The sequence below is a fragment of the Pelobates fuscus genome, chromosome 8, assembly GCF_036172605.1.
Source record: "Pelobates fuscus isolate aPelFus1 chromosome 8, aPelFus1.pri, whole genome shotgun sequence".
NCBI lineage: Eukaryota > Metazoa > Chordata > Amphibia > Anura > Pelobatidae > Pelobates > Pelobates fuscus.
In genome coordinates, this window is record NC_086324.1 from 163129706 (window position 1) to 163273884 (window position 144179).

General features: G+C 44.1%; 2 protein-coding genes across 2 annotated transcripts; both read right to left on the reverse strand.

The window, feature by feature from the left end:
• Window positions 1-13539: 13539 nt before the first annotated feature.
• On the reverse strand, window positions 13540-59237 carry LOC134571922 (major facilitator superfamily domain-containing protein 1-like). Its single transcript, XM_063430611.1, has 14 exons — window positions 59213-59237; window positions 50983-51028; window positions 47176-47276; window positions 38323-38432; window positions 36028-36083; window positions 35568-35711; window positions 31320-31478; window positions 30621-30736; window positions 25812-25912; window positions 15646-15757; window positions 14945-15082; window positions 14714-14853; window positions 14492-14603; window positions 13540-14050 (listed from the first exon to the last, which is right to left on the reverse strand). Exons 2-14 carry the CDS (start codon window positions 51002-51004, stop codon window positions 13952-13954), a joined length of 1410 nt encoding a protein of 469 aa, XP_063286681.1. The 5' UTR covers window positions 51005-51028; window positions 59213-59237; the 3' UTR covers window positions 13540-13951.
• A 46038-nt stretch (window positions 59238-105275) lies between these two features.
• LOC134571921 (major facilitator superfamily domain-containing protein 1-like) lies at window positions 105276-134163 on the reverse strand. The gene is made up of 13 exons (XM_063430610.1): window positions 134142-134163; window positions 133399-133499; window positions 132416-132525; window positions 131859-131914; window positions 130116-130259; window positions 111564-111722; window positions 110829-110944; window positions 108433-108533; window positions 107890-108001; window positions 106838-106975; window positions 106595-106734; window positions 106007-106118; window positions 105276-105550 (listed from the first exon to the last, which is right to left on the reverse strand). The coding sequence occupies exons 1-13, from the start codon at window positions 134161-134163 to the stop codon at window positions 105452-105454; spliced, it is 1410 nt and encodes a 469-aa protein (XP_063286680.1). The 3' UTR covers window positions 105276-105451.
• Between the last annotated feature and the right edge of the window lie 10016 nt (window positions 134164-144179).

A 144179-nucleotide genomic window follows, 5' to 3' on the forward strand; every position in this document is an offset into this window, starting at 1 on the left:
ATGTACCCGTGTGGCTACTTATACTTTTGATTATTGTGACATTGTAGAATGCCCATTCCCTACATCACAGATTCAAAATATCTATAGAGATATTCCTCATTCAAAGGACCCCTATGTTTGTGTAGTTGACAAACAATGGGGGCACAATTGTAACCATTGGGGGGCGGCGGGATGGAATGCCGGCCTGCCTGGGGTTACAAACCAAAAAGTACCTTATCTAAAGTAGATGATCATGGTAGATCCCTCCTCCAAAGAATGACCCTAAGGAAGCCTGGAGGAGGCACACCCATGAAATTAATCCTAAATATTGAGCATCCCAGTCCAACAGATGCAGATCAGTATGTAATGGGAATGTATTGGAAGAAAGGTTCCTATAACAAGTTAGGGCACTTCTACCTTAAAGATATGTGCCACTCTCCAGAGTGGCAAGGGGCCACCCATATGGTCTCAAATCCATTAAAACCACACATCCAGTCCTTTAAAGACATGATGGCCATTGCAAACCCCACCTTTGAAGATACCATGGCCGCTGAAACAGGTTTTAATGATGTTAATCTATGGTTGGAATGGATGAAATATAATGCCAACAAACATAACAGAACCGCATGCTATGTGTGTGGTGGTGCCCGGCCTCACCTCGGCACCGTACCTTTAACCTTACCAGTAGATATAGAAGAATGTGTTTTGAGTCTTTTTGCCTACCACTACAATTTCAATAGGTCCCTCTGCAAAGCATGGACAGTGGAATATCCTCTCTTAGCCAAGGATGTCAAACCCCCAGATGGTGTTACAGTTTATAAAGGTAACTACACTTGTTATGCTAATTATGATGGAATTGGTAAATTCTTGGGTAACTTCTCCAAAGGGTATTGTGCCACCTACAGAACTGTCTCCATGAACCTGCTGCAATTCCATACTAGGTCATTGGGGGATATTTACTGGTTGTGTGGGGATTTACAGCTAAGATCCAGGATGGACAAGGAATGGTGGGGGGAGTGTACTCTGGCTAAAGCTATCATGCCTATACATATTATCTCTGACACACACCCTGACACACATGAGTCCAAACACACACCAACCAAGGTTAAGCGTGAAGCCCCAGTAAAAGGCAGTTTTGACCCTCACATTTACATTGATGCCATTGGGGTGCCTAGGGGGGTGCCCAATGAATTTAAAGCAAGAGATGAAGTTGCTGCAGGATTTGAATCACTTTTTACCATAGTTACTGCAAACAAGAATTTGAATTGGATAAATTACATTTATTACAACCAACAACGACCAGGGATGCCCTCCAGAGATTAGCCGAACAGCTGCAAGCTACATCCCAAATGTCCTTCCAGAATAGAATGGCCTTAGACATGATTCTAGCTGAAAAAGGGGGTGTATGTAAAATTTTGCCCGACACCATGACATGTTGTACTTACATCCCAGAAAACACAGGCCCTAATGGTAAAGTCACCTTAGCCATAGAAAAATTAAATTAGCTCTCTGAAGAGTTAAAAAGGAATTCTGGGATAAAAGATCCCTGGGAAAGATGGTTTGGTTGGATGACAGGATGGCAAAAAGCTTTAATGCATATTGGTATGGCAATACTAATTTCTCTTTTTATCTTTGCTCTTCTCGTTTGTTGTGTCCTCCCTTGTCTGAGAAAATTCCTACAGAAGACTGTAGACCAAGCAACACCAACTTTTGCACATCTGGCAGTTGATGACCAAGATTTTCAAGATCTCAACTCACCCTGTATACCGCTGCAAACTATCCCTTTTGTTGATAAAGTGCAAGAGTTCTAGGAAGGGACCAGCTTAGGGACAGCATCCGTCTGTAATGGGTAAAGTCTCCATGTGGAGAAGTGGTGGACAAGCCACCATGGGCCACCCATGGGAGTGAAGCGTTCGAGAGCCATGCTGACGGATGAGTTAGCCTACTAGGGTCAGATTAAGGGACAGAATTGCACTTTGCATTAACACCTAGCTAGCGGCCACGGGGTTTCTGTGCCTTTGGGCTAACACGTCTTCTGGTATTAACAAATAAAGTTTATCTTTTTAGAATCTAACATTTCATAGGGGGGACTGATGTAGAATTATTAAAAACCTGTATTGAACCTGTGTTGAATTTTTGCACTAACTCCATTTTAACCCACATTACCTGACAGATCCTCCATTTTAAACTACATTACATGACAGAATTTCCTAACAGCATTTAGTGTAATGAATAGAGACTGTATTTTCTATAAAGACATGACTAACCCCGGAATTATTGAATCTCCTGTAACATGCAACAAAGTATAGCCAAGGCCATGAGAAGCTGGCCTAATGAAATGTTCTATTCATAAAAAGAACCCTGCACCTGACCACGAGTCTGACATCACTAACTACCCAAAATGACGCTCAAGCCCCCCTTCCCACCGAGTAAGCCTCGTGCTGGGTAAGATGGCGCTTGAGCCATCTGTCCACACCCGTGTCCAGAACAATACCACCTCCCGGTGGGAGGACACCTAGCTAACCACTTAGTTCTAGAGCCAATTAATAATATTGATGGGTGGACATTGACATAGCCACTTAACATTTAATCCAATTAATGATGTTTATTTACTGATATCTCGATAATCAATGATGATGTAATTTCGCTCTTATAAGGGTCTGCGAGCCCGCTTTTCTTCAGATGCCATTAAATTTTCTCGAAGTTATTTTAACCTGAACTCCGTGTGTCAGTGTGAATTTACTTCTGCGTATACGCAATTTAATCATCTCAGATTTGCACAGGAACAGATAGATTTTTAAACATATTTGTTTATTTCTAAATTAATCTACATCACTACCATGTCATAGTCGTACAGAGGAAAAAAATTAAATACCTATTTATATCCTAAGGTGCAAAACCTCATAAGGAACTCCTCTTAAAATGCCCCCCAAAACATATATGTACAACAAGATAAGGATGCACACTAATATACTAACAAGTATAATTTACTCATAAAATCTTTATTAGATACACCAAAAAAGATACATAAACGAACATGCCTTGATAAAGGCAGCAGGAGTGTTGCCGAAACATTGGCGGGATTGGTGACTCCCATTAGGCTTGTTTACTGGTGGTAATTATATTTTACATGTGGGTTTTTTTGGTCGCTTTATTTATTGTATGTTTGTTTATGTATCTTTTTTGGTGTGTCTAATAAAGGATTTATAAGTAAATTAGTATATTTAGTTAGTATATTCGTGCTCATCCTTTTCTTGGTGTATAAATAGGTATGCTACCACCACCAGACCCACCCCAGACGTGTTCCTCAGATTTTAAGTTTCTGACATTCACTTTTAGCAAATGGGCGAACATGCTCCTCCATTAGTGTAATGTAGATGGAGGGAATGTAATGTAGAATTCCAGGGGGTGTAGAGGAGTATGGTAATTTTGTTTAACAGCAGATTATTTTCTGATATATTACCATTGCTACGTATGCCAACATTTAATGTATTTTTAGCCTATTCACACACCATCACTTTTTTTAGGTGCAATTTTAAGTACTATAACCACTGAACCGCAGTACTTATGATACACAGAGGTTGCAGAAGCTGGCCCTGTTTTTTTGTCGCACAGTTGAGTGGTTTGTCACAGAAGGTCCCCCAGTTGGTGGTGGTTGGGCCCCTTGCTCCCATGGTAACAATTATATATCTCCTTGTTGAGCTTAGTGTTTTGAATGATTCTGAGTTTTGTGGTTACAGCTTTGGCATCTTTACCATTCTCAATATACTGACCAAGCTTTGCCAAGAGGAGGAGGAATAATGTTTGGTCCTAAAGTTCTCTTGATCTTCTGAAACATTTACAATGATTCCCAATTGGTGTTTTAAAGCCACACACAGGTTCACGTACAATTAAAATCTGAGAGTAGCTATTGACAAATTATTACTTCATTCACCACCAATTCGAGTTTTGATTGTAATTTACAACCTTACCCTGTTCACAATAACAAATCCAAAGCAATAGAACATGTGAAAATGACTAAATTCATTTAGAGACTATTTACAAAATGCTATTTAAATGTATCCTGATTGGCAGGCCTTTCCCCATGTCTTAAAAAACAGAATAACGGGGCGGGGCCAGGCGGCCATGCTAGCAGGCTGCAAGTCACCACAGCTCCTGGTGAATTCAGCCAATATTGGGCAAATACCCACTAAACTCAGCCTGAAACACCCTGGAAAACCGTGGCACAAGTTCCTGTAGTGTCCCAGTGCAGCTAGAGCACCTGAAATCGGGTGGATCTGGGTCCTGGTGAGATGCTCAAGGGATTGGGGACTGAGGCCTACCCGGGAGGGGAGTGGAGTAGACGGCCGCTGCCTCGCTCTCTATCCCGGCTGCAGTGAACCACAACGCGACTGGAGCCCTCCTGGCCCCGTTACACCCCCCCCTTTGGACCGGTGGGGGTTATCCCGGTCCCCACCAGGCGGGCAAACACCCACGAGGCGCTCCTTGGCAGCTCGGCACCAGCTGCCAACGACTGCCACGTGGCCTCCACAAAATGGCCGAACGTGCGATAACTGCCCCACAGGCCACTGGAGAAGAGCCGCGCAGACCGCGCCAACTAGGAGCTCCTTACCCCAGCCTCCTACTTCCAAGACCGCAGACCATCGCCTGAGGCAGGCCCTGAAAAGCTGTCCCCCTGTAACAGCCAGGTCGTACCGCTACCCGCACCGGACATGGTGATCTGATCAGCACGAGACCTGCAATCACCCCACGACTGGGTCACACGACCGCAGAGACCTACGGACATTGTGCCCAGCAGTATGTCAACAGGACCCAGTGGACTTGGAGAGACCTGCGGGGTGTATCCCCATACCTAAGAAGAGGATGCCTACTATTACACTCCCACACAGTAAGCGACACGAAAGGCACAAACCGCAGAACTCACCGCAGGCAGCCTCACCAAGGGACACTCTGGCGGCATACACAGCTACATGGAGGGACTTATATCCTAATAATGTCACAGCCAAACAGGCAATGCACAGCGGTCTCTAACGCCCTGACACTCGCAGGGGATGACCCAATGCGACACGATCTGCCTGGTGGTACTCTACTCTATAGTACTCTATTTTACGCTACTTTATGCTACTGCATCTTGTTGTACTTAGTCTGACTAACAGCCCTAGCTAAGATACTAACTGTATAAAAATGTATGTACACCCAAGCAACTTATTAGATGGTTAGGATGCTGTACAATGCTATTAACCTAAGTCAGACGTGTTAATTAACTTCTGGTAATCGTAACTCATGCAAATGTAACTCGTATTTACTAACGTCCTGATCTAAGCTCCATTACTTAAACATTTTAAAATGTGCCAAAAATCTCAATGCTCCTACTGTCTATGCCGGTAAATTACACTCGGGGAATGCTATTGGGGCACCACGAGCTTATGTGTTAATTACTCAAAGCACGATAAAAATAAAGAATTAAAAAAAACAAAAAACAGAATAACATTGGGAAGGGTTCATCTTCGGAATTGTAGGGGAAAACGAAATATTAAATATCATATATATATGGTGGGGAAAAAGTGAAACCCCCTTCCACCTGAAGTCAGTGCATACTCAATACATTTTTAAACACAGATCTGCACACCAGTCAAGACACAAGACTTGCTTTTCCCTTCGTATAGTGGCAGTACTTACAAGTGGGATGTTCCTTAGGATTCTGGACAAGAAGCTCCCCCTTCTTTAGAATTTAAATGCTGTGCTCCGCCTGCTGCCTCCATATAAGCTGCAACCCAGAGACACTCACCAGTTCTTCTTGTCCCGGCAACGGGACGGACAGGTTCCCCCACAGTGCCGGTGGAGATTTGGTGCGTTCAGCACAGGTTGCTGACCGGGAGGTGAGTGCCCGATAGTTTCCCGGGCGGGAACTGAGCGGCAACAGTACTTCCGGGTTCGCGTTACGGAACACGACCGGGTACTGTCTTTTGTGTTTTTTTCTGACGGAGTTCCCAGGTGGTCCTCCTTCATTGCTCATTACGCATGCGCACAGCGGTGGAACGCACGCCCGGGAGGCTTTGCGTTCCACCAAACACAGAATCGCGCTACTGAGCATGCGCGAAACGGTGTTTGGCGCCAAATTTAAAATTTGGATACATGGCTGTGCAGGACCTTCCTGACCCCAAGGGTGGGTGTACAGTTCTGGTTCTCCGTGTCACCTGCCCTCCTACACGGATCTTAGGTGATTTAAGGTGATTTTTTTTTTTTTTTTTTTTTTTTTTGCCTTTTGGATCAACAGCCAAAAACAGGTGTGAGGAAGGCTGAACTTGATGGACGCAAGTCTCTTTTCAGCTATCTAACTAAGTAACTATGTAAGGTGAGATTTAACCATTTGAACTCTCCTTTTTTCACCTTTCTTTATGCATGCTCCTAGAATAAGTCCTATGTATCCAGATAAAACAGTTATAGACAGGATGTCAACTTCTGTTCCGTAAACCACAAGTAAATCTAAGCACTTATGTTGTCTGGAATGTGCGGTACCTCTACCTGACGGATGTCGCATGCGCAACGGATCGGCTAGAAAAAGCCGAGCAGCTGATATGGCATCCTTCCTGGGCTGGTTTCAGGAAAATTTGCCCCAGACATTTGAAGCTTAAAAAGATGCTGTGAATAAAGAACCGGCTATTCGGGAGTAACTGCCCACACAGCGTAGGAGGAATAGATCTCCTTCTGTGTCTGACGTCTCTTCACCTTCGGATATTTCCAGCCTGGCTTCAAGTGTGGAGGAGGGTTTTCCACCAGAAAAGCTGAAGAAATTTATTAAAGAAGTGACGACGGCGGTACAAGAAACTGAACCTACCAAGGGTAAGGTTAAAGGTTTCCCAATGTCTCCTTAAATCTTGGATCTCCATCATAGAGAATGAAAGAATCCTGAAAGACGTACGTTCATTTCAAAACATTTTTGAACTGCTGTTCAAGCTACAGTCTGGAGAAAAATGGGAAGATCTTCCTAAGTGGATGTTCAGATTGCCCAGCTATCAAAGAAAACCACTATACCCATTGGCGAAGTCTCAGGGCTTAAAGACCCAATGGACGAACGGGCCGAAACTTCGTGTAGTAGAATATTCCAGGCCGCAGAATATCAGTGCAGAGCTGAATTTGCAGGTTCAGCGGTTCTCAGAGCTCAGAGCGTTTGGCTACAAGCCCTGGAAGATTCCCTTATGGGAAATCTGATACAGATCCTTCCCATCTCTTGTTCCTACTGAAAGATGAGTTTTCTTCGTTTATCAGCGAGGATTATGGGTTTTTCGTCAGTAGCCAGAAGAGCTCTTTGGCTACGAACATGGACAGCTGACTCTGCGTCTAAGGCATCCTTATGTGAATTACCCTTTGAAAGGAACAACATTTTTTGGCACTCCTTTGGAAGACATTATTAGACAGATGTCTGATATGAAGAAAGCCCTGCCTCTGGAATCAAGAACCCAGGGATATTAAAGTTTTCAGTACAAGGGTCAGAGGTCCTTTCGTTACCAGGGCGGTTTTTGCAGGTTTCAAAAACATGGTGGCCTATGGCCATACCAGCCTGAAAATCCCTGATCTCGTCAGATCTCAGAAGCCATCCAGACTCGGGCCTGGTTAGTACTTGTATGGGAGACCAACTAGGTACCTCAAATAAACAGCCAGTGGTCTAGACAGGTATCCAACAGGCATGACAAAAGAGGAAGTTTTTGACGCCATAAGAGTGGGAGGACGCCTTCGGTTCTTCGCCCATGACTGGGAAAGAGTGCTTCAAATAGGTGGTTTACAAGAACCATTTCAGAAGGTTACAGAATAAAGTTTCATCGAAACCACGTCCATCCTTCCTACTATCAAGCTATCCATCAAGAGTAAAACAAATGCTCTTCTTCTTTAAGAAATGTGGTAGAGAGGTACCCAAACGTTGGGAATTTCAGGGAGTTTACTCACCCTTTTTTTCTGGTTCAAAAACCAGATGGATCTTTCCGGCCGTTCCTAGACCTGAAACTAGTAAACACCTGCTTACCATAACAGAAGTTCCGTATGGAACGTATTTTGTCTTTTGACACACATTTTACAAAGGGAGATTACATGGCAGAGTTGGTTTTTAAATATGCTTATCTCCATGTACCGGTTTCAGAATCTTCCCGGAAGTTTCTCAGGTTTGCGGTTCTAGCAAGAAAGCAAAGGATTCTCCATTTACAATTCAACTCTTCCCTTTGGCCTGTCCTCAGCTCTTCGAGCTTTTACGAAAATCCTGGCACCCATAGCGGCGGTTTTACGTCTGAAAGGTATCTCGATTGTTCCATACCTGGACGTTTGGTTCCTGAAGGCCCAATAAAGACAACTGCTAAATCTTCATCTCAAGATTACAATGAAGGTTTTAAGAGATCACGGTTGAATCCTGAACCTGGAAAAATCCAAGCTGACTGCGTCACGAAGTCTAGAGTTCTTGGGTCTTAGAGGAAATTCACAGTCCCTCTCTCTTTTTCTACCATTAGTGAAACAAATGAGGATTTTAAAAGCCGTATCAAAGCTGCATAAAAACCTAAGTTCATTCAGAGATGCTATGAGGTTCTAGGCCTCCTCGCTTCTGCAATCCCAGCAGTGGCCTGGGCAAAGGCAGAAGCAAAACCATTGCAATGGGACATCCTTTCCCAATGGACACGAAAACAGGAAGATCTAGACTCTCCCTTCCACCTATCCAAAGGGGTGAAAAGACTCCTGAACTGGTGGAAACACAGAAGCAAAATCTCAAAGGGCCTATCGTTTGCTCAGAAACAATGGTTTATGATATCCACAGATGCCTCCCAGATGGGTTGGGGCACCCATCTAGCTTCTCAGTTCCGTCAGGTCTTGGAACAGAGTGGAGGCAGGCGCTTCCTGGAGTTTCAGGGATTAAATGCGGTTTGGAAGGCACTGGTTTCCTTCCTTTTCAGCCGTCACCAATCAGTCAATGAGGATTCAGTTGGACAACGCCACTACAGTGGCTTTTTTGAATCACCAGGGAGGCACGAAGGTAAAAGCTCTACAAGAGCTCTGCTACCACATATGTCTTGGGCTCAAGCGAATCTTCTCGCTATAATAGCTACCCATATCAGAGGGTCTCTAAACGTTATTGCAGACGGCCTCTGCAGAAGCCTTTCGTCTCAGGCAGACTGGGCACTGCCAAGCCAAGTTTTTTTTTGGGGAGCTGGGTTCACGCTTCGGCAGGCCGGAGATAGACCTATTTGCCACAAGGAGAAACCGGAAAGTCCAATGATTTGCTTCCCTCCATCAGGAGATTGCCCAGTTGTTCTAGACGGTCTATCAATACCTTGGAACTTCGACATGGCTTATGTTTTCCCTCCTGTCGCTCTTATACCACGGATTGTTCACAAGTAAGTTGGAGAAGGCAAGTAATTTGGCAGTCCTGCCCTCCTGGCTGAACAGGAGTTGGTTTCGGAAGTGGAAAACATTACAATCTCACGTAGGCATCTCCCAGTCTCTTCTCAAATATTGGAGAATGTGACTCTCCCCGTGGAAACTCTGGAGATATTTCACCTGACGGCAGGGTTGCTGCAAGGGTGATCCTTCAAGGCCATGGTCTTTCTGACCTTATGTGAGGTGTTGCTGTCTTCTGTCCGCTGGTCCACTTCGAAAATCTATTTCAGAGTTTGGATTAAGTTCAGAACCTGGTGTTCACTTCGAGGTTTGGATCCGGCCAAAGCCTCTATCCCGGAAATTCTTTCTTTTTTGCAAGATGGGTTTGAAGCCAGCCTGGGAGTATCTACGCTCAAAGGCCAGATTTCAGCTCTAAATCGCTTCCTGGTTCATGACATTGCCTCAAACCTGCTTATTCGAAGATTTCTTGAGTCATAAGGCTGAAGGGGCCTCCTAAGTTAAGTACCTTTCCCTACTTGGGATCTGTCTCTGGTGCTTCGAGCCCTTTGTGAACCACCGTTTGAACCATTACTGGAGGCTCCTATCAGGTTTCTTACCTTCAAGACGGTTCTACCTGGTGACTATCACCTCTGCTAGATGAGTAGGTGTGATCCGAGCTCTCTCTTTCTCTCCGGAATTCACCATGTTTTCATCAAGACAAGGTGGTCCTGCACACCAAGCCTTCTTTTTTGCCTAAGGTTATTTCTAGTGCTGCGATTAACCAATCTATTGTCCTACCGTTTTTTTTTTTTTGTCGATCTCCTACATCGGATCTGGAAAGAAAGTGACATCTCCTAGATGTTAGAAGTTCCCTGAAAATCTGTCTTCAGAAGTCTCAGGGATTAGATCCTTAGATCATCTATTGTATTCTTTCAGGGCACTAACAGGGGTTCGGCTGTCTTAGGACCCTCTTTGCCCAGATGGCTAATGTATACAATCAGGTTGGCTTATCAATCCAAAGGGATTCCCCTTAGTTTCCCTTTAAAGGCTCGTTCCGCTAGAGCTATGGCGACCTCCTGGGCTGAAAAAGCAGCCGCCTCACCTGAAGACATCTGCAAAGCTGCTGCTTGGTCTTCCTTACATACTTTTATCAAGCATTGTAGGCTGGACGTATTCTCATCATCTGGAGCTGCTTTGGGCGTAAGGTGCTACAAGCTGTGGCCTGCTGAGTTCCCACCCTTTGTTTTATGCAGGGGTCTTGCTATATCCCACTTGTAAGTACTGCCACTATACGAAGGGAAAAACAGTAATTTTACTTACCGTAAATTCCTTTTTTCTTAGTATAGTGGCAGTACTGGCTTTCCCTCCGCTTTCAAATAGATTAAATTCTATGCATCATTCGGTCTCCGTTTGGTTCTTTTGTATTACTGGTGAGTGTCTCTGGGTTACAGCTTATATGGAGGCAGCAGGCGGAGCACAGCATTTAAATTCTAAAGAAGGGGGAGCTTCTTGTCCAGAATCCTAAGGAACATCCCACTTGTAAGTACTGCCACTATACTAAGAAAAAAGGAATTTACGGTAAGTAAAATTACTGTTTTTCCCACCGAAATTCCAAATTTGCAGTGATGTTGCTACTACAAGGGATTGTGGGTGGACATATGCAAATGAGTGCACCAAAGAATCAAATGTTTTCCCTTATTACTCCATTTTAAACATGGATTCCTTGGAGTTTATGTTTGCTGTATACACCAGCTTTGAAACACACCTCTGTATGAGATGCAAAGCCAGTGAACCACTCTTGGGAAGCTTTTTCGTTGTTAAAGGATCACTATAGGGTCAGGAACACAAACATGTTTTCCTGACCCTATAGTGTTAAAACCACCATCTAGCCCCCCTGGGCCCCTCATGCCTGCATAAATATAGCAAAATCTTACTGTATCCAAGCTTGAAGCTGTAAATCTGCATGCTGTTTTCCTCAGAAAAACAAGCTGTCTGCTGACATCATCAGAAGTGGTAGCCTGATCCAATCACAGTGCTTCCCCATAGGATTGACTGAGACTGGCAAAGAGGCAGATCAGGGGCAGAGCCAGCATGATTCAAACACAGCCCTGGCCAATCGGCATCTCCTCATAGAGATGAATTGAATCAATGAATTTCTATGAGGACAGTTCAGTGTCTGCATGCAGAGGGAGGAGACACTAAATGTTTGGATGCATTTCCGGGCAGCCATGACCCAGGAAGGATCTCTAACAGCCATCTGAGGAGTGGCCAGTGAAGTTACCACTAGGCTGTAATGTAAACACTGCATTTTCTCTGAAAAGACCGTGTTTACAGCAAAAAGCCTGAAGGTAATGATTCTACTCACCAGAACTAATTCAATAAGCTGTAGTTGTTCTGGTGACTTAGTGTCCCTTTAATGCAACTCATCAGCATCAGGTTGGCTACGGGCTTGCTGTTGAGGCTTGGCGTTACTGGGTTGCTTATGTCAGTGCACAGAAAAAGCACATGTGTACAAATATATCCCTCCACCAAGAAATAAACTAACTGGCGTGGTTATTTATAAAAACAGCCTCCCCAAGAAGTACCCAGTAAACAACTTTCTAAAGCAATGTATGTATATCATAAAAGCTCTGGGGAATCGGCTCCATCTATATGAGAATTATACACAACTTAGTGTAATACAGTTTCAAATAGTATTGTGCGCTTTAACACCTTAAGGACCAAACATCTGGAATAAAAGGGAATCATGACATGTCACACATGCCATGTGTCCTTAACCCCTTAAGGACACATGACATGTGTGACATGCCATGATTCCCTTTTATTCCAGAAGTTTGGTCCTTAAGGGGTTAAGGGGTTAAATGAACACTATAGTCACCTAAATTACTTTAGCTAAATAAAGCAGTTTTAGTGTATAGATCATTCCCCTGCAATTTCACTGCTCAATTCACTGTTATTTAGGAGTTAAATCACTTTGTTTCTGTTTATGCAGCCCTAGCCACACCTCCCCTGGCTATGATTGACAGAGCCTGCATGAAAAAAAAAATGGTTTCACTTTCAAACAGATGTAATTTACCTTAAATAATTGTATCTCAATCTCTAAATTGAACTTTAATCACAAACAGGAGGCTCTTGCAGGGTCTAGCTAGCTATTAACATAGCAGGGGATAAGAAAATCTTAATTAAACAGAACTTGCAATTAAGAAAGCCTAAATAGGGCTCTCTTTACAGGAAGTGTTTATGGAAGGCTGTGCAAGTCACATGCAGGGAGGTGTGACTAGGGTTCATAAACAAAGGGATTTAACTCCTAAATGGCAGAGGATTGAGCAGTGAGGCTGCAGGGGCATGTTCTATACACCAAAACTGCTTCATTAAGCTAAAGTTGTTCAGGCGACTATAGTGTCCCTTTAAAGAGTGCAAACTCACAAGACGGAAAATTGTAAACAGTCTCCCATGAATTGTGGGAGGCAACTACAGACCATCTCTCTACTTCCCAGGAGTAGCAATTGCACAGGAACTCAAGCAGGGTGGATAGTAGAAAATCACCTTCATTTTGCATAAAATATATATACAAACAGGATCTACGTGTTTCTTCCCTTGCAAGGGACTTCCGCAGGGAACAAATGAAAGATTATAAATAATAAAATAAAACCAGCAGCCGTACCCTACCAAGTCCCACTTTAAATACCTACTCTTTCCTATTCATTGGTCGTCCAGGGGGTGTGTAGATTCTTTCTTGACTCCAATCACCTGGATGGCCATTAATATCTGTTGTATAATGATCAATTTCAGCTGAATTTAATCTTTCTCATTAATTTGTATTAACTTCCTGGTGTGCGCCAAGACCTGGAACTAATGTATAAATTTCACCTTGATTCTTCATCACAGATACAAGTGTAATGTAACTAAAATTGGAAAATATCTAGAAAATAAAAATAAACAGACTGTAGAAACTGGACCGGTTTGGGTACCCTTTTAAGAAAACACTGTTTTTGGTTGGATTAACCCCTTAAAAGTTAACCTGACCCTATTATGGTCCCTATGGAACAGACTTTCTGGGTGCGGGGGAGTGCGCACGTAATATTTATGTGAGGACTGCACAAAGAAGGGGGAGACTTCCAGGATTGGTTAATGTTTCTGTTGATGTATAGACCCCTAGACAAACTGTGTTTTATAAATACGATGTACTACGCATTAAACCTTTTGAATGCTTATTGATAATTCATCTGAATGGTGACTTCTTTGAGTATTCCCAGCAGCTCATTACAGAGACAAAGAAAAACACAAACATGTTAGTGCATAAGTCCATGGCAGCGTTTCCAGACCCTGTTGTGATTTCCAGTCTAACACACTGTTTGAGCAGCTGTTACGTAAGTGACGTTAAAAAAAGAAAACGATAAATACTGTAACATGTAAAACCAAAGTAATCAATTCAGAGTGAATATTGCGAGGTGTGTTGGTAACACAATTTGCATCCCATCATGATTAGTGTCAATCTGTCTCAGAAGGGTGCATTTCCCGGCTGCAACGCATGACCAACTGGTAGAGAGTTTGACTCCAGCACCTGAAACAAACTTGCTGTGCAGTTACCCAGTCTGTCAAAGGATCGTAGCCGCTAGCCCTGATATTTGCCATTCTTCATGTTTAGGATTGGGATGCAATCTGATTCATCCTTGGAATCTGCCCGTTTTGTCAACTTGTTTAGTGTTCCACCCTGTGGTCAAGGAGAAGGCAAACAGTTTCTGTTAAAACTATTGAGAGAAGACATTCACATGCAACCCAGACTAAGCAATAAAGAAAATAGAACACAGCACCGTCTCCTTTAAGGGTTAACTAAACATTACGCCAGCCACCAGCTTTACTTTCCTCCTAAATGGATTGAACAGATTATACGCTAAGTGTATAATTATAAAAAAAGACAAACTTAATTTTCAGGTTAGTATCAAATCCTTGTGATGCTAGACAGGGCTGATCTCTTTCTCTTTTACACGCTATATGATTATTTTGGGGGGGAGGGGATTGATTTTCCATTTCTCAATATTTACTTACAGTTGATCACTCTTGTTTGCAACAGTACCAGAATCTGACTGCATTGAACATTCTTTATCTAGATCCCAGCAGGCACAGCCCAGGCCATGTTACCCTCCCCAATTACCTGTTTCTTGTCTACTATATTCAGGATGACAGTGGTTGCTATACACGCTATGGTATTTGCCAGCATTAATATCATCACCTTCTGCCAACGCCACAGTGGGATCTTCGCTTCACTGAATAGAAAAAAACACAAGATGTCTCATTAAATGTGTGGAGTGAAAAGGAAAACTATAGGGCATACATTATACATGCATTATACATTATAGATGAATTTTAGAATCACCTGAATTTAGTACCAAGGATTTTGCCTACACCCAGGTTACACAGACCAATTCCAAGCATATGCACGAAGTTGGTAAACCCCATGGCCGTTCCCAGGATAGCTTGTGGGACCACAAGGGGTATTGCCGACCACACACTTGCCTGTAAAACAGAATAAATGCAAAGGCTGCTTAATACCGGGAGTGTTCAAGGATACAACCACAGAGACTACAGAAATATCTATATACTTTACCGCAAAAAAGGAATATGTAACTCCAAGCCACAAAGTGGATACCAGTGGTGGAACAAATGTAAAACCCAAAAGAGCAAAGACTGGAAGTGTCAGAACAGCACAAAGGAAAGCTGTCACCCCTCTCATTCCTACAAAGTCCTAGGGAAAAAAATGAGATATTTCATCCATATCCATAGTTATCGTAATCTAAATTCTACAAAGAGACTAAAGGATTAATCCAACCAAAGACAAGTGTGAGGGAAGGCATGGAAACGGGTGAAGGGATGCCACCATTGGCATGATGTGTGTGCTGGTGACAGATGGCAATTATGCACAGAATTTACATTAGCCTGCCCGGAACTTTGTGAAAACGATGCACATACAGACTCCAGGAATCATGACCACTTCAAATCACTGAAAAGGTCTTGATGCTTGAAATATGCCTTTATAATAGTTTTTCCCCATTAAGCAGAGATCTGTATACACTTCCTACCTCTAGTTTGTATACAATTTGAGCAGGATGGATTCTGCTTGCAATAGTTTGTCTCTGAATTTCACTATTCTCAGTTTTGTCTTTATAGTCCACAGAGTCAAACAATAAATGGAACTTCCCCATGCTCTCACGTACGACAAGTTCAACGGTCAAGCAAAATCATATATTAGTTTACAAATGAAGAACACTGGGATAGTCAGAACAGCTATTTGTGTTTTATTTTACTCACAATTAACATTCCACTGGCCACTAAAAGAACCAAAGCGCTGTCATAAACTGCCCCAGCGATATAGGCTGCTGTCTTCTGGTCATAGCCTTCGTATTTATCCTGGATGAACTTACTAAAGGAGAACACAATGGTAAAGTTCGTTATAAACTCAAATTCATTGGGTTCTGCTGCTGATAAGATTATATTAGAGTCTTTTGGAATCACAGGTCTCTTTGGCAAACAGATATTAAGTTTATTTTCAAACTCTTCTGCAAAAGTTAAGAGTTATGGTACAAATTCAGACTGGTTTGAAATACAAAATGGCACGAGTCAAGGGTGTCCGCAATCTCCATTATTATACATTCTTTCCATAGAACCATTAGCAGAATATATACGTCAATCACAAATTATAAAAAGGTATTTCAACTGTAGATATAGAAAGTAAAATTCTGTTGTATGCGGACGATGTAATCTTAACACTTAGAAATCCTGATCATTCCATACAAGCAGTACTAGAAATAATAAAGAAATATGGAATTTACTCAAATTATAAACTTTATGTTAGTAAAACTCAGATTATAACAGCTAATCTTGAATTTAGACAAGTAGAGGATATCATTTTATTTGGAATAAGAAAGAGATAAGTTATTTAGGTATCAACATAACCTTCAATTTAGATCAGATAGTTGATATTAATTATAATCCACTATGGTTAGAACTGAAAATAACCACACAAAAACTGAGTAATCTATATGTTTTCTTGATGGGGAGAATAAATATAATTCTATCGTATCTTATGCCAAAGATAGAATATCTATTGAGATCTATTCCATTTAGAGTCCTCAAAAAAGAGCTACTCAAATTTCATAAGCTTTTTATAAAGTTTGTTTGTGGTAATAAAAAAATCAAGAATATCAGTCAAAAATATGTGGAGAAAACAAGAGGAGGGAGGCTTATCTTTCCCAAACATAATGGAGGTGGCGGATGCTAACTTATTTGCACATTTTTTAGCGTGGTTCACAAGTTCCCCTCCATTCTAGTACATGTCTGAATCAGAGCCAGAGAAATTAAAAAAAAAAAATGTCAATAACAAAATTGTTACGGACATTCATAAGTTTATAAGCATACTAAAACAAAAAAAATGTAAAAAAACATGATTTTACATATCTGACTCCAATAGAAGTCTGTGAAATTTATATTAAAAATATAAAAGTGGATAAGAGGAAAGAATCGGGAATTTTAATATGGGATAGCTTTTGGAATGTGGGAAAATGTCCCCTTTAGTAAGCTGCAGAACAAATTCAACTTACCAGCAGGTGAGTTCTTTTCATATTCAAGATTGGTAAACTTTTTGAGATCAAAACATATCAGTAAAGATCAAAATCAAGATAACTTAATACTTATAAATAATAATAACAAACTAGTCTCTAGAATAAATAAAACTGTATATAATTTAAAAGATAAAGGTAAATTACAGGGGATGATGAAATGCAAAGAAGATATGAATGAGGAATACTCATTAGAAGTATGGTAAAGCTCAATAAGAATGCTCAAAAAAGCAGTACATTGTACCAATATATATGAGACCCAAACAAAAATTCTCCATAGATAGTATAGAGTCCCACAAATTTCATATAAATATAATTCTACTAACAATAAATTCTGTTGAAGATGTAACTTAGAAATAGGAAAAAAAAATCATATATGGTGGAGCTGAAAGCTACTTGGAGAAACAAAACAAATAATGACTAGAATTATAAAAGACGTTTTGAATATACAAGTAGCCAGTGATGTCGTGGAGAGAGGCACTGAGGCTAGTGGTGTTGTGCAGAGAGGCACTGAGGCTAGTGGTGTTGTGCAGAGAGGCACTGAGGCTAGTGGTGTTGTGCAGAGAGGCACTGAGGCTAGTGGTGTTGTGCAGAGAGGCACTGAGGCTAGTGTTGTTGTGCAGAGAGGCACTGAGGCTAGTGGTGTTGTGCAGAGAGGCACTGAGGCTAGTGGTGTTGTGCAGAGAGGCACTGAGGCTAGTGGTGTTGTGCAGAGAGGCACTGAGGCTAGTGGTGTTGTGCAGAGAGGCACTGAGGCTAGTGGTGTTGTGCAGAGAGGCACTGAGGCTAGTGGTGTTGTGCAGAGAGGCACTGAGGCTAGTGGTGTTGTGCAGAGAGGCACTGAGGCTAGTGTTGTTGTGCAGAGAGGCACTGAGGCTAGTGGTGTTGTGCAGAGAGGCACTGAGGCTAGTGGTGTTGTGCAGAGAGGCACTGAGGCTAGTGGTGTTGTGCAGAGAGGCACTGAGGCTAGTGGTGTTGTGCAGAGAGGCACTGAGGCTAGTGGTGTTGTGCAGAGAGGCACTGAGGCTAGTGGTGTTGTGCAGAGAGGCACTGAGGCTAGTGGTGTTGTGCAGAGAGGCACTGAGGCTAGTGGTGTTGTGCAGAGAGGCACTGAGGCTAGTGGTGTTGTGCAGAGAGGCACTGAGGCTAGTGGTGTTGTGCAGAGAGGCACTGAGGCTAGTGGTGTTGTGAAGAGAGGCACTGAGGCTAGTGGTGTTGTGAAGAGAGGCACTGAGGCTAGTGGTGTTGTGAAGAGAGGCACTGAGGCTAGTGGTGTTGTGAAGAGAGGCATTGAGGCTAGTGGTGTTGTGCAGAGAGGCACTGAGGCTAGTGGTGTTGTGCAGAGAGGCTTGAAGACTATGGTGAGGCCGAATAGAAAGCAGTTGTTGGTGGGGGATTCCATCATAAGAGGTGTGGAGATGGACAATGGTGGTCTTGTGAGGTGTCTTCCCGGAGCTACTGCTCACAGAGACAGGAGACGTATCTGTAATATTGTTAAGCAAGCAAAGCAGGAAGGGGAATTGGATGTACTTGTCCATTTAGGGACAAATGACTTGGCTTGCAATGAGGTTTCAGAGGTTAAGGAAGTTTTTAGTGTTTTTGCCAATGATATGCGGCAGGTTGCTTCCACATTGTCATTCTCTGAAGTTCTGCCTGTGCATAACACTCAGAATGACAGGCGGATGCGTATTAGGGACTTTAACTTGTGGCTTGGTGAATGGTGTCGGGAGCAAGGATTTGGCTTTATTGCTCATGGTAGCTCTGTTTGGAATGGAAATAAACTGTACAAAAAAGATGGTTTGCATCTTTCTCAAAAGGGAACAAATGTTCTCAGTGAGCAGTTCAGAGGTTTTGCTAGGATGTATTTAAACTAGGAGGGGGGGGCAAAAGGGTGATAAAACATCAATCAAATTGTCCCCCAAAACAAGGACAGAAGGTGCCTGTAGCAAGTGTGTTAAAAAATGCTAAGCTTAGAGTCATGTCTACAAATGCTCGCAGTTTAGGGAATAAGATCCATGAACTTGTGGCAATAATGGCAACTGATAGTGTAGATTTAGTCGCTGTTACTGAGACATGGTATAATGAGAAAAATGACTGGGACATAGCAATACCAGGGTACTCTTTATATAGAAAAGACAGGGAAGGCAAGAAAGGGGGAGGGGTGGCCCTGTATGTAAAGAATAGCATAAAATCTAGCCTAATAAAGGTTAGTGAGGCGAACATAGAGTCAGTTTGGGTTACGTTAGAATTTGGTAATCACACAGTAACTCGTGTAGGTGTGATTTATAGGCCCCCAGGACAAATTGAAGAGTTAGATAATCTACTAGTTGAAGAAATAGCTAAAATGACAATGAAGGGGGAAGTTATCATCATGGGTGACTTTAATCTTCCTGATGTAAATTGGAAAACAAAAATAGCTACTTGTGCCAGGAGCACACATATTCTAAACTCCCTACTGGGATTGTCTCTAAAACAAGTCGTTGAGGAGCCAACTCGTAAAGAGGCCATACTAGATTTAGTGTTAACAAATGGAGATTTGGTATCAGATATTACTGTAGGTGAAAGTTTAGGATCCAGTGATCATCAGTCAGTGTGGTTTAATATAAGAACAGTGACTGAGTCACACCACACAAAAACAAAAGTTTTAGACTTTAGAAAAACAGACTTTTCCAAAATTAGAATATGTGTAAAGGAGTCATTATCAGACTGGAGCAATTTAAATGGAGTCCAAAAGAAATGGGATTATTTAAAAGTTGCACTACTGAAGGCAACAGAAAATTGCATTAGGCTTGTCAGTAAAAGCAAAAAATTCAAGAAACCACTGTGGTACTCCACAGATGTAGCCAAAATAGTAAAAAACAAAAAGTTAGCCTTTAGTAATTATAAAAAAACCCAGAGTGAGGAAGACAGAATGACCTATAAGATTAGGCAGAAAGAGGCTAAGCAAGTTATAAGAGCTTCCAAATCACACACAGAAGAGAAAATAGCACAGTCAGTAAAAAAGGGGGACAAAACCTTTTTTAGATACATAAATGAGAAAAGAAAAGTAAAACAAGGATTAGTTAGATTAAAAACAAAAGAAGGAAGGTATGTAGATGAGGATAAAGGTCTAGCTGACTGCCTCAATGAATATTTTTGTTCGGTATTTACAGATGAAAATGAAGGAAAGGGACCTCAGTTAAGAAAAAGGATAAATGAGTCATTTATTACACGTGAGTTTACAGAGGAAGAGGTTCTATTTCATCTGTCAAAAGTAAAAACAAATAAGTCAATGGGACCTGATGGAATACACCCAAAGCTATTAAAAGAGCTTAGTGGTGTACTAGCAAAACCATTAACAGATTTATTTAACCAATCATTGATAACAGGAGTAGTCCCAGAAGATTGGAAGTTAGCGAATGTTGTGCCCATTCACAAGAAAGGTAATAGGGAGGAGTCGGGCAACTATAGGCCAGTAAGCCTAACTTCAGTAGTGGGGAAAGTGATGGAAACCATGTTAAAGGATAGGATTGTTGAACATCAAAAAACACATGGATTTCAAGATCAGAGACAACATGGGTTTACTTCAGGGAGATCATGCCAAACTAATCTTATTGATTTTTTTGATTGGGTAACTAAAATTATAGATCAGGGTGGTGCAGTAGACATTGCTTACCTCGATTTCGGTAAGGCTTTTGACACTGTTGCACATAGAAGGCTTATCAACAAACTACAATCTTTGAGTTTGGATTCCAATATTGTTGAATGGGTAAGGCAGTGGCTGAGTGACAGGCAACAGAGGGTTGTAGTCAATGGAGTATATTCGAAGCTTGGGCTTGTCACCAGTGGGGTACCTCAGGGATCTGTACTTGGACCCATTCTCTTTAATATTTTTATTAGTGATATTGCAGAAGGTCTTGATGGTAAGGTGTGTCTTTTTGCGGATGATACTAAGATATGTAACAGGGTTGATGTTCCAGGAGGAATAAGCCAAATGGAAAATGATTTAGGTAAACTAGAAAAATGGTCAGAGTTGTGGCAACTGACATTTAATGTGGATAAGTGCAAGATAATGCATCTTGGACGTAAAAACCCAAGGACAGAGTACAGAATATTTGATAGAGTCCTAACCTCAACATCTGAGGAAAGTGATTTAGGGGTGATTATTTCTGATGACTTAAAGGTAGGCAGACAATGTAATAGAGCAGCAGGAAATGCTAGCAGAATGCTTGGTTGTATAGGGAGAGGTATTAGCAGTAGAAAGAGGGAAGTGCTCATGCCATTGTACAGAACACTGGTGAGACCTCACTTGGAGTACTGTACACAGTACTGGAGACCCTATCTTCAGAAGGATATTGATACCTTAGAGAGAGTTCAAAGAAGGGCTACTAAACTGGTTCATGGATTGCAGGATAAAACTTACCAGGAAAGGTTAAAGGATCTTAACATGTATAGCATGGAGGAAAGACGAGACAGGGGGGATATGATAGAAACATTTAAATACATAAAGGGAATCAACACAGTAAAGGAGGAGACTATATTTAAAAGAAGAAAAACTACCACAACAAGAGGACATAGTCTTAAATTAGAGGGACAAAGGTTTAAAAATAATATCAGGAAGTATTACTTTACTGAGAGGGTAGTGGATGCATGGAATAGCCTTCCAGCTGAAGTGGTAGAGGTTAACACAGTAAAGGAGTTTAAGCATGCGTGGGATAGGCATAAGGCTATCCTAACTATAAGATAAGGCCAGGGACTAATGAAAGTATTTAGAAAACTGGGCAGACTAGATGGGCCGAATGGTTCTTATCTGCCGTCACATTCTATGTTTCTATGTTTCTATGTACTAAGAGGGGGTGGGGGAGTGTGCTGTGTATGTGTGTAACTGTGATTGTGACTGTCTGTGACTGTGTGTGTGACTGTGTGTGTCTGCCTGTGCCAGTGTGTGTGCCTGTCTGCCTGCGACTGTGTGTGACTGTCTATGACTGTGTGTGTGACTGTATACCTGTAACTGTGTGTGAGACTGTGTGTGACTGTCTGCATGTCACTGAGAGTGTGTGACTGTCTGCCTGTAACTGTGTTACAGTCTGCCTGTAATTGTGCGTGCTACTGCCTGTAACTGTGTGTGTGTGTGACAGTCTGCCTGTAGCTGTGTGTGTGTAACTGTGTGTGACTGTCTGCCTGTAACTGTGTTTTTGACTGTGTGTGAGTGACTATGTGACTGGGACTGTGTGCACGTGGCTCTATTTGACAGTATATGTGTATAACTGTGTGCATCTGACTGTGTCAGACTGTCTTCGCCCTGCAGTGAGCCGGCAGCTGGAATATGATGTCATCCTGGCATCGGCGTCATTACAGTGCACACGAGGACCTCAGATCCCAGCAGCAACCACTGACCAACAGCTCTCCACTCCAGCCCTCCTAGAGCAAGGTAGGAAGGTTGGGTGGATCTCTTATTAAATGTGTGTATGTATGTGATGATTGTGTGTGCACATCTAATTATATGTGTCTGTGATTCTATGTGTGTGGGTCTGTGATTGTGTTTGTGTATGTCTCTGATTATGTGTGCGATTGTGTGTGCATCTCTGTGGTTAAGTGTGTGTTGTGATTACGTGTGTTTATGTATGTAAAGGTCTGGGATTGAATGTGTGGGTGACTCTGATTGTATACACACACACACACACACACCAGATGTACACACACACAAACAGACATCTATTGTGTTTTTGTGTGTATATGTGTTTAGTAGATAGCTCCCTTATTTGGTGTCCTTAAATATTGCAATCTCACATAAGGATAACAAATAAGCAAGTTATCTACTAAACAATTTAAAAAATCAAATTAAGAAAAGGGCTTTTAACATTGTGATATTTTAGCTGTTTAGTAGATAATTCCCTAAATTGGTGCCCTTATGTGGGATTCATATTTAAAGATACTACATTAGGGTGCTGTTAAGCAGATAGCTCCCTTAGGTGTCCTTAAATATGGCAATCCCACATAAGGATAGCAAATAGGGTGCTTATCTGATAAACAAAGATTGAAGTTCAGAGGTGTCAGCCAGCTTACCATAAGAAATATGTGTGGTTAGTGTGAATTATATGCTAATTTGTTGCCGGATGCCAGCATGCATCCGGCAACAAACAGCCAATGGCAGCTTATTACCCCATCTCCTAGTGAAAAGTTTTAGTGCCCCCCCCCCTCAGTTTTGACTATGGTTCCTTATGTGCCCCCCCATATATTGTTCCTAGAGTGTCTATGTATCTGCATGTGTGTCAGTGTGTCTATGTATCTGCACGTGTATCAGTGTGTATATGTGCATACATCTCAGAATCTCGCTTACACTACACACAAAAACACCCCTGCGATTCAACGTCAACACTACATACAAATTTCACAATTATGTATAACCACACCACTGCATTCAAAAACCACACTACACACAAATGCATGCTTGCATTCAAACGCCAACACTACATACAAACACACCCCTACATTCACTCAAACATAACTCTATTCCATGCTAACTGAAACAAAAATAAGTGCAGTAATATTGAGAGCCATAATTAGATAAGCTTTACTATAACTGTATTTTGGATTTTATGTCTCCAATAGCTTGTACACTAATCCATGCATTGCAAAAATAAAGAATTTATAAAAAAAAAAAAAAAAAAACATACTCCATACAAAAACATGCTAACATTCAAACACACAAACACTGCTCAGTGCTAAATACATTAAAAAAAAAAAGTGGTTGTTTTTTTACATTTTAAAGTGGTGGTGGGGAAGGGGGTGCCAACAATAGGACCTGCACCCAGTGGTGTATCCTGGTTTTGTGCTGCCCTGGGCAGCACAAAACTCAGGCGCCCCCCCCCCCCACCCAACCTTTACCCCGCCCCGCATTCTAAATACACACACATTCACTGACACATACGCATACACTCGCTAACAGAAACACACACTCGCTAACAGAAACACACACTCGCTAACAGAAACACACACACACACACTAACAGACACACTAACAGACACACACACACTCACAGGCAAGCAGACACACACTCACAGGCAAACACACACACACACACACACTCACAGGCAAACACACTCACAGACACCCACACTAACAGACACCCACACTAACAGACACCCACACACACTAACAGACACACACTAACAGACACACACACACACACACTAAGACACACACACACACTAAGACACACACACACACACTAAGACAGACACACACACACTAAGACAGACACACACTCACTAAGACACACACACTCACTAAGACACACACTCACTAAGACACACTCACTAACAGACACACACTCACTAACACTCACTAACAGACACACACACACTTACTAACAGACACACACACACTCACTAACAGACACACACACACTCACTAACAGACACACACACACTCACTAACAGACACTCACTAACAGACACACACACACTCACATTAACACTTTTCTTCTTTTTTTTTTTTACTTTAACCCCCCCAGCCTCCTTACCTTTGGGAATGCTGGGGGGGGGGGGTGTCTCTTCCTCCCTGGTGGTCCAGTGGCTGCTGGGCGGTCGGGCGGCGCTGCTGGGCGGGCGGCGAGGGAGCACTCCCCCTGAGCTGTCTGCCCAGCTCCCTCGCGCGCCGCAGAGTGAGGCTGGGAGACGGAATATGACGTCATATTCCGGCTCCGCCTCCCAGCCTCACTCTGCGGCGCGCGAGGGAGCTGAGCAGACAGCTCAGGGGGAGTGCTCCCTCGCCGCCCGCCCAGCAGCGCCGCCCGACCGCCCAGAAGCAGCCCAGCATGTCTGTTAGCCGCAAGGCTAACAAGACATTTGCCTTGGGCATTTGGGGGGCGGCTTTTTTTGCCGCCCCCTGGAAAATGCCGCCCAAGGCAAATGCCTTGTTTGCCTCGCGGCTAATACGCCCCTGCCTGCACCGGATGCCAAATGCTCTAGGTACGCCCCTGCAGGTAGCATTGGACGCCCCCAACTCTTTCTTTTTCACCTGAAGTTACCAACAAAATTAATATCTGAGAGGTATTCAATGATCCATATTATGATGGCCGCTAAAGTGTGCTTGGCACGATATTGGAGAATGGATTCAGTACCAAGATGAGGGGAAATAAACACACAAATTAATTATCAACTAATAATAGAAAAACATGCTTTTAAGAAAATAAATAAGTTGAAAAGTACGAAAAAAACCCTCTTAGAAATATTCTATAGGATCTGACACTACTTCCCCAACAATTTTTTATTTAGTTATATATTTATTTGTATACTTTGCAGTGGGGGCAGCGGATAGAGAAGTACATCTCAATCACCCTCCTTTCTCTCACCTCCCTCCACCCTCCCTCGGGGCATCCGATACGGAATTTTTGTACATCTAGAATGTATGACATGTATGTTGTTTTAGTAAGATTATAAATTGATAATTTTTTAGATTGACAGTTTAATTACGTATGAAAATGATCTGATAATCATGTTTGTTTTGTCTTCTTGTATATGTGATTTGTAGCAAAATATAAAAAAAAATTATAATAATTAAATAAAAAGATTATATTAAAAAAGTTAAGACTTTTGGTGAAGTCTAGTTAGGTTATTATTTTGAAAAAGTAAGATTATAAATTGACACTGAGCATAACCACAACCCTCTATAAATCTACTTTTTAACCATAACTCTCATCAAAAACCTCTGATCCCCACGTAAAACCTTACCACTATATACGAATCACTTTTTACTGTTATTTTGTTTGCAAAGTATATACTGCTTTACATCCCCAATTTAATATTGGAAATAAAATCAGAGTATGATGAGCACTATATAAAAAATTATAATAGGAAATATTAAAAGTATTTTACCTGGCATCTGCCACAAATGGGAATACGCTATTGTAGAAGAACGTGATAGTAAAGACCAGCAGCCAATAGCGTAATGGTAAGTGTCGCACATCCTGCATTTGCTACAGTGACAGAAAAACAGCAGTTAGGAATTAAGTCATAATATCATAAGGGATGGTGGACTCACAATATGAATCTAAGCTCTGTACAAACTAGTTAAAGAACAGAGAGTTTGATGATTATTTAACAGAAAATCTTACAGTGCCATAATGACAGTAGCAAGCTGGTGAAAAACAATCATTGTCATGGCATACAAGTAAATCAGCACAATTTTAGTTATATTAGGGTAATCAAGCTAAACATGCATGGATAGATATCAACATATAAGACAGGCTTAGTATGCACGGAAAATAAAAACATAGGCTTAATGGTACAGGTTAGGCTATAAGTATAAACACTGAGCAGTGATGCCACTGGGTACTTGACAAAACTGGGAGAGCCTGCAGTGTATACCAGGAAAGTGGGCATATTTTTAATAGGGTCCCTGCCATGTAGGGTCCTGCCAATGCCACAAGTAGGCCTCAGTAGACACTCAATCTCCAGGCCAATCATTCTGTCACCACTCGTCCACACACAGTCCTGTAACATCAGCCAGGTGGCAGGCAGATGAGCAACCGGATGTCTACTCAATTCAGAGTTTGCTTCTCCCTGTGCCAAAGCTCTATGTGAAGTCAGCATCCCACGCCGATGTGGCCTCCGTCTCCGTGCCGCATGGGCGCCAACTCTGCAATGCCTTAGTTCTCGGGGACTATTCGGGCGGCAAGGTGAGCATACCTCCAGGAGGGTCTCCGACCCAGAGCTGGTTTGGTAAATCTTTGCTCTGTCTTCATGCTCAGGTGTAACAAATATAGCGTGGGAGAGAGGTGTGTGCTGAATGCGCTTCCAGAATGCCTCACAAATCAGGTCAAAGTTGGTCTCGAAGTTTTCCTTCCAGGACAGGCACGTCTGATGCTTTGGATGATGTGACACGGCAGCCATCTTGGATTTGTCAGGCGGCTTTTGGCATGGCAAGAGATTCCTCTGCAGGTGAGTAGGGTTCCCCAGCAGTTACTGGGATAACTCCCGCAGGTCCAAAGTAAGAGGGAGGAGGGGGGAGCGGGAAACCAAGAGGGTTGTCATTTAGTGCGGACATCGTGTCGGGAGATCGGCCGCCTTTCTCTCCAGGCTTAATGCTAAGATTGTGGTATATCGCCATGTAGAACAGTTATCCATGGGCTCACACACGATTCAGCAGGTACTGTCATGCAGGTTTGCAGTTATGTTGATTTTGGGCAATAAAAACCGAAGTTGAGCTCAACTGGGCAAGAGCGCTCTAGAGACACGTCTGGCCAGCTTAACTGTCGGGCCACACCTCTTCAAATACACATTTTGGTGCACACGGGTAATGAATATATGAATATAGATATGGTAACATAAACTGCTTATTGCTATTTCTTAAGAATCTGCTGGCATTTTGCAGATTCTCATTGTGACAGAACACCCAGTCACTCATATCCATGCCAGGAACAACCCAGCACCTCACTCCCAAAAATGACATGATCACTGTGGCCCATATGCCATATGTGACCCATATGCCTAAACCTCCTGTTTTCTTCCCAGGGCAATTATCCCAAACCTCTGGGTCTCACCGCATGCCCCTCCACAACAAACCACCAAGAGCGCCTCTCCACAGAGAAAAATAAGGAGTCCAGAGAGGCACAAAAACTATAGCGGAACTTACATACAAATCTTATGGAACTCTGACCCGGCCAGGACTAGTCTCCATACCTGGCCAACTTCTACTCCCATTTTCCCCCACTTCCCAACCAGCCAGGAGAACACTCTTTGGAGGGAAGGCACAAGAGACTAGCTCCCGGTATTTGACTGGCCAAAAGCCCCCTTTTTTTCATGGAACTCTTTTGGGCATTAACATTGCTAGTGGCCGGTAAATCTTCACCCCGGTGACGATCCTCCAATTCTGCAGGACCCGAACCCTATTTTGCCAATGTGGGTGCTTGGGTAAGCGCTATCCGGGGATATATGATATGTTGGGATACCTGTTGATTTTGATATGTTTTTGGGATATTTTGTGTTGTGTTCTCTGTATTCGGGAGATAATTAGTTTAGCGAGAGACAACTCAATTATCTCCCAGACAAAGAGGCACCAGGGCAGAGACAGTTGGAGATGAATAAGGACCCCATGCTGGAGGTCCATGTATAAATGACTGTGTTTTTGTCAATAAAATCAGTTCTTCTTCCAGCATTAAGTCTTGGAAAATTTATGGGGGGAAAGGCTATAGCACTGCTCTACACTACTCTACTCTGCTGAGCTAACATCACTGGTTACTGCGCTGAATGGGATTCTTTGAAGGGAAAAGGTGTGTCTTGGCAGTAAGTCTCCGGTCCCTTAACGAGTGGACCGTCACACCCATAATGCTAGAAGAATTTAAAAGTTTGACTGTATGTACAAATACAAAAAGAGAAGTCCTGCGCTAAAGCAGCAAGGACTACAACACACATCAGCCCCAATATGTAGTAAAAACCAAAGAAAAGAAAATGTTACTTGCGCTTTTTCCTTAATCCCTATGTATATTTAGACAAATGGAGGTCATTTAGTTGCTCCAATGGCCATTGGAGGGATGCCCGCCTGCCAACGTCAAGGCAGACCCCCCCTAAGCGGGTCCTAACACTGACCCTTCAGCCTGCTTCCTTGAGCTTCTGGCAAAGATATCTCTAATGAGACAGAAAGGGGTATTTTTTATATACACCCCTTTACTTATTAACCCTTAATAGGGAACACATGGGATGGGTAGCAGCATTGTAACCAGGCTGTGTGATACAAAGTAAATACAAATACAAAAAGAGAAGTCCTGCGCTAAAGCAGCAAGGACTACAACACACATCAGCCCCAATATGTAGTAAAAACCAAAGAAAAGAAAATGTTACTTGCGCTTTTTCCTTAATCCCTATGTATATTTAGACAAATGGAGGTCATTTAGTTGCTCCAATGGCCATTGGAGGGATGCCCGCCTGCCAACGTCAAGGCAGACCCCCCCTAAGCGGGTCCTAACACTGACCCTTCAGCCTGCTTCCTTGAGCTTCTGGCAAAGATATCTCTAATGAGACAGAAAGGGGTATTTTTTATATACACCCCTTTACTTATTAACCCTTAATAGGGAACACATGGGATGGGTAGCAGCATTGTAACCAGGCTGTGTGATACAAAGTAAATACAAATACAAAAAGAGAAGTCCTGCGCTAAAGCAGCAAGGACTACAACACACATCAGCCCCAATATGTAGTAAAAACCAAAGAAAAGAAAATGTTACTTGCGCTTTTTCCTTAATCCCTATGTATATTTAGACAAATGGAGGTCATTTAGTTGCTCCAATGGCCATTGGAGGGATGCCCGCCTGCCAACGTCAAGGCAGACCCCCCCTAAGCGGATCCTAACACTGACCCCTCAGCCTGCTTCCTTGAGCTTCTGGCAAAGATATCTCTAATGAGACAGAAAGGGGTATTTTTTATATACACCCCTTTACTTATTAACCCTTAATAGGGAACACATGGGATGGGTAGCAGCATTGTAACCAGGCTGTGTGATACAAAGTAAATACAAATACAAAAAGAGAAGTCCTGCGCTAAAGCAGCAAGGACTACAACACACATCAGCCCCAATATGTAGTAAAAACCAAAGAAAAGAAAATGTTACTTGCGCTTTTTCCTTAATCCCTATGTATATTTAGACAAATGGAGGTCATTTAGTTGCTCCAATGGCCATTGGAGGGATGCCCGCCTGCCAACGTCAAGGCAGACCCCCCCTAAGCGGGTCCTAACACTGACCCTTCAGCCTGCTTCCTTGAGCTTCTGGCAAAGATATCTCTAATGAGACAGAAAGGGGTATTTTTTATATACACCCCTTTACTTATTAACCCTTAATAGGGAACACATGGGATGGGTAGCAGCATTGTAACCAGGCTGTGTGATACAAAGTAAATACAAATACAAAAAGAGAAGTCCTGCGCTAAAGCAGCAAGGACTACAACACACATCAGCCCCAATATGTAGTAAAAACCAAAGAAAAGAAAATGTTACTTGCGCTTTTTCCTTAATCCCTATGTATATTTAGACAAATGGAGGTCATTTAGTTGCTCCAATGGCCATTGGAGGGATGCCCGCCTGCCAACGTCAAGGCAGACCCCCCCTAAGCGGGTCCTAACACTGACCCTTCAGCCTGCTTCCTTGAGCTTCTGGCAAAGATATCTCTAATGAGACAGAAAGGGGTATTTTTTATATACACCCCTTTACTTATTAACCCTTAATAGGGAACACATGGGATGGGTAGCAGCATTGTAACCAGGCTGTGTGATACAAAGTAAATACAAATACAAAAAGAGAAGTCCTGCGCTAAAGCAGCAAGGACTACAACACACATCAGCCCCAATATGTAGTAAAAACCAAAGAAAAGAAAATGTTACTTGCGCTTTTTCCTTAATCCCTATGTATATTTAGACAAATGGAGGTCATTTAGTTGCTCCAATGGCCATTGGAGGGATGCCCGCCTGCCAACGTCAAGGCAGACCCCCCCTAAGCGGGTCCTAACACTGACCCTTCAGCCTGCTTCCTTGAGCTTCTGGCAAAGATATCTTTGCCAGAAGCTCAAGGAAGCAGGCTGAAGGGTCAGTGTTAGGACCCGCTTAGGGGGGGTCTGACTGTATGTAGTCGTAATAGCCTGCTATATAATAACATTGTGAAACCAGGTTTCCTTCCAGTGTAGTCTAACCAACTTACCACTTTCTTGGATTCTTCCTGCATGGCTCCATCCAATCCCAATTGCTTCATGCCGACTTTATCCAGTATACTAACTGTGATTGCTGCCAGAAAGCTCAATACACAAAGGATGGTTCCTAAAACAAGAATAGAAATCCAGTAAGGTCATTGACATATTTCATGCAAGAGGTCCAAGCCTACAGTCTCAAGCTGACAAAGTTCCAAGATAGCTGGTGGCATGAAATTAGACACATTAATTGTCCAATCATTGATCAATAGTAAATTCACAATAAAATGACACAGTCATTAAGTATTCAAAGGCAAACTACTCATGCTCTTATTACCTTACAATCACTACAACAAACTTTAATGAGTGTATGCCGTAGAAGTTATCATTTTCTCATTTTATGTGTTTTTGTACTTTGATACTCCAATTGCAACCAATTAATCTGTTCTTCAATCATCAATCATGGGGCACGAACACCTTTTACACTTTGCTGGTTTGACTTGATAAAGACTGAGAAAAAGCCAATCTGTTTGACTCAAGAAAGGTCAGTGTGCCTAGGAGGGTATGATAATACATTTTGAAAAGAGATTGCTGACCTGGTTATCACTAGTTTCTGTTGAAGATTTTATTGCAGATTTAGGGATTCATTTTTCTCAGGCTTCCGACATACATGAGAGAGTCTTTCTGGATGACTATACACCTTGGAGCCTTACCTCCCCAGAGAGTCCACAGGATGCCATAGTGACTCTCAAACTGTTGAGTGAAGAAGAAATTGAATACACTGCCAAGTCGCGATAATGAGATGGTCAGACCAAACGCCAAAGCCAGTTCTTTCCCTTTGAACCAAAATGCTGTAACTCTGTTCTGAACAGCTACAGAGGAGAGATGGAAAAACGTGAACAAATCAACACAGCAATGGGAGTTAAAAAACAAATACGGGGGGCGGGGCCAGACTAGCATGGCGACTGGATGCGAATCCTATGAGCTCCTGGTGAAACACGCAACAAAATCCTATTTACAAGCTGTTCCACACAAACTCGCACTGAGTTCAATATAAAATTTGATCAATCTACTGATTGACCGTCTTGGGATCGCATCCTGGGGTCATTTACCTCCTTCCAGACGCCGGTACCGAGTGAGGCCTAGTATGCGATGAGACGGGTTGAGGCGGCCGCTCTCCCAGACCCGCGCAGGCAGGGCTCCAAGAATGATCCTAATGCCCCGCTACCCCCTCCCCTCTGAACCAGCGGGGGTGATCCGGTCCCCATCCTGATAACTCCCCAGATCCTATGAAGAGCTGTGGCAGGGTCGTAAACCCCAGCAAGGTACACTTAAGATGGCGGCTGCCACGAGTACCCCAGTGCTGGGAAGAGAGGCAAGCACTATCCACCAACGATTAAAAGCTCTCTTCGATGCGTTCTGGAGAAAGCTGGAGAGCAGGCTGATCCTACCTAAAGCAGAGGTTGTCCCTTCCACACGGTACCCGAACCGCATCCCGGCATGTAAGGCAGTTCCCGCCAGGGGCCCAAGGTGCATAAGAAGGCGGAGGGTGCACTGGCGCAAAAAGAGTAAGGCAATTCACCGGCAGGCACTGAAGCTGCGTCCCTCCATGCCCATGAGGACAGAAAAGTGGAAAATAGGAGAGGAAGAAGGGAAGCAACTGCAGCCACAGAACCCATCAATTCCACCTTCAGCAGCGAGCCTGCAAAATCAAGCTATGTGGGACTGTGAAATACCTGTTAAAGGGATAGGCTGATGGCATTATATTTTAGTGCAGGAGGTGTACGCTGTTGACCCAGCTCCCCTTAGCTACCAATCTCTGTTTCTTTTGCTGAACTTGTTATGCCACCAGCGTTCCTCTCCTTAATAATTAACTGCCTACTAGATACAGCCTATTAATACATAGTATACCCGTGTTCCTTTTATTATCCGTGTCTAGCTTGTTATGCCAAGAACAGAATAAGCTAATACTAACCATGTCTATAGTTCTTCTCAGTTAAACTATTCTGCATTTGCCCATCATTTAGACAGGATTGCTCACCCTGCTTACTATGTCACGGTTCTCTTTTTAATGTTTACTGCAAAGTATTGCTTAGTGTGCTGTCTACACTTAATCATCTACTATAGAGCCTTTCATTTCAGACAGTGGAGCATACTATTGTCAAGCATGTTTTTTCTTCTTATAGTTACTCATGTTATCGAGAGCCACATCACCATAGCTGTTTAAAGATAGTTACCTAGAGCAAACCTCTGATACTAAACTCATGACGTTGTCTTACATAGCTTTTAAAGATTTGTTCAGATTTAGTGATGTCCCGAACTGTTCGCCAGCGAATAGTTCCCGGCGAACATCGCTTGTTCGCGTTCGCCACGGACGGCGAACACATGCGCTGTTCGGTCCGCCCCCTTTTCGTCATCATTGAGTAAACTTTGACCCTGCCTGTACCTCACAGTCAGCAGACACATTCCAGCCAATCAGCAGCAGACCCTCCCTCCCAGACCCTCCCACCTCCTGGACAGCATCCATTTTACATTCATTGTGAAGCTGCATTCTTAGTGAGAGTAGGGACAGTGTAGCTGCTGCTGATTTGATAGGGAAATTGATAGCTAGACTAGTGTATTTAGTGTCCACTACAGTCCTCCGCTGTAAAGACAGCACCCCAAAAAGCCCTTTTTAGGGCTAGAACATCAGTCTGCTTTTTTTTCTGTGTAATGTAATTGCAGTTGCCTGCCTGCCAGCCTGTGTGTCAGGCTCACAGCATATACTGTGCCCACTTGCCCAGTGCCACCACTCACTCACTGGTGTCACAAATAGCTTGCATTTAAAAAAAACAAAACTTTTTGGACTGTAATATAGTAGCAGTCAGTTTCCTTCAGGAGTGTGCGTTTCAGGGCCTGCCAGGGCACAGTGTCACACCAGTGCAACTCATATCTGGTGTAACAGTAGTGTACATTTTTAAAAAAAAAATTTCAATTTTGACTGTATTAGATTGAATAGCAGTTAGTTGTCTGCCAGCGTGTGTGTCAGGCTCACAGCGTATACTGTGCCCACTTGCCCAGTGCCACCACTCATATCTGGTGTCACAATAGCTTGCATTTAACAAAAAAACAACTTTTTGGACTGTAATATAATAGCAGTCAGTTTCCTTCACGAGTGTGCGTTTCAGGGCCAGTGCCACTCATATCTGTTGTCACTGTAGCTTGCATGCATAGTACCACTAATCGAAAAAAAAATGACAGGAGGAGGCAGGCCACCCCGCAGGGGCCATCGTGGGCGTGGAGCTGTGATTCCCTTTGGCCCTAGAATAATGCCCAGTGTTTAGAGGCCACGTATCCTGAACTTGAAAAGTTCTGAGGACATAGTTGACTGGCTAACACAGGACACCCAATCTTCGACAGTTTCCGCTCGGAACCTTGACGCACCATCCTCCTCCAGTTTAGCTTCGGGCACCTCTCAAGTTACCACTCGCCTGCCTGCCGCCACCACCAACACTAGCACCACAGCCGCTTCACTTGATCTGTCAGAGGAGTTATTTACACATCAGTTGGAAGAAATGAGTGATGCGCAACCATTTTTGCCAGAGGATGTAGATAACAGGGATATGTCTCAGTCAGGCAGCATTACACACATGGATGTACGGTGTGATGATGATGATGTTGTGCCCGCTGCTGCTTCCTTTGCTGAGTTGTCAGATACAAGTGAAGCGGTTGATGATGATGCGTCCGTGGATGTCACGTGGGTGCCCGCTAGAAGAGAAGAAGAACAGGGGGAAAGATGAGAGACGAGATAGGGAGACGAGAGAGGAGGAGGAGACGAGTTGGAAGCAGGGGGAGGTCGTCGCAAGGAGCTAGTGACACAGTCAGACAGCATGCATCGGCACCCGGGGTCAGCCAGCAGCACGCCAATCAACGCATGCTGTTGCCACCACCAGAATGCCGACATTGCAGAGCACAGCAGTGTGGCATTTTTTTAGTGTGTCTGCATCTGACAACAGTTTGTGGTGTTTGCGGTGCGTTAAACGGGGAGTTTGGTCTGTCACTGTGAAGCGGGCGTAACCCTTACACTACCTGATCGATACAACATGATGTTTTAAAGCATGTTATTCCAAACAATTTAGGAATGTTAGGTGATTTATGCCCTTTATGGATTAATACCAGACTCTGCATCAACTATGTAATTTTCCATGGGAGTTTTGCCATGGATCCCCCTCCGGCATGCCACAGTCCAGGTGTTAGTCCCCTTGAAACAACTTTTCCATCACTATTGTGGCCAGAAAGAGTCCCTGTGGGTTTTAAAATTCGCCTGCCCATTGAAGTCTATGGCGGTTCGCCCGGTTCGCGAACATTTGCGGAAGTTCGCGTTTGCGAACAGAAAATTTTATGTTCGCGACATCACTATTCAGATTATGTGAATGTCGCACATTTGTTTTGCTTGTACACAACTGTGCTTATTGTTGCTGTTGTGGCACTATGAGCGTATATGTATTTTGATGCACAGCAAAAATAAAGAATTAAAAAAAATATATATATATATTTTTAATGGGGCCAACTGCAACATAGCTCTTGCAGCCAACGTGACGTTGAAATCAAGAGGGCTGCACTTATCCCACTTGGGTAATTGGCCCCAGTAGCACCCTTATAACATATGTATGTTCAGGCAAGTGCAGCCCTATTGGTTTTATAAGTAAACATACTTGGGAGTCCAGGCCAACTCCTGGGTTTTGCACCCCTTCCTGTCACATGTGCCTCATTCCAGGGTCCAACTAAGCATTGCACTGCAGAGAGCCCCAGATGGAATTTTTTCACCAAGTGGGTTTATATCATAAGAGCAAACATTAGGCAGCTAGATTTAGGACCTGCCCAGAATGGAGTACATTGGCATTGTGGCAGGTTTATGCAATGTATGATCATATACTGTAACTATAAACCCCCATTATTTTTGCCCAAGTCAGATGACCTACTGAACAGTGAACCATTTCCAGAACCCAACAACAGCCGCCCGGTTAGCATTAGAGGTAGCAGGTATGGCGTTCCTTTAAAATGGGAACCAAGTGCAAATAACGCCGAGCCCAGAACAGTCAAAAGTGAAAAAAGGAACAATCCAACTGGAAAAGAGAAAAACAAAAATAGCATTAAACACCGAATATACAATTGCTGAAAGTATATTTTAGGCACTTATGTTTCCTTCCATTTGTACTATGTGTATCCTGCAGTAAGAGACTCTTATTAATAAAACAAAAATGTAAGTTAAATGGCTGGAATCTACAGACCATCAGTGGACATTACAAATTACTGAGCGAGGTACCAAATGTTCACAATGAGTGGTGTGGGCACATTTTTATGAATGTGGAAAGAAAGAAGGGTTCTAAATAAATACATTTGAAAAAACCTGTTTATTTCAATCATCTTCACTTAACTTACATAGATTTCCGAGTTTATCGATGAGGAAGCCGGCCGCTATCCCCAGAAGGGCATCACTGATTAATGAAATTAAAAAGAGTAATCTAGCCATCATTCATTTCAACAAATTAGACAAATAAATACATCATTAACCTTAGGCTCCAAATCCCTATAACCTCATTCAACCACAAACAGGAGAAACAAATGCATGAAAGTAAATATGGTAACTAGCACTACCCCAATAATAAAAATGCAAATGAGGGAATGGAAAAAATCATGTACATTTCTGCCCTTACAAACAGGGCCGGACTGGCCCACCGGGATACCGGGAAATTTCCCGGTGGGCCGTCGGCACCTGGGGCCGGGGTGACCTGCGGCCGCAAGGAGAACTTGAAAGGCGGCCGCAGGGGAAGCTCTTCATGAGGCCGGGAGCAGGCTCTTCTGGGGGAGCAGGCTGTTCTGTCTCTGCTCCCCCTCCCTCGCGTGCTAGAAAGAGACCGGGGCCGGAATATGACGTCATATTCCGGCTCCGGTCTCATTAAGCTGCGCGCGAGGGAGGGGGAGCAGAGACAGAACAGCCTGCTACCTCAGAAGAGCCTGCTCCCGGCCTCATGAAGAGCTTCCCCTGCGGCCGCCTTTCAAGTTCTCCCTGCGGCCGCCAGCACAGCTACCAGTCTGCCCACCCACAGGTACTAAAAAATATGTATGTCAGTGGGAGTGTGTGTGTGTGTCATGCTGTGTGTGTTCCATGCTGTGTGTGTGTCTGTCTGTCATGGTGTGTGTATGTGTCTGTGTCATGCTGTGTGTGTGTGTCTGTCTGTGTCATGCTGTGTGTGTCTGCGTCATGCTGTGTGTGTGTGTGTGTCTGTGTCATGCTGTGTGTGTGTGTCTGTCTGTGTCATGCTGTGTGTGTCTGCGTCATGCTGTGTGTGTGTGTCTGTGTCATGCTGTGTGTGTGTCTGTATCATGCTGTGTGTATGTCTGTGTCATGCTGTGTGTATGTCTGTGTCATGCTGTGTATCTGTCTGTGTCATGCTGTGTGTGTCTGCGTCATGCTGTGTGTGTGTGTCTGTGTCATGCTGTGTGTGTGTCTGTAGCATGCTGTGTGTATGTCTGTGTCATGCTGTGTGTGTGTGTGTGTCTGTCTGTGTCATGCTTTGTGTCTGTCTGTGTCATGCTGTGTGTCTGTCTGTGTTACGCTGTGTGTGTGTGTCTGTATGTGTCATGCTGTGTGTCTGTCTGTGTCGTCTGTCACGGTGTGTCTGTATCATGGTGTGTGTGTCTGTCATGGTATGTGTGTGTGTCTGTCATGGTGTGTGTGTGTGTGTCTTTGTCTGTCATGGTGTGTGTGTGTGTCAGTCGTGGTGTGTGTGTGTGTGTGTGTGTCAGTCGTGGTGTCTGTGTGTGTTTTTAAAAATAGTGTTTTACTCACCTTTTTTTTTTCCAACGTCGTGCTGGTCTCTGCCTCTATGACTGAGATCATCAAGCTTGATGATCTCAGCCAATCCGCACTGACACAGGAAGCGCCTCTAGTGACCGTCTGAGTGTCTGTCACTAGAGGTGTCACTAGGAAGCAATGTAAACACTGCCTTTTCTCTGCAAAGTCAGTGTTTACATTCAAAAGCCTGCAGGGACAGGCTATAGACACCAGAACCACTACATTAAGCTGTGTGTGTGTGCGCCTGCTAGTGAGCTTGCTTGCATGTGTATGTGTGTGTGTGCCTGCTAGTGAGTGAGCTTGTGTTTTATGTCAATGAGCTTATGTATATTAGTGAAATTGTTTGTCTATGAGGCTGTGTATCAATGAGCTTGTGTGTGTCAGTGAGATTGTCTGTGTCTGCATGTGAGTATGCTTACTGTATAATTAAATGTTTTACTCTGAAAGGACCAATATATTATATTAGAAAAAGCTATATATATATATATATATATATATATATATATATATATTGCGACAATATATGGCGCAATGACTTATGGGGCTGGCATAGATTTTTTTTTTTACAGGGCTGCTTTGTATCCCCAGTCCGGCCCTGCTTACAAAACAACTATTTTAACAAGTGATGGTAGAAATTGCATGTTTTTTACTGAAGTGTATTGCTGGGAATTCAAAGTGAATTTAACTTTTAGACCAGAGCAGCCAAATTGCCATCGTTGTCTTGGGGAAGGTTTGACTGTTCCACTTTGGCTATTTTGACGTTAGATTGAAATTTCCTTTTGAAGTCCTGAAATTTAAACTTTAGTAAATAACTAAGAAGTGTATAGTTTAGTTCATCCATGGGTTGTTAACTTCTCAACATATTCATCAGTACTTACGTCCACGCGTAGATGGCAAAGAGTAAATTATACTCTTCAGGGCTCATCCCCAGACCCTCCACGCAGCCCCCACTGTGGTTAGTGGATGTCCCATTTTGACAGGTTATGTTCTACAGACATAATAAAGCTCAAATCAGTCTTCACCGACAAAACAAAAAAATAAAAAAAATATGTTCTAATCTTTTTGCTGGTCTATATAAATAAATATTGTTTTGTCCTTTCTTAAAACCAGGCAAATCTCTTTCTTTCTATAATCAAGAACACCAGGAAGGGATGTTAACCCCTTAAGGACACAACTTCTGGAATAAAAGGGAATCATGACGGAATATTTCCGTCAAGTCTCCTAAAGGGGTTAAGAGGTAGTTAGGGGTATGATGCACACAAACAAGCTAATTTATTAAAGTACGAGTTGAAAGTAAATTGAAAATGTTTGGCCAAAGTTGTCAGACAGGTAGCATAGCTGACTTGACTCCAATTTGGCTATTTTGACCTTAAATTAAGGTATTTTTTTATTTTTTTTTACATAGTTAGGAAAACAAAAGTAATCTAGAAAATAAATATTAGATACATTTTATCCAGTAAATCCTTTTTAGTTAAATATTCCAGCAGCTTTCATTGTTTATCAGGTTTTCAGATGTGTTTGTAATAGATGTACGGGTGAAGAAAGAAATGTATAAAACTGCCATAAGAAGAGTTTGGGAAATAAGTTGGAAAAGTAAAGTAAGGAGGAAGTGTGGATGGCGGATACAGTGCTATGGAATTTGCTGGCGCTATATAAATAATAAAATAATAATACTAATATATGGTTACAAGTTTGTGGTTTTATAACCCTTTGTTTTGGATAGTGATAGTTCATGGGTTTCAACTAACTAGGCCGCGCAGGGATAGGCAACCTTCGGCTCTCCAGATGTTGTGGACTACATCCCCCATAATGCTCTTACACAAATAATGCTGGCAAAGCATCATGGGAGGTGTAGTCCAAAACATCTGGAGAGCCGAAGGTTCCCCACCCCTGGTAGTGACCCCCAGGGCCGGCCTTAGGGGTGTGCGAGCTGTGCAGATGCACAGGGCGCCATGGAGCAGGGGGCGCCCTGCGGCAGCACAGCTCACACATGGCAGAAAAAAATAAATAAATAAAAAAAATAAAAAAATGCCGTCTTATTGCTTCAGGGGAAGCAGGAAGGAGTCCCTGTTTCCCCCCACGACCAGAATCCAGGAGCTGCACTGCCTGTCTGCCCCCACAAGGAACAGAGGTAACTATGTGATTGTCTGCTTGTGTGTGTCTGTGTGTTTGACTGTCTGCCTGTGTGTGTGTGACTGTCTGCCTGTGTTTGTGACTGTGTGTGTGTGACTGTCTGTGTGTGACTGTCTGCCTGTGTTTGTGACTGTGTGTGTGTGTGACTGTCTGTGTGTGTGACTGTCTGTGTGTGTGACTGTCTGTGTGTGTGACTGTCTGTGTGTGTGTGACTGTCTGCCTGTGTGTGTGTGACTGTCTGTGTGTGTGTGTGACTGTCTGCCTGTGTGTGTGTGACTGTGTGTGTGTGTGACTGCCTGTGTGTGTGTGTGACTGCCTGTGTGTGTGACTGTCTGCCTGTGTGTGTGACTGTCTGCCTGTGTTTGTGACTGTGTGTGTGATTGTCTGTGTGTGTGGCTGTCTGTGTGACTGTCTGTGTGTGTGACTGTCTGCCTGTGTGTGTGTGACTGTGTGTGTGTGACTGCCTGTGTGTGTGTGTGACTGCCTGTGTGTGTGACTGTCTGCCTGTGTGTGTGACTGTCTGCCTGTGTTTGTGACTGTGTGTGTGTGATTGTCTGTGTGTGTGACTGTCTGTGTGACTGTCTGTGTGTGTGACTGTCTGCCTGTGTGTGTGTGTGTGTGTGACTGCCTGTGTGACTGTCTGCCTGTGTGTGTGACTGTCTGCCTGTGTGTGTGTGACTGTCTGTGTGTGTGTGTGACTGTCTGCCTGTCTGTGTGTGTGACGGTCTGTGTGTGTGACTGTGTGTGTGTGTGCGTGGCTGTCTGCCAGTGTGTGTGTCACTGCATGTGTGTGTGTGTGTGGTTGTCTGCCTCTGTGTGTTTGGCTGTCTGCATGTGTGTTTGTGTGTAGCTGTCTGTGTGTGACTGCCTGCCTGTGTGTGTGGCTGCCTACCTGTGTGTGTTTGTGTGTGTGTGTGTGTGTCTGTCTGCCTGTGTGTGTGTGTGTCTGTCTGCCTGTGTATGTGACTGACTGGGCAGACTAGATGGGCCGAATTCTTATTTGCCGTCACATTCTATGTCTGTGTGTTTGTGTGTGGCTGTCTGTCTGTGTGTGACTGCCTGCATGTGTTGTGTGTGCGCGTGTGTCAGGGTGTGTGGGAAGGGGGAAGGAGGGGGGAAGGAGTGGGGGATGGGAAGGGGGAAGGGAGGGCGCTGTGAAGATTTTTCGCACAGGCCTAAGGCCGGCCCTGGTGAACAGTCTATAAACTGCAATTCCTTTTACCAAATGGGATTATTGATACAAATTGTGTACTGTACTAAGTAGAACATAGGTTTCTCTTATGGTTCACTATCTCTTTCCTATTTATTTTTCTTCTTCCTTTTTTCCTCTCTTTTAGTGTGTGGGAAGATCACGGGTGATTTATGTACCTTTGTTTAGATGATGTGCTCGTTTTTGATAGATTCTTCATTTTAATATGAATGATTTAAAAGTGAAGTTTTAATTACACCACATTTTCCACTGTATTATATCGGAGGGCTAAAACCCCTTGGTTCTGTGGTGGACCATCTCAAACAGACTGGTTCCACAACTTTCAAAAATAATGTATGGGAGGCAAGGAGGCAGCATAGAAAACAAAAATATAAAACAATACATAGAAGCCACAGGCACTAAGCAATGTGGCATATTGGTATGGTGGCAAGAAGGAGTTAATGTGCCTGGTCTGGGATTTGAATGTGAGGAAGTTTTAAATGTTGTGGCAGTTGGTCAGTTAGACACAGCTATTGCTGGGAACTGGAGCTGGCCTGGGATTGGTTGAAGGTCGCAAGCATAAAAAGAGCGGGAAAGTGGGACAGTATGAAAATTAGAAGTGCAAGTGCAATCCTGTCAGAGTGTATTGAAACAGGAACTGTGCAGACGGACCCAGCCCTCCCTCCCTTTCATTTTATTTAACAGTATTGTTGTGGTGTTATGAAGCATTCGGGCAAAAGTCATCCTCAGGGTCAAGTTATCAGAAATCCCAAGTCTCCCGTTAGGTCCGGGAGACTCCAGCATATTTAATATGGCTCCCTGAAACCTGCACACCATGTGTAATATTCCGAAAATTACACACACAATATGACATTCAATGCTGACCCAACCAGTCCCAACCATCAACATGTTGCCCCCCAATAATACACGTGACACCTCATTCTTGTGGATAAGGGCAACGGCCACAGCTTTATTTAACTTAACAATTTTGCTCAGTCCAAATCTGCCAGCTGTTGGGTGTTTGCCCAACAGGCAGTTCTCACACACATTCGGTACCATGAGCCTCGACAGGCAGCTCCTCGCCATCAGCCACCTCCCCAATGTCCTTTCTTCCTCTGCGCTGTCCAGGGAATCCGCCACCGCGATGCCCCTCCTCGTGCACTACACTGCGCGGGCATCGCGCCCCCCCGCCGACAGCGCCTCCTCAATTCCTGCTTGCAGGCCCGTGTTAAAAATGTCCAGCCCAATGGGGGACAGGTGCACCCCATCTCGCCTCATGAGTGCATCATTGTCCCCCTCCAATTCAACGTGCCTCACTACAATCCCACCCAGGCGGCGTACGAACCGGGACATGGTCATATTGACCTTCCGCCTATAGCGCTCCAGGGCCTTACCCTTTCCCAGTTCGCCAGACCGGGCGGGGCACAATCTCGGACCAGACGAGGGTCAGGTCCCCGAACAACGCGACACAGCGGGCCACGTCATGCCGCATCGCGTGCACCAGGTCCACCGACCGTCGCCGTCCGACATCGCTCCCGCCCACGTGAATAACCAGGGTAACCAGCCCCGACACGTAGCGCCTGAGCTGAACCAGCTCAGCATATAACCCATCCCAAGACAGCCCCCGGATACCCCTCCAACGTACCCTTGCTATCTCGTATGGAAAACCAAGGTTCCAGCCATAGGGTCTACTCTCGGCCCTTCTAGCTGCCCAATACACAAAGGAATGTCCAATTATCCATACAAAACGCGGGGAAGAACCTACAACGAAACAACGAAACCATAACTACGCTGCGCCACTGGCCTAAAGCAAGTGAGGGCGCACATAGAGCTGGAACCGCCCCGATTGCCATCAGCTTGAGAGCCTCTGATGGAAGACCCAGCATACTGGCCTGAGTAGCCGCTCCAATCCTGAAGGAGTGCGTAGTATAACATCCGGGAGACAATCCAATGTTTATCACGCCCGCCTGAAGCACTCTGGCGAATTGAAATCGGCTGAGTGAGGACCCATCCCGATGCCTGAACAGCGACCCTGCTGCCCTCCCACGTACCTCCAAGAACTCCCACAGCAACCTGACCGGGCAAAACAGCTGACCAGTAGCCTGAATCCGGACCGAGGCGCCCACCCCCATCTGATCCGTCTTTGACCTCCGGATGCACAACGCGACGTCCCCCGTAGAAACCTTACTATCCGCCATTTGCAAGGCGGCTGGCGCCCTGGTACTTGGGGCCACCAACTCGCCGACCCGCAGGGCGGCAAAGAAGCAAATTGCAAACGCGGCCCGAAACAGGAACACCTCATAGTGCGACACGCAGATCTGCGCTCCAACAGTTTGCACAGGATCTCATAGGAGATGGGACACCGAGCGTCCGGCCTGCGATCTCTCTTCCATCCCTTCATGACCCGCGCGACGCAGAACGCCTTAGTAGCATCCTGCCACCCACACCACTAGAACAGGAAGGACAAGGCCGATAATGTTCTCTCGGCCGCTGCTGCCGACTTACCCTCCTCACATAGCAACTCCAAAAAAGCCAGCGTAGCCGACAACCTACCTTCCTCCGAGGACACTTCCCTACCCCTGCAAACATCCGTCCATCTCCGCCATACTGTAGAGTACGATCTCCATGTGGACGCAGCCAGCGACCCCCTCACCAACCGGCTCAGATTGTGGAAACCAGGTCCCAGACGCCCGCCGGGCATGAGGTTCCAGTCCGGGCCACCTCGGGAGCCGCCTCTCGAAACCGGTCCCACTGAAACCGAGAGAGAGAGTCGGCTATAACGTTCCACTCCCCAGGCACGTGCCGCGCAGCCAACCACAAATTCCACTCTAAACTAAGCAAAACTAAGCGCCTAAGCAGCGACAAAACCGGAGGGGATGAAGATGACGACCGGTTGATCACATGGACAACACTCATATTGTCTGTGTGCACCACCACCTTCCGGTTTGCCAGTTCCGAACCCCAGAGTTCCACTGCCACGACAATGGGAAAGAGCTCCAGGAACGTTAGGTTGCCTGCCAATTCGGTCTCCAGCTAGTGGCGGGGCCAGGCCTCCGCGCACCATCGTCCTTGAAAGTAGGCCCCAAAGCCCACTGCCCCGGATGCGTCAGTGTACAACTCCAAATCTATGTTGGACGCCCCTGGGTGCAGCCAGCAAGATTGACCATGTACCTACCCAAGAATGAGCTCCAAACTTGCAGATCCTCTCGCTTATGCCCCTGCGTGGGCAACTATTTGCTTTACTACGAATCAGTTCGATATATGCGTTTATATTGTGAAAACAATAAAAATATTCAAAACAAACTTGCAGATCCTCTCGATGTCTGTGGGTGATCCGAATGAAGTGAAACAGCTGTTTGACTCCGACCGTCGCTAATGAAAGGCGCCGGCAAAAATCCCTACCCATCGGTAGCACCCGACAGGCAAAGTTCAGATGCCCTAGCAATGCCTGTAACTGCCGGAGCTGTACCTTTTTCGCTCCCTTAACCGAATCCACCAGACACAGCAGGTGATGCAGTTTCTCTTCCAGCAACCGAAAAAACCATACTCCGCGAGTCCACTTCAATACCCAGGTAGGATAGAACCCCCACCGGCCCAACCGTCTTTTCCCCCGCAATGGGCACACCAAAATCCTACACGACGGCTCTAAATGAATCTAAGAGCCCCACGCGTGGGCCCACAAACAAGAAATCATCTAAATAGTGAGTCAGCGACGCTAAGCCGGAAACCTGAGCAACCACCCATTCTAAAAAGGACGCGAACATCTCAAAATAAGAACAGGAGATAGCAGCCCATTGGCAAACACATATCTACGAAAAAGGAACCCTGAAACCGGCAACCCAACAAGTGAAAGCAGTCTGGGTGGACCGGGAGCAGTCGAAAAGCGGACTCGATGTCCGACTTGGCCAACTGAGCTCCCCTCCCTGCCTCCCGGACCAACTCCAGAGCCCGATCAAAGGAGGCATAGCGAACGTGCGACACTTCCCTGTCAATGTCATCGTTCACCGACCCGCCTGGCGGGTAGGACAGGTGGTGAATGAGACGAAATGATCCAGGCTCCTTCTTAGGGACCAATCCCAGCGGGGAGACCCGCAAATTGGGAAATGGCGGCGTATCAAATGGGCTGGCCATCCTGCCCAAATAAACTTCCTTCATCAACTTCCCCTCTAATATCCCTTCTTTACCCACTACCGAATGCAGATTGTCCGCTAACGAAGGGGAATCCGAAAGGAACAAACGGAATCCAAAACCCTACCGAAAACCCCTCCAGTAGGACCTCTGCATCCTTACGCTTGGGGTACTTGGCGAGCCAAGGGCGCATCCTTAGGACGCACACCGGAGTCCTCCCCTCTAGGGAGATCCTCCCTAGTGGGCCTCCCTCCTTGTCTACCCTTCTTGAAGCAGCGCAAGGCCGGGTGGGCCCCTCCATAATGAGAGCACTCGTGTCTGAATCGACACGATCCAAACCACTTGCAATGGCTCTCATTGTAGAGCCAACAGACGCCCCTGCGCTGCCCAGCCGGCGCACTGGACGGTGCGCCGGCAGCTCCAGGAAAGGGGGATGGACGACTGGGGGTCATCAACAAGAGCCAAAGGCTCCCGTCCTGTACCCCAAAGTCCATACCCGGACACACCGCCATCTTCTAGCGAAATTGTTGGTCATAGCGGAACCAACATTGACCCCCATAAACCTTGTATGCCCCCCATATCAGGTCTAAGTATCCAAACAACGCTGGTGCCTTCTCAGGGAAGGCCCGCGTCAGCACGCTCGCAAATATGGAGAACCCTTGAAGCCAGTTGCCAAACGTACGCGGCAGCTGCTTGCCCTTCTCGCCGTCTGCCGCCTCCCCCCATCGCGGTCTATCCACTGACTCCCGGTCCGGAGGGACCAGGGACAGTACATCTACGTACTCACCTTTTACGATCTTCTCCTTAACCTCTAACGCCACATGCATACATGGGGGGACAATACGCAACCCAGCAAGCACCCCCGCACTTCCCCAGAGAGCACCCCCACTTGCCTACTCATATCCCCTGACTGGGAAGGGAGCGCGCTAGCAGCTGGGCCTGGGAGCCTCTCTAAAACTGCCCTAAGCAATCCCAGCACCTCTTCCCCCCCCAAACCCACCACTACTCCTGTCTACCGCCAGCGCAACCCAAGCGCTGGTGCAACACTCACACCTGTGGCTGCCTGAGGATGCTAGGATGCCTCCTCCTCCGATCCAGAACTGGACCCTGCCGAGGTATGGGGGGACCCACGGTCAGCCTCCTGGCCCGACCGCACTCTTCCGCTGTGGTCACTGCTGCCAGCCGGCTCCAGCACCGGCGTAATCCCCGTGGAACGCACGGTGGAACGCAAGGCCTGTGACGGCCGCGCTCTCCTGTGCGATGCCGTTACGTACGCGCCTTGCGTCCTGGCGTTCTCCTCCGACGTGCGCACGCTCGGCGTGCGCGCTGACGTCAATCCGGTTGGGCCAGAAGAGAAGAGCGCGGGCTGCGCGATCTTCCGGCCTCACCTCCGCCATTGCCGCAGCCGCCATCTTGGGCCCGGACACCAGTAACAGTCCGGCTCCTTCGCCTCCTGGGGACCGATGGCCGCTCTAAGGGCGCGGCCAAGCCGCCACTATGCCTCTGGTCACGCTGCCGGACTGGGCTCGGGGAAAGGCGCGACGGAGGCCGCGATCTCCTGGCCCTCCGTCCGCCAGATGCCACAGACTGACCGGACGCCTCTCCTTCCTCCTGGGCCATGCTCCTCACCCCCGACATCAATTCATCCAGGGCCCCGCGGCCGTGGGCCTCAGTGTATCTGTGTGTCTGTGCCATTGTGCATATTTGTGTGTATGTGTCAGTATGGGCATATCTGTTTGGATGTATGCATCAGTGTGTGTATGTGCCAGTGTGTGTTACTGAGTGTTTGCGTATTTGTGTGTATGTGCCAGTGTGGGTATCTGTGTGTGTATGTTACAGTGCATGTATCTGTGTGTCAAGTTGTGTGCATGTGTCTGTGTGTAAATAGTTGTAATAGGTTGTGTGTTTCTGACTGTGTGTGGAGGCCCACATGGGGGCGGTAGGTGGGGGTGCACATGGGGGTAGGGTGTGGCAGCCACCTCCCTAAAATTAGGTTTTGCAAGTTGGGATGTCTGAGTTGTAGTTGTTCTGGTGACTATAGTGTCCCTTTGGATGTTTAATGGATGGTCTTTGGACAGTTAATCTATAGCCTGTTCCAATCATCCACAATAGATATTATTTATTCTACCTCCATATTTCCCGAGGGTTCACTTCTGTATAAACATATCTTTCTAGATTTGGCTACGATCGAAGATTCGTAATAAAGAAATACATTACTAAACATTTTGTTTACACAATATTAAGCGGTCAGTGCTGTCTTGTTGACTCACTAGATACTCACCCCCTGAAACTGATCCTGAAGTACACTCGGGAGATCAAAACAGAAATAAGAGCCAAACATGAGCAGGCAGTTGAAGAAAAGAACCAGAAAACGATAATATGCTGAAGAAACAAGAAGAAACATACGTTAATACATGCAGGGCCAAAAATTTACACCAATTAAAGGGCTCTGGTTATTCTGTTATTCCAAATACCATGACCACTTGGTGCCAGGGGTCTGTTTGTTCAGCATTTCACTATGAAACGCTGCACATAACGAGTCTAACCGCTCTGCTTCTGCAGGTGTATCTTTACCTTCGACCTTGTCATTAGTCAGCCTTGAATAGGAATTTCAGGTGGCTAATGTAAATCCCGTACAAATTTTGTGCCTGACACCAGCTCACACAATATGCTGGCAGAAGACATCAAATTGTGGTACCCCCTTTACCCCCACCCCCGAGCAATCCATGTACATTTCTCATTATGCTTACCCAGATTTTGATTGGGTGAGCATTGTGGGTAACGTACCGAAGTAACGTCAGTATTATCATGGCGAGCCACTGCTGTAACTTGTTAGTTGGCCATGTCATAAACACATGAAAGAAATGCCTTTGGAAGATATTGGGTAAATTATTTATTGCTCCGAGCAATGTCCTGTAGTGTAGGATTCGGTAAAGGTGACTCACTTTTGAAGTAGTTGTAGAATAAGAAAAGGTAAGGCTGAGGTAGCTGAAACCCTGAGATACGACCATTATATTTGGTGTGTACCTGTTGTGTTTATTTTTGGTCAATCTCTTTATTTGTTCAACATGTCATCATATTGAAAACAGTTCCAAGTGATTTCATGTATTGGTCAATGGTGGGGGGCGGAGTCGTAAAGGCGCTATTTTTTTCTTTTACACTCACTCTTCTCCAATGCTCCAGTAGGTGCAGTTAAGAATAAGTGCCTATAGTTTTCAGTGGCTCGTAGTTATGCTGTTCCAATGTTGTTGTACTATTCAAGGGCATTCAGGCCACTATGTTAGCATTGCATATAACATGTCCAGTAAGTTCACCATGCCTTGTTAGATCCTTTAGAAACCTCATGTTAGTCAAGCATGATTTTCTTACTTAAAACATTTTTTGTTTTATCAGGAGTTTATGTCCCAATTGCATTTCTGATGTCTTTTCACATGACTTAACTCCTTTTTCCTTTCTGTAATGATTTGCACATTGGAACATTGGAGGAATGAAGGGGATTATGGTAGTCGGATCCCAGGTGTGAGTGCTTTGCAGAGTGCCAGATTCCATGTTGGACACAGACATTCTTAAGGCCCTCAGTTGGGCAGGTGCTTACATAGTTGCTATTATTTTATGCACAGTTCCATTGTCATCCACCTATATTCCACTCCGGCTGGTTGCAGTTGGCTTGTAACAAAATTGAGAGATCATTGCCACTGCACAGTGTACCTAGATAGTGAGGCAGGAACCTTAAAATTAAAAGGCATCTTTCCTTGTAGTGCTGTCTAGAGAGATCTCTTATCTTGTGAGAGTGAGCATCGGATTATGTTTCTCGCTGCAGAGATTGGCGCCCTGACTGACTGGAATATCCAATCTAGAGTGATAGAGAGAGCCTTTTGTTTTGAGCTGGGGGCATGAAAGAAGCCAATGGGCTCCTCACGTAATGTGGTAACTCCTCCATGAAGACTGTGTCTGATATGCATCTAATTTTCAAGTTGTTGCGCCTTGTTCTGTCATCTAATGCAGACAGGAGATATGGGGTTTGAACACTTTGTATTGAGTTCCTCATGGTAGACATACCCTGGCAAAAATTGATAATGTCCTCTTCTGATGCTCGCACCCGGTTTGTGAATGCTTGCACTTTTGCTTTGATCAGGTCATCTCTCAAAAACTTCAGATATCTTTTAATAGGTTCTGGATATCTCACTGGGTAACCAGTGCCAATCCATCAGAAGTATCAGGTGATGTCAGCTCCAAACTCAGATGTAAGGGCCGCAGGGACGGGTCACCCTGTGCGATGCTCTGTTGTCCTACTGAGGCTTCTTTAGTGCCTCCATCTTAGGGTTGGCCTGCTGGTGAGTCTCTCAACTTAGTCGGTGTGCCTGCTGGTAGTCTAACATTATGTCACGGTAATATACCCCAACACGCAAGAATAGTCCAGATAGTCTAGAGGCAAGAAAACAAGATACGTCTTACCGGACCTTAGAATGGCCGGACTTAGACGAGTACAAGAAAAGACAGAGTCCAGAACAAGCCGAGGTCAAGGGAACAGAGAGAAAGCGTAAAGTAGAACAAGCCAAGGACTGGTACACAGGAGAGCAAACCGGCGGACTAGACAAGCAAGGATAAAGAGAAAGCGGAGTCAGGAACAAAGCCAAGGTCAAGCACCAAAAAAACAACTGAACGATACAAGCACTAAAGGGAACTGAACAGAAACCACGATAGGGCAAGGTACTAAGGAACAGGTGAGTATAAATACCCTAGAGTTCACTTTGATTGGCCCCTGTCATATCCACGCCCCCAAAACGTGAGTGTATGGGGAATGTGGCATGACAGGGGCCAATGGGAGACCGTTTCAAATTTCGGCTTCCACTCTCCCTTTAAGAGCCCGCCCGAGACACGCGGCGCGCTCTTAGAGTCAGGCGGGACACGTGACCGCTTCTCGCGATCACTGCCCGCCTTCCTGATTTCGCCATCGGATGAGCCGCGCGCGGCTCGTGCAGAAGCAGGACCGCGCGCAACGAGAACAGAGGACCCCGGCCGGCCTCTGGAGTGGGTAAGTACCGCTACACATTACTTACCTGGTCCTCATGCTGGCCAGGGTCCTCTGCTCGAGCCGCACATAGCTCGAGCACATCTGCATTCAAGCGAGCCACGTGCGGCTTGAACACTCCTGTCGCCAAGGAGGCCACGCGCCAGCTATCATGATTGGTTGGTTGGTTGGCTGAATAGTATAGTAAAGAACACTGCTTGCGTCATGACCACGTTCTTAGAGGGGAACTGGGAGCCAAACGTCACTTCCGGCTTCCATTGGTCTATGTCATTCTGATGCCCTGATTCACACATGTCTTGGGGTTCCAGGCATGACATGAACCAATCAAATGTAACAAAGATTTTTAAACTTTCCTGGCCCTATCTGCAGTGCCCTATTTTGGTTTCTGTTCCCAGTACCCTTTATTACGTTTCTTGATTCCTTGAGTATATTCTGGTATTGACTGTAGTTTGTTACTGACCCTGTGTTTATCTTTAACCCTTTATTTGTGTTGTGTGACAAACTCCCCTTTTTCTGTGAGTTTTCCACAAGTTTTTGGAGGGGCCTGTTTGCTTGCCTCCTACCCTGTGACTATGGGCCGTCTAATATACCTTGCCCAATACACTTCAAAAGGCTCCATTCATGTAATGTAAGTACTTTTGTACTCCACAAAGAGAGGCCGACTGCTGGCCCTAATTCCCTGGAACTTTATGGGCATGAAGCCATGCTTGCAGCCGGTCAAAAAGAGACTTCCATGAAACTTTTGAACCCCTGCTCTGATCTGGGTGATTTTTGGATATGTTGTTCACCCAGATCAGGGCTATACGGGGATGTAACTCTGTCAGAGAACTCTGATTGAATTTTCTGTAATCTAATGTCATTTGTATAATTCTCTAGCAGATATTGAGTCAGACTGTCTGTTCTAATGAAAGATTTAAAGCGGCACTGTAACACACCACCAGCAAAAAGTTATTACGTATTTTGTAAAGTGCGAAACTTTATGAAATACTCATTTTGCTTGAGTTGGAATTTCGCTGAAATAAATACCAAAAGCTAGAAATGCAAAAACATACCTACCCCTTTCAGCTGCGACTGCCATTATTCCTTCTTTGTGTATGTGTGTCTGCAAAGATACACACATTATGTTATATTACAGAAGCACCAAATCAGTTCCATGAACACATATTGATTTCATTGTCACAATCCCATAAATACAATCACTGAGTGAGTCACACAGTGCCAGGAATGCAATCACTGAGTCAGTCACACAGTGCCAGGAATGCAATCACTGAGTCAGTCTCACTGTGCCAGGAATACAATCATTGAGTCAGTCACACCGAGCCAGGAATACAATCACTGAGTCAGTCACACAGTGCCAGGAATACAATCATTGAGTCAGTCACACAGTGCCAGGAATACAATCATTGAGTCAGTCACACAGTGCCAGGAATACAATCATTGAGTCAGTCACACAGTGCCGGAAATACATTCACTGAGTCAGTCACACAGTGCCAGGAATACAATCACTGAGTGAGTCACACAGTGCCAGGAATACAATCATTGACTCAGTCACACATTGTCAGGAATACAATCATTAAGTCAGTCACACAGTGCCAGGAATACAATCATTGAGTCAGTCACACAGTGCCAGGAATACAATCACTGAGTCAGTCACACAGTGCCAGGAATACAATCATTGGATCAGTCACACAGTGCCAGGAAAACAATCATTGAGTCAGTCACACAGTGCTAGGAATACATTCATTGGGTCAGTCACACAGTGACAGGGATACAATCACTGAGTCAGTCACACAGTGCCAGGAATACAATCATTGAGTCAGTCACACAGTGCCAGCTATACAATCATTGAGTCAGTCACACAGTGCCAGGAATAGAATCATTGAGTCAGTCACACAGTGCCAGGAATACAATCAGTGAGTGAGTCACACTGTGCCAGGAATACAATCATTGAGTCACACAGTGCCAGGAATACAATCACTGAGTCAGTCACACAATCCCAGGGATACAATCATTGAGTCAGTCACACAGTGACAGGGATACAATCACTGAGTCAGTCACACAGTGCCAGGAATACAATCAGTGAGTGAGTCACACTGTGCCAGGAATACAATCATTGAGTCACACAGTGCCAGGAATACAATCACTGAGTCAGTCACACAATCCCAGGGATACAATCATTGAGTCAGTCACACAGTGACAGGGATACAATCATTGAGTCAGTCACACAGTGCCAGGAATACAATCACTGAGTCAGTTACACAGTGCCAGGAATACAATCACTGAGTCAGTCACACAATCCCAGGGATACAATCATTGAGTCAGTCACACAGTGACAGGGATACAATCATTGAGGCAGTCACACAGTGCCAGGAATACAATCACTGAGCGAGTCACACAGTGCTAGGAATACAATCATTGAGTCAATCACACAGTACCAGGAATACAATCACTGAGTCAGTCACATAGTGCCAGGAATACAATCATTGAGTCAATCACACAGTGCCAGGAACACACTCATTGAGTCAGTCACACAGAGCCAGGGATACAATCACTGAATCAGTCACACAGTGTCAGGGATACAATCACTGAGTCAGTCACACAGTGCCAGGAACACACTCATTGAGTCAGTCACACAGAGCCAGGGATACAATCATTGAGTCAGTCACACAGTGCCAGGAATACAATCACTGAGCGAGTCACACAGTGTCAGGAATACAATCATTGAGTCAGTCACACAGTGTCAGGAATACAATCATTGAGTCAGTCACACAGTGTCAGGAATACAATCATTGGGTCAGTCACACAGTGCCAGGAATACAATCATTGAGTCAGTCACACAGTGTCAGGAATACAATCATTGGGTCAGTCACACAGTGCCAGGAATACAATCATTGAGTCAGTCACATAGTGCCAAGGATACAATCATTGAGTCAGTCACACAGTGCCAGGAATACAATCATTGAGTCAGTCACACAGTGTCAGGAATACAATCATTGGGTCAGTCACACAGTGCCAGGAATACAATCACTGAGTGAGTCACACAGTGCCAGGAATACAATCATTGAGTCAGTCACACAGTGCCGGAAATACATTCACTGAGTCAGTCACACAGTGCCAGGAATACAATCATTGAGTCAGTCACACAGTGCCGGAAATACATTCACTGAGTCAGTCACACAGTGCCAGGATGTCACGGCTAACTATGTGGTCCAGCACGCAGAAACTATGTAAATATATACATAAGTAAGAAAAGGAAAATAACAGGATAGAGCGTAAACCGGACCTTAGAATGGCCGGACTAATACGCTAGAGACAGAGAATGGTCAAAGGGAAAGCCGAGGTCAAGGAAGCCAGAAAATACTCAATACCGATAAAACAAGCCAAGTCAGGGAAACCAGAGATCAGAATAATCAGGGAAACGCCAAGGATCAGGATACCAGGAAATCAGAAACACGGAAATAGCACTCTCGGGAAACCAGGAAACTGAAACCACGACAGGGCAAAGTTCTGGGAAAAGCTAGGGGTTTAAATACCCCTCTCTAGGCTATGATTGGTCAGAGGGCGACCTCTGACCCCAAAACGTGCGTATAACTCTCGGGGGCGGGGCTATCCATAGACGCGACCACGTGGTCGGCGCCATATTGGATTCGGGCGTGATGCCCGGAAGAAGTGAGTGTGCGGTTCCCGGCTCGCCGACGAGCAGGTAAGCTTGTGTAGTCGGTACGGTCGTGCCGGTCGGGCACGGCCGTGAGGCTCGGCGGGCCGGTGACCGCAACACAGGAATACAATCACTGAGTCAGTCACACAGTGCCAGGAATACAATCATTGAGTCAGTCACACAGTGCCAGGAATACAATCACTGAGTGAGTCACACTGTGCCAGGAATACAATCACTGAGTCAGTCACACAGTGCCAGGAATACAATCATTGAGTCAGTCACACAGTGCCAGGAATACAATCACTGAGTCAGTCACACAGTGCCAGGAATACAATCATTGAGTCAGTCACACAGTGCCAGGAATACAATCATTGAGTCAGTCACACAGTGCCAGGAATACAATCACTGAGTCAGTCACACAGTGCCAGGAATACAATCACTGAGTCAGTAACACAATCCCAGGGATACAATCATTGAGTCAGTCACACAGTGCCAGGAATACAATCATTGAATCAGTCACACAGAGCCAGGAATACAATCACTGAGTCAGTCACACAGTGCCAGGAATACAATCACTGAGTCAGTCACACAGTGCCAGGAATACAATCATTGAGTCAGTCACACAGTGCCAGGAATACAATCACTGAGTCAGTCACACAGTGCCAGGAATACAATCACTGAGTGAGTCACACATTGTCAGGAATACAATCATTAAGTCAGTCACACAGTGCCAGGAATACAATCGAGTCAGTCACACAATGCCAGGAATACAATCATTAAGTCAGTCACACATTGCCAGGGATAAAATCATTGTACTAAATCAGGAGTAGCCAAAAGTGACCCTTTTGTAAAAACTGCAACTGCCATAATGCAGCTGGGATCTCTCCTTTGAACAATCCGGTGCTAAATCTCAGCTTTATTATCACCAATATTTTAATTCTTTATTTTTATTGTGCGAATAATTACAAACTAGCTTGTATTGCCACAAAAAGCATTATACTGTCCTACATTTTGAAACATGTTAAGGTTAAGGAACTGCACATTTAAACGCGTCATAAGGAACACCGCATTTGTTAGAGAAAATAATTAAAGACATCATGAACACAATTCTACATGGGTGGTCAGAGAGAGAATTATATACACTCTAAGATAGAACTGTAGTTATTAACATGAAAGAGAAACCACTGGGAAATTAGACTAAACTATGACTGAGGCCCAAGAAGAGCACATGTGTAGATAAGGGCAGCCCTAGATATGCATTGCCAAGTGCATAATTAAATATACAACAGAAAATAAACTGAAATAAGACACATTGCTATGAGGGATCTGCTGTGTTATGCCAAACCACTTCAGCCAATGCCTGTGAATGGGAAGCCTTTACCCCACAGGAGCAGGAGTTCATCTGGCAGTGGAGGGGCTCCGAACACGGATGCGGTTCTGCATTGCGCCTCCATGAGTTTTGCTGTTAGGAATAGAGTTTCCTGCGCTTGTTGCCAGCATTAGGCCCTGCTAAACAGTTCCGTCGGAAGGTGCAGAATGCACTAGTAGACATAGCCCCCTCTGGAGTGCCAAGTGTGGGTGCAACGGCGGGATCTGCTGGTAGGTTGAGTGCAACGCTGTTTTGGCTTCATCACCTCTTTTCTCCACTTCACTGCCTGCGTTATGCTTGAAAGCGATTGAAAAACTGAACCAGGTACACAGCAGGTATTCCTATAGTAGTTAGAGTTTTATCAAGTTAAAAAGAGCCTTGTTCGGCTGAGGTGCGGCTGAGAATTTCATTGATTCCACCTTTGTTAAAAAAACACAAAATACCCTCAAGGGAGAAAGAAACACCCTCGTTCGATAGACTGAAACAGACTACAGGCCATGAATGTACAATTGCCTTTAGTACTAGGAATAGCCACTTTGACTAATGCCTTTTGGTATTTGTAATGCTCAAGTGGTTTTTCAGGATTTCATTATTAATGATTTGTTAAGGTAGTTCATAAATTCATTTTTAATTGTATACATGGATGGCAACTTTCCCTGACCTACATACTCACCACATTCATGTCCACCAAATTTTACTGTAAACTCAAGAAGTGTCTATTTGATCAAACTGAGGTGCTAATGGTTTTCGTATGGACCCTAATAAACTCTCTGCAGTTCTAGACTGGCCCCTTCCACACGGATTAAAAACCATCCAGTGATTTGTTGGCTCTGTTAACTATTATACAAGGTTTATAAAAAATCTACCACTTACACCTATAACCAGATGAACATAACCAGATTAAAGGACCACTATAGGCACCCAGACCACTTCAGCTTAATGAAGTGGTCTGGGTGCCTGGTCCAGCTAGTGTTAACCCTTTTTTTTTATATACATAGCTATGTTTATACTGAGGGTTAATCCAGCCTCTAGTGGCTGTCTCATTGACAGCCGCTAGAGGCGCTTGCGTGCTTCTCACTGTGAAAATCACAGTGAGAAGACACCAGCGTCCATAGGAAAGCATTGTAAATGCTTTCCTATGAACTGGCTGAATGCGCGCTCGGCTCCTGCCACGCATGCGCATTCAGCCGATGACGCCGCTAGGAAGGAGGAGAGGAGGAGGAAAGCTCCCCGCCCGGCACTGGAGAAAGGTAAGATTTTAACCCCTTCATCTCTCCAGAGCCCGTCGGGAGGGGGTCCCTGAGGGTGGGGGCACCCTCAGGGCACTATAGTGCCAGGAAAACGAGTATGTTTTCCTGGCACTATAGTGGTCCTTTAACAAAAAAATTAAATTATGAAATCAAAAGAAGTATATGGAGAGCAGGATGCAGTGGCTACCACCACTTCAACAAAGGAAGAGGGGGTACCACGTCACCTAACCTACTATATAGACGACGGTCGCCTAGACTGTACTCTCCAATGGGGAGTAACCCTCAACAACTTAGCACAAAGAACAATAAAATTCCTTCTTTGGTCCTCTGAAGCAGACGGACCACGCTGGGAGAGAGCACAGAAAAAATGGAAAAGAAAATTATAAATGACAAAAATAATATAGTCCGAACTTTATTATATCATCCAGTGTCCTGGATCTGAGAGCCAATGTAATTGTGTATTAGTTTCTACTCTGGTTTGCTCTCAGTTCCAGTGGGGAATGGCCCTTGCATGGGGACCTGCATATCAGGCCAGTTGTGGCTGCCATTAAAATAATTCCAGCTTGTACTACCAGAACTATGTGCCGTCTGGTTACTGGGAGGGGAAAGGACTAATCGCTGTTCCAGCTTGTTCCAGCGTGGAGGATTCAACGGGGAAAGTCCTTGTAAGGACTAGAGCTCCCAGGACTGAATGTCGTCCAGTGCCTAAGGGCTGCTAGAGTGAGTTCCCCATTCAGCTTCAGGAGAGAGCCCTAGTCAAGCCACGGTGACTGTAGGCAGAAGTCCCCTGTTCCAGCTAGGCAGCGGTCCTTGGCGGAGGTACCCAGCTAGGGGTACAGGGAGCTCTGTTACAGTCACCAAATTAACTTTAGTTTAATGAAGCAGTTTTAGTGTATACATCATGTTCCTGCAGTCTTACTCAATTCTCAGCCATTTAGGAGTTATATCACTTTGTTTATGCAGCCCTAGTCACACCTCCCTGCATATGACTTGCACAGCCTTCCTGACCACTTCCTGTAAAGAGTCATCTAATGTTTACACTTCCTTTATTGTAAATCCTCTTTAATTTTAAATGTCTTATCTCCTGCTCTGGTAATAGATTGCTAAACCATGCAGGAGCCTCCTGTGTGTGATCAAAGTTCAATTTAAAGAGCAGGAAATAAAACCTTTTAACCTAAGATACTATCTATCTGAAAGTGAAACCATTTTGTTTTTATGCTGTGTCAGTCACAGTTAGGGGAGGTGTGGTTGGGCTTGCATAAGCAGAAACAAAAGTGGTTTAACCCTTAAATGGGAGAAAATTGAGCAGTGAGACTTCAGAAAAATTATCTATACACTAAAACCGCTTCATTACGCTAAAGTTATTTTGGTGACAAAAGTGGCCCTTGAAACGGCTATATCACAGTCTTACACAATGATTCCACTATACACTAATCAACAAATGTATTGCAAACACGCAGTCATAAATTCAATCACTATGTGTCATATAATGCCCAAAAAGAAAGTCTCTGTATATAGCTGGATCACAGGCACCCAGTAGGCTATTAAATAGTAAATACTTTCACTCATCAATATAAAAATACCACAATTACACAGGTGGATAAAATACATTTATACTGCACAAACAGATACAAAGTAAGAATGTGTGTGATAGATACAGCATTACTGTAGTTATAATGTATCACTGTGTGTGTGATAGATACAGCATTACTGTAGTTATAATGTATCACTGTGTGTGTGATAGATACAGCATTACTATAGTTATAATGTATCACTGTGTGTGTGATAGATACAGCATTACTGTAGTTATAATGTATCACTGTGTGTGTGATAGATACAGCATTACTGTAGTTATAATGTATCATTGTGTGTGATAGATACAGCATTACTGTAGTTATAATGTATCACTGTGTGTGTGATAGATACCGCATTACTGTAGTTATAATGTATCACTGTGTGTGTGATAGATACAGCATTACTGTAGTTATAATGTATTACTGTGTGTGTGTGTGTGTGATAGATACAGCATTACTGTAGTTATAATGTATCACTGTGTGTGTGATAGATACAGCATTACTGTAGTTATAATGTATCACTGTGTGTGTGATAGATACAGCATTACTGTAGTTACAATGTATCACTGTGTGTGATAGATACAGCATTACTGTAGTTATAATGTATCATTGTGTGTGTGATAGATACAGCATTACTGTAGTTATAATGTATCACTGTGTGTGTGATAGATACAGCATTACTGTAGTTACAATGTATCACTGTGTGTGATAGATACAGCATTACTGTAGTTATAATGTATCATTGTGTGTGTGATAGATACAGCATTACTGTAGTTATAATGTATCACTGTGTGTGATAGATACAGCATTACTATAGTTATAATGTATCATTGTGTGTGTGATAGATACAGCATTACTGTAGTTATAATGTATAACTGTGTGTGATATATACAGCATTACTGTAGTTATAATGTATCATTGTGTGTGTGATAGATACAGCATTACTATAGTTATAATGTATCATTGTGTGCGTGATAGATACAGCATTACTGTAGTTATAATGTATCACTGTGTGTGATAGATACAGCATTACTGTAGTTATAATGTATCATTGTGTGTGTAAAAGATACAGCATTACTGTAGTTATAATGTATCACTGTGTGTGTGATAGATACAGCATTACTGTAGTTATAATGTATCACTGTGTGTGTGATAGATACAGCATTACTGTAGTTATAATGTATCACTGTGTGTGTGTGTGATAGATACAGCATTACTGTAGTTATAATGTATCATTGTGTGTGTGATAGATACAGCATTACTGTAGTTATAATGTATCACTGTGTGTGATAGATACAGCATTACTGTAGTTATAATGTATCATTGTGTGTGTGTGTGATAGATACAGCATTACTGTAGTTATAATGTATCATTGTGTGTGTGTGTGTGTGTGTGTGTGTGTGTTACTGCAGATATACAATGTTAAAAAACTTACATCACTGCATGTGTCTTCTTACCAGATCTCCAGAGTGAATCCTTCACCAGCTACCAACAATCAACTGTATACACAGACCTGCCTACAACTACTTACAGCCGCCCAGTGGACGTTACAGCAATAATTAGTAATGGGAATCCATGCAATTTGGTTCACTGGTTCAACCCTCAGACAGTTTGTCCTGTTAGTATTCCCAAGTCTCTCCACTTTCCTCCATAAATAAGCAGGGCTTGTCCTGTTAAAGATCTATATCAGGAGGGCCAGATCCCCAGGTATTGTCGAACTACAACTCCCATGTTGCCTTGGCAGCCTTAACCTTATCAGAGCATCATGGGAGGGGTAGTTCAGCTTAGTATCTCCTTTCTGGGCACCCCAGCATACAGATAGATGTGGGAATTCTGAAGAAGTTGTTATGGTGGTGATACTATATACTATGTGTGTGTGTGTGTATATATATATATATATTAAATAAAAATGAGCCCCTAAACCTGCCAGTAGATCATGCTACCACCACCAGATTTACGGTGACTGGAGAAGCCTGAGGTTAGAAAGGTTGAAAAAAGAAGGAGTTCTGTCCTCCAATTCCAGTAACAGTCACTAATATGGTTTTTCATTTTAAAATTTGAGCTTTAAACCTTACAATACCGGTTCAAGTAAAACTTTATGGGATATCCTACCAACCAGAAGAACAGGATTCTTTAGAGCCTCAGGAAAGGCTCAGAAAAACGTGAGTATTGTAAACCTCATGAAAATGTGAGTTTCTATTTGCTGAATTAATCACACTCCAAATACCCATCTATACAGACAGGCTCCTGACGACGGCGTTTTGAACATGCTGAAAACACACGTTGCGCGTTTCCTTTTTTTAATCTCTGCACTTGGTAGCATTTTTCGATTTTTGTTACCACTATGGTTATTGATTTTTAGGTGTTTATTTATAACTTTAGTAGAGAGAGTTGGTTCAGGTAGACACTAGTGGTGAGACCACAGTGTCGAGGTAACTCTTAGGGTGAATTGAGAGATTTAACTATTTATTTTTTGTGTGAGGCCTTTACATCTGCTTTTAGACCAGATTACCTGTTCCCTTGTTCTCTGGGGACCCTGTGCCTTTTCTCTCTCCCTAACCTCGTTTACACTACCTTCCCGTCAGTCAGACACTAGGGGAACTGGAACTTAGATGCTAGTTAGTACTCCAGACAATTGATCCCCTGGGCACCGTTTAGTAGATCTCCCTTTTTTCTCAAGTTATACTTTTTGTTTGCATATCCCTTTTTATCCTTAGATTGATTAAAGGTAGGGGCCCCTTCCTCATTTCCTATATCAGTGGAGCTCTCCTGATGTTAGTTTCCCCTTGTGGGACTCTATACATCACCTACTCCTCTTTCCTACATATTTTGGAGGGTTACCCCCTCAATGGAGATCCTATTAGGTGGTTCCAGTGGTGCAGCTCATGAGCCCTTGACTTGTATCCAGACTCCTGACCTGCACTCTGTTTACTTTATTTCTCCATTTACTGTAGTTCTTATGTATCACTGTGTGTGTGTGATAGATACAGCATTACTGTAGTTATAATGTATCACTGTGTGTGTGATAGATATTTCGACATATCGAGAGGACCGGACTGCAACGGATCCATCAGTTATTCCTAAACGGAAGGATAATCCAATTTTCTGAACTCTAACAGGGCAATCACTTAACCCCAGCGGATTTCGATATATTCAAATCCGGGACTTCGCCAAAAAATCACACATAAAAGAAGCAGCCCAGAGAAAGATGACTTTCTATGAGAACATGTGCATAAACGGAGTGACCCCAAGGGACTGATCACGCTCCTATATGCTCACCTCAGCACAGAGAATAAAGAATGGGAAAGCCTGATGTACACCAACAAATGGGAATCGGACTTAGGGGAGGTATTAGAAGGAATTGAGTGGCAAAAGATATGGGAAGCTAACACTAACACTTCCATATGTGTTACATTTCAAGAACAATCATGGAAAACCATGTTACGCTGGTACACCACACCCAAACAACTTTATCATGTGCACAAAACAGACACTGACGTATGCTGGAGGGACTGCGGAGCATGTGGTACTTACTTACACATGTGGTGGGAGTGCCCGAAAATCCATGACTTCTGGAAGTCTGTTGGTGATCTCCTGAAACAGACTTTCGATAGGCCCCTGGCTCTGGACCCTTGGGTATACTTGCTTAATAGGTCAGTGGACGGATGGACCAGGAGGGAGCAGAAATTAATACATAAGATAACTCTATGTGCACGCCGAGCGATTGCAACCGCATGGCATTCGCCAGAGGGCCCAGAATTCCCGCGGGTTGTACCCAGAATAAGGGACTGTAGAATAATGGACGACCTGATAGCAAGGGTAAAAGGGACGGTGGAGAAGTTCCAGAAACTGTGGGAACCATGGGACAAAAGCGCATTAGGCTCAAATAGCGACTGACGGGGATTGGTTAGAGTGAAAGGATCCGATACGACAATAGAGACAATACTACTACTAGTAATATCACCCTTGTGAGGCCCTCTGCCCCCCCTTATCCCTCACCCCCCCCCTCTGCCTATTTTCTTCTTCTTACTCGTCTCTTTCTGTTACAAATTTTTCGTTTCTTTTACTATTCCTCTCTTAGCTTGACTTTTCTTCTCTTTTTCATTAGAGCCACCCCCCTGATTTCGGGGCGGAACAGATAAGCCCTCGGGCTGGTCGAAAATGACTCCATGGGTCAATGACAAACCTGCTCCATATTTAAAAAAAATTTAAAATACCCTCGATAGGAGGCAAGCCACAAAAGGTCCAGGAATGGGCGTGTGTTATACCGTTCGGTCTGTATTGTTCAAATTGAGTATTTTTTCACGAACTGTATCTCAGTTGGCTTCTGCGAAAGCTCAACAGTTAATGTATACTTGCTTTTTCTGTCGAGTAAAAAAAAAAAAAAGAATGTATCACTGTGTGTGTGATAGATACAGCTTTACTATAGTTATAATGTATCACTGTGTGTGTGTGTGTGATAGATACAGCATTACTTTAGTTATAATGTATCATTGTGTGTGATAGATACAGCATTACTGTAGTTATAATGTATCATTGTGTGTGTGATAGATACAGCATTACTGTAGTCATAATGTATCACTGTGTGTGTATGTGATAGATACAGCATTACTGTAGTTATAATGTATCACTGTGTGTAATAGATACAGCATTACTGTAGTTATAATGTATCACTGTGTGTGTGTGATAGATACAGCATTACTGTAGTTATAATGTATCACTGTGTGTAATAGATACAGCATTACTGTAGTTATAATGTATCATTGTGTGTGTGATAGATACAGCATTACTGTAGTTATAATGTATCACTGTGTGTGTGATAGATACAGCATTATTGTAGTTATAATTACATAGTTACATAGTTAGATAGCTGAAAAGAGATTTGCGTCCATCAAGTTCAGCCTTCCTCACACCTGTTTTTTGCTGTTGATCCAAAAGGCAAAAAAAAAACCCAGTTTGAAGCACAATTTTGCAACAAGCTAGGACAAAAAATTCCTTCTTGACCCCAGAATGGCAGTCAGATTTATCCTTGAATCAAGCAGTTATTACCCTACATTGAAAGATTATATCCTTGAATATTCTGTCTTAGCAAGTATGCATCTAGTAGCTGTTTGAACATCTGTATGGACTCTGATGAAACCACTTCTTCAGGCAGAGAATTCCACATCCTGATTGTTCTTACAGTAAAAAAACCTTTCCTTTGCCTTAGACAAAATCTTCTTTCTTCCAGTCTAAACGCATGGCCTCGTGTCCTATGTAAAGTCCGGTTTGTGAATAGATTTCCACACAATGGTTTGTATTGGCCCCGAATATATTTGTATAATGTTATCATATCCCCTCTCAGGCGACGTTTTTCTAAACTAAATAGGTTTAAATTTGTTAACCTTTCTTCATAGCTGATTTTGTAGCTCGCCTCTGCACTTTTTCTAGTGCCATGATATCCTTCTTTAGAACAGGTGCCCAAAATTGCACAGCATATTCAATATGTGGTCTTACCAGTGTTTTATAGAGAGGCAAAATGATATTCTCGTCCCGAGAATGAATGCCCTTTTTCATGCATGACAATACCTTACTGGCCTTGGCCACTGCTGATTGACATTGCACATTGTTGCATAGTTTGTTGTCTATAACAATTCCCAAGTCCTTTTCGTGTGTTGTTATCCCTAATTCACTTCCATTAAGGGTATACGTTGCTTGTGTATTCTTTACGCCGAAGTGCATAACTTTGCATTTTTCAACATTAAATTTCATCTGCCATTTGAGTGCCCAGTCCTCCAGTCTATCTAAATCCTTCTGCAGCAAAGTAATATCTTGCTCACATTGTATTATTTTACAAAGTTTTGTGTCATCTGCAAACACTGATAATGTATCACTGTGTGTGATAGATACAGCATTACTGTAGTTATAATGTATCACTGTGTGTGATAGATACAGCATTACTGTAGTTATAATGTATCACTGTGTGTGTGATAGATACAGCATTACTGTAGTTATAATGTATCATTGTGTTTGTGATAGATACAGCATTATTGTAGTTATAATGTATCATTGTGTGTGTGTGATCGATGCAGCATTACTGTAGTTATAATGTATCAGTGTGTGTGTGTGTGATACAGTAATACTATAGTTATATATCATTGTGTGTGTGTGATCGATACAGCATTACTGTAGTTATAATGTATCATTGTGTGTGTGATAGATACAGCATTACTGTAGTTATAATGTATCACTGTGTGTGTGATAGATACAGCATTACTGTAGTTATAATGTATCATTGTGCGTGTGATAGATACAGCATTATTGTAGTTATAATGTATCACTGTGTGTGATAGATACAGCATTACTATAGTTATAATGTATCATTGTGTGTGTGATCGATGCAGCATTACTGTAGTTATAATGTATCAGTGTGTGTGTGTGTTATACAGTAATACTATAGTTATATATCATTGTGTGTGTGATCGATACAGCATTACTGTAGTTATAATGTATCACTGTGTGTGTAATAGATACAGTATTACAATAGTTATAATGTATCATGATGTGTGTAATAGATACAGTATTACTATAGTTATAATGTATCATTGTGTGTGTGATCGATACAGCATTACTGTAGTTATACTGTATCACTGTGTGTGTGATAGATACAGCATTACTATAGTTATAATGTATCACTGTGTGTGTGTGTGTGATAGATACAACATTACTGTGGTTATAATGTATCACTGTGTGTGTGATAGATACAGCATTACTATAGTTATAATGTATCATGATGTGTGTAATAGATACAGTATTACTATAGTTATAATGTATCATTGTGTGTGTGATAGATACAGCATTACTGTAGTTATAATGTATCACTGTGTGTGTGATAGATACAGCATTACTGTAGTTATAATGTATCATTGTGTGTGTGATCGATACAGCATTACTGTAGTTATAATGTATCACTGTGTGTGTGATAGATACAGCATTACTATAGTTATAATGTATCATTGTGTGTGTGATAGATACAGCATTACTTTAGTTATAATGTATCATTGTGTGTGTGATAGATACAGCATTACTTTAGTTATAATGTATCATTGTGTGTGTGATCGATACAGCATTACTGTAGTTATAATGTATCACTGTGTGTGTAATAGATACAGCATTACTGTAGTTATAATGTATCTCTGTGTGTGTGATAGATACAGCATTACTGTAGTTATAATGTATCACTATGTGTGTGATAGATACAGCATTACTATAGTTATAATGTATCATTGTGTGTGTGATAGATGCAGCATTACTGTAGTTATAATGTATCACTGTGTGTGTGATAGATACAGCATTACTGTAGTTATAATGTATCACTGTGTGTGTGATAGATACAGCATTACTGTAGTTATAATGTATCATTGTGTGTGTGATCGATACAGCATTACTGTAGTTATAATGTATCACTGTGTGTGTGATAGATACAGCATTACTATAGTTATAATGTATCATTGTGTGTGTGATAGATACAGCATTACTTTAGTTATAATGTATCATTGTGTGTGTGATAGATACAGCATTACTTTAGTTATAATGTATCATTGTGTGTGTGATCGATACAGCATTACTGTAGTTATAATGTATCACTGTGTGTGTAATAGATACAGCATTACTGTAGTTATAATGTATCACTGTGTGTGTGTGTGTGATAGATACAACATTACTGTGGTTATAATGTATCACTGTGTGTGTAATAGATACAGCATTACTGTAGTTATAATGTATCACTGTGTGTGTGTGTGTGATAGATACAGCATTACTGTAGTTATAATGTATCACTGTGTGTGTGATAGATACAGCATTACTGTAGTTATAATGTATCACTGTGTGTGTGATCGATACAGCATTACTGTAGTTATAATGTATCACTGTGTGTGTAATAGATACAGCATTACTGTAGTTATAATGTATCACTGTGTGTGTGTGTGTGATAGATACAGCATTACTGTAGTTATAATGTATCACTGTGTGTGTGATAGATACAGCATTACTGTAGTTATAATGTATCATTGTGTGTGTGATCGATACAGCATTACTGTAGTTATAATGTATCACTGTGTGTGTGATAGATACAGCATTACTATAGTTATAATGTATCATTGTGTGTGTGATAGATACAGCATTACTTTAGTTATAATGTATCATTGTGTGTGTGATAGATACAGCATTACTTTAGTTATAATGTATCATTGTGTGTGTGATCGATACAGCATTACTGTAGTTATAATGTATCACTGTGTGTGTAATAGATACAGCATTACTGTAGTTATAATGTATCACTGTGTGTGTGTGTGTGATAGATACAACATTACTGTGGTTATAATGTATCACTGTGTGTGTGATAGATACAGCATTACTATAGTTATAATGTATCATGATGTGTGTAATAGATACAGTATTACTATAGTTATAATGTATCATTGTGTGTGTGATAGATACAGCATTACTGTAGTTATAATGTATCACTGTGTGTGTGTGTGTGATAGATACAACATTACTGTGGTTATAATGTATCACTGTGTGTGTGATAGATACAGCATTACTATAGTTATAATGTATCATGATGTGTGTAATAGATACAGTATTACTATAGTTATAATGTATCATTGTGTGTGTGATAGATACAGCATTACTGTAGTTATAATGTATCACTGTGTGTGATAGATACAGCATTACTGTAGTTATAATGTATCACTGTGTGTGTGTGTGTGATAGATACAACATTACTGTGGTTATAATGTATCACTGTGTGTGTGATAGATACAGCATTACTATAGTTATAATGTATCATGATGTGTGTAATAGATACAGTATTACTATAGTTATAATGTATCATTGTGTGTGTGATAGATACAGCATTACTGTAGTTATAATGTATCACTGTGTGTGTGATAGATACAGCATTACTGTAGTTATAATGTATCACTGTGTGTGTGATAGATGCAGCATTACTGTAGTTATAATGTATCACTGTGTGTGTGATAGATACAGCATTACTGTAGTTATAATGTATCACTGTGTGTGTGATAGATACAGCATTACTGTAGTTATAATGTATCATTGTGTGTGTGATAGATACAGCATTACTGTAGTTATAATGTATCACTGTGTGTGTGATAGATACAGCATTACTGTAGTTATAATGTATCACTGTGTGTGTGATAGATACAGCATTACTGTAGTTATAATGTATCATTGTGTGTGTGATAGATACAGCATTACTGTAGTTATAATGTATCATTGTGTGTGTGATAGATACAGCATTACTGTAGTTATAATGTATCATTGTGTGTGTGATAGATACAGCATTACTGTAGTTATAATGTATCACTGTGTGTGATAGATACAGCATTACTGTAGTTATAATGTATCATTGTGTGTGTGATAGATACAGCATTACTGTAGTTATAATGTATCACTGTGTGTGTGTGAGAGATACAGCATTACTTTAGTTATAATGTATCACTGTGTGTGTGATAGATACAGCATTACTGTAGTTATAATGTATCACTGTGTGTGTGATAGATACAGCATGTAGCGGAATGCAGTGAGCCTGTCCTGCAAAATGCCTGTGTGACTATGTTCGTATATGTTTTCCCTATGTTGAAATTGCTATTCGTTTATGTATTATGTGAATTGTATGGTATTCGGTAGTTTCCATCCGTACTATATACTTATGGAAACTACCGAACGGAGGGACCACCCCAGAGAGAAGTGTGCCAGCTATTAAAGTTCACATTCTTTCCAACCGCAAGTTAACCGGCTCATTAACATTGTATCTGGGTGGCCGCCATTCGGCATGCGTACACGTGGCGGCGGCCATCTTACGCATGAAAATCCCAGCGGTGTTTGGTCGTCGAGTGCCTGGAACTCAAATCGGACACTCAAACAACCAAACACCGCTGAGACCTCCAGAGCTCCGTAACTGCCGAACGGAGAAACATAACGAATCCCCATTCGGTAGTAATAAAGTACCGAATGAGGGAATCACTATCTAGGTGAATGTAAATGTGGATGGCAATTATAAATGTCTGTTTTAACTGCCGAACGGAGACCGACCGCAGGGCCCATTCTCATGGAACCCTTTTCGGATACCAACTCGTGTGCGGTCGGTCAAACTTCACCTGCCTGTAACTACCGAATCCCTGGTCCGATCTGGGTGAATTTTGGATAGTATATTCACCCAGATCAGGGCTACCTAGCGGTACCCTGATATTAAGGATATGTGATGGTTTAGGGGTACATCCAAGTTTGGGGTAAAGTACTGTACAACTTAAGGGGATTATGACTCACTCTGAGGGGAGGAGATGTGTGGGAGGTAACAAGAATGGTATTGGTTACTGTCCTAATTACTGTAGTTCCCTCCCTTGCATGGGAGCAGGCTTTATAAGAAACCTGGGAATAAACGATTGTCAGTTCTACTCCTGAAACTGTGTGTCGTCCAGTTATTGGGAGTGCTGTGGGGATTTCGCTGTACCTTTTTACCTGCTGGAAACTCTGCTGTGGATTTACTAATGACTTGTTCCTGAGCCTTCCTTGGATCTAAAGTGAAGAATAGCTGCGAGAAATCAGCTCTCCGCTACATTGGTTGGCAGCGCTGGGATCCAGACTCACAGAGGAACAAGGATTAATGGAGATTGACCTTTCTACGCTAAAGAGAACCACATTGAAAGACCTTCTGGAAGCGAAAGGTGTTTCTGCCAGCAGCAAATCCAAAGCAACGCTTATCACCGAAGTAATGGCAGAATACAGAGCAGAGGAGGTCCAGGCCACGGAACAAAGACCTGAAACAGAACAGGAGGAGTTCCAAAGGCAGTTACAATACAGACTGGCCTTCTATGGGGAAAACCCACCCACAGAGATCATCTCTAAAACCATGACAGAGGTGCAGGAGTTTGTGAAGAGAAATAGGAGACCACAAACACCAGAAAGAAGTACAGCAGGAGCTGTGGCACAAGAGGGTAAGCCCAAAATTCCCTATCAAGCTTTTAAAACGTATGTGGAAGCAGAGGAGGATATAGATGCCTTCCTCCAGGACTTTGAGAGACTGTGTACACTGCATAACATACCAAGGGAAGAGTGGGTACCCATATTAGCAGGACGGCTGTCAGGAAGGGCAGCGGAAGCCTACCGCACTGTACCAGATGTGGAAATTAGGAACTATAGCCGGGTGAAAGAGATTATCCTGGCCCGGTATGCAATAACACCAGAGGCATACCGGAGACGTTTCAGGGAATTGAAAAAGGTGGACAAAGATTCACATGCAGAGTGGGCTTGCCGACTAGAAAGGGCAGCTCTTGGGTGGATGCAGTCGAGTAAAGCGAGGTCCATGGAGGACTTGTTACAAATGCTGCTGTTGGAGCAGTTTTATGAGGGTATATCCTCAGAACTACAGGAATGGGTGAGGGATCGTAACCCCACCACCCTCACCGAGGCTGCCAAAAAGGCAGATGACTTTATGGATGCTCGCAGACAAACCAAGGCAGTGGGTACCAAACCGGCCATGCGGCCACTAGGGGTAAATTCATTTTCTCCTAACCCTCAACCCCCACCAAGACCCCTTCCTCCACCAGCACCAGCAGCAGCGCAGCAGAGATACCGCACACCTGCTTCTGTGCAATGCCACCGATGCCAGAGGTGGGGACATTACCAGCGAGATTGTCCGCAGTCCAGGGAACGCAACACCTGGATCCGACCAGGACCTCCACCACCACCACCAAGAGCAGCAGCGCATCATTACCAGGACGAGGTACCACTTCCCTACAGCTCTGCCGTTCCAGTCACGACTGTGGAACAGTGGGAAGTGCTGCATGAGGCCAACCCCTTACAGGCACATGCGGATAACCGCCAGCACCATAGGCAGACCGTATATCTGGAAGGGAAGCCTATGCAGGGGCTCCGAGACTCGGGAGCCACTATCACCCTGGTGCAAAGCCATTTGGTTTCGGACAAGGCCAAGCTGAATAAGACTGTGGCTGTCAGGGTTGCAGGGGGAGCCGTGTATCGGCTAGACACAGCCAGGGTACATTTGCATTGGGGTGCGGGGTTCGGGAATGTGGAAGTGGGACTAATGCCGCAATTACCTGCTGAGGTGGTCCTGGGGAATGATCTGGGCAAACTCACCTCCGCATTTGAACCACAAACTACTGAAGAAGCACACCCAGTAGTCACCAGGCAACAGGCCCGCACCCAACAAAACAACGCACTGCCGGAGGTCCAGGTAAGAGATTCCTCCCCTTCCCTAGACTGTATCCCTTGGGCCCCTCCTGACGAGTTTGTAGCCGAGGTAATCACTGACCCTACCTTACAGGTATACCGAGACAAGGTCACCTCTATCCAACCGGGGGCAGAGGGGGAAAGATTTGTATGGGACAGACAGTTATTGTACCGGGAAACAAGTAAACAGATAGATGGGTCAGACCCCATTGCTACAAGACAGCTGGTGGTACCTCAGAGGTACCGAACCGAATTACTCCGGATAGCGCACGATATTCCGCTATCCGGACATTTGGGGGTCAGCCGTACCAGATATCGATTGACCCAAAGTTTCTTCTGGCCAGGGATTAGCCAGGAGGTACGCAGGTACTGTAATACCTGCGACACGTGCCAGAGGGTGGGAAAGAGGGGGGATAAGCGTAAGGCGAGGCTGCACCCCCTACCCATAATTGAGGAACCCTTTCATAGGGTTGCCGTAGATATTGTAGGCCCCTTCCGGAAACCTAGCCCCTCGGGCAAACGGTACATCCTGACCGTAGTGGACTATGCCACTCGCTACCCCGAGGCGGTAGCTTTAACGAATATACATGCAGAGACGGTGGCTGAGGCGCTGATGCAGATTTTCTCCCGGATGGGGTTACCCAGGGAGATCATCTCGGATCAGGGCACTCAGTTCACGGCAGAGGTTACCCAACAACTCTGGAAGTTCTGCAAAATTAAGCCTATAATTAGTGCTCCGTACCACCCCCAGACTAATGGGCTCTGCGAACGGTTCAATGGCACCTTAAAACAGATGCTCCGAACCTTCGCCGAGACTCACCGAGACTGGGAAAAATTCCTGCCACACTTACTGTTTGCTTACAGGGAGGTGCCGCAGGAATCTACAGGTTTTTCCCCCTTTGAACTGCTATTTGGGAGGAGGGTAAGGGGACCCCTAGACTTGATTAGAGAGCACTGGGAGGGAGACCGTAGCGTGGACGGTACCCCTATTGTACCATATGTGTTGGCCCTCCGAGATCGCCTGGAAGCACTCACCAAGACGGTAAAGGAAAACCTACAGGCAGCTCAGACGCGTCAGCGCACCTGGTACGATAGGGGCGCCAGGGACCGCAGCTTTCAGGTCGGACAGAAAGTTTTAATTTTAAAACCTGTCCGACACGATAAGCTACAGGCCGCCTGGCAAGGCCCTTATAAAGTGGTAGAACAACGATGTGACACCACGTATATAATTGGCCACTGCGCAGGGAATGGGGGGCGACGCATGATCCATGTGAACATGCTGAAACCTTACCAGGAACGTTCAGAGGAGGTGACAGCTATCTGCGCCCCCACCTCTGAAGAGAGCGACAGCCTACCCCTCCCCGATCTGTTAGAAGATGGACAGCTGGCTGGGGATTTAGGAGCAGTTGTATTGGGGGATCGGTTGAGCCCACAGGAGCGTATCGAGGTACAACAACTACTGCAGGAAAAGCAGGAGACCTTTTCTAATGTACCTGGATACACCCCTCTGGCCACCCACCGAGTAGACACCCCAGGTCAACTTCCCATGCGCCAGACCCCATACCGCATCCCTGAAGCGGTCCGGGAGAATATGCGCAAAGAGATTGAGGAGATGATACAGTTAGGAGTGATTGAGCCCTCAGATAGTCCCTGGGCATCTCCAGTGGTCCTCGTACCAAAGCCGGACGGCACGACCCGCTTTTGCGTGGACTACAGGAGACTGAATGAGAAGACCGTATCCGACGCATACCCGATGCCTAGGATCGATGAGTTACTAGACCGGATGGCCAGGGGACAATACCTTACCACGATTGATCTGTGCAAAGGGTATTGGCAGATTCCCTTAGCCCCGGAAGCCATCCCTAAGTCCGCCTTTGTCACCCCATTCGGCCTGTACCAATTTAAGGTCATGCCGTTTGGGATGAAAAACGCGCCGGCTACCTTCCAGCGGATGGTGGACCGCCTCCTAGATGGGTTCCAAGACTATACCTGCGCATATCTCGATGATATTGCCATATTTAGCGATACCTGGCAGGAACACTTGGCCCATATAGGAGCGGTTCTAGACAGGATCAGGGAGGCTGGTTTGACCCTAAAACCAGCTAAATGTAGTATTGGGATGGCCGAGGTACAGTACCTGGGCCACAGAGTGGGCTGTGGTAAGCAGAAGCCGGAACCCGCCAAAGTAGAGGCAGTATCACAGTGGCCTACCCCGACAACTAAAACCCAGGTGTTAGCCTTCCTAGGGACAGCAGGGTATTACCGGAAATTTGTCCCCAATTATAGTGCCCTGGCCAAACCCCTCACGGACCTGACACGTAAAAACCTTCCCCGCCAAGTAACCTGGACCCCGGAGTGTGAGCAGGCATTCCAACACTTGAAAGATGCACTTGTTAATGCCCCTGTCTTGGCCGCTCCCAATCCAACTAAACGTTTTCTTGTTCACACAGACGCTTCTATGTTTGGATTGGGGGCAGTATTAAGCCAAGTCGGGGCCGATGGCGGAGAACATCCAGTGGCTTACATCAGTCGCAAACTTTTACCCCGGGAAGTAAGCTACGCCGCCATCGAGAAGGAATGCCTGGCTGTGGTGTGGGCCTTGAAGAAATTGCAACCCTACTTGTATGGACAGGCTTTTTCGCTGCTCACGGATCACAACCCGTTAGTCTGGCTGAACCGGGTGGCTGGGGACAATGCCAGGCTGCTGCGCTGGAGTTTGGCGCTGCAGCCTTTTGACTTTAACATTCAATACCGCCCGGGTAAGCAAAATGGAAACGCCGACGGGTTGTCGCGACAAACTGATCTGGAGAAATGATCCGTGAGCACCCCGGTCATCCCCAAGCCGATCCGTGTGGGATCAGACTGTGTATGCCGGCTTGTGGGCAAGGGGGAGCAGTGTAGCGGAATGCAGTGAGCCTGTCCTGCAAAATGCCTGTGTGACTGTGTTCGTATATGTTTTCCCTATGTTGAAATTGCTATTCGTTTATGTATTATGTGAATTGTATGGTATTCGGTAGTTTCCATCCGTACTATATACTTATGGAAACTACCGAACGGAGGGACCACCCCAGAGAGAAGTGTGCCAGCTATTAAAGTTCACATTCTTTCCAACCGCAAGTTAACCGGCTCATTAACATTGTATCTGGGTGGCCGCCATTCGGCATGCGTACACGTGGCGGCGGCCATCTTACGCATGAAAATCCCAGCGGTGTTTGGTCGTCGAGTGCCTGGAACTCAAATCGGACACTCAAACAACCAAACACCGCTGAGACCTCCAGAGCTCCGTAACTGCCGAACGGAGAAACATAACGAATCCCCATTCGGTAGTAATAAAGTACCGAATGAGGGAATCACTATCTAGGTGAATGTAAATGTGGATGGCAATTATAAATGTCTGTTTTAACTGCCGAACGGAGACCGACCGCAGGGCCCATTCTCATGGAACCCTTTTCGGATACCAACTCGTGTGCGGTCGGTCAAACTTCACCTGCCTGTAACTACCGAATCCCTGGTCCGATCTGGGTGAATTTTGGATAGTATATTCACCCAGATCAGGGCTACCTAGCGGTACCCTGATATTAAGGATATGTGATGGTTTAGGGGTACATCCAAGTTTGGGGTAAAGTACTGTACAACTTAAGGGGATTATGACTCACTCTGAGGGGAGGAGATGTGTGGGAGGTAACAAGAATGGTATTGGTTACTGTCCTAATTACTGTAGTTCCCTCCCTTGCATGGGAGCAGGCTTTATAAGAAACCTGGGAATAAACGATTGTCAGTTCTACTCCTGAAACTGTGTGTCGTCCAGTTATTGGGAGTGCTGTGGGGATTTCGCTGTACCTTTTTACCTGCTGGAAACTCTGCTGTGGATTTACTAATGACTTGTTCCTGAGCCTTCCTTGGATCTAAAGTGGAGAATAGCTGCGAGAAATCAGCTCTCCGCTACACAGCATTACTGTAGTTATAATGTATCACTGTGTGTGTGTGTGATAGATACAGCATTACTGTAGTTATAATGTATCATTGTGTGTGTGATAGATACAGCATTACTGTAGTTATAATGTATCACTGTGTGTGCGTGTGATAGATACAGCATTACTGTAGTTATAATGTATCATTGTGTGTGTGTGTGTGATAGATACAGCATTACTGTAATGATAGTGTGTGTTACTGCAGAGATACAATCTCAGAAACCATGCTAAATCCCTTTACTTACATCACTGCATGTGTCTGTCTTCTCACCAGATCTCCAGAGTGAATCCCTCACCAGCTACCAGCAATCCCCTGTATACACAGACCTGCCTACAACTACTTACAGCGCCGCCTAGTGGACATTACAGCAATAATTTGTAAAGGGATTCCATGCAATGTGGTTCACTGACTCCCCTTTCCAGGTCTCTGATGAAATTTCTCCACTCTCCTCCATAAAGAAGCAGGGCTTGTCCTGTTAAAGACCTATATCAGGGTGGCCGGATTCCCAGCTATTGTAGAACTACAACTCCCATGATACCTTGATAGCCTTAACATTGCCAGAGCATCATTGGGGGTGTTGTTCTACAACAGCTCAGTATCTACCTTTTGGGTACCCCCAGCATACAGACAGATGTGGGCTATTTCTAGTACCCCATTTTCTTCTTTTTTTTTTTTTTTAAACATAATTTATTATTTTTTTCCATTTTCAATACAAAAAAAAACACGTATAAAATACATGAAAGGACACATGCAAAAATGATTATACAAATATCATCTATGCCTGTTGACCATATTTATTTATTTATAAAATATTTTACTAGGAAAGATACATTGAGATTTCTCTCGTTTTCAAGTATGTCCTGGTTCCACAAATCATTGCATTGTTACAGTTCGTGTACAATAAAATACAAATACAATATTAATATACAATATATACAAAATTTAACATAGAACAGGTAGGAAATATATAATCAACCATGACAGGTGCATTCTGTTTTGAGGTATGTAGAGAGGGATCTCTTAAAGGACTTTAAGCTTAGGGAAGATTTTAATTTGTGCGGGAGGTCGTTCCACAAATGCGGTGCTCTGTAGGAGAAGGAGGATCGGGCTGCTTTCTTTTTATATTGAGGTAGACTAAGTAAAGTGTTGGTACTGGATCGGAGGTTATAGGAAGTGGGAACAGCCGGGGAAAGCATTGCGTTCAGGTAGGGTGGGAGTTTCCCAGAAAAGCTCTTAAACACAAGGCTGGAGAGATGAAGGGTGCGTCTGGATTCCAGCGACAGCCAGTTTAGTTCTTTTAGCATGTCACAATGGTGGGTCCTGTAATTACATTGTAGCACAAATCAGCAGAATGAGTTATACAATGTGTTGAGTTTGTTAATGTGGGATTGCGATGCAGATGCATATACTACATCTCCATAATCAATGATTGGCATCAGCATTTGCTGTCAGGGCCGGACTGGGAATACAAAGCAGCCCTGGGAAAAAAAATCTATGCCAGCCCCATAAGTCATTGCGCCATATATTGTCGCATGTAATATGTAAGGCTATGTCTTGCCACCCCAGATGATTGAGTAATTATATATATATATATATATATATATATATATATATATATATATATATATATATATATATATAGCTTTTTCTAATATAATATATTGGTCCTTTCAGAGTAAAACATTTAATTATACAGTAAGCATACTCACATGCAGACACAGACAATCTCACTGACACACACAAGCTCATTGATACACAGCCTCATAGACAAACAATTTCACTAATATACATAAGCTCATTGACATAAAAATGCAAGCTCACTCACTAGCAGACACACACACACATGCAAGCAAGCAAACTCACTAGCAGGCGCACACACACACACAGCTTAATGTAGTGGTTCTGGTGTCTATAGCCTGTCCCTGCAGGCTTTTGAATGTAAACACTGACTTTTCAGAGAAAAGGCAGTGTTTACATTGCTTCCTAGTGACACCTCTAGTGACAGACACTCAGACGGTCACTAGAGGCGCTTCCTGTGTCAGTGCGGATTGGCTGAGATCATCAAGCTTGATGATCTCAGTCATAGAGGCAGAGACCAGCATGACGTTGGAAAAAAAAAAGTGAGTAAAACACTATTTTTACAAACACACACAGACACTACGACTGACACACACACACCATGACAGACATACACACACCATGACACAGACAGACACACACACACACCATGATACAGACACACAGTGACACAGAGACACACACACACACAGCATGACACACACAGCATGACACAGACACACACACAGCATGACACAGACACACACACAGCATGACACAGACACAGCATGACACACACACACAGCATGACACAGACACACACACAGCGTGACACAGACAGACACACACACAGCATGACACAGACACAGCATGACACACACACAGCATGACACAGAAACACACACAGCATGACACAGACAGACACACTCCCACTGACATACATACTTGTTGCTACCTGTGTGGGTGGGTGGGCAGACTGATAGGTGCCCCTCCCCTTCTGTGCCCTCTTTTTCCCCCTGTGTGCTTTTTAGCCCCTTCCCCTCCTGTGCCCTTATGTAGCACCCTCCCTTCCTGTGCCCTCTTTAGCCCCCTCCCGTGCCCTCTTTAGCCACCTCCCTTCCTGTGCCCTCTTTAGCCCCATCCCGTGCCCTCTTTAGCCCCCCTTCCGACTTGTACCCTCTTCAGCCCCTTTTGTGCTCATCTTTTGGCCCCTCTCCCCTTCCTGTGACCTCTTAGCCCCCTCCCCTCCTGTGCCCTTTGTTACCCCCCCTCCCCTCCTGTGCCCTTTGTTACCCCCCCTCCCCTTCCTGTGACCTCTTAGCCCCCTCCCCTCCTGTGCCATTTGTTACCCCCCTCCCCTTCCTGTGACCTCTTAGCCCCCTCCCCTCCTGTGCCCTTTGTTACCCCCCTCCCCTCCTGTGCCCTTTGTTACCCCCCACCCTCCCCTTCCTGTGACCTCTTAGCCCCCTCCCCTCCTGTGCCCTTTGTTACCCCCCTCCCCTCCTGTGCCCTTTGTTACCTCCCCTCCCCTCCTGTGCCCTTTGTTACCCCCCACCCTCCCCTTCCTGTGACCTCTTAGCCCCCTCCCCTCCTGTGCCCTTTGTTACCCCCCCCTCCCCTCCTGTGCTCTTTGTTACCCCCTCCCCTCCTGTGCCCTTTGTTACCCCCCACCCTCCCCTTCCTGTGACCTCTTAGCCCCCTCCCCTCCTGTGCCCTTTGTTACCCCCCCTCCCCTCCTGTGCCCTTTGTTACCCCCCCTCCCCTCCTGTGCCCTTTGTTATCCCCCACCCTCCCCTTCCTGTGACCTCTTAGCCCCCTCCCCTCCTGTGCCATTTGTTACCCCCCTCCCCTCCTGTGCCATTTGTTACCCCCCCTCCCCTTCTGTGCCCTTTGTTACCCCCCCTCCTGTGCTCTTTGTTACCCCCCTCCCCTCCTGTGCTCTTTGTTACCCCCCCTCCCCTCCTGTGCTCTTTGTTACCCCCCTCCCCTTCCTGTGCTCTTTGTTACCCCCCACCCTCCCCTTCCTGTGACCTTTGTTACTTCCCCCCCCACCCCCTCCCCTCCTGTGCTCACCTTCCAGCCCAGCCAGCCTTCCTGAAGCTCTTCTTGCGGCCGCAGGGGAAGCTCTTCTGGCGGCCGCTGGGGGAGCAGGCTGTTCTGTCTCTGCTCCCCCTCCCTCGCGCGCAGCTTAATGAGACCGGGGCCGGAATATGACGTCATATTCCGGCGCCGGTCTCTTTCTAGCGCGCGAGGGAGGGGGAGCAGAGACAGAACAGCCTGCTCCCCCAGCGGCCGCCAGAAGAGCTTCCCCTGCGGCCGCAAGGAGAGCTTCCCCTGCGGCCGCAAGGAGAGCTTCCCCTGCGGCCGCAAGGAGAGCTTCCCCTGCACGACACAGACAGACACACTCCCACTGACATACATACTTGTTGCTACCTGTGTGGGTGGGTGGGCAGACTGATAGGTGCCCCTCCCCTTCTGTGCCCTCTTTTTCCCCCTGTGTGCTTTTTAGCCCCTTCCCCTCCTGTGCCCTTATGTAGCACCCTCCCTTCCTGTGCCCTCTTTAGCCCTCTCCCGTGCCCTCTTTAGCCACCTCCCTTCCTGTGCCCTCTTTAGCCCCATCCCGTGCCCTCTTTAGCCCCCCTTCCGACTTGTACCCTCTTCAGCCCCTTTTGTGCTCATCTTTTGGCCCCTCTCCCCTTCCTGTGACCTCTTAGCCCCCTCCCCTCCTGTGCCCTTTGTTACCCCCCTCCCCTCCTGTGCCCTTTGTTACCCCCCTCCCCTTCCTGTGACCTCTTAGCCCCCTCCCCTCCTGTGCCCTTTGTTACCCCCCCTCCCCTTCCTGTGACCTCTTAGCCCCCTCCCCTCCTGTGCCATTTGTTACCCCCCCTCCCCTCCTGTGCCCTTTGTTACCCCCCACCCTCCCCTTCCTGTGACCTCTTAGCCCCCTCCCCTCCTGTGCCCTTTGTTACCCCCCCTCCCCTCCTGTGCCCTTTGTTACCTCCCCTCCCCTCCTGTGCCCTTTGTTACCCCCCACCCTCCCCTTCCTGTGACCTCTTAGCCCCCTCCCCTCCTGTGCCCTTTGTTACCCCCCCTCCCCTCCTGTGCTCTTTGTTACCCCCTCCCCTCCTGTGCCCTTTGTTACCCCCCACCCTCCCCTTCCTGTGACCTCTTAGCCCCCTCCCCTCCTGTGCCCTTTGTTACCCCCCCTCCCCTCCTGTGCCCTTTGTTACCCCCCTCCCCTCCTGTGCCCTTTGTTACCCCCCACCCTCCCCTTCCTGTGACCTCTTAGCCCCCTCCCCTCCCGTGCCATTTGTTACCCCCCTCCCCTCCTGTGCCATTTGTTACCCCCCCTCCCCTTCTGTGCCCTTTGTTACCCCCCCTCCTGTGCTCTTTGTTACTCCCCTCCCCTCCTGTGCTCTTTGTTACCCCCCCTCCCCTCCTGTGCTCTTTGTTACCCCCCTCCCCTTCCTGTGCTCTTTGTTACCCCCCACCCTCCCCTTCCTGTGACCTTTGTTACTTCCCCCCCCACCCCCTCCCCTCCTGTGCTCACCTTCCAGCCCAGCCAGCCTTCCTGAAGCTCTTCTTGCGGCCGCAGGGGAAGCTCTTCTGGCGGCCGCTGGGGGAGCAGGCTGTTCTGTCTCTGCTCCCCCTCCCTCGCGCGCAGCTTAATAAGACCGGGGCCGGAATATGACGTCATATTCCGGCGCCGGTCTCTTTCTAGCGCGCGAGGGAGGGGGAGCAGAGACAGAACAGCCTGCTCCCCCAGCGGCCGCCAGAAGAGCTTCCCCTGCGGCCGCAAGGAGAGCTTCCCCTGTGGCCGCAAGGAGAGCTTCCCCTGCACGACACAGACAGACACACTCCCACTGACATACATACTTGTTGCTACCTGTGTGGGTGGGTGGGCAGACTGATAGGTGCCCCTCCCCTTCTGTGCCCTCTTTTTCCCCCTGTGTGCTTTTTAGCCCCTTCCCCTCCTGTGCCCTTATGTAGCACCCTCCCTTCCTGTGCCCTCTTTAGCCCTCTCCCGTGCCCTCTTTAGCCACCTCCCTTCCTGTGCCCTCTTTAGCCCCATCCCGTGCCCTCTTTAGCCCCCCTTCCGACTTGTACCCTCTTCAGCCCCTTTTGTGCTCATCTTTTGGCCCCTCTCCCCTTCCTGTGACCTCTTAGCCCCCTCCCCTCCTGTGCCCTTTGTTACCCCCCTCCCCTCCTGTGCCCTTTGTTACCCCCCTCCCCTTCCTGTGACCTCTTAGCCCCCTCCCCTCCTGTGCCCTTTGTTACCCCCCCTCCCCTTCCTGTGACCTCTTAGCCCCCTCCCCTCCTGTGCCATTTGTTACCCCCCCTCCCCTTCCTGTCTCTTAGCCCCTCCCCTCCTGTGCCCTTTGTTACCCCCCCTCCCCTCCTGTGCCCTTTGTTACCCCCACCCTCCCCTTCCTGTGACCTCTTAGCCCCCTCCCCTCCTGTGCCCTTTGTTACCCCCCCTCCCCTCCTGTGCTCTTTGTTACCCCCCTCCCCTCCTGTGCCCTTTGTTACCCCCCACCCTCCCCTTCCTGTGACCTCTTAGCCCCCTCCCCTCCTGTGCCCTTTGTTACCACCCCTCCCCTCCTGTGCCCTTTGTTACCCCCCTCCCCTCCTGTGCCCTTTGTTACCCCCCACCCTCCCCTTCCTGTGACCTCTTAGCCCCCTCCCCTCCTGTGCCATTTGTTACCCCCCCTCCCCTCCTGTGCCATTTGTTACCCCCCCCCCCTTCTGTGACCTTTGTTACCCCCCCCTGTGCTCTTTGTTACCCCCCCTCCCCTCCTGTGCTCTTTGTTACCCCCCACCCTCCCCTTCCTGTGCCCTTTGTTACCCCCCCTCCCCTCCTGTGCTCTTTGTTACCCCCCTCCCCTTCCTGTGCTCTTTGTTACCCCCACCCTCCCCTTCCTGTGACCTTTGTTACTCCCCCCCCCACCCCCTCCCCTCCTGTGCTCACCTTCCAGCCCAGCCAGCCTTCCTGAAGCTCTTCTTGCGGCCGCAGGGGAAGCTCTTCTGGCGGCCGCTGGGGGAGCAGGCTGTTCTGTCTCTGCTCCCCCTCCCTCGCGCGCAGCTTAATGAGACCGGGCCGGAATATGACGTCATATTCCGGCGCCGGTCTCTTTCTAGCGCGCGAGGGAGGGGGAGCAGAGACAGAACAGCCTGCTCCCCCAGCGGCCGCCAGAAGAGCTTCCCCTGCGGCCGCAAGGAGAGCTTCCCCTGCGGCCGCAAGGAGAGCTTCCCCTGCATGACACAGACAGACACACTCCCACTGACATACATACTTGTTGCTACCTGTGTGGGTGGGTGGGTGGGCAGACTGATAGGTGCCCCTCCCCTTCTGTGCCCTCTTTTTCCCCCTGTGTGCTTTTTAGCCCCTTCCCCTCCTGTGCCCTTATGTAGCACCCTCCCTTCCTGTGCCCTCTTTGCCCTCTCCCGTGCCCTCTTTAGCCACCTCCCTTCCTGTGCCCTCTTTAGCCCCATCCCGTGCCCTCTTTAGCCCCCCTTCCGACTTGTACCCTCTTCAGCCCCTTTTGTGCTCATCTTTTGGCCCCTCTCCCCTTCCTGTGACCTCTTAGCCCCCTCCCCTCCTGTGCCCTTTGTTACCCCCCTCCCCTCCTGTGCCCATTGTTACCCCCCTCCCCTTCCTGTGACCTCTTAGCCCCCTCCCCTCCTGTGCCCTTTGTTACCCCCCTCCCCTCCTGTGCCCTTTGTTACCCCCCTCCCCTTCCTGTGACCTCTTAGCCCCCTCCCCTCCTGTGCCCTTTGTTACCCCCCCTCCCCTTCCTGTGACCTCTTAGCCCCCTCCCCTCCTGTGCCATTTGTTACCCCCCCTCCCCTTCCTGTGACCTCTTAGCCCCCTCCCCTCCTGTGCCCTTTGTTACCCCCCCTCCCCTCCTGTGCCCTTTGTTACCCTCCACCCTCCCTTTCCTGTGACCTCTTAGCCCCCTCCCCTCCTGTGCCCTTTGTTACCCCCCCCTCCCCTCCTGTGCCCTTTGTTACCCCCCACCCTCCCCTTCCTGTGACCTCTTAGCCCCCTCCCCTCCTGTGCCCTTTGTTACCCCCCCTCCCCTCCTGTACTCTTTGTTACCCCCCTCCCCTCCTGTGCCCTTTGTTACCCCCCACCCTCCCCTTCCTGTGACCTCTTAGCCCCCTCCCCTCCTGTGCCCTTTGTTACCCCCCCTCCCCTCCTGTGCCCTTTGTTACCCCCCTCCCCTCCTGTGCCCTTTGTTACCCCCCACCCTCCCCTTCCTGTGACCTCTTAGCCCCCTCCCCTCCTGTGCCATTTGTTACCCCCCCTCCCCTCCTGTGCCATTTGTTACCCCCCCCTCCCCTTCTGTGCCCTTTGTTACCCCCCCTCCTGTGCTCTTTGTTACCCCCCTCCCCTCCTGTGCTCTTTGTTACCCCCCCTCCCCTCCTGTGCTCTTTGTTACCCCCCTCCCCTTCCTGTGCTCTTTGTTACCCCCCACCCTCCCCTTCCTGTGACCTTTGTTACTTCCCCCCCCACCCCCTCCCCTCCTGTGCTCACCTTCCAGCCCAGCCAGCCTTCCTGAAGCTCTTCTTGCGGCCGCAGGGGAAGCTCTTCTGGCGGCCGCTGGGGGAGCAGGCTGTTCTGTCTCTGCTCCCCCTCCCTCGCGCGCAGCTTAATGAGACCGGGGCCGGAATATGACGTCATATTCCGGCGCCGGTCTCTTTCTAGCGCGCGAGGGAGGGGGAGCAGAGACAGAACAGCCTGCTCCCCCAGCGGCCGCCAGAAGAGCTTCCCCTGCGGCCGCAAGGAGAGCTTCCCCTGCGGCCGCAAGGAGAGCTTCCCCTGCATGACACAGACAGACACACTCCCACTGACATACATACTTGTTGCTACCTGTGTGGGTGGGTGGGTGGGCAGACTGATAGGTGCCCCTCCCCTTCTGTGCCCTCTTTTTCCCCCTGTGTGCTTTTTAGCCCCTTCCCCTCCTGTGCCCTTATGTAGCACCCTCCCTTCCTGTGCCCTCTTTGCCCTCTCCCGTGCCCTCTTTAGCCACCTCCCTTCCTGTGCCCTCTTTAGCCCCATCCCGTGCCCTCTTTAGCCCCCCTTCCGACTTGTACCCTCTTCAGCCCCTTTTGTGCTCATCTTTTGGCCCCTCTCCCCTTCCTGTGACCTCTTAGCCCCCTCCCCTCCTGTGCCCTTTGTTACCCCCCTCCCCTCCTGTGCCCTTTGTTACCCCCCTCCCCTTCCTGTGACCTCTTAGCCCCCTCCCCTCCTGTGCCCTTTGTTACCCCCCTCCCCTCCTGTGCCCTTTGTTACCCCCCTCCCCTTCCTGTGACCTCTTAGCCCCCTCCCCTCCTGTGCCCTTTGTTACCCCCCCTCCCCTTCCTGTGACCTCTTAGCCCCCTCCCCTCCTGTGCCATTTGTTACCCCCCCTCCCCTTCCTGTGACCTCTTAGCCCCCTCCCCTCCTGTGCCCTTTGTTACCCCCCCTCCCCTCCTGTGCCCTTTGTTACCCTCCACCCTCCCCTTCCTGTGACCTCTTAGCCCCCTCCCCTCCTGTGCCCTTTGTTACCCCCCCCTCCCCTCCTGTGCCCTTTGTTACCCCCCACCCTCCCCTTCCTGTGACCTCTTAGCCCCCTCCCCTCCTGTGCCCTTTGTTACCCCCCCTCCCCTCCTGTACTCTTTGTTACCCCCCTCCCCTCCTGTGCCCTTTGTTACCCCCCACCCTCCCCTTCCTGTGACCTCTTAGCCCCCTCCCCTCCTGTGCCCTTTGTTACCCCCCCTCCCCTCCTGTGCCCTTTGTTACCCCCCTCCCCTCCTGTGCCCTTTGTTACCCCCCACCCTCCCCTTCCTGTGACCTCTTAGCCCCCTCCCCTCCTGTGCCATTTGTTACCCCCCCCTCCTGTGCCATTTGTTATACCCCCTCCCCTCCTGTGCTCTTTGTTACCCCCCCTCCCCTCCTGTGCTCTTTGTTACCCCCCACCCCCCCTTCCTGTGCCCTTTGTTACCCCCCCTCCCCTCCTGTGCTCTTTGTTACCCCCCCTCCCCTTCCTGTGCTCTTTGTTACCCCCCACCCTCCCCTTCCTGTGACCTTTGTTACTTCCCCCCCCACCCCCTCCCCTCCTGTGCTCACCTTCCAGCCCAGCCAGCCTTCCTGAAGCTCTTCTTGCGGCCGCAGGGGAAGCTCTTCTGGCGGCCGCTGGGGGAGCAGGCTGTTCTGTCTCTGCTCCCCCTCCCTCGCGCGCAGCTTAATGAGACCGGGGCCGGAATATGACGTCATATTCCGGCGCCGGTCTCTTTCTAGCGCGCGAGGGAGGGGGAGCAGAGACAGAACAGCCTGCTCCCCCAGCGGCCGCCAGAAGAGCTTCCCCTGCGGCCGCAAGGAGAGCTTCCCCTGCGGCCGCAAGGAGAGCTTCCCCTGCGGCCGCAAGGAGAGCTTCCCCTGCGGCCGCAAGGAGAGCTTCCCCTGCGGCCGCCATCCAAGCTCTCCATGCGGCCGCAGGACATCCACATGTCTCCCCGGCCCCAGGTGCCGACGGCCCACCGGGAAATTTCCCGGTATCCCGGTGGGCCAGTCCGGCCCTGTTTGCTGTACAATCTTTTCCTTTACTGAAGGGCTTAGGCAGGATTTGTTTCTGTACAGGGCACCTAGTTTTGGATAAAGTTTAGATGCAAACTTTTCTATGTGCAGGCCAAAAGATAGATTGGGGTCTAACATCATACCCAAGTATTTGAAAGAGTGGACTGCGGTCAGCGTGCCATTTGAAATTGTTTTGATGGATAGGTGGGAATTGTGTAATTTGTGTAATTTAGGTACTGTTCCAAAGATCATTGTGACAGTTTTGTCAGTGTTCAGGAACAGTTTGTTTTTTGCAATCCACTTTTCTACCTCTGTAAACTGGTCTATGAGCACAGCCTCAAGCTGCGGTAGATCGGAATTGCTCGCATAGATTACTGTGTCATCTGCGTACATGTGTACATTTGAGGATTTGCAGACATTAGGCAGTGTAACGGACCGTTTCAGCATAACAGGGGAAAAATGCGTTTAGGCGATAATCCCCTTTTCCATAGACCAGCAGCTACCATAAGCACCAACTTCCCGAACTCCCAAACTGCACGAATTCACCAACTCTCGAACAGCAGACACACGAAACCTGGAAGCAGCCGAACAGGAAAAGCAATATGGACAGCTTACACTCCTGGCAGTCGGCATACAGTCCCCTTCCCCCCAAGAAAGAGACACACTCCAGCTTCAGGGTTAAACAGCAACTCCTTTACTCAGGGCTACCTGCCCAGTATTTATGCAGGTCTCCCACCTGGTGGACACTCCCCTAGGGGACCAAATGGAAGACTGTAACAAAGGACAGACATAAACCAATTACAGACACACAGCAGTAAACATTCCCACAATACATCCTGGTTTCCTCCCTTCTGCCCTGGAGATAATTGGAGAAGTAATCCAATTACCTCCCAAGCCAGAAACCAAACTCCATTACACATGTGGGAACCTAAATACAGTATTATGTTTTAAAATATATAAAGTCACTTTGATTACACCCAACACAGACATGTTACATATCCCCAGATAGCTCAGGTCTGGGTGCACATTATTAGGTGAATGGCACCCAGACTACATGAATACAGTTTAATCGCCATGGAGCCAAAGTCTTTAATCACACAAATAGGCTCCATGGCATGGCTATCTGGGTTACTACAATTCACATGAAACATAAAATACAGAGTGAACGGCTGTTCGGCTACATCCCCACGAATAGGAACCAGGAGACGGACGGCTCAGCGGTGTTCGTGCAAATAAGTGTCCATTTATAGTTCCATAGAATCCTCGCTGAACACCGCTGGTCTTTCGCACGATTAAAATGGCCGCCGCCTCGTGGTCGGCAAACGAACAAAGGCCACCCAGCGTTCATCAATTAAGCTGCGGTTAACCGCAGCTTCTGGGCGGTTAATTGACGGCACACTCCAGCTCCTAGGTGGTCCCTCATACGGTAGTTTGTTCGGTAGCTGGAATCCACCGAACACCCCGGCTGAAAGGCACGAATATGCCTTTCTGCAGGTAACATAAGCTTTTTAAAGTCTGGTCCATAGTCCAAAGGAAGCAGGCGAGCAACCAGGCTTCTCCAGCTCATAGTGGCGAGGTTGGTTTCGCCACACTTCTCCCCTTTACCAATTAGACTAACAGGGTACCTGACCTCCTGCCGGTCAGTGCCCTGGTTAGTCCAGCAACCCACCCACAAAACACAACTATTAGTACAGCCCCCCCACAATAACTGGGTACAACACCTGAAAAAATTACAAACTTGTCCAGGTCCAGGTGTCTCACCATGACTGTGTGGGGAACAGTTAGGCTGCCTTGGTGGGTTGCTGAGGGGGCAGAGACCAGCGGTACTCTGTCCTGGTGCCAGCACTACCACGGGAGTAGTCTGGTTGGAGCCTGGTTGCTGGAGACTGACTGTCTCCCCTTTAGGTTCATAGCTCGGCTGCCGGAGGGGGAGACCGACTGTCTCCCCTTTGGATACATCTCTCTGTGGCTGGGGGACAGGACCGACCGTCCCTACCCCTGGTGCTGTAAGTGCAGAGACTACGGTCCCATCTGCACAGATGTGGGGCTTAACATCTCCCCTTGGTGGGTTAGGCTGCCGCTGGAGAGAGGGTGTAACAAGCTCCTCTCTCTGGATGGTAAACTGCCGCTGGGGAGAGGGGTTAGCAGGTTCCTCTCCCTGGCACTCTCTCTGCTGGTGGAAGGGGGGACCGGCTGTCTCCCCTTTCATTCTCTTGTCCGGCTGCTGGGGTGCGAGACTGACTGTCTCTGCTCCCTGCAGGACACACTGCCGCTGGGGAGGATGGACGACACCATCAGCTCCCTGGGGCACACACTGCCGCAGGGGAGGGAGGACGCTGCTCTCCTCTCCCTTCGCTTCACACTGCCGTCTCGGCATCTCACTTTGCTGCTGGGGGGCAGGAACAACAACCTCTGTCCCCTGTAACTCAGCCTGCCGCTGGGGAGGAAGGACTGCACCTTCGGCTCCCTTGGACACACACGGCTGCTGGGGAGGATGGACGACACCATCAGCTCCCTGGGGCACACATTGCCGCTGGGGAGGGAGGACGCTGCTCTCCTCTCCCTTCCCTTCACACTGCCTTCTTGGCATATCACTTTGCTGCTGGGGGGCAGGAACAACAACCTCTGCCCCCTGTAACTCAGCCTGCCGCTGGGGAGGAAGGACTGCACCTTCGGCTCCTTTGGACACACACGGCTGCTGGGGAGGATGGACGACACCATCAGCTCCCTGGGGCACACATTGCCGCTGGGGAGGGAGGACGCTGCTCTCCTCTCCCTTCACTTCACACTGCCTTCTTGGCATCTCACTTTGCTGCTGGGGGGCAGGAACAACAACCTCTGCCCCCTGTAACTCAGCCTGTCGCTGGGGAGGAAGGACTGCACCTTCGGCTCCCTTGGACACACACGGCTGCTGGGGAGGATGGACGACACCATCAGCTCCCTGGGCCACACATTGCCGCTGGGGAGGGAGGTCTGCAAACCCCCTGGCCCGCTCTGATTCCCACGGCAAGTACTCTCGCACTGCTTGCTTCACACGCTGCACTCTATATTCTGAGGGGTTGGGTCCGCATAAAGCCAGTATCTTGGTGACCTCTCTGTCATACGCCTCTTGAGTGTAGCTGGGTGCCATGCTTGCTCTGCTGCAGTTGGTTCCTTGTAGATAGGGGCGCTGTACGGGTACTGGCGTTGCCCTCACTTTGTAATCCAGGAATGGTGTTGTCTGTAGCTGTCCCTCTGGTTGTAGGAACGATCCCGCCGCTTGCCACCAATTGTAACGGACCGTTTCAGCATAACAGGGGAAAAATGCGTTTAGGCGATAATCCCCTTTTCCATAGACCAGCAGCTACCATAAGCACCAACTTCCCGAACTCCCAAACTGCACGAATTCACCAACTCTCGAACAGCAGACACACGAAACCTGGAAGCAGCCGAACAGGAAAAGCAATATGGACAGCTTACACTCCTGGCAGTCGGCATACAGTCCCCTTCCCCCCAAGAAAGAGACACACTCCAGCTTCAGGGTTAAACAGCAACTCCTTTACTCAGGGCTACCTGCCCAGTATTTATGCAGGTCTCCCACCTGGTGGACACTCCCCTAGGGGACCAAATGGAAGACTGTAACAAAGGACAGACATAAACCAATTACAGACACACAGCAGTAAACATTCCCACAATACATCCTGGTTTCCTCCCTTCTGCCCTGGAGATAATTGGAGAAGTAATCCAATTACCTCCCAAGCCAGAAACCAAACTCCATTACACATGTGGGAACCTAAATACAGTATTATGTTTTAAAATATATAAAGTCACTTTGATTACACCCAACACAGACATGTTACATATCCCCAGATAGCTCAGGTCTGGGTGCACATTATTAGGTGAATGGCACCCAGACTACATGAATACAGTTTAATCGCCATGGAGCCAAAGTCTTTAATCACACAAATAGGCTCCATGGCATGGCTATCTGGGTTACTACAATTCACATGAAACATAAAATACAGAGTGAACGGCTGTTCGGCTACATCCCCACGAATAGGAACCAGGAGACGGACGGCTCAGCGGTGTTCGTGCAAATAAGTGTCCATTTATAGTTCCATAGAATCCTCGCTGAACACCGCTGGTCTTTCGCACGATTAAAATGGCCGCCGCCTCGTGGTCGGCAAACGAACAAAGGCCACCCAGCGTTCATCAATTAAGCTGCGGTTAACCGCAGCTTCTGGGCGGTTAATTGACGGCACACTCCAGCTCCTAGGTGGTCCCTCATACGGTAGTTTGTTCGGTAGCTGGAATCCACCGAACACCCCGGCTGAAAGGCACGAATATGCCTTTCTGCAGGTAACATAAGCTTTTTAAAGTCTGGTCCATAGTCCAAAGGAAGCAGGCGAGCAACCAGGCTTCTCCAGCTCATAGTGGCGAGGTTGGTTTCGCCACAGGCAGATCATTTATAAATAATGAAAATAGTAGGGGGGCGAGAATGGAACCTTGGGGAACACCACACGTGACTGGGAGAGGGAGGGAGTCGCTGTCAGAAATGGACACATATTGTGAGCGTTCTGATACATATGATCGAAACCAGTTTAGCGAATGATCACCAATACCTGAGTTTTTGAGTTTGTGCAGTAGAATGTCGTGGTCTACTGTGCCAAAGGCCTTAGCAAAATCAAGGAAAATAGCTCCAGTTAGGTCTCCTTGTTCCATGCCAGTTTGGATGTCATTGCAAACTTTTAAGAGGGCAGTTGTAGTGGAGTGATTCTGGCGAAAGCCCGATTGATCAGGGGTCAGATAGTTTGATTGTTGGTAATACTCACATAGTTGCGTATGGACACATTTTTCTAAGATTTTTGACAATACCGGGAGCAATGATATAGGGCGATAGTTAGAAACCAAAGTAGTGTCACCACTTTTATGGATAGGCACTGCTCTTGCAGTCTTCCAAAGTTTGGGTAAGTATCCAGACACCAAGGATTCATTAATTAGAGTTGCGACGGGTTTAGCAATTGCCGGCGCACTGAGCTTCAACAGCATTGCTGGGATTTGGTCAGGTCCGGACTGGTTTTTCATTTTTAGATTATTAAGATGTTTTTCAATGACACTAACAGGTACAGGTCTAAAAATGAACTTGTCTATATTGGGCGTTTGCAAATTTAGTGAGACCTGATCCACATTTGTAGTTTCAGGATGTGTGGCGTTTATTAGCTTGGCAATCAGGGCAGTAGAGCATCCGACAAAATAATTGTTAAAGGCATTTGCTACATCTAAGGGAAGTTGCAGGGTTTGGTTATCCACTTTGACAGTGGAGGGTTGGGAGTGGATTGGGGGAGTTTGCAGTTTATTTATGACTTTCCAAAAGTTTCTAGGGTTTGAGATGTTATTGTTCAGATTGTCATAGAAATATTGGGCCTTGGCTAATTTTGTTTGTTTTGTGCATATATTTCGCCATTGTCTATACGCACAGTGATCATTCATAGAGCCAGTACGCTTAAACTTTGACCACAAAGAATCCCGAAACTGGTACATTTGGATGAGGTCAGCTGTGATCCAGTTCATATGTGCTCCTTTTACCCTCACCTTACGCAGCGGGGCATGCAGGTTCCAAATTTGTAGGAGTTCAGACTGAAAGAATTCAACATCACAGTCTAGATCTGGGATTAGGTTTAATCTGTGCCATGGGAGGTTCTTGATGTCCTTTAGAAAGGATTCAAGATTAAATTTTTTGAAGGACCTAGTTATTTTAAACTTGGGAGAGGATTTAATAGCCTTTATTTTGCGCACGCAGTACACTAAACAGTGATCACTGAAAGTGTTTGGGAGAACACCGGCCTCCTGGATTCTATCAGGAGAAGTGGAGAGAATCCAATCTAGCAGGGTATGGTTAAGGCTTTTAATGTTTATGCGAGTTGGGGAGGAGATTAATTGCGTTAGCTGCAAAGTCTTAAAAAGCGTGCAAGAACTATTATTTTGAGGATTCAGCCAATCAATATTAAATATCATACCAACAACATATAAACAAACAAACATATATTTGTCTCTTCTATTTCCATACAACAAGTTTGTGGGTTTAAATGTTGCCCTGAATCAAGAAATACAATTTCCATTATTGCAATTCACAATTGTGCTTAGCATTACATGAGTTTAATCTCTCATTCAAGGATCTTAATCCAATTATCCCAAATTTCATATTTCTGCGTACTGATACAGAAGTTAGAGGCTATGCCTCTTTCCATTTTTCCATTGAGTTCTAATAGCTTCCTTAATTTGCTGCCATGTATCTATTGTTCTCTTTTTCCAGTTTCTAGCGATAGATAACTTAAAAGCCATCAATGCGTGAATCAAAAACTATTTCTTGTCTTTAGTTGATTGCGCTAATTTTAACAATAATTTCTCAGGTGTCCAATTATGTGTGATACCCAGAAGTCTACTAATTTCTACTAGAAATCGATCCCAGGCTCTCCTTATCGGTATACAATTCCACCATCTATGCATTTCATCCGCTTCCTCTGCTCCACACCTCCAACATCTCTGGTTATCAGAGTTCGAAAACTTACACATCCTAGCGGTTGTCATATACCACCGATTTACCAACTTATAATGAGCTTCCATAATGTTTAGACAGTGGGCTATGGCAGGGCCGGTGCAAGGATGTTTGCCGCCCTAGGCAAAAAAAAATTGTGTCCCCCCCATGTGACATCACCCACCCATATGATCTGCCATATTGTCATGCCTTAATTCTGGTATCCTCTTACTTCCGGGTTCCACGGAGCTTAGCCACACCCCCTTATGACACGGTCTCCTTACTTAATGCGACCGCACCAGCTGATAGACGCTGGATTATTGAACTATGTACCGCACTCACAAACCGGCTACAAACTTCTCTGTGAAAGCCATCTGTTACCGGACCGGACTGGAAGACTACACACGTCCCCTGCACCTCTCCTCATCCTCGACTAAAGCCTGAACTCTCTACACACATATCATTGGATATAACCGCCTCTGAGGAGAACTAGGGAACCTGTTTTCTCTTTACCGGAAGCTAAGTAACATTAAACCTCTGTGATAAGAGTTACATATCTAAAGCCTTTATTTCCTGTTACCAAAGTCTTATTATCAATCAACCCAGCTACAGCTATCTTCAACCTATCCACTATTCAAGTTAGCTGCACCTGTCTTGCTTCAGAACAAACTATTGTAATTGCTTATCACCTAACTTGTTAACTCAACAAACAGACTCTAAAGGATTCAGAACCTTCTAATTGCAACCGTTTATTATTTAAAGCTACAGTGCCTGTAATTCTGGACTTAAGCAATCGTTTATTATTTAAAGCTACAGTGCCTGTAATTCTGGACTTAAGAAACCGTTTATTATTTAAAGCTACAGTGCCTGTAATTCTGGACTTAAGAAACCGTTTATTATTTAAAGCTACAGTGCCTGTAATTCTGGACTTAAGAAACCGTTTATTATTTAAAGCTACAGTGCCTGTAATTCTGGACTTAAAGTCACAATATCTTATAATTGTTCTAATAAATATTCAAGCTCTAAGAAATCTGCAGTTGTGTTCCTTCATAACAAATGTTAAACGTGACAGAATAATCCAGCCCTTGTAATGGATCCAGCAGATTTCGATTCTACGATAACTACGCTGAATCAACGAGTCGATACACTAGCCCAAGGTGTGCAAGACCTGCAAGTTACTAATGAAAGAATTCTCACTTATGTCAGAGACTTACAAACTCATACTCCTCATACTGTTCTGCACTCAGCTAGCGATCTTGCTGTATGTAACCCTGAAAAGTTCTCTGGAGATCGTTCTAAATATAGGGAGTTCCTTAATTCTTGCAAATTATTAATTGCTTTAAAACCTAGATCTTATCCTACAGAAAGAACTAAAGTTTGTTCGGTTATCTCCTTTCTAAGAGGTGAACCTATGTCATGGGCCCATTCCTTTTTGGAAAACGATGACCCCATCTTAGACTCACTGGATGAATTTTTTGAAGCCATGTCTCTTCTCTATGAAGATCCTAACAAACAAGCTACAGCTGATTTAACAATCAGAACCCTACAGCAAAAACATAGACCCGTTGAAGATTACATTGCTGAATTTAAAAGATGGGCAGTAGAAACGCAATGGAATGACATCACATTGCGCAACCAGTTTCGAATTGGCTTATCTGAAGCTGTAAAAGATGAACTATCCAGAACAGAACTCCCTACTACTTTGAACGCTCTGATTCACCTATCAATCAGCATTGACAGAAGACTTAGAGAAAGAAAGGCCGAAAAAGCCCTCTCAAGTTCAAAAGAAAGAAAACCTTTCACTCCTTCAAAGACTCCTGAAAAACCATCCTTACCAAGCGAACCTATGGAAATAGGGGTAATAAGAAGTCCTCTCACTCCTGAAGAGAAGAACCGAAGACGTCTATTAAACCTCTGCATGTATTGTGCCTCTCAAGATCATTTGGTCCCTGATTGTCCTTTGTTGAAACGGACAAAGGGCGGTAGGCAAGTCTATGCCTCTGCTATCCTAAGTGCACTCCCCTCTACACCAACCACTCAATTCACTCCTATAATTCTCATTCTACAGTGGGATAAGTGTGGCGAAACCAACTTCGCCACTGTGAACTGGAGAAGCCTGGTTGCTAGCCTCCTGCCCGCTGACTATGGCCCCTGGACATATTGCACTTTAAAGACTATATTTGGGCATGTAGTAATGTATATTGCTGCTACTGGCCCTTTAAAATCAGCGATGGACATTTTGGGACTACTGTCCCTTTAAGACTGTGAAGCATATTCTATTGTACTGCCTGTATATTGTATATGTATTTATGTATGCAGTTACCTGGGTTATATATATTTGCAGCATTCATCTGATTGTTCGGTAGAATCACTCCATTCATTGTATTGAGGAAACTACCGAACAACCAGACCACCCAGGACTAAGTGTGCCTCCAATTACCGTTTGCAACAATGTTGCAAATGGGTAATTGGCAATCAGTGCAGTGTGGTCTTTGTCCTCTGGGTGGCCGCCATTCAGGAAACTAACACGTGGCGGCGGCCATCTTTAACTACCGAACAGCGGTGTTTTGCCGTCGAGCGTCTGGAACTAAAATCGGACACTCGACTAGGCAAACACCGCTGAGACCTCCAGACTTCCAGAAATTCGTATAGAAACTACCGAATGACCCGCCGTTCGGTAGAAAGAAACGTACGAATTAGGGGATTCATGCGAATTCCCCTTAGTCTCTATAACACCAGTAATTCGTCTGTTTCATTCACTTGTTTGTGACCGACCGCAGGGCCAAAATGCATGGAACTGTTTTCGGATACTTTACCCATGCGGTCGGTCAATACTTTAAAGTCCCATAACTCCCGAACCGTTTATCCGAATGGGCTGATTTTAACGTATGTTGTTCCCCCAGACTAGGGCTATCTGGAGATATTAGATTTGTGGATGTACCCCAAGTATTTAGGGTACATCCAAAACTTGGGTAAAAATATGTCCCTGTTAATTGTGTTAACAGATATGTTGGAGGGAGGAGATGTGTGGGTTGTACCTTAAACTGGATTGGTGTACTGTAAACCCCTCCCTTGCATGGGAGAATCTCATATAAGCCTGTGTGTGAATAAATCAGTTGTTGTTGCTGTTTAACCCCGAAGCTGGAGTGTGTCTCTTTCTTGGGGGGAAAGGGGACTGTATGCCGACTGCCAGGAGTGTAAGCTGTTCATATTGCTTTTCCTGTTCGGCTGCTTCCAGGGTTAGTGTGTCTGCTGTTCGAGAGTTGGTGAATTCGTGCAGTTTGGGAGTTCGGGAAGTTGGTGCTTATGGTAGCTGCTGGTCCATCTAAAGGGGATTATCGCCTAAACGGATTTTTCCCCTTTTATGCTGAAACGGTCCGTTACAATAAGGAAAGAATTATGACTGAGGCCATTATCGATTCTGGTGCAAATGGGGTGTTCATCGATTCAACCTTTGTAACAAAGAATAAAATTCCTTGTGTTTGTAAAAACACTTCTGTTCCTGTTAGAGTGATTGACGGCTCCCTTATCTCCTCGGGACCGATTCTTCATGAAACCATTCCTCTAAAAGTAACCACCAATCATATTCATACTGAATATTTAATATTCGATGTTATTCCATCACCCCTCTATCCCGTTATAATAGGGATCAACTGGTTAAGGAACCACAACCCTCAAATTTCTTGGTCGCCCTTCTCTCTCACCTTTAACTCCAATTATTGTAAGGAAACATGCTTACAACAAATTCCAATCTTTCAGATCTCCAAAGAACCAACTATACCTTCTTGTTATTCAGACTTTTCAGACGTATTCAGTAAAAAGAAAGCTGAAACGCTCCCACCTCATCGTTCCTTCGATTGTCCTATAGACCTCATACCTGGTGCCCCCGTACCTTTCGGGCACATCTACCCTCTCTCTGAGTCTGAATTACAAATTCTCAAAGAATACCTGGATGAAAACCTACGGAAAGGGTTCATTAGACCCTCCAGTTCACCTGCTGCCTCAAGTATGTTTTTTGTGAGAAATAAGGACCAGACTATACGTCCCATCATTGATTACAGAGCTTTAAACAAAATAACAGTTAAAAATCGTTATCCTCTTCCCCCGATTAATGAACTGGTTGAATGATTAAAAACTGCTACCATCTACACTAAGCTTGACCTTCGCGGGGCATATAACCTTATCAGAATAAAGGCTAACGATGAATGGAAAACTGCTTTCCGAACAAGATATGGCCTCTACGAGTATCTGGTGATGCCTTTTGGCCTCTGCAACGCCCCTGCAACTTTTCAACATTTTATAAATGACATCTTTAGAGATCTATTGGACGTCTGTGTTATCATTTATTTAGATGACATTCTCATATACTCCAACACTCCTGATGAACACAGAAAACATGTCAGATGGGTGTTATCCAGACTCAGAACTCATAAACTATTCGCTAAACCCGAAAAATGTATTTTTCACGTCAATGAAATAACCTTTTTAGGTTACGTTATTTCCCCTCATTCAATAAGCATGGATAATTCAAAAATCGATTGTATCATCAATTGGCCTGTTCCCTCTACAGTAAAAGAATTACAGCGGTTTTTAGGGTTCGCCAACTTCTACAGAAAATTTATTAAAAACTACTCGGAGGTAGCTCACCCACTCAATCAACTTAACAGTAAAAAACATTCCTTCAATTGGAACGAGAAGGCTCAAACTGCCTTCGATGAATTAAAGAGAAAGTTTACAACAGCTCCTGTTCTTCAACTTCCAAATCCCTCATATCTTTATGTCCTTGAAACGGATGCTTCGGAAACTGCAACTGGAGCTGTCCTCTCTCAACATAAAACTCCTCAAGAACCTCTTCATCCAGTCGCCTTCTTCTCACGCTCATTATCTCCTGCCGAAAAGAATTATCCTATAGGGGAAAAAGAATTATTAAGTATCAAAGTAGCTTTAGAAACTTGGAGACACCTTCTTGAGGGTGCTCAAACCCCTTTAATTGTGTATACTGACCATAAAAACCTTGAATATCTTCACTCCAACAAGACTCTTTCTGCTCGACAAGTAAGATGGAATCTCTTCTTTTCCCGGTTCAATTTCCAAATCGTCTTTAGACCTGGGTCTAGGAACAAAAAGGCGGATGCCCTTTCCAGGATCCATAAAGACATTGAATTGGAACCTCCTCCACATACAGTCGTTGGAATCTTATCTTCCCTTATTGACGACATTAAAGACCTCAGTGAAGATGCTCTTGAACTTCCTAAATCAGTTAAATTATCTAAGAAAGACGGTCTCTACTGTTTTAATGACTGGATTTACGTACCTCCCTCTTTCAGAACTAAAATACTCAAATTTATTCATGATTCTCCTCTGGCAGGTCATCCAGGTATAAAAAAGACCCTTGAATTGTCTAAGAGATACTATTGGTGGCCTCGCCAAGACAAAACCATTGAATCTTATTTCAAATCTTGTTCTACCTGCCAAAGATCCAAACATGAACATCATCACCCATTCGGTCAATTATTGAATCTACCGATTCCTGAAAGGCCTTGGCAATCCATTTCTATGGACTTCTTGGTGGAACTACCCCCTTCTCAACATCATACCACCATTTTAGTGGTAGTGGACCGCTTCACGAAAATGTCTCATTATATTCCTTTAAAGAAGTTACCCTCATCTTCTGAACTCTCAAAAATATTCCTCGATAATATAGTGAAACTTCATGGACTGCCAGACGAAATCATTTCAGACCGAGGAACTCAGTTTACCTCCAAATTTTGGAACGCATTATGTGCTTCTCTTCATATCCAACGTAAACTGTCATCCGCATATCATCCTCAAACTGATGGACAAACTGAAAGAGTCAACCAATGCTTAGAGCAATATCTACGATGTTATTGTTCTCACTTACAAGATGATTGGATAACATGGTTACCCATGGCAGAATTTGCATACAACAACTCTTTTCATACCAGTAGCAAAATGACTCAATTTTTCTCCAATTATGGATTTCATCCCTCCTCATTTCCTGCTCAGACAGTTTCTTCATCTAACCCCTCCGTTTCGAATCAAATCTCTCACATGTCCTCTTTATTCAAGAAATTACATGAAAATCTGGAATTGGCGTCATCCAATCAAAAGAAGTTTTTTGATACAAAAAGACAACCTCCTCCCGCTTATGTAATTGGTGATCTTGTCTGGCTTTCCTCAAAAAACATCTCCACAACCCATCCATCAAAGAAGTTAAGCTCCCTTTTTCTTGGTCCTTTTCCAATAATATCGATTATCAACCGTAATGTTGTTAAATTGAAGCTTCCACCTACTTTGAAACTCCATCCTGTTTTCCATGTGTCCTTGCTTAACCCCTTAAGGACCAAACTTCTGGAATAAAAGGGAATCATGACATGTCACACATGTCATGTGTCCTTAAGGGGTTAAACCTCATCATCCTGACCCTTTCCATAGAGATGTCACTTCTTCTCCTGATCCTGTATTAGTCCAGGGTGAAGAAGAATACGAAATTCAAAAAGTTCTGGATTCAAGGATTCATCGTGGCTCTTTACAATACCTCATTAGATGGAAAGGATATGGAATTGATGAAGATACTTGGGAAAACTCCTCTGTCATTCATGCTGACAGATTAATTTCCGCTTTCCACAAACGCTACCCTTCTAAACCATGTTAATAGCACCCAGAGGTTGCTCATTACGGAGAGGGTACTGTCATGCCTTAATTCTGGTATCCTCTTACTTCCGGGTTCCACGGAGCTTAGCCACACCCCCTTATGACACGGTCTCCTTACTTAATGCGACCGCACCAGCTGATAGACGCTGGATTATTGAACTACGTACCGCACTCACAAACCGGCTACAAACTTCTCTGTGAAAGCCATCTGTTACCGGACCGGACTGGAAGACTACACACGTCCCCTGCACCTCTCCTCATCCTCGACTAAAGCCTGAACTCTCTACACACATATCATTGGATATAACCGCCTCTGAGGAGAACTAGGGAACCTGTTTTCTCTTTACCGGAAGCTAAGTAACATTAAACCTCTGTGATAAGAGTTACATATCTAAAGCCTTTATTTCCTGTTACCAAAGTCTTATTATCAATCAACCCAGCTACAGCTATCTTCAACCTATCCACTATTCAAGTTAGCTGCACCTGTCTTGCTTCAGAACAAACTATTGTAATTGCTTATCACCTAACTTGTTAACTCAACAAACAGACTCTAAAGGATTCAGAACCTTCTAATTGCAACCGTTTATTATTTAAAGCTACAGTGCCTGTAATTCTGGACTTAAGCAATCGTTTATTATTTAAAGCTACAGTGCCTGTAATTCTGGACTTAAGAAACCGTTTATTATTTAAAGCTACAGTGCCTGTAATTCTGGACTTAAGAAACCGTTTATTATTTAAAGCTACAGTGCCTGTAATTCTGGACTTAAGAAACTGTTTATTATTTAAAGCTACAGTGCCTGTAATTCTGGACTTAAAGTCACAATATCTTATAATTGTTCTAATAAATATTCAAGCTCTAAGAAATCTGCAGTTGTGTTCCTTCATAACAAATGTTAAACGTGACACATATGAACTAACGCCAGTGCTGCACACTGTGTTTACATTAAAAAGCCTGCAGGGACCGGCTATAGACACCAGGACTATAGTGTCCCTTTAATGTGAGGTAAATTAGAGCTTAGTGTCACTAATAATATACTAGATTGCCTACTTACAACCAGATAAGGATAATGATGGGCTCTGGCTGCAGTTTGGCTCCACTGGTTGGTGTAGAACAGAATCTCTGGAGGCTGTTTGTAACTGTGGACACAAAATACAATGTTCAGGAAGCAGCTGCATTTTTGGAGGGCCCCTTACACAGCTCAAGATCTGGGCCCCAGGGCCTGACGGTGAGTATGCCCATAAGGCTCACCCATAAGTCCACCTACATGTTCCACCCATGAGTTCACTCACAGAGAGTGGAGTGTGTAGGGGATGTGTTATGTGTTATTGTAGAGGATCTAATGTGTGTGCTTATGGAATGTAGTGTATAGGGATACCAGTTTGTGTAGGTGTTTGTGTTTAATGGAAACGGTGTGTTTTTGTGTAAGGGATAGAAAGCAGTGTGTGTTTGTGTATAAGGGATGTATTGTGTGTTTCTTGTTGTGTGTAAGGGATGCATTGTGTGAATCTGTTTGTATGCATAATGGATGCAAGGTGTGTTTATGTGTATGTAAATGATGCAGTGTGTGTGTCTGTAAGGGGTGCATTGAGTGTAAGAGATGCATTGTGTTTCTGTGTGTATGTAAGAGAAGCAGTGTGTGTTTGCATGTGTGTAGGTATGCATTGTGTATTCTGTATATGTATAGGGATGCATTGTGTGTGTATGTGTGTGTGCATAGTGTGAAAGAGCTCCCTATCCTATAGAGCTCTCCCTTCCATCCCTTAGAGCTCTCGCCTGCCCCTTAGTGGTCTCTCCTCTACTCCCCCCCCAGTGGTCTCTCCTCTACCACCCCTAGCAGTCTCTTCTCACCTCCCCTCTCCCAATGTTCTCCTCTCCTCCCCCTCCCAGTGCTCTCTTTACTCCCCCCCTCTCTGTGGTATCTTTACTCACCCCCCACCTCCCTGTTGTATCTTTACTCACGCCCCACCTCCCCATGGTATCTTTACTCACCCCCTTCCTGTGCTCTCTTTACTCCCCCCCACCTTCCTGTGGTATCTTTACTCACCCCCCACCTCCCCGTGGTATCTTTACTCCCCACCACCACCCGTGGTATCTTTACTCCCCCCCTCCCTGTGGTATCTTTACTCACCCCCCTCCCTGTGGTATCTTTACTCACCCCCCACCTCCCTGTGGTATCTTTATTCCCCCCTCCCTGTGGTATCTTTACCCCCCACCTCCCTGTGGTTTCTTTATCCCCCCCTCCTTGTGATATCTTTACTCCCCCCCCTCCCTGTGGTATCTTTACTCCCCACATGCCTTCCTGTAGTATCTTTACCCCCCTCCCTGAGGTATCTTTATTCCCCCCTCCCTGTGGTATCTTTACTCCCCCCCACCTCCCTGTGGTATCTTTACTCCCCCCCTCCCTGTGGTATCTTTACCCCCCCACCTCCCTGTGGTTTCTTTATTCCCCCTCCCTGTGGTATCTTTACTCCCCCCCTCTCCCTGTGGTTTCTTTATTTCCCCCCCCCCTCCCTGTGATATCTTTACTACCCCCCTCCCTGTGGTATCTTTACTCACCCCCCACCTCCCCGTGGTATCTTTACTCCCCCCCTCCCTGTGGTATCTTTATTCCCCCCCCTCCCTGTGGTATCTTTACTCCCCCCCACCTCCCTGTGGTATCTTTATTCCCCCCACTCCCTGTGGTATCTTTACTCCCCCCCCCACCTCCCTGTGGTATCTTTATTGGCACTGCAGTTGCTGGGTCACTTGGGCCTTGAGTTCCCTGACAATCCATACCGGAACCTCTGGACCAAAAAAGGACAGTCGCCATTGCATCTCCCAAAGGAACTCCTCCACATATGTGAGTGCTGCCTGATGACTAGCGCGCTTCATCTTCCGAGTTCCTTTGTAGACAGGGGCGCTGTATGAATACTAGCGTTGCCCTCAATTAGAATTCATACAATACCGATGTCTCCAGGATGCTTCTCCTTACTAGGAAGCCGTCCCGCCGCTGACACCATTGTGACGGACCGCCTGGCACCCCGACCGGGTACCTCCGTCAACCGCTGCTTCCTGGTACTGGCGAGTACCATAAGCACTGCACTGGAACGCTATAACCACTGCAAACCCCACGAACCGCCACAGCTTGGTTAGGGTCTCGCCGTCCTCCACCCACCCTAGACTCAAGACCAGGATCCAGCTTCCAATGGGAAGGCCTCTCTTAGTGCCGAGAGCGTAGCAGGAACAGCTCTTATAAGACCTTAGTGATTATACTAAGGGGAGTATAGTGATTATAGCAATCCCCAGAGTGTAGTTCTCCAATCGCCCAAACATGAGAAAACACTTCATGAAGGTATATAGAGATACAAATATTAGACCACCCAAGTGCAGTATGTGTAAAATATGCAAAAGGATAATTACTTCCCTTCGTATGGTAAGGTATAACAAAAGGATTCCTCTTAGTCCTTAAAATACACAGATACAAAGCAAGATATACCTATACCTAAAAAATACAAAAGAAAATACGCTCATAGGGGATTAACGTTGATACAATAAAGTGCCCCTTATTTATATATCACACTCACAAGATTGAGGTTTTTTTCAAGCTCATCAGAATGATGTGGATTCTCTTGGACCCCTCGTTTGTTGAAGGAATAGATATTACATGCAAGAGATAAAAGATGACATAGTGTAATGCTGTTTTGAAAAAGTATAAATTGGCTTTAATGGTTACACTTACAGCATAAAAGTTGTAAAAAGGCCCATCAATACAAATCTGTCGTCCAGACAATGCAGGAAACGAAATCCTTGTAGAGATCTCAGCCAGATAGACAAATATAAAATCAAATAAAATAAAATCAAAGTTCAAATAACTCTACGCGTTTCGTCTGACTTCGCAGACTTCCTCAGGAGTGATGAAGTGCTTCAAATCTTCTGGGTGCTTTGTCCTCCATTTATAAGTCTTCCCGCCGTTGATTCGGATCGAAATCAGCTGTAAATCATCTGTTGTATTTTGGTCCGTGATGTTTTCCCATATATGGAGTTCCGGAGCGTCTCTGTGGAACGCACGTGCGTTCCACCAACCCGGAAACATCCACCTTCATCTCGGCTGGGCGGAAGTCATCGACTTTGCGACGCAATGCGTCTCACTGGAACGCACGTGCGTTCCATCTCACCCCCACGAAGCAGTCATCATAAAATGAAATTGGACAAATACATAATATTAGAAATTTGTTCACATCATTATCATTTTGAGCCAATATAAAAGTATATACTAGGACTCCAGTTATCTTCTAAAATATATTCTTAAGGAGTAAGACACTCATAGCGTTTTTGTGATCTTAAAGTGGTACCAATGTTGAGCACACATAGTAATATCAAGGTTTTTCACATATAATGATTCTATACTTTCTCTTAACATTCTCTTAACATTCCTTGTTCACACTCTATTTTTGGGGAGTATCTTTTGGATGTAAAAAATATCCAAGACTAAATCGAATGGAGCATCACAATCCAAGAATTGGATACACAAAGAGACAAAAAAACAGAGGTAAAAAATAGGATACAGTGACTGGAATAAGTGCACGGTGGAGAAACCAGAGAGAGGGATTCTGGACTACAAAAAATGAATAGATAAAAATAAAAATAAAAATAAAAATAAAATTAAAATTAAAAATAAAAATAAAAATAAAAATGAATAGAAAATCTATGTTAAAAAGGAGAGTTATAAAAAACAAATTAAATCAAAATCCACATTCAGCCCTAAGGGCTGAAGTGTTTGCAGCTTATGAATCCAGAATCCCTCCCTCTGTCTGAGTTTCATCATAATGTCCCCTCCCCTTACATCCAAAATCACCCGTTCGATAACAACCCAGGATAAATTATGGGTCTTAAAAGCTGGGCATACATTGCAATGTGTGGGGACTGAATGGTTCCTGACCCCCTTCTGCGAAGTCAGACGAAACGCGTAGAGTTATTTGAACTTTGATTTTATTTTATTTGATTTTATATTTGTCTATCTGGCTGAGATCTCTACAAGGATTTCGTTTCCTGCATTGTCTGGACGACAGATTTGTATTGATGGGCCTTTTTACAACTTTTATGCTGTAAGTGTAACCATTAAAGCCAATTTATACTTTTTCAAAACAGCATTACACTATGTCATCTTTTATCTCTTGCATGTAATATCTATTCCTTCAACAAACGAGGGGTCCAAGAGAATCCACATCATTCTGATGAGCTTGAAAAAAACCTCAATCTTGTGAGTGTGATATATAAATAAGGGGCACTTTATTGTATCAACGTTAATCCCCTATGAGCGTATTTTCTTTTGTATTTTTTAGGTATAGGTATATCTTACTTCATGAAGGTGCAAGATGATCTGAGCTTTAATGGTTCAGGTTGGCTTTTATACAAATCTTCAGGCCAGAGGAACACCCCCTGGACCTGATGGGGGACAGAAACACAAAGGACACAAACCAATTAGAACAAATATACAGTCTGTGACACTCCCATGTACAGCACACAATCCCTCCCCTCTGCTTGGGAGATAATTGAGTAAAGTTCTGTAAGTAACTCAATTATCTCCAGGCAGAAAAACCACATTTTTACAAAGTCTAATAAGTACCCCAAAACATAACATATCCCCATAAAGTCACATCCCCTGATAGCCCTGATCTGGCTGAACAACATATCTAAAAATCACCCAGATTAGAGCAGGGGTTCAGGAAATTCCTGGAAGTCTCTTTATGACCCACGGTGCCCATGGTCCCAAAACAGTTCCAGAGAATTAGGGTTACCGGTCGGTCTCTCTGTCTGGAGTACAAAAGTACATACTTCCCAGGAATAGAGTCTTTTAAAGTGCATTGGGAAAGGTATATTGCAGGGCCCATAGTCCTGAGGCAAGAGGCTGTCCAGCAGGCCCCTCCAAGAACCCTTGACGAGGTTCAGTTTGTCACAGGGCCATAATCACAGGGTAGGAGGTTTGCAAACAGGCTCTTCCAAAAACCAGTGACGAGGTTACTTTCGTCACACATCCATTGTTTCCCTTCTGTAAAATGATTGGAGTTACTGTATAATCATGTACACCCAATACAACATACATTGCATGTTCCTAACAACTGCTACATTGGTGTATGTCATCCTGCTATGCTTGCAACCTTAATGTAAATATTTATTTTAATTAATTAACCTAAAACTTTCCTATAACACTAATAAAAACAAACATAGATCTCTGTTCTTTTGCTATTCCTAACTCTGGAATCAGCCTGTGGACATCTGTTGGCACACACATCCATGCTCATTCTCTAGACTGATCATGTCTTGTGAAGTTCTCTGATTCTTATAACTTTGTGTGTTACACTGCATTGTTTGTTTGTCTCCTAATTTCGATTTAGCTACAATTTGTCTGATTATCAACACACACACACACACACTAATCCATACTGACACACACACTAATCTATACTGACACATAAATGGATCCATACTGACACACACATAATACCTTCAAAAACACCTTACAATTACACACTCAAATATACACAAACTCTAAGAATCAGTAAAAAAAAAAATGAACATAAAATGGGTGTCACTGCTCACTGAACCCACCTTGGTCATTAATCTGTGCTCAGCTCCTGGCTGAAAACGTTCATCCAGCAGAAGGGGGAAATCGAAGCACAGAGGTAAATTGTACATTGTGTGTTAAAGGTCCTGATCTGATAGCAAGCCAATGACAGAAAAAACACAGGGAAGCTCATTCCCAGCAGCCTACCTGCAGCTCTATGTCTGGCCCCCTGCTCACTCCTCTCCCTGCCTGACAGCAGTCTGCACACAGGAAGCAAAACTTAAAAAGACCCGTGTGGGTTGGCCTGCTGTGCCTGAATACCAGGTCACATGCTTCCTGTATGTGAAGGCTGTCAGGCAGGCACCAGGACTACCTCCCTCCCCTGCTCCTTATGTCTCACTCGCAAGCAGCATTGAAAGTTCACTTTGGAGTGCTTGCCACTCGTGAGTGGATAAAGTACAGTGCCGATCTAGAGCTGAGAGGGGACCTTCATTCCTCAGATTATCAAGCCCCAGACATGAGTGTGTTTACTGGTTGGGGGATTCTACACTGTACGGCCCCAAGTGCCCCGTCCCTCCAGGAAATTTACTAGTATCCCGGTGGGCCAGTCCGGACCTGGTGGCGATCCGCCGAATCCCGGCATCAGCAGATCAGTGGACCTCCAAGGTAAGTGTAAGAGAGCTGACACAAGGGATAGTAACTATCCCACCGCAGCTTGTTGTCAGTGCCGGTGGGTTTTCTAAACAGTATGGTCTTAATACTTTTAGAGGCATTAATAGAGAGAGTACAATCCAGGAAATTCAGAATAGTGTCCCCTATTTCCTGTGTGAATTTCAAATTCAGATAATTACAATTAAGACGATCCACAAATTCGGAAAAAAAAATCTCCTTGGTACCTTTCCAGATGACCAGAACATCGTCTATGTAATGTTTCCAAAGTACTATGGAGTTTGCATACATTATCATAGAGAGAAAACCAACATTTTACTCCCACCACCCAAAATGTAGATTGGCATACGCAGGGGCACAATACTTCCAAATACTGATGACCCTTTGTTGGTGGTAGAAGGAATTATTGAACAGAAAGAAAATATGAGTCAAGATAAACTTCAATAATTTCAGAAAAAATTCTGTTGTGGATCCCTAGTGAACAAAAAGGATGCTTCCCTTTGTATAGGTTAGCTAGCTTAAACTGACAAACGCATTTAAACAAAGTGTAACTATACCCTGGTCTGTGCATGAGAAACGTAGGCACAGTCTCTTCCCTTTAAGTCATTTAGAGGATTAAAACGAGCACTCATACTGCCGTTTAAGAACTGGCACATGAAATATTAAACACTGTTTGAGCAGCTTTTACGTATGTGACGTAAAAATATAGTAAAAAATACTGTAACGTGTAAAAAAAAGTAATCAATTCAGAGTGAATTTTGCGAGGTTTGTTGGTAACACAATTTGCATTTCATCACGAGTAGTATGAATCTGTCTCAGAAGAGTGCATTTGCCGGCTGCAACGCATCACCAGCTGTTAGCCCTTTACTCCAGCAGCTGAAACAAACTTGCTGTGCAGTTACCCAGTCTGTCAAAGGATCGTAGCCGCTAGCCCTGATATTTGCCATTCTTCATGTTTAGGATTGGGATGCAATCTGATTCATCCTTGGAATCTGCCCGTTTTGACATCTTGTTTAGTGTTCCACCCTGTGGTCAAGGAGAAGGCAAACAGTTTCTGTTAAAACCATTGAGATAAGACATTCACATGCAACCCAGACTAAGCAATAAAGAAAATAGAACACAGCACCGTCTCCTTTACGGGTTAAATATTACGCCAGCCACCAGCTTTACTTTCCTCCCAGATGGATTTAACAAATTATACGCTAGGTGCATAATCTAATAATAAAATAATTACATTTTCAGTTTAGTATCAAATCCATCCGTGTGATGTGAGACAGGGCTGATCTCTTTCTCTGTTACACTCAGTTTGACTTTTTGTTTTGTGTGGGGATTCATTTTCCCTTTTCTTGAGAAGTGGTCTATCTCTCAATATTTACTTACAGTAGCCCACTCTTATTTGCAACAGTAACAGAAACTGCATTGAACATTCTTTGTTTAGGTCCCAGCAGGCACAGCCCAGGCCATGTTCCCCTCCCCAATTACCTGTTTCTTGTCCACTATATTCAGGATGACAGAGGTTGCTATACACGCTATGGTATTTGCCAGCATGAATATCATCATCCGCTGCCAACGCCACAGTGGGATCTTCGTTTCACTGTTTAGAGAAAAACATAAGATGTCTCATTAAATGTGTCTAGTGAAAAGGGAAATTATAGCGTAAAAATCACCTCTAATAATATATACATATATAGGGAGTAACACTGTTTAGTGAGAAAGTTATGTGCACCAATCAGCTTTCTCTCTCTAGGGACGTGAGCAGTCAGTCCAAGATGTGAATGTATAGCTTGATACCTGGGTGCCTAAGAGGCTGGCATTGAGTGGTTTGATATTTATAAATTGCTTCAGTTCTAAGCCACTCTGAGTTGAGAATGAGAATAATTGCAATCCTCCATCACAGTGATAGTGTTTAAAGTGACCTTTTAAACAGACACTTATAGCACAACAAAAAGAGTATTGTAGTTATGGCAATGCAAGGATGTGTGCACTGGTCTAAACAGCCTCCAGCCCATAACCTCCAGCATTCACCATAATCACTACAATAAGCTGCGGCTTCATGTATTTTAGAATTACCTGGATTCCGTACCAAGGATTTTGCCTACAGCTAGCTTACACAGACCAATTCCAATCATATGCGCGGAGTTGGCGAACCCCATGGCCGTTCCCAGGGTAGGTTGTGGGGCCACGAGGGGTATTGAAGGCCACAAACTTGCCTGTAAAACAGAGTAAATGCAGAGGTGGCTTTGTAACGGGAGTGTTCAAGGACACATCCACAGAGAACAGAGCTTAGACTATAGAAACATCTATATACTTTACCACAGCAAAGGAATATGTAACTCCAAGCCACAACGTGGATACCAGTGGTGGAACAAAGGTAAAAGCCAGAAGAGCAAAGACTGGAATTGTCAGAACAGCACAAAGGACAGCCAGCACCCCCCTCATTCCTACGTAGTCCTGGGGGGGGGGGGAGGGGGAGGAAACAATGGAGATATTATAGAAGCAGATATTCAACAGTTATCGTAATATAAAAGCTACAAAGAGACTAAGCGGTTAATCCAACCAAGAACCAGTATTTTCATAAAACACTGGCTTTCGTTAGAGTATCCCTTTCTGAAATAATTCCCCCAATTATAAAGAAATTGGGGGAACGTTGTAAAAATGCTGCACATACAGACTCCAAGCATCACTGAAATGACCATGGTGCTTGGAGTAACCCTTTATAATAGTTTTTCTCCAGTAAGCAGAGATCTGTATACATTTCCTATATCCAGCTTGTGTCATCTAAGGCAAAGAAAATGTTTTTTTACAGTAAGAGCAATAAGGATATGGAATTCATTGCTGGAAGAGGTGGTTTTGTCAGAGTCTATACAGATGTTTAAATTGCAATTGGATAAATACTTGCAAAAACATAACGTACAGGGATATCATTTCTAATTAGTGGGGTTAATAGCTGCTTGATCCAAGGAGACATCTGACTGCTATTTTGGGGTCAAGAAGGAATTTTTTCCTAGTTTGTTGCAAAATTGGAAGCGCTTCAGACTGGGTTTTTTGCCTTCTTTTGGATCAACAGCAAAAGCATATGTGAGGAAGGCTGAACTTGATGGACGCAAGTCTCTTTTCAGCTATGTAACTATGTAACTATGTAACTATGTGTGCAATTAGAGCAGGATGAATTCTGCTTGCAATAGTTTCTTTTTAAAATTGCACTATACTCAGTTTGGTCTTTGTAGTCCATATGGTCAGACAAAAGCAATTTTGCCCATGCATTCCCATATGGCAAGTTCGACGTTCAAACAAAATCCTACATTAGTTTACAAGTGGGATAGTCAGAGCAGCTATTTGTTTTTTTGTTTTTTTACGTTACTCACAATTAACAATCCAGCAGCCGCTGACAGAACCAAAGCGATGTCATAAACTGCCCCAGCGATGTAGGCTGCTGTCCTCTGGTCATAGCCCTCGTATTTTTCCTGGATGAACTTACTAAAGGAGAACACAGTAACAGAGTTGGCTATAGACTCAAATTCATCAGGTTCAAATTTTCCAAGATCGCTGCTGCTGATTATATTAGATTTAAAAAAGTAAGACCAGTTAGGCATGGTGCAAAGTTGACATATCTGAACTATGTGACTATTATTTTGAAACTGACACTTTGAGCATAACCACAACCCTATCCCTCTATAGTTCTATTTTTTTAACCCTAACTCTCATTAATATCTTCTGACCCCATTTTCCTCTGGGAAATGTTTCCTGTAGTTAAGGGGGGCAAGACAGGGCCAGGGGGCTAAAAAATAAGTTTAAAAATAGAGGTGTATTCCTGACCCTATGGTGTTTCTTTAAGATTTAAAAAAAAATGCAGAATATGATGGGAACCATATAAAAACATTATAATATGAAATATGAAAAGTATTTACCTGGCATCTGCCACAAATGGGAATACGCTATTGTAGAAGAACATGATGGTAAGGACCAGCAGCCAATAGCGTAATGGTAAGTGTCGGACATCCTGCACTCGCTACAGCAACAGAAAAACAGCAGTTAGAAATTAAGTCATAATACCATAAGGAAAGGTGTATTCACAATATCAATCTAAGCTCTGTACAAACTAGTTAAAGAACAGAGAGTATTGGTTTATTTTCCAACAATGTAATTAATCACATAATTACACAAAGCATTTTTGACAAGTGCATGCATAGTTTGCGGGAAAATGTTGTTTATAGAATGCTGTCCAAAAAAAGTTAGGGAAACATACAATATTTTTCTTTGTGTTTGCTTTCATCCCTTGCAAAAACAAACAAACATGAGGCGTTTGTAACATTTTAAAAATTATATGGTATCCCTCATCTTTCAACACTTACAATTGTGTAAAAAAAAAAGTTAGCTTACAAAGGCAAATACACATTTTGGTGCACACAGGTAATGAACTGACATGAATACAGAAATGGTAACATAACCGTATTTCTATTTCCTAGGAATCTGCTGGCATTTTGAGAGATGCAGATCCTCATAATGCTAGCAGAAGTTCAAAGTTTGATTGTATGTAGTCGTAATAGCCTGATATGTCATTGCATGCAGGGCCGGCGCGTCCATAAGGCGGCACAGGCGGCCGCCTTAGGGCGCACCGGCTATGGGGGCGCAAAATTCCAGTGACCGGCAGGAGGGAAGTGCTCCCTCCTGCCAGGCCACCTTCTGGATCCCCGGAGCGGCGCGGCGTGCGGCTGAACTGGATTAGGAGGCGGCGAGGGACCTCTGATCTCTCTGATCTGCTCCCTTGCGCGCCTTTTGCTGATGCCACGGGAGCCGGAATATGACGTCATATTCCGGCTCCCGCGGCATCAGAAAACAGCCTGCGAGGGAGCAGATCAGAGAGATCAGAGAGCTCCCTCGCCGCCTCCTAATCCAGTTCAGCCGCACGCCTCCCAGCAGCCTCACTGGACCACCAATGAGAGACCCACGCCAGCTCTCCAGGTAGGGAGGCTGGGTGGGAAATTTAAATTTAATTTAGATTATTAATTACTGTGTGTATGTGTGTGTGCATATGAGTGTGTGTGTGAGTGTGTATGTCAGTGTGTATGTGTGTCTGTGAGTTTGTGTGTGTCTGTCAGTGTGTGTGTGAGTGAGTGTGTGTGTGCATGTGAGTATGTGTGTCTGTCAGTGTGTGTGTGTCTGTGAGTTTGTGTGTGAGTGAGTGTGTGTGTAAGTGTGTCTATGAGTTTGTGTGTGAGTGAGTGTGTCTGTCAGTGTGTGTGAGTGTGTATGTCAGTGTGTGTGTGCGCAAGTGAGTATGTGTGTCTGTCAGTGTGTGTGTTCGAGTATGTGTGTCTGAGTTTGTGTGTGTGTGTGTGTGTGCATGTGAGTGTGTGTGTGTGTCTGTGAGTTTGTGTGTGTGTGTGTGTGTCTGTCAGTGTGTGTGTGTGTCTGTCAGTGTGCGTGTGAGTGTCTGTCAATGAATGAGTGTGTCAGATAAGTGAGTCTGGCTGTCAGAGACGTCTGTGTGTTTGTCATTGAGTGTGTGTGACTGTCAGTGTTTATACACCCCTGACTGTAGCGTGGCCAAGCGGAGTGTACCGTGGTACAGGAACTTCTGTTTCCTGTACCTGGCAGGACTGACAGGAAAAGCTCACTGTACCGGGATTCGCTCCACTCAGTCACGCTACAAGAAAGGTAGGAGGCACACCAGGAAGTTGAGGGGACCACTATGGGGGTGGGTGGCGCACCAAGGGACAGGGAGAGGAGGGGAGAAATACCCTGAGGTACAGGAAAAGGAGGGAGGGGGGAAAGGAACACTAAGCGACAGGGAAAACAGGGCGGAGGGGAGAGGAACACTAAGGGACAGGGAAAGGAGGAGAGAGGGGAGAGGAACAGTAAGGGTCAGAGAAGGGAGGGGACCATTAAGGGACGGGGAGAGGGGCTGGATGTGAAAGAAACACACAGCGGGACTTGAGAAGGAAAGAGACACACACAAAGAAGCTGGGAAGAGTAAAAGACACAAAAGGGCTGGGAGAAAAGGGGTCACACAAAGGGTCTGGGAGGAGTAAGACACACAAAATGTGGGAGGATGTAAGAGTCATACAAAGAGGAGACATAGGAGACACACAAAGGCAAACATAGGAGATAAAATACACTAAAGGGAGTCAGATATTTAAAGACGGGATAAGAAACACAAAAGGGAGATTAAGAGGCACACAGGTGCAGATGTTTTTTGGGGGGCGGAAAAATGCATCTTCGCCTATGTACCCAAAATTCTTTGCACCGGCCCTGATTGCATGGTGAAACCAGGATTCTGTCCAGTGTAGTCCAACCAGCTTACCACTTTCTTGGATTCTTCCTTCTTGGCTCCATCCAATCCCAATTGCTTCATGCCAACGTTATCCAGTATACTAACTGTGATAGCTGCCAAAAAGCTCAGCACGCAAAGGATGGTTCCTAAAACAAGAATAGAAATCCTGTAAGGTCACGGACATGTTTCACGCAAGAGGTCCAAGTCTACAGTGGGAAGCTAATAAAGTTTCAAGATAGCAGGTGCCATGAAATGAAACACATTAATATTCCAATCATTGATCAAAAGTAACTTCACAATAAAATGAAGAGACCAATCCATACTCTTACACACACTAATTCATCCTTAAGTCTTTTAAGGCAACCTACTCATCCTGTATTACCTTACAGTCACTACAACAAACTTTAATGAGTGTATGCATTAGAAGTTGTTGTTTTCTATTTTTGTTTTTGTATATTGTTTTTGTATATTGATACTGCAATTGCAACCAACCAATCTGTTCTTTAATCATCCTGGGGCCGGAGCCCGTTTTAAACTTTGCTGGTTTGACTCCATAAAGACTGAAAAAAAGTCTGTCTGATTGGCTCAAGACAGGCCAGTGTGCCTAGGGGGACATGATAATATATTTAGAAAAGAGATTGCTGACCAGGCTATCGCTGGTTTCTGTTTTAGATTTGATTGCAGAGCCAGGGATTCATTTTTCTCAGTGTTCCAACATTCATGGGAAAGAATCCTCTTGGATGACTAAAGACCTTGGAGACTTACCTCCCCAGAGAGTCCACGGGATGCCATAGTGACTCTCAAACTGTTGAGTGAAGAAGAAATTCAAGACACTGCCAAGCCACGGGAAAGTGAGATTCAGACCAAACGCCATAGCTAGTTCTTTTCCTTTGAACCAAAAGGCTGTAACTCTGTTCTTAACAACTACAGAGGAGAGATGGAAAATTGTGAACAAACCAGCACAGCAATGGGAGTTAAACCAGAAATGTGTTACCATACTTTTAATATGTAATTTTCTTTTCCTGGCTAACATCCCTTTCACCTATGGGTTAAACTCTTTCCTCTCAGCTGATATGACAGGAATCTAAAATTAATATGATGCTATATAATGAAGCCACCTCCACAGATCCAGCAGTCTCATAATCAAGTAGGTCCAGAAAAAAGGGAGAGGTTGTTGATGCAGACATGGATATTAGTCAGGAAAAGAAAGCTGTAAGTATGGTAAAAAAATTCTGGTTTCCTGGCAAATCCATGTAAGCATCACCTATGGAACTTCCCAAGTTTAATTATAGGGGAGGAGGGGGCAATAAAACACCAATGCACAAATTCAATGCTAATCAGAGTTTAATCAAATATTAATGACAGAGTCAAGGTTTTTTCTCCCGAAAGATGAGACAGAAACGCCTAGGCGGTAGTGCCTCACAAAAGTGTTGGAGGAAGACCAGATGGCAGCCCTACAAATTACCTACATAGAAGTATCCACTAAAATTGCCCAAGAGGCCAAGACAACCCCGGTAGAGTGAGCCTTAATACCTTCTGGCACCGGTTTTCCAGCCACTTTGTATGCCTTCTGAATAGCAGACTTAAACCACCTATGAATTGTGGAAACAGATGTAGACATACCTTTATGGTAATCATAAAGTACAACAAAAACTCTGGTTGGCTTTCTCAACTCCTTTGTTCGGTCAAGGTATATTTGTAGAGTTGTGACAACATCCAAAGTATGCCAAAGGGATTCTTCTTCAAAGAAAGAAAGCAGTATAATTTCTTTGTTCAGATGGAATTTTGAAAGAACTTTCGGAGTAAATTCAGGAACCAATCTGAGAACCGCCTTATACTGCCAATAAATTGAGTAAACAGATGTTCAATTGTAATAGTTCGAGTGTAGTGGTGTTGTTGAGACAGGCTCAGGCACTGAGGGTAGTGGTGTTGTGGAGACAGGCTCAGGCACTGAGTGTTGTGGAGACATTCTCAGGCACAGCATGTAGTGGTATTATGGAGACAGGCTTGGAGACTATGGTGAGGTCTAATAGAAAGCAGGGATTTTATCATAAGAGGTGTGGAGTTGGACAATAGTGGTCTTGTGAGATGTCTTCCCGGAGCTACTGCTCACAGAGACAGGAGACGTATTTGTAATATTGTTAAGCGAGCAAAGCAGGAAGGGGAATTGGATGTACTTGTCCATTTAGAGACAAATGACTTGGCTTGCAATGAGGTTTCAGAGGTAAAGGATGTTTTTTGTGTTTATGCCAATGATATACGGCAGGTTGCTTCCACATTGTCATTCTGTGAAGTTCTGCCTGTGCATAACACTCATAACGACAGGCGGATGCGTATTAGGGACTTTAACTTGTGGCTTGGTGAATGGTGTCGGGAGCAAGGATTTGGCTTCATTTGTCATGGTAGCTCTGTTTGGAATGGAAATAACCTGCACAAAAAAGATGATTTGCATCTTTCTCAAAAGGTAACAAATGTTCTCAGTGAGCAGTTCAGAGGTTTTGCTAGTATGTATTTAAACTAGGAGGGGGGGGGGGCAAAAGGGTGATAAAACATCAATCTAACTGTCCCCCAACACAAGGACGGGAGGTGTCTGTAGCAAGTGTGTTAAAAAATGATAAGCTTAGAGTCATGTCTACAAATGCTCGAAATTTAGGGAATAAGATCCATGAACTTGTGGCAATAATGGCAACTGATAATGTAGATTTAGTCGCTGTTACTGAGACATGGTATAATGAGAAAAATGGCTGGGACATAGCAATACCAGGGTACTCTTTATATAGAAAAGACAGAGAAGGCAAGAAAGGGGGAGGGGTGGCCCCGTATCTGAAGGATAGCATAAAATCTAGCCTAATAAAAGCTACTGAGGCTAACATAGAGTCCGTTTGGGTTACGTTAGAATTTAGTAATCACACAGTAACTCGTGTAGGTGTGATTTATAGGCCCCCATGACAAATAGAAGAGTTAGGTAATCTACTAGTTGAGGAAATAGCTAACATGACAATGAATGACTTTAATTGTCCTGATGTGAACTGGAAAACCAAAATAGCTGCTTGTGCCAGGAGCACACATATTCTAAACTCCCTACTGGGATTGTCTCTAAAACAAGTAGTTGAGGAGCCAACTCGTAAAGAGGCCATACTAGATTTAGTGTTAACAAATGGAGATTTGGTATCAGATATTACTGTAGGTGAAAGTTTAGGATCCAGTGATCATCAGTCAGTGTGGTTTAATATAAGAACCACACCACACAAAAACAATAGTTTTAGACTTTAGAAAAACAGACTTATAAAAAATTAGAATATGTGTAAAGGAGTCATTATCAGATTAGAGCAGTCTAAATGGAGTCCAGGAGAAATGGGATTATTTAAAAGTTGCACTGTTGAAGGCAACAGAAAATTGCATTAGGCGTGTCAGTAAAAGCAAAAAATTCAAGAAACCACTGTGGTACTCCGCAGATGTGGACAAAATAGTAAAAAACTGTTAGCATTTAGTAATTATAAAAAAAAAACAGAGTGAAGAAGATAGACAGATTTAGAAGATCAGACAGAGAGAGGCTAAGCAAGTTATAATAGCTTCCAAATCACACACAGAAGAGAAAATAGCAGTTTCTGCCCAGCATGGCCCCCAGAGAATTTCGTAATATTGAAAGAACCAGACTACAACGTCTCCACCAACTATATCAAAATGGAGAAGTCGTCCAATTTGCAGAACTTCAACAAGGCAACCACTTATCCCCTGCGGACTTTTTTAGATACGCTCAGATTCGTGATTTCGCTAGAAGACCACACATTAAAATGGCAGCTGTGAGAAGGCTAACCTTCTATGAGAGGCTTTGCCTGGATGGGACCGCCCCCAAGGGTATGATCACGCTTGTATATGCTCACCTTAGTGCAGAAAATGGAGAATGGGGAAAGCTGACTTATACTGATCAATGGGAGACGGACCTCGGGGAGGTCTTGTAGGGGGTTGAGTGGCAGGAGATATGGGAGGCGAATGCCACAGTTTCAATATGTGTCACTCTCCAGGAGCAAGCATGGAAGACAATGCTTAGGTGGTATACCACGCCAGTAAAACTATATAGAGTGCACAAATTGGACACTGACAGGGCCGGACTGGCCCACCGGGATACCGGGAAATTTCCCGGTGGGCCGCGGCACCTGGGGGCTGCAGAGGTATGTGCCACCGGGTGGCCGGTCCGGTGGCACACTGAGAGGGCCGGCCGCTTTCCACGCTGGAGCTGCCGCAGCCTCGCCGGTCCGGCGGCACTTCTAATGCTGGGGACGGAAGGAGGAGGAGGGAGGGGCATGTCTCTGTACCATGCTCCCTCGCGGTTCCTGTGCTGTGAATTGTGGGAACCGCGAGGGAGCACGGTACAGAGACATGCTCCTCCCTCCTCCTCCTTCCGTCCCCAGCATTAGAAGTGCCGCCGGACCGGCGAGGCTGCGGCAGCTCCAGCGTGGAAAGCGGCCGGCCCCCTGACTCCTCTCAGGTAAATGGGGGGGAGGGAGGGGAGAGAGAGACACAAGAGAGAAAGAGAGAGACACAAGAGAGAGACACAAGAGAGAGACACGAGAGAGACACAAGAGAGAAAGAGAGAGACACAAGAGAGAAAGAGAGAAACACAAGAGAGAAAGAGAGAGACACAAGAGAGAGACACAAGAGAGACACAAGAGAGAAAGAGAGAGACACAAGAGAGAGACACAAGAGAGAAAGAGAGACACAAGAGAGAGACACAAGAGAGAAAGAGAGAGACACAAGAGAGAAAGAGAGAGACACAAGAGAGAAAGAGAGAGACACAAGAGAGAAAGACAAGAGAAAGAGAGAGACAGAAGAGAGAGAGAGACAGAAGAGAGAGAGAGAGAGACAGAAGAGAGAGAGAGAAAGAGACACAAGAGAGAAGAGAGAGACACAAGAGAGAGACACAAGAGAGAAAGACACAAGATAAAGAGAGAGACAGAAGAGAGAGACACAAGAGAGAGAGAGAGAGAAAGAGACACAAGAGAGAAAGAAAGAGAGAGAAAGAGAGAGACACAAGAGAGAGACACACAAGAGAGAGAGAGAGACACACAAGAGAAAGAGAGAGAGAAAGAGACACAAGAGAAAGAGAGAGAAAGAGACACAAGAGAGAGAGAAAGAGAGAGACACAAGAGAGAAAGAGAGAGACACAAGAGAGAGACACAAGAGAGAAAGAGAGAGACAGAAGAGAGAGACACATTAGAGAAAGAGAGAGACACAAGAGAGAAAGAGAGAGACACAAGAGAGAAAGAGAGAGACACAAGAGAGAGACACAAGAGAGAGACACAAGAGAGAGACACAAGAGAGAAAGAGAGAGACACAAGAGAGAGACACAAGAGAGAAAGAGAGAGACACAAGAGAGAAAGAGAGAGACACAAGAGAGAAAGAGAGAGACACAAGAGAGAGAGAGAGAGACACGAGAGAGAGAGAAAGAGACACGAGAGAGAAAGAGAGAGACACAAGAGAGAGACACAAGAGAGAAAGACACAAGATAAAGAGAGAGACACAAGAGAGAGACAGAAGAGAGAGAGAGAAAGAGACACAAGAGAGAAAGAGAGAGACACAAGAGAGAGAGAGAGAAAGAGACACAAGAGAGAGACACGAGAAAGAGACACAAGAGAAAGAGAGAGAAAGAGACACAAGAGAGAGAGAACGAGAGAGACACAAGAGAAAGAGAGAGACACGAGAGCGAGAAAGAGACACAAGAGAGAGAGATATATATAAAGAATTATGCCTTTAATATTTACACAAATATTCATGTACATTTATATATGCATAATACACAGAGACATGTCATTGATATGTACTATATGTAATAAGCAGATTTTGGCCCAGTCTTGTTGCTAGGTGCATACTCCAGCACAATAACATATTTAAAGTGAAGAGCGCACCCACAGGACTTCAAAATAAACAAGATAACGTAATTTTTTACAGTTGTGCCCTACATACATTCACCATTTCAGTCCCATTACCAAGCTTTCCATAATATGTCATGGTAGTTGGAATGAAACATTGATTACATGCAAAGGCACGTCTGCTTAAAATAAATCTGCACTTTTTTAAAGCTTATATGTGCTTTTTTTCCACGTTGGAGTAATAATTTTTAATTTTGTTATATTTTCTAACTCTGTATCTGCACACTATGCTGGCGCAATGCATTATGGGGCTGGTAAATATTTTTTTTCCAGGGCTGCTTTTAATTCCCAGTCCGGCCCTGGACACTGACGACTGTTGGGTGGGGTTGTGGAGCCCGAGGAACATATATCCATATGTGGTGGGATTGCCCGAAGTTACGTAGCTTCTGGAGGTCCGTGGAAGATCTCTTGAGACAGACGTTCGACAGGCCCCTGGGCTTGGACCCATGGATATACCTGTTAAATAGATCACTGGACGGTTGGACCAGGAGAGAACAGAAATTAGTTCATAAGATAACTTGCAATAGCGACCGCATGGCTCTCACCAGAGGGCCCAGAATTCCCAGGGGTAATATCTAGGATTAGAGAGTGTAGAATTATGGACGATTTGACAGCGAGGGTAAGAGGGACAATAACGACATTTCAAAAAATTTGGGAACCATGGCACAACAGCTTAGTAGGCTCAAGCGGAGACTGATATGGCCTTCTTTCATGGGGGGGTATGTCCCCGAACCAGATAGGACCCCTCCTTGAGGGAGACACATTCCCCACGTAGTCGTTGTGAGGCCTTTGCCCTCTCCTTGCCCCCCCCCCTCCTCCTTCTTTCTCTTTTCTTTGCTATCTATATATTGTCTACATATCTTCTTTCTCTTCCTTAATATTAGAATTTCACACCTATTCTGTCTCGTTTTTGTTTCTTGTTTTGTTTTTTGTGTCCTTCCTATCTACTTTTTTGGCCTTTCCCCGGGTTTTTCTCGGGAACAAGGCCTTTTTATTTTTTCCCAGGCATGATTATATTGTCGGAGGAACAAGGTAGCACATGAGCAAGATTAGTTACTGAATGGAACTGGCTACTTGTATCGCTTAAATGCCTGTATTTGATTAAAATAAAAACCCTCAGTAGACGGCGGGTATCAATGGTTCTTAAGTATTGGGCATGTGTTGTATTAGTTGAAACGCATTAGGTTTTTAAGAATTGTAGTAAAGTTGACTTTAGGGCACGCCCGAAGTGGATGTACACTTGCTATGTTTATTGAGTAAGAATAAAGAATATTTAAAAATAAAAAAATAAAAAATTTTCGGTAGGAGGCAAGATACAATGGGACAAAAAAAGAGGCTTGGTATGTACGCTTTAGGTTTTTAAGAATTAGGTTTTTAAGAATTGTAGTAAAGTTGACTTTAGGGCACGCCCGAAGTGGATGTACACTTGCTATGTTTATTGAGTAAGAATAAAGAATATTTAAAAATAAAAAAATAAAAAATCTTTGGTAGGAGGCAAGATACAATGGGACAAAAAAAGAGGCTTGGTATGTACGCTTCTTATACGTATTGTATTTTCCAAGAATGTTTTATCGAATGATGGCTTCTGCGCAAGCCTGAAAGTTGAAATGCACTTGCTGTACTTATCGAATGAAAAATAAAGAATTAAAAAAAAAAAAGGAGAAAATAGCAAACTCAGTAAAAAAAGGGGACAAAACATTTTTTAGATACATAAATGAGAAAAAGAAAGTAAAACAAGTTAGATTAAAAACAAAAGAAGGTAGGTATGTAGAAGAGGATAAAGACCCTCCCTGGACTGATAAGGAAGAGAGAGACATGACTGAGATAAGTGGATGGGACAACATGGATACAATATGACAAAATGGGACCATAGTCTTCTCGTTCTGTTTTTTGGAGCTTTCCGCATTGGCGAGTTAGTGGCGCCCAACCGGCAGGCAGCTTCGCCATTGTCTCTTTCGGAGGTTAGGTGGTTGGAGTTATCTGTCAATATTTTCGTGCAGTGGTTCAAGACGGACCAGGCGACCCGCGGTGCTTGGGTACGTATTGGGGCGACGTGGGGAGAGGTCTGTCCTGTTGGGACCATTCCTCGGGTTCTTAAGGGTGTGGTTCGAAAGGGGGTGCCCTCTGCTGGAGCATGCAGACGGTACCAATTCACTGCTATGCTCCGTAGGGCGTTGGCGGCCTGCGGGGTGGATGCACAATCCTTTCGAATTGGGGCCGCTACTCAGGCGAGTTTGTTGGGCTACTCGGCAGCGGACATTAAGTGCATTGGTAGATGAGAGTCGGGGAGCTTAAAGTCGTACGTTAGACCTCAAATGTTGTAATGTTCTTCTCGTTGTAGGTGCGAGGCCCCACTATGTCTGGATTTTTGGGCACTCCTTCGTATACTGGACTGCTCGACAAGCAGAAGACCGCACCTATGGACGGAACTTGGGGTTTGCATTTGAGCTAGCACGGGTTAGATGGAAGGGAGTTAGGGGTCTCCTTTGGCAACAGGTATACCCGGAGTGCGTAGCGCTGCGTAGGTTTGTCTCGGGGCCTGTGGTGTTGGTTGTCCATGCTGGCGGGTATGATTTGGGGAGGGTTGGAGAAGAGCCGACGCAAGCTGAAGATAGCAGTGGTAAAGTTTGTGCGGCGGCTGGGTGGCGTCGTGGTCAGGCAAGTGGAGTTGGAGGGAGACAACCTAAATTTGATGAGGAAGGACGGGGTCCACTTAAATTCATCGGGTTGGATATTTTTAACTCTGGCCTTCAGAATGGGATCGAGCCTGCGTTGTCTGCGGGGGGCACGATGATGACAAGGGGCAACAACTAACGTCATCATCGCGGTGGCGGGAGTCCTGGCCAGCGCAGTCATAAGCGGAAGAAGGTACAGAGGAGGCTTGGGGAGTCACAGCCTGCCGGTAGCTGATAGCGGAGGCAGGCTACTCCGGACTCCGGATAGTTAAATGGGATAGACCTGTCTGTTGGTGAACCACCCCAACAGCCGACAGTGGTGATTACTTGCTGGCATGAATTATCAAGAAAGTTGTGGCCTTTGCCCTTACCCAACATAACAAGATCTGATGTGTGTTATTGGGCAACGGGTGGGGGTATTCCCGGGGTAGTCAGCAGTCAAGGTCTAGCTGACTGCAACGATGAATAATTTTGTTCAGTATTTACAGATGAAAATGAAGGAAAGGGCCCTCATTTAGGAAAATGGACAAATTAGTCATTTGTTACATGTGAGTTTACAGAGGAAGAGGTTCTATTTCAACTGTCAAAATAAAGACAAATAAGTCAATGGGACCTGATGGATTATGCCCACAGTTATTAATAGAGCTTAGTGGTGTACTAGCAAAACCTTTAACAGATTTATTTAACCAATCATTGTTAACAGGAGTAGTAACAGAAGATTGGAAGTTAGCGAATGTTGTGCCCATTTACAAGAAAGGTAGTAGGGAGGAGTCAGGCAACTATACGCCAGTAAGCCTTACTTCAGTAGTGGGGAAAGTAATGGAAACCATGTTAAAGGATATGATTGTTTAAAATCTAAAATCACATGCATTTCAAGATCAGAGACAACATGGGTTTACTTCAGGGAGATCATGCCAAACTCATTTTATTGATTTTTTTGATTGGGTAACTAAAATAATAGATCAGGGTGGGGCAGTAGACATTGCTTACCTAGATTTCAGTAAGGCTTTTGACACTGTTGCACATAGAAGGCTTATCAATAAACTGCAATCTTTAAGTTTGGATTCCAATATTGTTGAATGGGTAAGGCAGTGGCTGAGTGGCAGGCAACAGAGGGCTGTAGTCAATGGAGTATATTTGAAACATGGGCTTGTCACCAGTGGGGTACCTCAGGGATGTGTACTTGGACCCATTCTCTTTAATATTTTTATTACTGATATAGCAGAAGGTCTTGGTGGTAAGGTATGCCTTTTTGCCTTATGATACTAAGATATGTAACAGGGTTGATGTTGCAGGAAGGATAAGCCAAATGGCAAATGATTTAGGTGAACTAGAATAATGGTCAGAGTTGTGGCAACTGACATTTAATGTGGATAAGTGCAAGATAATGCATCTTGGGCGTAAAAACCCAAGGGCAGAGTACAGAATATTTGATAGAGTCCTAACCTCAACATCTGAGTAAAGGGATTTAGGGATGAATATTTCTGATGACTTAAAGGTAGACAGACAATGTACTAGAGCAGCAGTAAATGCTAGCAGAATGCTTGGTTGTATAGGGAGAGGTATTAGCAGTAGAAAGAGGGAAGTACTCATGCCATTGTACAGAACACTGGTGAGACCTCACTTGGAGTATTGTACGCAGTACTGGAGACCGTATCTCCAAAAGGATATTGATACTTTAGAGAGAGTTAAGAGAAGGGCTACTAAACTGGTTCATGGATTGCAGGATAAAACTTAAAGGGTTAAAGGATCTTAACATGTATAGCTTGGAAGAAAGACAAGACAGGGGGGATATGGTAGAAACATTTAAATACATAAAGGGAATCAACACAGTAAAGGCAGAGAATATATTTAAAAGAATAAAAACTACCACAACAAGAGGACAAAGTCTTAAATTAGAGGGGCAAAGGTTTAAAAATAATATCAGGAAGTATTACTTTACTGAGAAGGTAGTGGATGTATGGAATAGCCTTCCAGCTGAAGTGGTAGAGGTTAACACAGTAAAGGAGTTTATGCATGCATGGGATAGGCATAAGGCTATCCTAACTATAAGATAAGGCCAGGGACTAATGAACGTATTTAGAAAATTGGGCAAACTAGATGGGCCAAATGGTTCTTATCTGCCGTCACATACTATGTATCCATGTTTCTAAATAGCTTGTAGCTCTGAAGCTCTACTGGCTGAGGTAATGGCAATAAGAAAAACACTCATGAAAATTAGGAATCCATAGGGTCGAAAAGGGTATTGTGGCGAACATAACCTCGCCATGGACTCCTGGAGGAGCCTACTTGCCAGCCTCCTGCCCCAGGACTAGTGGCCCTGCAAAATACACTTTAACCCCTTAAGGACACATGACATGTGTGACATGTCATGATTCCCTTTTATTCCAGAAGTTTGGTCCTTAAGGGGTTAAAAGGCTCTGTTCATGTGATTTGGGATTATACATGAACACAGGCAGCGGTGTTTGGTCGTCGAGTTCATGGAACTGAAATCGGACACTGAAACTCCCGAACACCGCTGGACTTCTATCATTACCTGCATTCGGTACTATACAACTTAGGACACTGATCGGTGGAATCGGTGAACAAGCATGTTAAATATGAATTCAGTTTGGTATTTTATGCACTTTTATACTCCCGAAAGAGACCGACTCTTAGCACTGATTTCATGAAAACTGTTTTAGGCATAGGACCATGTGTGCGGTCGGTCAAATAATTGACTTCCATGAAAAAAAAAAAAACAACACTGAACCGATCTGGGTGATTTTTGGATATGTTGGTCACCTAGATAAGGCTATGCAGGAATGTAACTTTCTGGGGTTTCTATGGATTTTGGGGGTACTTTTGAGATGTTTATAAATTTTATGTTTTTGTACCTGAGAGATAATTTAATTATATGTTTTCTTCTCAGATAATTATCTCTCAGGCACAAAGGATCATGGGAGGGATTTCCCTGTATTCTTGTATTGGAAACCCCTTCCAGGGGCTTTTCAATAAAAGGCCGTGTGTCTCCTCCAATAAACCCCCAGCACTCAGTCTTGACTAATGTCTGTGGGGGAAATCTATAGTTGCTATAATCACTTGCTATACAGCTATACTCTCTTGGAGGAGAGGTTTTCCCACAGGGAGCTGGATCCAGGTGTTGGTCCAGGGTGAGACCCTAGTGCCAGGCGATCCGCCACAGGTATCTGTCAGACTAAGTAGCACTGTAGGCAGATCCTATGCAATAATGAAGTTTTTAATGGGAGGTCTAATTCTCATCACTCCTTTGATAAAGCACTTGAAAGTAGTGTCTAAAGCACACTGAAAGTTAGAAATAGCAGACATTGCTGACAATTGTACCTTCGGAGAGCTAAGGCTCAAACCTTTATACAAGCCGTTTTGCAAAAATTTCAACAAATCAGGAAGATTAAGGGAACATGAATATTTTTTTCCCAAGGTGAGATGCCCATTCAACATATGATCTCCAAATCCTATAATACACTTTAGACATAGAAGGATTTCTTGCTTAAAGAATTGTATCCACCACACGTTCCAATAAGCCTTTAGCTTTTAGGACATTCTTTTCTATCTCCAAGTCTTGAAATGAAATTTGGCTGGGTAGAACTGGACCCTGGGACAAGAGATTCCTTTTTATTGGCAGATCCCACTGTTCTCCTTCTGATAGGCTCAGAAGTTGCAGAAACCAAGGTCTCATTGGCCAATGTAGAAAAATAGCTTCTACCTCTACCTTCTCTTTCCAGATCTTCTTGAGTGTTCTCTGTCTTAGTGAAAGAGTAAAGAATACATAGCCCAGCTGAAAATTAAATTTTTATGTTAGGGCATCCTGACCTTTTGCAGTCGGGTCGAATCTTCTGGAGAAGAACAAGGGGGTTGTTTGTTTCTGAGGCTTGCCATCAGATCTATATCCAATACGCCCCATAAGTCGTATATTTTTGGGAAAGTATCCAAACTCTGCTTCCATTCACCTGGATGTACATAATATCTGCTCAGATAATCTGCAACATTGTTTAGTTGTCCTGGTAGGTAAATAGCAGACAGTCCTTCCATAATCCATTGTGCCCAGAATATAATTGTATGCATTTCTTGCCTTTTGTATCTCCTTGGTGATTGATGTAGGCCATGGCGTTTATGTTGTTCACTCGTACCTTCACTCATCTGTTTTGCACGAGGTACTTAAAAGCTAGTAGGGCTTTGTATACTACCCTCAATTCCAGAATATTGGAATGGAAATTGCAACATCTCATAGACCAAATTTCCTGGGCTAGATAATGGTTGTATTGAACTCCTCAAAATCTCCCACTGGCGTCCATGGTCAGAAGTTCCCACTCTGGATCTTCTAGTGGGAAGTCTCTTATGATAGTTTGCTCGTTTATCCACCATTGAAGAGAAATTCTTACTTCCTCAGTTATCCAAATTTTTCGATCCCATTCTTGGTTTTCTTGAATTAACTGATCTAAAAAAAAATTCCTCTCTGTTGTTCTGAGATTCCAGTGTACCCTTCTCACTAATCCAAATATTGAGGACAGTGTTCCCAGAAGACTCATACAATCTGTGGGCCTCAGAGTGCTACTGAAACTTTTCCCAGTAGCCTGGAAATTACTTGAAATATTTATTTTGAATGAACATGACAAATAACCTGTTTAAGGAGTTTCTCCTGGCATTCTTTCATAGGTTTTTCTTTTTCTTGATACACTGTAGACTCCACCATAATTGATAGAATATTTTCTTTGAATTCAAGAAAGTATCCTCTTTCTATAACTGAAAGAACCCACTTATTTGTGATTTGCAAGGCCCAGATTTGATGATATTGTGCAAAGCCTTGACTATCTGTTCCTTGCCACCCTCAGAATGATCTTCCTCTTTGAGGTTTGAAGTATTGACTCTGTTGTCCTTTCCAATATGGAACTCTGGTATAATATCTTCCAGGTTTATATGTTCAGGGGTCCCGAAAGGAGTTTTTTTCTCTGTAGCCTCTTGCCCATCCGCTGAATATCGCTTGCTTCCTCTATACTAAGGTAGAAGAGCCTTTTTTCCCCTCTGCAGCCTTGAGCATTGCTAAGGGTTTCCCAAACAATAGGTTTCCAGGAAAAGGAAGTAGGCATAACTTTGTCTCAGAGAGGTTATCTGCTCCCCACCCAAAGAGCTCTTCTCGTTCAAATAGATTGGTTCTACTCTTCAACTCCACCCTCTCCTCTCAACTAGACATCATGGCACCGCCTACATTTAAACACAGCATTTACCTACTTCAGTCCTCTGTCTGTAATCCAACCTGTGATGCTCGCCTTCAAAACTTCTCTATGGCTGCACCATTCCTGTGGAACTCCCTTCCCTTCTCCATTAGATTTTCACCCAATCTCCATTCCTTAAAAAAATCATTGAAAACTCACTTCTTCAGGAATGCATATTATATAAACAGTTAACAGCTTTACCTCCCGGCATCCTGTTTGTTCTTCTGCAACTGTCAGAATGTTTTTTTTTAAATCACCCAATAAGCCCTCAGTGAATACTTTTCTAGCAACCTAGTTTCTACCCTACCATTGCATTTTGTGTCACTATATCCACTCCCCTTAGCATTTAAGCTTATTGAGCAGGGCCATCAATCCCTCTGTTCTTCTACTTCCAACTCATCTGGCTACAATTATATGTCTGTTAGTCTACCCATTGTACAACGATGCAGAAGTTTAAATAAGTTTAGAACCCAAGCGTTTTTTCATAGGGTCTCTCAAGACACTGCGCTGTCTATTGGCAATGCAGTTCTCTTTTCCACTTTGATAATAGCTGCATCTACCTTAGGAACCGTGTTCCAGGACTTGGTGTCACAAGTTTGAAATGATAACAATCTATTAAATATCCCTTTCGTGGATAAGCGTTTTGCAGGTTTTTCCATTCTGACTCAATAAGGTCCTTCATGGTGGAGTGTATAGGTAAGATGGTTCTTTTTCTGTGTAGGTCTTTAAAGTATATTTCAGAATCTTTAGCCTCTCCACGATCCTCTGGAATTCTCGATTTGTCTCTGATCAGAGAGATGAGTGAATCAATGGATTTTCCGTCTAGATTATATGTATAACCCATACTCTCTTCAGCTGGAATCGGAAAATCTTACATAGAACTTGATGAGTCTTCTCTTGCTCTTTTGTTTTTTTTAGATGATTGACTCTTCCAAGTCGCCTCTTTAATACCAGCAGCCACAGCCTTAGAAATAACCTCATCCACGTTAAGATTTGTGGTTTCAGGCAGCCGATGTAGAGGCTCCTTTACTTGATATAATGTGAAAGTAATCTCTGCAGACGTTTTCCCCTCAATAGCAGCAGGTGGGCAGCCATGGCATTTCTTGGATTTTTTATTATCTGTTGAACTTTTTCTTTCAGGCTGTCTATGGCTGCAATTAATACATATATACATATGTGCATCACCAAGCGTTTATATAATAAAAGGGCCACCTATACATAGATGTAGTCATGAGGCACTATTTCATAAGACAACGAAAAAGCTCACCTTACCCTTCTATATCAGCTCCTTGAGGCGAAGGAAGAGGAAGCCATGGTAAAAGGACTACAAAGAAATATTTCCATCAACTACCATTACCAAAAAGAAGTTACTAAATGTAAACAAAAAAAAAAACAGAAAAAAACTGAGAGAAAAATCCTACCTTTATGAAGAAAAAAAAAAAACAGTTCAATCCAACACTTATGATCAGAAGGAATCACAAAAGAAATCGAATAAACCAGAATTTCCACCTTAAGAGAATTCCTGTGGACTTCCTTAACCCCTTAAGGACACAACTTCTGGAATAAAAGGGAATCATGACGGAATATTTCCGTTATGCGTCCTTAAGGGGTTAAATACCTAACTAGCACTTTAAGGCCGTTTGCGTACGCACGATATGAACTGGAGGAAGCCGGTTGGTCATCTTGGATTTTGCCAATCGCAAGAGTAGCAGGGCAGCAATTTTGGTGCAGAAAAATGCTCAAAAAACGTAAGAAATAGGTTAGGAGACCTCGGGGGCCACAGGAGAAGGCTGAAAAATAAAAAAGCCACTTATAAGTAAAAACAGATCACGTCAGCCATCTGGGAACACCCAAATTGGAGCACAGGAACTAATAGGTACACTAGGTTTCCTTATCACCTCACACAGAGCTATAGCAATAAACAATAGCACATAAATAATCGATAAGGTCCACATTCTTCAAATTACTATTTACTAACATAGTAATTCTAACCCGAGAGTCCTGAACAGCTTGGGCTGTATCTGGGTTCTTTCCTGGGGAGGGAGGCTGAATTCCCCACGGGTGCCATAGTGAAAAACCAATAGCAGGTGCACTGTGAATTACAAATTTGTTGTGCTGCATAACAGCTGGAGGACAGGAAAAAAGACTGAGAGGGGGGAGCTTAACCCATAGGTGAGGCTGACACGGATTGGCTAGGAAAAAGACAAATACAAACTTTTTCATAAAGGTCATCTGCAACATACCTCTTGCAGCCCAGGTGACTTACCTATGAAATAAAGAGGGCTGCACTCACCTAAACATGCTACATTATAAGGGTGCTGCTGGGGGCCACTTAATACAACATCCAGCGCACTCACTCAGTCACTAAACACCAACTTTAAAGCTTACAAAATGTAATAAACAAAACAATATCATAATATATTACTATAATGAACGTGTCCAGGAGCTAAATAGACTTCATGAGAGAATAAAGGTAACAATAAAAATAAAAATAGATCAATATTAATATACAGTATATCAATACAAAATATAAGCATAACAAAATTAAGAGATGTAGAGGGATCACCACTGTGTGCGGGTACAAAATAAGAGGCAACCAATGTATCTTACCGAATGCAATTGTACATCTTGTTGTAAAAAGTCTGATATGGACCCCTTACCCTCCCCTTTCCACTTCTATTCTGTACCCCTTATCCCCCCCCCCCTACCAGTTTTACGCTTTATGTTGGATATTCATGTTCATGACATTTGCATGACGAAAACCAATAAAAAACTTTAAATGGGAAAATATAAGCATAAAATGAAAATTAAAAATATAGAAAAAAATAAAAAAAATAACATAGAATTCCAGGTCCAAAGAAGTTCAAAGAGAAATCTCTAATATATATATAGCAAAAGTGTCACTTCCCCTGCTTGTGAAGACAACACAGGGTAGTGGGACCCAAATGCCAAAATAGTATACTTTCTTAAGAAAAATGCATAAGATCTTCATTATATATAAAATATACCAGCCAACCAGTACAGAGACAACTGGTTGCTGAACTGCAGCAGATTGTCTTCCCAGTGCCTAGAAATAGAAATAAAATAGCATAGTGCTCACTGTAGTAATCACAATAAATTTAATGACTAAGATTAAAAACACTCACAAAAATAGTAAGATAAAAGCCAAAATTGGCTCAAAAGCCTATACTGTAACTTGCTGTGATGATCCTGGAGAAGGATGAGAGATGTGGGAGTTGCGGGTGGTCCTGTGTCTCGGGTAGCGGTGGAATCGGTGTGCAAGCCTCGTTCAGATGTATTCCCTCGAGGCTCCTAGTTCGATCTCCGGTATGTATGTGGGATCGGCAAACAGCAGGCTAGAGTCTATCGTGTTCAAATTAGAAAGGTCTACTGCCTTATATGTTTCGTGGGGATCCTCTGAGGAAGTGGGGCAGGATCCCTACTAACCACGTATGCCTCGAAGGAATACATCTGAGGTGGAACGCACTGTGGAATGCATGCGATTCCACCGGTACCCGAGACACAGGACCACGCGCAACTCTCACATCTCTCGTCCATCTCCAGGATCGTCACAGCAAGTTACAGTATAGGCTTTTTATTATTATTATTATTTATAAAGCGCCAACAAGTTCCGTAGTGCTGTACAATGGGTGGACTAACAGACACGTATTTGAAACCAGACAAGTTGGACACACAGAAACAGAGGGATTGAGGGTCCTGCTCAATGAGCTTACATGCTAGAGGGAGTGGGGTAATGTGACAAGAAAGGTAAGCGTAGGGTAGAAAAGTAGGCTGCTAGGATAGTATTCACTGAGGGCTTAGTGTTTTGTTTTGATGACAGTTTCAGGGGAGGAATCAGGGTGCGGGGAGGGAAGGCTGTTCACAGGTTTATTGACATGCTTTCCTAAAGAAGTAAGTTTTCAAAGAAGGAGTGGAGACTGGGTGAAAGTCTAACAGAGAGGGGAAGGACGTTCCTTAGGAACGGTGCAGCTCTAGAGAAGTCTTTAAGGTGAACATCAGAGGTAGGAGTACAAACAGAGGTTAGACGTAGGTCTCCGGCAGCGTGTAGGGGCCTAGATGGGACATATTTGTGTATGAGTGAGGATAAGTAGGTCGGAGCAGCATTGTGTAGAGATTTGTAAGCAATTATCAGGATCTTAAATTGAGTCCTATATCTTACGGAAAGTCAATGTAGGGACTGACAAAGGGGGAGGCGTGGGAGGTGTGGGCAGACAGGAAGATGAGCCTCGCCACCGCATTCATTATAGACTGTAACGGGGCAAGTTGGGAAAAGTAAGACCACTGAGAAGCGGATTAATCAAGGACAGCGGCATGGACAAGCACCTTTGCCGTATCAGGCGTTAAATAGGGTCGGATGCGCATAATATTTTTGAGATGGAAGCGGCAGGATTTGGTGATTGATTGGACATGAGGGGTTAAGGAGAGGTCGGAGTCAAATAGAACATCTAGGCAGCGAGCCTTAGAGGTAGCGCGGTTGGCAGCGCCATTGACAAACAAGGGAGTAGCAACACTTGAGGGAGGGAAGACCAGAAGTTCTGTTTTGGACAGGTTCAGTTAAAGGAAATGAGCAGCCATCCAGTTGGAAATAGCAGCGTGGCAGTCAGAGACACGAGTCAAGAGGGGTGGTGAGAAATCAGGGGAGGACAGATAAGGTCGATTTTGTCTTTTATCTTACTATTTTTGTGAGTGTTTTTAATCTTTGTCATTAACATTTATTGTGATTACTACAGTGAGCACTATGCTATTTTATTTCTATTTCTAGGCACTAGAAAGACAATTTGTTGCAGATCAGCAACCAGTTTTCTCTGTACTGGTTGGCTGGTTGTTTTTTTACACACATTGAAGATCTTATGCATTTTTCTTAAGAAAGTATACTATGTTGGCATTTGGGTCCCACTACCCTGTGCTGTCTTCACAAGCAAGGGAAGTGACATTTATGATATATATATAATTTCTCTTTGGCCTTATTTGGACCTGCACTTCTATATTATTTATTTTAATGTTTATGCTTATATTTCTTATTGATATATTTTTATTTTTATTGTTACCTTTATTCTCCCATGTGGTCCGTTGAGCTCCCGGACAATTTCATTATAGTAATATAGTGATATTGTTTTGTTTATCTCCTAAAAGGATTGGTGACCCCTCTGTTCCAGGTTTAAAGCCATTTTCCTAATTTTCTTAACTAACATTTCTCGTACTCATTTATTTATGATTCCTACCGATTTCTTTGTTACTTACAAAATGTAATATATAATTTTTTTTAAATGCGTGCGTGGGCTGGATCTTGTGTTTTTGGTCTTGATCTTGTATGTAAGTGGATCAATCTCATAAGAGCAGGCTTGCTAGAATAGGACCTGCCCAGAATGGGGTACATTGATGTTGTGGCAGGTTGATGCAATGTATGATCATATACTGTAACTAAACCCCCATTATTTTTGCCCAAGTCAGATGACCTACTTATCAGTGAACCATTTCCAGAACCCAACAACAGCCGACCCGTTAGCATTAGAGGTAGCAGGTATGGCGTTCCTTTGTAGTGGGATCCAAGTGCAAAAATGGCCGAGCCCAGAACAGTCAAAAGTGAAAAAAGGAACAGTCCAACTAAAAAAAGAGAAAAACAAAAATAGCATTAAAAACACAGAATATACAATAGCTGAAAGTATATTTTAGGCACTTATGTTTCCTTCCATTTGTACTATGTGTATCTTGTAGTAAGAGACTGTGGCGAAACCAGCTTCGCCACTGTGAACTGGAGAGGCCTGGTTGCTAGCCTCCTGCCCGCTGACTATGGCCCCTGGACATGTTGCACTTTAAAAACTATATTTGGGCATGTAATAATGTATATGGCTGCTACTGGCCCTTTAAAATCATCTATGAACAGATTGGGACTTTTGGGACTACTGTCCCTTTAAGACTGTGAAGCCTATTCTAGTGTACTGCCTGTAATATTGTATATGTATTCATGTGTTAAGTTTAACCTGGGTGATATGTATGCAGCATTCACCTGATTGTTCGGTAGAATCACTCCATTCATTATATTGAGTGAAACTACCGAACAACCAGACCACCCAGGAATAAGTGTGCCTCCAATTACAGTTTGCAACAATGTTGCAAACGGGTAATTGGCAATCCATGTAATGTATTCTTTGTCCTCTGGGTGGCCGCCATTCGGGAAACAAACACGTGGCGGCGGCCATCTTAAACTACCGAACAGCGGTGTTTTGCCGTCGAGTGTCTGGAACTAAAATCGGACACTTGACTAGGCAAACACCGCTGAGACCTCCATACTTCCAGAAATTCGTATGGAAACTACCGAATGACCCGCCGTTCGGTAGAAAGAACCACACAAACAAGGGAATTCATTCAAACCCTCTCCAGGCTCTATAACACAGGCAATTCGTCTGTTTTCATTCCCTTGTTTGTGACCGACCGCAGGGCCAAAATGCATGGAACTGTTTTCGGATACTTTACCCATGCGGTCGGTCAAATCTTTGGAACCTCATATCTCCCGAACCATTCATCCGAATGACCTGATTCTTGGATATGTTGTCCCCCTGAATAAGGGCTATCAGGGGATACCTGTTTTGGAGGTGTAGCATATGTATTTGGGGTACATCCAGGAATTGGGGAAAAGGGTGTACGGTATAATTATGTTAAGTGCTAATCTAAGGGGAGGAAATGTGTGGGAGGTACATCCATGTGATTGGTTAAATTCATCCTCCCCCTGGGAGTGTCCTGTATGTACTTGGTTGTAATAAAAGCTAGACTGGGTGTCCCAGTCCGGAGTCTTGCTTAACCCTCAAAGCGATGTGTCGTCTCGGTCTTTGGGGGAATGGGATTGTATGCTGACTGCCAAGAGTGTAAGCCGATGTCTGCTTTTCTTGTTCAGCTGTTCCAGTGTTCGTGTGGTTCCAGTCGGGAGAATGGTGTTTGCAGTAGCTGCCTGTGCATCTGGAAAGGGGATTATCGCCTAAACTGGGTTTTATCCTCTTGTAAGTGAAACGGTCCGTTACAGAGACTCTTATTGATAAAATTTGAATGTGGGTTAAATGGTTGGAATCTACAGACTATCAGTGGACATTACACTATACTGAGCGAGGTACCAAATGTTCACAATGAGTGGTGTGGACACATTTTTATGAATGTTAAAGGAATGAAGGTTTCAGAATAAATAAATACAAAATTATTCAATTAACTTACATCGGTTTCCGAATTTATCGACGAGGAAGCCAGCAACTATCACCACTAGGGCATTGCTGTTGAAAGAAATTAAAAACAGTAATCTAGCCATAATTAATTTCAACAAAGTAGACAAGTAAATGCATCGTTATCCTTGGGCTACAACTCACATTAACCTCCTTCAACCACAAACAGGAAACGTTCTGTTAAAGCGAAACAAATGCATGAAACGCAAATATTTATTTATTTATAAAATATTTTACCAGGAAGGATTCGTTGAGATTTCTCTCAAAGTATGTTGAAAAGCACCACCTCAATAATAAAAATGCAAATGAGGGAATGAAAAAAGTAATGTACAATTCCACCCTTACAAAAAAACTCTTCTAACAAGTGATGGTAGAAACTGCAAGCTTTTTACCTAAAATTGTATTGCTGGAAATTCGAAGTGAATTTAAAATTTTAGACCAGACGGAGTAAAACTAAAGCTATAGTTGTTTTGGGGAAGGTTGTAGTTCCCACTAGTTGAATTTAGTTCAACCATGAGTCGTGAATTGCTCGATATCTTTGTCAATACTTACGTCCACACGTAGATGGCATAGAGTAAATTATACTCTTCAGGGCTCATCCCGAGACCCTCCACGCAGCCCCCACTGTGGTTAGTGGAAGGCCTGTTTTGACAGGTCAAGCTCTGTAGATATAATAAACATCAAAGGCAAATCAGTCTTCATTGACAAAACTAAACACATATTAAAGAACACGCTAACATTTTTGCTGGTCTATGTTAGGATTGCTTTGTCCTTCCTTAAAATCAGTCAAACCTCTTCCTTTCTATAATCAAAAACACCGGGAATAGATGTTACCAGTTAGATGACTGCCATAAAAAAAGCTTTAGAAATAATTGGGAAAAGTAAAGTGTAGGTGGGGGACACCTGCTGTCAGGTGCAAACTAAAACGTTAGTGAGAAGGAGCAGGCAGTGTGTTCAAGATTGGAAAAAAAAGTGTGAATTGTTCAGAATTCAAAGTTAATTTCAAATCCCAGGGTAAAATGACCATAAAATGTCAATGTTAAGGGCACAATAGGTTGTCAGACATATTATATTAGAAAATATTAGTACACGCTGAAGACATAATTGACCTGGAAAATATTTTCCAAATTGGTTATTTTGGTTTAAAATCTGAAATTCAATTTAAACTCCTAACAATTAAATTTTTGATGAAAGGTCCTTGGACAGTTAGTCTATAGCCTGTTCCTATCATACACAATAGACATTATCTATTCTCAATCCATATTTCACGAGTGTTCACTATTGTATAAACATATCTGTGGCAGAACCGCTGCCTGTTTGTGGATCTCCTCTTTCTATTACATGTGTTTCCTTGTCTTTTCGTGCATTGTGCCCGCTCCCCATTCGGGAGTGCTTCCAGACAGGGAATCCATTCGTCTCCTGGGTAGCTTCCACAATCGAAGATTTATAATAAGGAAATGCAAAACAATTATTTTGTCTCCACAATTTTAAGCAGTTAGTGCTGTCTTGCTGAGAGTCAAACTCTGCATACTCACTCCCTGAAACTGATCCCGAAGCACACTCGGGATATCAAAACAGAAAAAAGAGCCAAACGTGAGCAGGCAGTTGAAGAAAAGAACCAAAAAACGATAATATGCTGAAGAAAGAAGAAGAAACATACGTTAACACATGCATGGTCGAACATTTATTTATTTGTCGTTTTGCTGGGTAGGAAGCAAAATGACGTAGCTCTACGTAGGGGCGGACTGACCATCGGTTATGGACCAAGGGCAGGAGACTGGCTGGACTGCAACACTCTGGCTGAGAAGACCAGAGATCCTAGTCAGAAAGGCAAATACCACGCACATTCCAGCCATTGTTTTGGGCCCTTGCAACCTATCGCACTATAAGTGACCCCCCCTTTCTGAGTGAGACCTGCCCACCCCCTCCTGCTCTCTCTGTGCCAGGTCTCCTTTATGATCTCCCTGTGCTGAGCTCGGTGAGAGATGGAGAAGTGGAGTCCGGGGATGGGAAGTGACATCACTAAGAAGATAAAAAAGCAACCTGGGAGAAACTCGGCAAATATGCTTCTTCTAACTATTTTCAACAGCCCCTAGGCCCCATTTACACCTACCACAGCACCTATCTCTTCCTGCACCCACCTCAGCCGTTATGCCCCCCGCACTCTATTCAGCCCCATGACGGTTTATACCACATGATAATAGAAAAAAATTAAACATAAATAAAAAGGGCAAACAAGAAAAGCACAAAAAAGAATGAAATACAAAAATACATCTACCCTTTTCAGCTGTGACTGCCATTGCTCCTTTTCTGTGTATTTGTGTCTGCAAAGATACACAAATTATGTTATGAGCATTAAATTAATTTCCTGAACACCCAATGATTTAATTGTCAGTTCTAGGAATACAGCTATTGAGTCAGTAAAAGTACCAGGAATACAATCATTGAGTCAGTCACACAGTGCCAGGAATACAATCACTGAGTCAGTCACACAGTGCCAGGAATACAATCACTGAGTCAGTCAAACAGTGCCAGGAATACAATCACTGAGTCAGTCACACAGTGCCAGGAATACAATCATTTAGTCAGCCACACAGTGCCAGGAATACAATAATTTAGTCAGCCACACAGTGCCAGGAATACAATAATTTAGTCAGACACACAGTGCCAAGAATACAATCATTTAGTCAGCCACACAGTGCCAGGAATACAATCATTTAGTCAGTCACACAGTGCCAGGAATACAATCATTTAGTCAGCCACACAGTGCCAGGAATACAATCATTTAGTCAGTCACACAGTTCCAGGAATACAATCATTGAGTCAGTCACTCAGTGCCAGGAATACAATCATTGAGTCAGTCACACAGTGCCAGGAATATAATCTTTGAGTCAGTCACACAGTGCCAGGAATACAATCATTGAGTCAGTCACACAGTGCCAGAAATACAATCATTGAGTCAGTCACACAGTGCCAGGAATACAATAATTTAGTCAGCCACACAGTGCCAGGAATACAATCATTTAGTCAGTCACACAGTGCCAGGAATACAATCATTTAGTCAGCCACACAGTGCCAGGAATACAATCATTTAGTCAGTCACACAGTTCCAGGAATACAATCATTTAGTCAGTCATACAGTGCCAGGAATACAATCATTGAGTCAGTCACTCAGTGCCAGGAATACAATCATCGAGTCAGTCACACAGTGCCAGGAATACAATAATTTAGTCAGCCACACAGTGCCAGGAATACAATCATTTAGTCAGTCACACAGTTCCAGGAATACAATCATTGAGTCAGTCACTCAGTGCCAGGAATACAATCATTGAGTCAGTCACACAGTGCCAGGAATACAATCTTTGAGTCAGTCACACAGTGCCAGGAATACAATCATTGAGTCAGTCACTCAGTGCCAGGAATACAATCATTTAGTCAACCACACAGTGCCAGGAATACAATCATTGAGTCAGTCACACAGTGCCAGGAATACAATCTTTGAGTCAGTCACACAGTGCCAGGAATACAATCATTGAGTCAGTCACACAGTGCCAGGAATACAATCATTTAGTCAACCACACAGTGCCAGGAATACAATCATTTAGTCAGCCACACAGTGCCAGGAATACAATCATTTAGTCAGCCACACAGTTCCAGGAATACAATCATTTAGTCAGTCACACAGTGCCAGGAATACAATCATTGAGTCAGTCACACAGTGCCAGGAATACAATCATTGAGTCAGCCACACAGTGCCAGGAATACAATCATTGAGTCAGTCACTCAGTGCCAGGAATACAATCATTGAGTCAGTCACACAGTGCCAGGAATACAATCATTGAGTCCGTCACACAGTGCCAGGAATACAATCATTTAGTAAGTCACACAGTGCCATGAATACAATCATTTAGTCAGCCACACAGTGCCAGGAATACAATCATTTAGTCAGTCACACAGTTCCAGGAATACAATCATTTAGTCAGTCACACAGCGCCAGGAATACAATCATTGAGTCAGTCACACAGTGCCAGGAATACAATCATTTAGTCAGCCACACAGTGCCAGGAATACAATCATTGAGTCAGTCACTCAGTGCCAGGAATACAATCATTGAGTCAGTCACACAGTGCCAGGAATACAATCATTGAGTCCGTCACACAGTGCCAGGAATACAATCATTGAGTCAGTCACACAGTGCCAGGAATACAATCATTTAGTCAGCCACACAGTGCCAGGAATACAATCATTGAGTCAGTCACACAGTGCCAGGAATACAATCATTGAGTCAGTCACACAGTGCCAGGAATACAATCATTTAGTCAGCCACACAGTGCCATGAATACAATAATTTAGTCAGTCACACAGTGCCAGGAATACAATCATTTAGTCAGCCACACAGTGCCAGGAATACAATCATTTAGTCAGTCACACAGTTCCAGGAATACAATCATTTAGTCAGTCACACAGCGCCAGGAATACAATCATTGAGTCAGTCACACAGTGCCAGGAATACAATCATTTAGTCAGCCACACAGTGCCAGGAATACAATCATTGAGTCAGTCACTCAGTGCCAGGAATACAATCATTGAGTCAGTCACACAGTGCCAGGAATACAATCATTGAGTCCGTCACACAGTGCCAGGAATACAATCATTGAGTCAGTCACACAGTGCCAGGAATACAATCATTTAGTCAGCCACACAGTGCCAGGAATACAATCATTGAGTCAGTCACACAGTGCCAGGAATACAATCATTGAGTCAGTCACACAGTGTGAGGAATACAATCATTTAGTCAGCCACACAGTGCCAGGAATACAATCATTTAGTCAGTCACACAGTGCCAGGAATACAATCATTTATTCAGCCACACAGTGCCAGGAATACAATCATTTAGTCAGTCACACAGTTCCAGGAATACAATCATTTAGTCAGTCACACAGTGCCAGGAATACAATCATTGAGTCAGTCACTCAGTGCCAGGAATACAATCATTGAGTCAGTCACACAGTGCCAGGAATACAATCATTTAGTCAGCCACACAGTGCCAGGAATACAATCATTGAGTCAGTCACACAGTGCCAGGAATACAATCATTGAGTCAGTCACACAGTGCCAGGAATACAATCATTGAGTCAGTCACACAGTGCCAGGAATACAATCATTTAGTCAGCCACACAGTGCCAGGAATACAATCATTGAGTCAGCCACACAGTGCCAGGAATACAATCATTTAGTCAGCCACACAGTGCCAGGAATACAATCATTTAGTCAGCCACACAGTGCCAGGAATACAATCATTTATTCAGCCACACAGTGCCAGGAATACAATCATTTAGTCAGTCACACAGTTCCAGGAATACAATAATTTAGTCAGTCACACAGTGCCAGGAATACAATCATTGAGTCAGTCACTCAGTGCCAGGAATACAATCATCGAGTCAGTCACACAGTGCCAGGAATACAATCATTTAGTCAGCCACACAGTGCCAGGAATACAATCATTTAGTCAGTCACACAGTTCCAGGAATACAATCATTGAGTCAGTCACTCAGTGCCAGGAATACAATCATTGAGTCAGTCGCACAGTGCCAGGAATACAATCATTTAGTCAGTCACACAGTGCCAGGAATACAATCATTTAGTCAGCCACACAGTGCCAGGAATACAATCATTTAGTCAGTCACACCGTTCCAGGAATACAATCATTGAGTCAGTCACTCAGTGCCAGGAATACAATCATTGAGTCAGTCACACAGTGCCAGGAATATAATCTTTGAGTCAGTCACACAGTGCCAGGAATACAATCATTGACTCAGTCACACAGTGCCAGGAATACAATCATTGAGTCAGTCACACAGTGCCAAGAATACAATCATTTAGCCAGCCACACAGTGCCAGGAATACAATAATTTAGTCAGTCACACAGTTCCAGGAATACAATCATTTAGTCAGTCACACAGTGCCAGGAATACAATCATTTAGTCATTCACACAGTGCCAGGAATACAATCATTTAGTCAGTCACACAGTGCCAGGAATACAATCATTTAGTCAGTCACACATTGCCAGGAATACAATCATTGGATCAGTCGCACAGTGCCAGGAATACAATCATTTAGTCAGTCACACAGTGCCAGGAATACAATCATTGAGTCAGCCACACAGTGCAAGGAATACAATCATTGAGTCAGTCACACAGTGCCAGGAATACAATCATTAAGTCAGTCACACTGTGCCAGGAATACAATCATTGAGTCAGTCCCACAGTGCCAGGAATACAATCATTGAGTCAGCCACACAGTGCCAGGAATACAATCATTGAGTCAGTCACACAGTGCCAGGAATACAATCACTGAATCAGTCACACAGTGCCAGGAATACAATCATTGAGTCAGTCACACAGTGTCAGGGATACAATCACTGAGTCAGTCACACAGTGCCAGGAATACAATCATTGAGTGAGTCACACAATGCCAGGAATACAATCATTGAGTCAGTCACACAGTGCCAAGAATACAATCATTTAGCCAGCCACACAGTGCCAGGAATACAATCATTTAGTCAGTCACACAGTTCCAGGAATACAATAATTTAGTCAGTCAGACAGTGCCAGGAATACAATCATTTAGTCATTCACACAGTGCCAGGAATACAATCATTTAGTCAGTCACACAGTGCCAGGAATACAATCATTTAGTCAGTCACACAGTGCCAGGAATACAATCATTTAGTCATTCACACAGTGCCAGGAATACAATCATTTAGTCAGTCACACAGTGCCAGGAATACAATCATTTAGTCAGTCACACATTGCCAGGAATACAATCATTGGATCAGTCGCACAGTGCCAGGAATACAATCATTTAGTCAGTCACACATTGCCAGGAATACAATCATTGAGTCAGCCACACAGTGCAAGGAATACAATCATTGAGTCAGTCACACAGTGCCAGGAATACAATCATTAAGTCAGTCACACTGTGCCAGGAATACAATCATTGAGTCAGTCCCACAGTGCCAGGAATACAATCATTGAGTCAGCCACACAGTACCAGGAATACAATCATTGAGTCAGTCACACAGTGCCAGGAATACAATCACTGAATCAGTCACACAGTGCCAGGAATACAATCATTGAGTCAGTCACACAGTGTCAGGGATACAATCACTGAGTCAGTCACACAGTGCCAGGAATACAATCATTGAGTCAGTCACACAGTGCCAGGAATACAATCACTGAATCAGTCATAGAATGTTAGGAAAACAATCACCGAGTCAGTCATTTTCACTTAAGCGGCCATATAACAGTCTTACACTAATGTATTGCACAGACACAGTAATGAGTTCAATCACTATGTGTCACACAAAGCCCAAATAGAAAGTCTCTGTATGTAGCTGGATCACAGGCACCAAGGAGGCTATTAAATAGTTAATAAACACTTTAATTAATCAATATAAAAATACCACATTTATACAGGAGGATAAACAGCAATGATACTGCACAAACAGATACAAAGTAACAAGGAGTGTGATAGATACAGCATTACTATAGTTATAATGTATCATTGTGTGTGATAGATACAGCATTACTGTAGTTATAATGTATCACTGTGTGTGTGTGTGTGATAGATACAGCATTACTGTAGTTATAATGTATCATTGTGTGTGATAGATACAGCATTACTGTAGTTATAATGTATCACTGTGTGTGTGTGTGTGATAGATACAGCATTACTGTAGTTATAATGTATCATTGTGTGTGTGTGTGTGTGTGATATATACAGCATTTCTGTAGTTATAATGTATCACTGTGTGTGTGTGATAGATACAGCATTACTGTAGTTATAATGTATCACTGTGTGTGTGTGATAGATACAGCATTACTGTAGTTATAATGTATCATTGTGTGTGATAGATACAGCATTACTATAGTTATAATGTATCACTGTGTGTGTGATAGATACAGCATTACTGTAGTTATAATGTATCACTGTGTGTGATAGATACAGCATTACTATAGTTATAATGTATCACTGTGTGTGATAGATACAGCATTACTGTAGTTATAATGTATCACTGTGTGTGATAGATACAGCATTACTGTAGTTATAATGTATCACTGTGTGTGTGATAGATACAGCATTACTGTAGTTATAATTTATCTCTGTGTGTGTGATAGATACAGCATTACTGTAGTTATAATGTATCACTGTGTGTGTGTGATAGATACAGCATTACTGTAGTTATAATGTATCACTGTGTGTGTGTGATAGATGCAGCATTACTGTAGTTATAATGTATCATTGTGTGTGTGATAGATACAGCATTACTATAGTTATAATGTATCACTGTGTGTGTGATAGATACCGCATTACTGTAGTTATAATGTATCACTGTGTGTGTGATAGATACAGCATTACTGTAGTTATAATGTATCATTGTGTGTGTGATAGATACAGCATTACTGTAGTTATAATGTATCACTGTGTGTGTGATAGATACAGCATTACTGTAGTTATAATGTATCATTGTGTGTGTGTGTGTGATAGATACAGCATTACTGTAGTTATATTGTATCGTTGTGTGTGTGATACAGCATTACTGTAGTTATAATGTATCACTGTGTGTGATAGATACAGCATTACTGTAGTTATAATGTATCACTGTGTGTGTGATAGATACAGCATTACTGTAGTTATAATTTATCTCTGTGTGTGTGATAGATACAGCATTACTGTAGTTATAATGTATCATTGTGTGTGTGATAGATACAGCATTACTATAGTTATAATGTATCACTGTGTGTGTGATAGATACAGCATTACTTTAGTTATAATGTATCACTGTGTGTGTGATAGATACAGCATTACTGTAGTTATAATGTATCACTGTGTGTGTGATAGATACAGCATTACTGTAGTTATAATGTATCATTGTGTGTGTGTGTGATAGATACAGCATTACTGTAGTTATATTGTATCGTTGTGTGTGTGATACAGCATTACTGTAGTTATAATGTATCACTGTGTGTGTGATAGATACAGCATTACTGTAGTTATAATGTATCACTGTGTGTGTGTGTGTGATAGATGCAGCATTACTGTAGTTATAATGTATCACTGTGTGTGTGTGATAGATACAGCATTACTGTAGTTATAATGTATCATTGTGTGTGTGATAGATACAGCATTACTATAGTTATAATGTATCATTGTGTGTGATAGATGCAGCATTACTGTAGCTATAATGTATCATTGTGTGTGTGATAGATACAGCATTACTGTAGTTATAATGTATCACTGTGTGTGTGATAGATACAGCATTATTGTAGTTATAATGTATCATTGCGAGTGATAGATGCAGCATTACTATAGTTATAATTATTCATTGTGTGTGTGTTTGTGTGTGTGATATATACAGCATTACTGTAGTTATAATGTATCATTGTGTGTGTGTTTGTGTGTGTGATATATACAGCATTACTGTAGTTATAATGTATCATTGTGTGTGTGATAGATACAGCATTACTGTAGTTATAATTTATCTCTGTGTGTGTGATAGATACAGCATTACTGTAGTTATAATGTATCACTGTGTGTGTGATAGATACAGCATTACTGTAGTTATAATGTATCACTGTGTGTGTGATAGATACAGCATTACTGTAGTTATAATGTATCAATGTGTGTGTGATAGATACAGCATTACTGTAGTTATAATGTATCATAGTGTGTGTGATAGATACAGCATTACTGTAGTTATAATGTATCATTGTGTGTGTGTTTGTGTGTGTGATATATACAGCATTACTGTAGTTATAATGTATCATTGTGTGTGTGATAGATGCAGCATTACTGTAGTTATAATGTATCACTGTGTGTGTGTGATAGATACAGCATTACTGTAGTTATAATGTATCACTGTGTGTGTGATAGATACAGCATTACTGTAGTTATAATGTATCAATGTGTGTGTGATAGATACAGCATTACTGTAGTTATAATGTATCATTGTGTGTGTGTTTGTGTGTGTGATATATACAGCATTACTGTAGTTATAATGTATCATTGTGTGTGTGATAGATACAGCATTACTGTAGTTATAATTTATCTCTGTGTGTGTGATAGATACAGCATTCCTGTAGTTATAATGTATCACTGTGTGTGATAGATACAGCATTACTGTAGTTATAATGTATCATTGTGTGTGTGATAGATACAGCATTACTGTAGTTATAATGTATCATTGTGTGTGTGATAGATGCAGCATTACTGTAGTTATACTGTATCACTGTGTGTGTGTGATAGATACAGCATTACTGTAGTTATAATGTATCATTGTGTGTGTGATAGATACAGCATTACTGTAGTTATAATGTATCATTGTGTGTGTGATAGATACAGCATTACTGTAGTTATAATGTATCATTGTGTGTGTGATAGATACAGCATTACTGTAGTTATAATGTATCATTGTGTGTGTGATAGATACAGCATTACTGTAGTTATAATGTATCATTGTGTGTGTGATAGATACAGCATTACTGTAGTTATAATGTATCGTTGTGTGTGTGTTTGTGTGTGTGATATATACAGCATTACTGTAGTTATAATGTATCATTGTGTGTGTGATAGATACAGCATTACTGTAGTTATAATTTATCTCTGTGTGTGTGATAGATACAGCATTACTGTAGTTATAATGTATCACTGTGTGTGATAGATACAGCATTACTGTAGTCATAATGTATCATTGTGTGTGTGATAGATACAGCATTACTGTAGTTATAATGTATCGTTGTGTGTGTGATAGATGCAGCATTACTGTAGTCATAATGTATCATTGTGTGTGTGATAGATACAGCATTACTGTAGTTATAATGTATCATTGTGTGTGTGATAGATACAGCATTACTGTAGTTATAATGTATCATTGTGTGTGTGATAGATACAGCATTACTGTAGTTATAATGTATCATTGTGTGTGTGATAGATACAGCATTACTGTAGTTATAATGTATCATTGTGTGTGTGATAGATACAACATTACAGTAGTTAGAATGTATCATTGTGTGTGTGATAGATACAGCATTACTGTAGTTATTATGTATCATTGTGTGTGTGATAGATACAGCATTACTATAGTTATAATGTATCACTGTGTGTGTGATAGATACAGCATTACTGTAGTTATAATGTATCACTGTGTGTGTGATAGATGCAGCATTACTGTAGTTATAATGTATCACTGTGTGTGTGTGATAGATACAGCATTACTGTAGTTATAATGTATCACTGTGTGTGTGATAGATGCAGCATTACTGTAGTTATAATGTATCACTGTATGTGATAGATACAGCATTACTGTAGTTATAATGTATCACTGTGTGTGATAGATACAGCATTACTGTAGTTATAATGTATCACTGTGTGTGTGTGATAGATACAGCATTACTGTAGTTATAATGTATAACTGTGTGTGTGATAGATACAGCATTACTATAGTTATAATGTATCATTGCGTGTGATAGATACAGCATTACTGTAGTTATAATGTATCACTGTGTGTGTGATAGATACAGCATTACTGTAGTTATAATGTTTCACTGTGTGTGTGATAGATATAGCATTACTGTAGTTATAATGTATCACTGTGTGTGTGTGATAGATGCAGCATTACTGTAGTTATAATGTATCACTGTGTGTGTGACAGATACAGCATTACTGTAGTTATAATGTATCATTGTGTGTGTGATAGATACAGCATTACTGTAGTTATAATGTATCATTGTGTGTGTGATAGATACTGCATTACTGTAGTTATAATGTATCACTGTGTGTGTGTGATAGATGCAGCATTACTGTAGTTATAATGTATCATTGTGTGTGTGATAGATACAGCATTACTGTAGTTATAATGTATCATTGTGTGTGTGATAGATACAGCATTACTGTAGTTATAATGTATCACTGTGTGTGTGATAGAAACAGCATTATTGTAGTTATAATGTATCACTGTGTGTGTGGTAGATACAGCATTACTGTAGTTATAATGTATCACTGTGTGTGTGATAGATACAGCATTACTGTAGTTATAATGTATCACTGTGTGTGTGATAGATACAGCATTACTGTAGTTATAATGTATCACTATGTGTGTGATAGATACAGCATTACTGTAGTTATAATGTATCACTGTGTGTGTGTGATAGATACAGCATTACTGTAGTTATAATGTATCACTGTGTGTGATGGATACAGCATTACTGTAGTTATAATGTATCACTGTGTGTGATAGATACAGCATTACTTTAG

Bases quoted from the DNA above. Each gene is read 5' to 3' on its own strand.
- LOC134571921 (XM_063430610.1), bottom strand. From the start codon at position 134,163: ATGGCAGTCACAGCTGAAAAGG. The intron at 130,260-131,858 runs GTAAGTTAATTG...CTCTTTTTTTAG, and splicing joins CGATAAATTCGGAAACCGAT to TTGGACTGTTCCTTTTTTCA. The intron at 106,976-107,889 runs GTGAGTAACGTA...CCCCCCCCCCAG, and splicing joins CGGCTGCTGGATTGTTAATT to GACTACGTAGGAATGAGGGG.
- LOC134571922 (XM_063430611.1), bottom strand. From the start codon at position 51,004: ATGGCAGTCGCAGCTGAAAGGG. The intron at 38,433-47,175 runs GTGAGTATCTAG...TTATGTCTGTAG, and splicing joins TTCAGGATCAGTTTCAGGGG to AACATAACCTGTCAAAATGG. The intron at 30,737-31,319 runs GTAAGGCTCCAA...TTCTTGTTTTAG, and splicing joins CCTGTGGACTCTCTGGGGAG to GAACCATCCTTTGTGTATTG.